The sequence below is a fragment of the Microcaecilia unicolor genome, chromosome 6 (assembly GCF_901765095.1).
Source record: "Microcaecilia unicolor chromosome 6, aMicUni1.1, whole genome shotgun sequence".
Classification (NCBI taxonomy): domain Eukaryota; kingdom Metazoa; phylum Chordata; class Amphibia; order Gymnophiona; family Siphonopidae; genus Microcaecilia; species Microcaecilia unicolor.
In genome coordinates, this window is record NC_044036.1 from 335674661 (window position 1) to 335818839 (window position 144179).

Genomic DNA, 144179 nt, shown 5'->3' on the forward strand with positions numbered 1-144179 from the left:
TACCCGTTAGATGCTCTCCTGGGGGCTTGGGCAGAGTTTTTATTTCCAAGCATACATTTTGATTTTGTACAGTATGCATGTCAATTTATCCAAGAAACCTACCATGTTTAGCAGGTGTAAATGTGTGGATGTAGTTTTTTTTTTGCAGGGTAATTTTTCAAGCAAACTTACACATTCATTTATTTGTTTTACTTAAAAAGCTTATAAGCTGCCAAATCGTCATCGGTCGAGGCGGGATACAATCAAGCATTTAACAATAAATGAACACTTAATAATAAATGCACAAACTCAAAAGAAACAGATGGAAAATAACAAAAGGCTGATGAAAATAAACACTTCTGTGTTACATGATCCACAGGGGAGGTGCATAGCAAGAACAGGCTTGTGCACGAGGTAGAGTAAGCCCACCATGGACCAAGGAAGCCAAAGTGTATATAGACTGAAAACACATGCACAACGGCCAGCTCATTATGTGCTCCTGAACGTAACCAATCGTGGCACGAATACTGTCATGATTCAAACAAGAATATAAGCACTTTATATTATATATATTGACCAACAGGCAACCAGATCCAGGATGATATGGTCAAAGTGAGCCACCCCTAAAATAAGCCATGTAGCCGCATGCAAAACCAGCTGCAAAGAGCAAAGAGTCGAAACAGTCCAGAGTGTGTCTGTATTAGTTATCATTATTTTTGTATTTCCATTTGTTATTAACTATTTTTGTTAAGTTGGATTTTATTATGTATGTATTTTATGTTCCCCGCTTAGATTACTGAGTTATAGCGGGCATAGCAGATGTCTCTATATCGTGTTCAGTAGTAAAGAAAATGCATATCTGTTTTTATTTCTCTAGTTTTGCAGTACACGACAAATTTAACTTCTTGGGGGTTCCCAGTTCAATTTTTGCGATCCCTTGTTCTGAATTTGGAGAGGGTCTGTTCCTATGATAGCAATGGCAGGTAGTGAGATTGGAGAGGAGGCAGGGATCGGGAGAGCCCCAGCATGTCTAACACCAGCTCTGACCCTTGCTGTAGCTAGTGGGGAGGGGGGGGGGGTCTCCAAGCATCACCACCTGAGGACCTTCTCCAAGGACAGCCAGAACTCTTTCTTTACAACATCTGTAAAATCCGCCCCTTTCTTTCCGAGCACTCTACCAAAACCCTCATCCACACCCTTGTCACCTCTCGTTTAGACTACTGCAATCTGCTTCTTGCTGGCCTCCCACTTAGTCACCTCTCCCCTCTCCAATCGGTTCAAAACTCTGCTGCCCGTCTCGTCTTCCGCCAGGGTCGCTTTACTCATACTACCCCTCTCCTCAAGACCCTTCACTGGCTCCCTATCCGTTTTCGCATCCTGTTCAAACTTCTTCTACTAACCTATAAATGTATTCACTCTGCTGCTCCCCAGTATCTCTCCACACTCGTCCTTCCCTACACCCCTTCCCGTGCACTCCGCTCTATGGATAAATTCTTCTTATCTGTTCCCTTCTCCACTACTGCCAACTCTAGACTTCGCGCCTTCTGTCTCGCTGCACCCTACGCCTGGAATAAACTTCCTGAGCCCCTACGTCTTGCCCCATCCTTGGCCACCTTTAAATCTATACTGAAAGCCCACCTCTTTAACATTGCTTTTGACTCGTAACCACTTGTAACCACTCGCCTCCACCTACCCTCCTCTCTTCCTTCCCGTTCACATTAATTGATTTGATTTGCTTACTTTATTTATTTTTTGTCTATTAGATTGTAAGCTCTTTGAGCAGGGACTGTCTTTCTTCTATGTTTGTGCAGCGCTGCGTACGCCTTGTAGCGCTATAGAAATGCTAAATAGTAGTAGTAGTAGTAGTAACTCCCTTCTACCAAACTCTACAGTGTGCAGCACCATCCTTGAGTCACCCATAACTATGCATTGCGTAGGGTGCTGGCATCGGTGATTCAGGGATGTTGCTGCTGCCTGCCAAACTTGGTAAAATTGAGTTCTGGCCACCTTCAGAGGATATTTCATTATGATTATGATTATCTTCCCAAAATCCACATATGTGAGTTCACTTTGAAACGTGATACAGCTTTAAGGGGCCTTTTACTAAGCTGCACTAAGAAATGGGCTTAGCGCATCCTTAGATGGGAGTTTCCCATATGCTAAGCCCATTTCTAGCATGGCTCTTTTCCATTTGTTTAATATATGGCTGTGTGCTAATATTAACATTAGCACGCAGCCATTAACAAAAATTACTGTGGGAGCACTTACTGTCATGACTCTTGGAGCTTGGTAATTAGAAGCCCCAATATCATGGAGCATAACCCTGGCGTAGCAATCACCTGAAGTCTCTATTATTTTATAAAGTCTCTTTTATTGAATAAATCACAGATAATTTACTCACAGATAGATGTTCAGGATACAGAGACTTCTTAATCTGGAGGCTGTGGGAGGTGGAGATCTGAAGAGAGGTAGTTGTATTGCAGGGGGAGGGGAAGGTAGTTGAACAGGTAGAAATAGTCCAAAGCTGGGTGACTGCGATGTGCAATATCTCATTTGGAAGAAGATATTCGCAGGGTAAAAAATCCAGGTTCGTTACAGGGATTTTCAGCAGGACAGAGCTGTCTGGAGCGAGATGGTGTTGGCTCCATGTCCCTGGCTATAATGGAGGAAGAAGCCCCACGTGGCTGAAAGGACAAAGAAGTGGTGGGGCTTCACACAGGGAGGAGCAGATAGAGACCAATGGGGACAGAGCCTGCTATCGGATAGCAAGGGGTAGTCCTAGAGATAGGAAGGAAAGGTCATACCTGGCTGACCTCTGAGGACAAATAGTAAGACTGAACAGGAAGACAAAAGAGCCAAGCTTGGCAGAGAGAGAGGGAGAGAGAGAAGGTCTGAGCATCCTCACAACCAGTGATAGCAGTTCTTACACAGCCAAACAAGTGTGGTTGCACTGCCTGTGAACTACATTACCCACAGTGCATTGCTCATGTATTTTTCCAGTGGGGAAACTGCAGCAATGATAGTCCTTGGGACTGAGAATAACAGTAAAGGCATTACACACATTTTAGGATCACGTTATAAACTAGTGCGAGGCTGTCGGAGGACAGAACACTTACAGCCTCCTGTTTAGGAGGCACTGACGACTCCTGTGTTACGGATGCGCTAATCTGCGTGCTAGCAATGTCACCACGCTGGCTGATGAGCGCATCCATGCTGAATTTCTGTCCCAACACGCCTCCTTCAAAAAGATTTTAAAATATAAATAACGTGCTTAGCAAGTCTAATGCAGAATATTTAGCACATCCCACATTAAATCACTTTTGCTGCACTAGGGCGTACATTAGCACCTAATGCAGCTTAGTAAAAAGGCCCGTAAATGTATAACAGTCCGTAAATCTATGTAAAAATGGAAAATAGCTCAAACCTATATTAACATAATACTAGGACTAGGGGGCACGCGATGAAGCTACAAAGTAGTAAATTTAAAACAAATCAGAGAAAATATTTCTTCACTCAACGTGTAATTAAACTATGGAATTCATTGCCAGAGAATGTGGTAAAAGCAATTAGATTAGCAAGGTTTAAAAAAGGTTTGGACAACTTCCTAAAAAAAAAGTCCATAAACCATTATTAAGATGGGACAATGCACTGCTTATATAAGCAGCATAAAATGTTTTGGGATCTTGCCAGGTACTTGTGACCTGGATTGGCCACTGTTGGAAATGGGATACTGGGCTTGATGGACCTTTGGTCTGTCCCAGTATGACAATGCTTATAAGTACATAAGTACATAAGTAATGCCATACTAGGAAAAGACCAAGGGTCCATCGAGCCCAGCATCTTGTCCACGACAGCGGCCAATCCAGGCCAAGGGCACCTGGCAAACTTCCCAAAAGTACAAACATTCTATACATGTTATTCCTGGGATTTTGGATTTTTCCAAGTCCGTTTAGTAGCGGTTTATGGACTTGTCCTTTAGGAAACCGTCCAACCCCTTTTAAAACTCTGCTAAGCTAACCGCCTTCACCACTTTTTCCGGCAATGAATTCCAGAGTTTAATTACACGTTGGGTGAAGAAAATTTTTCTCCGATTTGTTTTAAATTTACTACACTGTAGTTTCATTGCATGCCCCCTAGTCCTAGTATTTTTGGAAAGCGTGAACAGACGCTTCACATCCACCTGTTCCACTCCACTCATTATTTTATATACCTCTATCATGTCTCCCCTCAGCCGTCTCTTCTCCAAGCTGTATAGCCCTAGCCTCCTTAGTCTTTCTTCATAGGGAAGTCGTCCCATCCCCGCTATCATTTTAGTTGCCCTTCGCTGCACCTTTTCCAATTCTACTATATCTTTCTTAACGTTCATCTAATACAGGCATTAATGTTAGTGGCCATTATAAATGTATTTATTTATTTGTTTGTTTGTTTGTTTGTTGCATTTGTATCCCACAATTTCCCACCTCTTTGCAGGCTCAATGTGGCTTACAATAAATGAGGTCTAATTGTATCTCCCTCATCTTTGTTACGACATTATCCCAAGTTTTCCCCTCTCTTTAAAAGTCTTTGCAGTTTTGAAAACAACCCCGCCCCCTTTTTTTTTAAATAATGCCACTTGCAATTTACACCTTTATTCAGGCAACATTATCCTTAGTCCATCCAGGTGATAGAAGCACAACCTTTGAAAGATTTCACAGATGCATTCAGGCCAATAAAAATGTTTCTTCTGCAACCTGTTTGCTAAACTGGATTTCCAGCTGCATTGCTTTACTCATAATTCCTTTTGTAAGCAACAAATAAAGAAAACAAAGTTAGAATAATTGCATCCTCCTTCCAATTGTACAGGCCAGTGTCAGCATTTCATCTTTCCAGGGCTTTTTTTGAGGGGGTAATTGGGGGTACTGAGTACCAGCACCTTTTTCATTGTCTGCTAAAATTGACTCATGGTCCCCAAGTTATAGCAAAAGAGCTCAGGCTCTACACACCAATTCTGCCTTGTCATAGATTCTGTGTCTGGTTGCAGGGGTCCTGGCTATTGTGGGGTGGGTCCCTCAGTGATCACCCCACCCCTGAAGGGTGGTCTGGCATTTGAGTACCAGCACCTTTTCCATTGTCTGCTAAAATTGACCCATGGATCTCTTAATGAAAGAGCTCAGGCTCTACACACCGATTCTGCCTTGTCATAGATTCTGTGACTGGTTGCAGGAGGCCTGGCTATTGTGGGGTCGGTCCCTCAGTGATCACCCCACCCCTGAAGGGTGGTCTGGCATTTGAGTACCGGCACCTTTTTTGCTAGAAAACAGGCACTGCATCTTTCTCCCCTCTTTACAGCAGTGAAGTCTCAGGGAAGATTTGGCAGGTCTGTGCCTCTAAGCTTGGAGCGGTGCCTTACAGTTCAGTGAAACCCTACAGACACCAGAAACAGAAATTCCCTGGCGCTGAGCTCAATTGAAACTTGCAATTATCTCTCCGGAAGACTTCAAAGACAGTTTCTATTAGTTCATTGCATTTCCTTAACTTCTAATGCATTGCTATCAGTTTCGGGGCGTGTTTTTTTTTTTTTCTTCTTTAGTTTATCCACTGTAAATCTGCTACTGTAGGAGATGAGCTTCCTTGGGAGGCATGAAAACAGAACACTTTTCAGAAAAGCTGGAGCAGCTTTCCAGGAGGGCTGGTAGACCCTTCCTAACTACCAGTGGCGTAGCCACGGGTGGGCCGGGGCCCACCCAACAGTAGCACATGTTTAGTGGTAGCTGGTAGGGATCCCAAGCTGTGCCAGCTGAAGACTTCTCCCTGATGGTAACGAAAACGCTACTCTCCAAGATACCGGCCCCTGCGCATGCTCAGTTTTCAGCGCATGCCTGCTGCAGACTACCAAGTTGGAGAGAAGCATTTTCCCACCAGCTGAGATATTTTTTTGGCGTTGGGGGGGGGGGGGGGGGAAGAACATTTGGTGCCCACCCACTTCTTGCCTAGGCCCACCCATAATCTGCTGTCTGGCTACGCCCTTGCTAACTACACCAGCCAACAAAAAAATCCCGGTATCCTATTTAGTTCTTGTCATATATAACTGTCGACATATTTAAAGCTTGCAACTGGAATTGCATCACTGGTAGGAATGAGCAAACAGTTCAAATACAAACTCAGCCTGGTTCAAGTTCCACTAAGCTTTCAAATTGCCTCCAGACCCACAGAGAAATATGTCTGGGTTTTTATTTTTTTTAGCCTGAACATCTTTGGGGAATATCTTAAGTTGCTCTATGGTCTCGACCAGATCCAAGATACATTTTAACATCAATCTGAATTTTAGTTTTAAAGTGAGGCATTACTCAAGAAGAATAATGTTTATCGGTGACTGATGTAACTCCTTAAGCTGCTAAATTTCAAATGCGCTGCCTGTAAAGGACATTCAAATTTGCACATCCGAATCAGGGCACTATCCTGAGACGTGTGAAAGTAAATTGGGCAACGAGCCAATTAAAATCACTAATTGATTGTTAGTGTCCAATCTGGATTTGCATGCATCTTGCTATTTCCTATTCTATATAACACTGCATGCCCAAATCTATGGGCGTAGTTTGACAGTTTCATTTGGGGGGGGCAAAGGGTGGGGTGTGTCTCTCTCCCGCTGCCCCCCCCCCCGATGCTCCACCCTCAGGCACCACTCCCCCCCCTCCCCCACTGGAGTCTTCCAGTGGCGCCAGGTGTCACCCTCTCTCGTCTTCCAATCCCCCGAGCTGCCAGCAGCCTCAGCGAAAGCAGCACACACTCTGCTTTAGACCTGCCCCGGAGGCCATTCTCTCTCCTACAGCTTCCCGCCTCCATGAGAACAGGAAGTTGAAGGAGAAAGAAAGGCTTCCAGGGGCAGGTCTAAAGCAGCGTGTGCTGTTTTCACGCAGAGGCTGCCGGCAGCTCAGGGATTGGAGGATGGGGTGGTAGCTCGTTTGGGGGGGCACTGCCCCCCTTTGCCCCCCCAAACTATGTCCAAATCCCAGGGTGCACAACCCAAAAGGGGGCCTGGTCACGGGAGGGGCATGGACAGAACTGGAAAGAGGTGATGCACATGATGGGGGAGGGAGCTAGAGGGTTAAATTTTGGAGGAGAGGGAGAGAAAGATGCCGCATGGGGTGTAGAGGAAGAGAGAGTAATTACTGGACATGGGGGATAGGGTTGAGAGAGGGAGAACTATTGGAGATGGGGATGGGGGTGGAGAGACACATGGGGAGAGAGAAGAAGAAATTTTGGATAGGGATGGGGGTGGGGTGGAGAGATGCATTGGGAGAGAGAGGGAGAAATTTTGGATGTGGCGAAATGAGGGAGGGAGATATGCTGTATGGGGAGGGGGAGGAAGAAAGAGAGAGATGTTGGACTCAGGGCACAAGGAAGAGAGGGAGAGAGAGAGAGAAAGAGATGTGGACAATGGGAGAGAGGGAAGATGAAAGAGAAATTGGACATGAGGATGGAGGAGAGAGAGGGAGAGATATGCACAGGAGTGGGAAGGGAGAAAGAGGGAGATGTTGGATCCAGAGACAGAAGGGAGGGAAGAGAGAGGAAGAAATGCTGGACCACAGAGGAGGGGGCAGGACGAAAGAAACAGTAGTGACGTCTAGAAACGGCACAACTTTCCTTCACCACAAAGGTCTTTCTCAAGACCATTTACTGTTACCATTTACGACCTAAGGATTTACCTTTTCATATAAAGATAACAAGACTCCAGAAGAAGGAACCATGTGTTCCGAAACACGGTACCTTGTTGAGTCATCCTCCGTTAAAGGTTATTGATTTACGTCTAGTGTCTCTGGACTGTTTTGAAGTTCAATCTTACAGCATGACCATATCTTTTTTCAGTTTTTTTTTACCTGCTGCGGTAAAAAAGGTCTCAGTGCGTGGCAAAAAAAACTGCCCAAGCCACTAGCACAGGACCCTTTTTACCGTAGCTTAGTAAAAGTGCCCCTATTTCCCTTTATCTAATAGCTCACCTAAATGCAGGAATTACCCCCATAGTGCCAGTCAAAATTACTCCAACCAGTTTGGCACTATCTGTATAGTTCCTGGCAGTGGCGTTCCTAGGGGGGCTGGCACCCGGGGCGGATCGCCGATGCGCCCCGCCCCCCCCCCCGGGTGCAGCGCCCCCCCGATGCAGCGCGGACACCCTCCCCCGGCGAAAGGACACCCCGCGAAGGAAACCTCCCCCCCCCGCCGGGTGCACGCTGCCGGGGGAGGGGGTGCCACGCGCGCCTGTCCTCCGTTGTTTCATGCTTCTTCTCTGCCCCAGAACAGGAAGTAACCCAGTGGCGTTCCTAGGGGGGGCGGTGGGGGTGGTCCACCTCGGTGCACGCCACCGGGGGGGGTGCCGCGCGCGCCTGCCCTCCGTTGTTTGATGCTTCTTCTCTGCCCCGGAACAGGTTATTTCCTGTTCCAGGGCAGAGAAGAAGCATCAAACAACAGAGGAAAGGCGCGCGCGGCACCCCCCCCCCCCCCCCGCCGCATGCACCCGGGGCGGACCACACCCACCGCCCCCCCCCCCCCCTAGGAACGCCACTGGTTCCTGGACAGATTTTGAGCAGATTGATGGGGATAAAACTTAGCTATATTTATTCAGCCGCATGTGTATCTATGTGGTGTACTTTAGGCCTACTGACCTCATGTGCCTTTACTTAAATGGTCGCACTTATTTTTGCTAAAATCGACAACAGGCTTTCATAAATTTGTCCTGAGAGACTCCAAGTTATTTGGGTTTTCAGGATATCTACAATTAATATGTATAAGATCAATTTGCATGGACTACGGATACCCTGCCCCATTTCTTTGTAAAACATTTAAAAACTCATTTGAAGGTCCTCTACATATTTACCCTATATTTGACAAATTAGTTTAGAGACCTCTCTTAAGAAATTTGCACTCCTTATTGGAAGAGCTGTTCAAATTCTTTTGCTGGCCTTGATGGGTTTAAGAGTCATGAGTCACATCTTTGTCTGAAAACGGCAGACTCCTTCCGTTCAACCTACATATCCAGGTCAACCTGCTTAAGTCAGGAAATCTTCCTTCCAGATGCAGAAGTTTTCATAACGAATTCTTTAAGAGTTAAACTGGACACCACCTTCTGTGACTCCACCCCTCCCTCTTCCCCTCCCATTCAGAACAGATTATGTTGGCATTGGTTATTTTTTTTTCTCAACCCTACAAAACAAAATGTTTTTTTTGGAAAGCACCTGAGGCCTAATTCACATCTTTGTCAACAGAAGAAATTTGTCTTTAAGAAAGAAGGTCGGCGAGAAAGAAAAATATTGTGGTACAACAGATGAGGTCCAGACCTGGGGAATAAACATGTTGCATCGAGTTCTAGGCTTGTCCACTGGAAAAACGAGGAGAGATTTCTGCATTTGCTTTTGACTGAAGGTCGCCCAGCTGTCATTTTTTGTCTCTATACCTGTCTATGCTTTTGTAAATATCCAACCTTATGACCTCCAGTCAGATAATGATCCCCGTGATCGAGAAAAGGAATTTGGTCGCTGCTTTAGCAGTGTTAGTGAAAGTAATGGTAGGAATTGGAGTCCTTCTCCTTTCCAGGAAATTTCAGAAGACTAAATAGAATTCAGGTTTCCAGCGTATCTGCTCGGACCCAGAGGATAGAGACAGACACCTTGAAACCCTGACTGCATCCTTCAAACAGAAAGGCTACAACCCCAAAATAATCTCCAAGAATATTGCCTCCTCCCTCAAAACACCCAGGGAAAATCTGCTACAGTACAAAGAAAAAAAAAGCCACAGACAGAATTCCCCTTGTAGTGACATACAACCCAGAGCTGGAGAAACTGAGGAAAATCATAAGAGACCTACAGCCACTACTTCAGGAAGATGAATTACCATCCCCACCAGTGCTGGCCTTCCGACAGCCACCAAATTTAAAACACAAGCTGATCAGAAGTAAACTTCCAACACAGACGGAAAAAGAAAAGGGCACGTTTCCGTGTAACACAGCCAGCTGCAAACTATGCCAAAACATTTCACAAGACCCCACAGTCATTCACAAAGGAAAAATATTCAGCATAAAGGACCATTTTACATGCTCATCTTCCAATGTGGTATATATCATTCAGTGTAAAAAATGTAACGAAGGATGCTATATTGGAGAAACAGGCCAGATGCTTAAGACAAGATTCAATCTGCACAGACATCACATGAAAATAGCCGGTGCCAGTCAGGCCCCCACCCCTGTGGGCCAACACTTCACAAGACCAGAACACTGCACCAGTGATTTCACAGTAAGAATACTGAAAGGTAATTTTAAAACAATACAGGAACGTAAGACCTTTGAAATAAGAATGATTGAATATTTTGACACCCAACAAACAGGACTTAATAAGGATCTGGGTTTTCTAACTCATTATAAAACATAAAGCTGTATTTCTCTGTTTATTTCTCTGTTTATTACCCTCCTCTCACCTACCAACACCCATTCTGTTAGAATATCAATGAAATGCTTTGATGTCCCCATGCATACCCCCACCCTCCCACTCTGTCAGACTGTCAAAGTAATGCTTTGATGTTTCTCTCATATATACTATCTGCTACCACATTTGCTTATTTCCGATCTGACGAAGAAGGGCGACCTTCGAAAGCTAATCAAGAAATGTATTAAGTTATGTCCAATAAAAAAGGTATCATCTTATTTCTTTTCCATGTTTTATTTTGTTTGATTTCTATAGATTCTACATGGAATGTTGCTATTCCACTAGCAACATTCCATGTAGAAGTCGGCCCTTGTAGATCACCAATGTGGCCGCACAGGCTTCTGCTTCTGTGAGTCTGACGTCCTGCACATACGTGCAGGACGTCAGACTCACAGAAACAGAAGCCTGCGCAGCCTTCTACATGGAATGTTGCTAGTGGAATAGCAACATTCCATGTAGAATCTCCAATAGTAGCAACATTCCATGTAGAATCTCCAATGGTATCTATTTTACTGTCATAGTAATGCTTGAATGTTTTCACTTATATACACTGTCAGCTAGCACATTTGCTTATTTCCGATCTGAGGAAGAAGGGCAACCTTCGAAAGCTAATCAAGAAATGTATTAAGTTATGTCCAATAAAAAAGGTACCATCTTATTTTCTTTTCCATGTTTTATTTTGTTTGATTTCTATTGATAACCTGTACAGATAGGAAAATTTGGGGCCCTTTTACTAAGGCGCGCCGAAAAGTGGCCTGCGCAGGTTTAGGTGCGTGTTTTGGACACATGCAGCTCCATTATTTATGTATTTATTTTGCTGCATTTATATTCCACATTTCCCACCTATTTGCAGGCTCAATGTGGCTTACAATATAATACAACAACAATCACATTGATGGAATAAGAAAATCAGAATATAAATAACAGATAAGGTGCATAAGAATTTCATGGCAACCATATTAACGGAGTAAGAATTTCAGCATTATTGCAGTTAAGGTGCATAAGAAAATTATGTATAATAAGAAGTGAATAAATAGATATAACATAACATAATGATATCAGGACAAGATATAATGTTCAGTAATTAGGGTGTAAATTAGAATAAATAAATTAGAAAAGTTCCATTATAAATTGTATCTGGTGAAGTTTAGATGTCAGTTTCTTACGGGGGATCTTTTTTGTACGTCTTTTTGAACAAGTAAGTCTTCAGTACCTTCCGGAAGGTCATCAGGTCATGTGTTGTTCTCAAGGTGGTCGGCAATTCATTCCATAATTGTGTGCAGATGTATGAGAAGCGTGCCTGGAAAAAAGGCCTTTATTTTTTGTGGTCGAAAATGGACGTGTGGCAAAATTAAATCCAGTGCGCATCCATTTTCGACCTAAGACCTTACCACCACCCATTGACTTAGCGGTAAGGTCTCACACGCTAACCAGGCGGTAAGCATCAGCGCACATAAATTGCCGATTACAGCCGGGCAAGCGCCATGCGGTAGAAAATAGAAAATAAGTCAGGAACCTGGGAATACAGTTAGATTCAACACTTACACTGATTCCCCAAATCCAAGCAACCTTCAAGAGCTGCTTCTACTATTTGCGACAGCTACGCTGCCTCTCTCCTTACATCGAGAAGGTAAATCTTATCCCAGTTGTGCATGCCATGGTAACATCAAGACTGGATTACTGCAATGCAGTATACAATGGTCTGACTACAAAGAGCCTGCACCAGCTCCAGTTGATTCAGAATGCAGCAGCAAGTCTCATAGAAGGTTGCAAGCGACGTGACCACATCACACCATTTTTGCAAAAACTTCATTGGCTACCAGTACAATACAGGGCTAAATTTAAAACTCTATGTCTGATCTTCAAGGCCCTGAAAGGAAATGGCCCCGAGTATCTGAAGAATAGGATGATCCTCCACACACCTCCAAGGACACTAAGGTCCTCCCAAGGACTTTCACTAACTACACCCTCTCCAAAAGACATTACATGATGTGATACCCACAAGCGAGCCTTCTCCGGAGTAGCCCCCACACTCTGGAATGCATTGCCTGAAAGGCTCCGCTTAACACAAGACTACCTCTTCTTCAGGAAGCGGGTGAAAGCTTAGCTCTTCAACCAAGCCTTTAATGGAAGAAGTAACTAACTTGTTAGTCTCACTCACACACACAAGGATTGACTCGGGCTGCACATACTGCAGCGGGACATGTTTATCCACTCCTACCCTTGCTGAGATAATATTTAACCATTTCTCTGACCTCATGTGCAACTTTCTTTAAATCAATCACCTTACTTTCTAACTCTGCCTACTTTCTTACCCTTCTATATGTTACATCTTTGCTTTACCCTTCACTATCACCTATAATGTTCTATTACGTATTGTGTTGACATTGTAAATAGTATACCATGCCATACTTTGTATTGTTTTTGAATATTTTTACTGCTGTAATTGTCTATTGTTCATGTTTAATCTATTCTTACTGTACACCGCCTTGAGTGAATTCCTTCAAAAAGGCGGTAAATAAATCCTAATAAATAAATAAATATATAGATATGTCAGTAAACGTCTTAAAATTCATGTCTGCATAGAATGATATGCCCCCTTGTATTTCCTCCTTGGATAAACATACTCTACTGTGCTTACTGTCCTCACCATGCCATGCCGCAGTATTCATCTGGACAGAAATACTTCTGTTTCAGGAACCTTGCAAGACTTCAAGAGGCAACTAAGGAAAGTTGAGGTTTGAAAGTGGATACTAAATGCTGTTTTAGTGCAGAGCTGTAAGTTCCTTCTTTAAACAAATTAAAGCTTATTAAACACCCTTGCGTCTCCACAAAATGTTAAAATTAAAGCATGTTTATTTTCTCAAAACTACTCAATTAGGTCAGAATTGGCATATACCAATGCCAGGATACAATATTGGAGGAACGATAGAGATTTTTATTTTCCACTGGGCACAACTTTTTCAGTACTAGCTATCTTCCCCTATCTACTTGATTCTTGAAACTATACAAAACCTTTATTACTGCTGAGGTGTGCAGTAAAGTAACAGTTAAATCTGTTTTGCGAATGTAACCTCGGAGTCTAGCATCTATTTAAGTGTTGTAGATCTTTTGCCAGAGTTGAGGGTCAACTTTGCCATAATTATTGAAGTTTATCATAACATAGTAAATGACAGCAGAAAAAGACCTGCATGGTCCATCCAGTCTGCCCAACAAGATAACTCATATTTGCTGCTTTTTGTGTATACCCTACTTTGATTTGTACCTGTCCTCTTCAGGGCACAGACCGTATAAGTCTGCCCAGCACTATCCCCGCCTTCCAACCACCAGCCCCGCCTCCCACCACCGGCTCTGGCACAGACCGTATAAGTCTGCCCAGCACCATCCCCGCCTCCCGCCACCGGCTCTGCCACCCAATCTCGGCTAAGCTCCTCAGGATCCATTCCTTCTGAACAGGATTCCTTTATGTTTATCCCACGCGTGTTTGAATTCCGTTACCGTTTTCATTTCCACCACCTCCCGCGGGAGGGCATTCCAAGCATCCACTACTCTCTCTCCGTGAAAAAATACTTCCTGACATTTTTCTTGAGTCTGCCCCTCCTTCAATCTCATTTCATGTCCTCTTCTTTCATAATACTCCTATGGATATCTACATGGTCAGCGTGTGGTATTTTTTAGAGCACTCTAAAAATGCTAATGTGCTTTTATAGAGATAGTGGTGGACAAGAGTGAAGCAGCACAGCACACCTTGGAGAGAACGTTAAGAGATAAGTTCACGTTTTGAGTTATTTTGATTCAGCGCAATATTATATTATAGGCTACAGCGCACAAAAAATAAGAGTGACCCGATGAAAGAAGTGCTAGACCACTTGGCATTGAAAACATATTCCCAAAAATATGTACAAAAAAAAAAATAATTTTTATTTATTTTTAACTTGCAGTGCTCCGTAATGCTGTAGTGCCCTTTAAACCAAATGTTTTCTGGAATAGGTATACAGCCGCCTTACATCACCGCACTTGCCCTTCCTGCCTTCCTTGTCTCTCAAACACGGGACTTAAACTTCAGTGCTAACTGATGATAACTGTTATAAGCACTGGTGTATTACTTATCTTGGTTGTTCTGACAAGTGCGCGGTCTGTAATGCCTCCAGAACACCCATGTTCAATGCATGGTGATTAAAATCACATACTCTGTAAAGACGGAGACTGAGACGTAATACACCAGTGCTTATAACAGTTACCATCAGTTAGCACTGAAGTCTAAGTCCCGTGTTTGAGAGTCAAGGAAGGCAGGAAGGGCAAGTGCGGTGATGTAAGGCGGCTGTATACCTATTCCAGAAAACATTTGGTTTAAAGGGCACTACAGCATTACGGAGCACCGCAAGTTAAAAATAAATAAAAATTGTTTTTTTGTACATATTTTGGGGAATTAATAGTCTGGTGTACTTGATAGAGAACAATTACCAACACCAGTTATCATTTGTTTGAACCCATACGATTCTACTGATTGAAAACATATTGCCTTAAACAGTGTTTTTTTTTTTTTTTGCTGAGGGCACAGTCTGTAATATAAGTAAGAAAAAAGAAAAGAAAAAAAAACTAGACATATTTAAATGCTGGTAGCCTTATTTAAATTTCGGCATATTCAGTCTTGGTTTTAGTAGTTAACGTGCTTTTGGAAACTGGGCCCTGTAAGTTTAAAAAATGCCATTAAAATGAATGGATGAAACAAACAAACAAAAAAAGGAATAATTTTGCAAAAAAACAAAACAAAACAAAATTCATTTGCCTGTACACATCCCCTCCCCACAAACGTAATCAACACAGTCACCTCATGTCTTGATTCCACAAGGCAGAGTGATGCAATTTCTATTGCGCTCAACTCACAGCATGAATTGCCCTGGGTCAGCCCCAGCAATAATGTTTTTTAAACAATATTAGGTTATTCTTGGCAGTCAATGACCACATTTCTACCAATCAGCATTCAAGACAAACTTTTAATAAGAGGAAAGGCTAGAATAACAGTTACTGCAGACCAAAACGCTCTCTTATGCGCAGAGGTGAGGCCTCACTTAGACTGTAAAAAACAGCAGTCGGTTCCTATTATCATTTACCCTCTGGGTTTAACCAAGACCTTCTGATGATAGTGGTCAGAACTCAGTGAGGGCACAGACCGTCTATATTTATTTATTTATCTATTTATTTGTTGCATTTGTATCCCCACATTTTCCCACCTATTTGCAGGCTCAATGTGGCTTACATTGTACCGTAATGGCGATCGCCAATTCCGGATCAAGAAATACAGAGTGGTATTGCAGTAAAGTTCGTACATGACAAAGTAAATTAAGCAGTCGAGTGTTAAAGATTCTTTTCCGGAATAAGAAATCAAGTGGTATGGCGTTAAAGTTCAGTATTTGACGGAGTAGGTGAAGTAGTCAAGTATTGAAAGTTCATTTTTGTCTATTTCTAGTATTGGTTTCGTTGTCTGGTATTTAGGATGGATCAATTGTGATATGCCTTTTTGAACAGATTGGTTTTTAGTAATTTTCGGAAGTTTGTTAGGTCATTCATTGATTTTATGGTGTTTGGTAGTGCGTTCCACAGTTGCGTGCTTATGTAGGAGAAGCTGGATGCATATGTTGATTTATAGTTTAGTCCTTTGCAGCTTGGGTAGTGGAGATTCAGGAATGTTCGGGCTGACCTTCTTGTGTTCCTGGTTGGTAAGTCTATAAGGTCTGTCATGTAGATTGGAGCTTTGCCGTGAATAATTTTGTGTACCAGGGTGCAGATTTTGACCGCAATAAGTTCTTTAAGTGGGAGCCAGTGTAATTTTTCTCTTAGGGGTTTGACGCTTTCTTATTTTGTTTTTCCAAAAATGAGTCTGGCTGCTGTGTTTTGTGCAGTTTGGAGTTTCTTAATGATTTGTTCTTTGCATCCAGCATGGATTGCATTACAGTAATCTAGGTGTCTTAGTACCATTGATTGTACCAGGCTGCGGAATGTTTCCCTTGGGAAGAAAGGTTTTACTCTTTTGAGTTTCCACATTGAATGGAACATTTTCTTTGTTTTGTTATAGACTAAATACAAAGACTAGAGCAGAATTCTAGTGGTTAGATCAGCAGGTTGAGAGCCAGGGAAAATTGACAGTGAATCCCCCAACTGGGGACCCTTTTACTAAACTGTTAGATTGTAAGCGCCTTTGAGCAGGGACCGTCTTTCTTTGTTAATTTGTACAGCGCTGCGTAACCCTAGTAGAGCTCTAGAAATGTTAAGTAGTAGTAGTAGTAGTAGTTGCTTGATGTTGGACTTTACTGTGTGGTAGCTGCAAAAAAACATGGCACCTATCGGGGATGTTCCCTGCATGTTCCATTACGGGCCGTGAATTAATGGTCACATTAATGTGCAAAATCTGCTCCCGGTTAACGCAGAAGCACTTATCCCCCGGATTCTGTATAGGTCACCAAAACTTTGACATGCAAATTTCTGTGCGCTGGGCATATTCACAAACTGGCGTAAACAATCGGACTTAATTGGTACCAATTTGGATTTGCGCATGCATCTGTCTTAGGTGCTATTCTGTAACATCTGCCCCCATGTTTTCTAGCATGGGTAAGCACCGGCGCTAAAAAAATAGAAACTTTTTTGTAGTGACGGAAATAGCGCGCACTGGGGGTGAGAACTAGCGCTGGGCTCCTGCGGTAGCCCGGCAGTAGTTCTGGATTGGCACACGGCAAGCCTGTTGTCCTGTCAATCCCTTAGTAAAAAGGTCCCTAAGTGTGCCAACATTCTGAATGCATGCTAATGAGTGAGCACGCCTACTAGACCATACAAGTTAGTATTGCCTAGTAAAAAAGAACATGCAATGCATCGCATACAGAGCTAGGACTGAACTTTTCAGTCCCTGTATCCAACTTTCAGTGTCTCCACCCTTACCGATTTTCGATAGACTTTGTCTTGTTTGTCTGTCTTAATTAGATTGTAAGCTCTGTGGAGCAAGGACTGTCTCTTATGTGTTCAGTATACAGCGCTGTGTACGTCTAGTAGCACTATAGAAATGATAAGTAATAGTAGTAGTAGTAGTATTTGGGATTCTGGAATCTTGCTACTCTTTGGGATTCTACACAGAATCTTGCTACTCTTTGAGATTCCGGAATCTTGTCTACCAACACTTGCTTATTTCCGATCTGACAAAGAAGGACAACCTTCGAAAGCAAATCAAGAAATGTATTGTTATGTCCAATAAAAAAGGTATAATCTTATTTTCTTTTCCATGTTTTATTTTGTTTTATTTCTATTGATTAGGTATTATTAGAAAAGGAATGGAAAACAAAAATGAGGATGTTATAATGCCTTTGTATTGCTCCATGGTGCGACCACACCTTGAATATTGTGTTCAATTCTGGTCGCCGCATCTCAAAAAAGATATACTGGAATTAGAAAAGGTGCAGAGAAGGGGCGACAAAAATGATAAAGGGGATGGGACAACTTCCCTATGAGGAAAGGCTAAAGCGGCTGGGGCTCTTCAGCTTGGAGAAAAGGCGGCTGAGGGGAGATATGATAGAGGTGTATACAATAATGAGTGGAGTTCAACGGGTAGATGTGATGCGTCTGTTTACGCTTTCCAAAAATACTAGCACTAGGGGGCATGTGATGAAGCTACAATGTAGTAAATTTAAAATGAATCGGAGAAAAAGTTTCTTCTCTCAACGTGTAATTAAACTCTGGAATTCGTTGCCAGAGAATGTGGTAAAGGCGGTTAGCTTAGCGGAGTTTTAAAAAAGTTTGGACGGCTTCGTAAAGGAAAAGTCCATAGACCGTTATTAAATGGACTTGGGGAAAATCCACTATTTCTGGGATAAGCAGTATAAAATGTTTTGTACATTTTTGGGATCTTGTCAGGTACTTGTGACCTGGATTGGCCACTGATGGAAACAGGATGCTGGGCTTGATGGACCTTTGGTCTGTCCCAGTATGGCAATACTCTTATTTGTCCTGTTTGTCTGTCCTGATTAGATTGTAAGTTCTGTTGAACAGGGACTGTCTCTTCATGTCCAGTGTACGGCACTGCATACACCTAGTAGCGCTATAGAAATGATAAGTAGTAGTAGTAGCAGATGACATCACTATATACTCTCTCACTGACAAATCCTCAGAAATGTGTAAAAAATTATCCATCTGGCAAGCAAGGGCTGCTGCTCAACACAGTTTCTGAGATGCAGCAAGCTGGCGCTCAGGTTTAGAGAAAATGTTTTATGGTATATATGCATCAAGCTATTCTTGTTTCAGCTCCACTGGAACCTGTTTAGACTATGTCACTATTGCCTGGCCTTTGCATAGAAGCTGCCTTGTTAGGGGGCCCATTTTTCCAGATAGTGAATTTATTTGTTTTCTAATCTGGTATCATAGATTTAGTTTAGTTTCCATCTTAAACAAAACAGGCTGGAGTTTATTTATGTAGCATTGGAGAAAGTAGGTAGAGAAGAAAATTCCCTTGTAGGAAATAATGGTACAAGACAAGACACATTTGCTCTAAGTGATTTTGCTAATTGGATTTAAAGTATTACCGGAGCAAAACCCATGGGTGCTCTAGGGTTTTTATCACCTACAGTAAGTTCTTAAAGCTGACCATCAATTTCCTGAAACTTTGGATGCAACATCATTTAAAGAATATCTTCCACCATCTGCTAGTGTCCACTTACAGAATACAGAAAACCACGTTCAACCATTTCCTTCCCAATAGCTCAGTGACAGCAGAAATCTCTCGATGAAATGACAGTCTTTACAGAGAAGTTCTGAGATGATTCACAAATCTCATACAGGAACCGCAAACTCACCAGCGTACACTGTAAACATTTCCTGGTGGTTTAATTTCCTGCTGACTAGGGGTTTCTCAATATTTGGCTACATACTGAATCAGCAGATGCAGCAGTGACCATTTCAAATATGTGGCTAAGTGTGGAAAATCCCCAGATCAGCAGCTCTGAGTTAGGAGTAGCCCATGGCACTTCTGTGACTCAGACCAAGGCTTCCATGGGTTTCCTTTTGGCAGCCATGGCAGATCAGAAGATTCCCATGCACCCTTCTGTAACCCGAGCCTCTAACCCGGGTTAGCTCCAGACACAGGTCACCAGTCAGACAACGCTCTCTTGTACTGTGTCAACTCCACAGTCAGCATTCAGTCAACTAGGGTTGCATTGGTTCGGAACTCACAGTGCGCTCGGTAGATTGTTACTTAGGTCCGGACCCCTATCAGCTTTACAAATCAGGAACCACGAGACACTCTGGAGGATGTAGAACAATCGAGGGGCTCTTTTACTAAGGCTCGTAGGCGCCTAGATGTGCCAAATGCATGCCAAATTGGAGTTACTGCCACGTGGTCCTTGAGGTAATTTCAATTTTGGTGTGCGTCTGCTACACGCATCTGAAAAATATTTTTTATTTTCTGGCGCATGTAACAGACGCACGCCAAGTGGCATTTGATGCGTGTAGGTCATTACCGCCCAGATTCTTTACCACAAGGTCAATGCCTGACGGTAAGGTCTCAGACCCAAAATAAACGCACAGCAATTTTGATTTTGTCACACGTCCATTTTCAGCAAAGTCCATTTTTGGCAAAAAAAAGAGGCCTTTTTTATAGGCGTGCTAAAAAAAAAATGGATTGATGCGTGCCCAAAACCCATGCCTACACTACCGCAAGCCATTTTTCAGCGCCTTTGTAAAAGGAGCCCTAAAACATTTACTAACTCGTTAACCGATGACTCTGTTGCATTGATCTTAATACAGTCCATATTATAATTCCACTTATGCTTTCAAGATGATCATAAGCAATAGTTTTGTAAAATGAGTTTATCTTGTTGGGCAGACTGGATGGACTGAACAGGTCTTTATCTGCCGTCATTTACTATGTTACTATCCTGCTTATTTTAGAAGGAGATCGCCGGCCATCTTCTGACACAAATCAGATGGCCGGCCATCTCCTGAACCTGGCCAAATTGGTATAATCGAAAGCCGATTTTGGCCGGCTCCAACTGCTTTCCGTCACAGAGCAGGCCAAAGTTCAAGCAGGCATGTCGGGAGGGTAGCGAAGGGTGGAACGGGGGCGGGACGGGGGCGTGGTTATGAGATGGCCGATAATGGAAAAATGAAGGCCGACTCTGACGAGCACTTCGCTGGCTTCACTTGGTCCATTTATTTATTTATTTATTTATTTATTTTTTTTTATTATTATTTTATTTATTCATTTTATATTACATATATGTCCAATACATAAATGGGAAAGAAAAGAGAAAATATCAATTAAAACAAACATTAAGGAAAAATATCATATTTGTTAGTCCACAATTGGGGGATCCAAGATCAGGAAAACAATCTCAAAGAAAATAAGAAAAACACGGAATGGTTAATCGGTAATTGCAGCCGGTACAGTGGTAACTTAAAGGAAGTTGCTGCAGAGGGTTCTTCATCTGTTCTTTTAACTCCACAAACTCTTGTAATTTTCTGGGTTCAACAAATAAGTAATCAGGAAATAAAACACTTACAAGGGAATCGCTCTAGGAAGGTCCCACCTAGGGCAATGATACTTGGCTTAAAAGCCAGGAGTTCACACCTCCTAGTCTGCGATTCCCTTGATATGTTAGGAAATATATTTATCATTGAACCCAAAAAATCTATCAGCCATATGTCGGAAATACAATTTCAAAACATTGTTCCTATCTAAATCAAAGGCAAAAGTCACTAATAATATAACTCTATATACAGGGTATTTTAGGAAAATGCATCTTTCTCAAGTTATTTTTCCTTAATTGGTTCTCCAGAAGTTCCAATTTTTTACAAGAAACATAATTGTCCTTCATTACCAGATTAACTGATATTCGTAGAGAAAGCATTTCCGAAATCAAAGTCTTTATTTTTTTATCTTGGACTTCCACTTTGTTAGATAACTATTGATATAATCACATATTTATTCCTAAAAAATATTTGACATCTGAAGAAGAGAGTTATTCACACTGTGCAGCACTTCCTATAGTGCGTCCATTGTGACATTGTTTGGCTTCACCAGGTCCAATTTCTCCACAGAAACTGCTCCAGATATCTTTGGGGGGAAGAGTTCACTTTCCAATCCCCCAGTTGGTTTATTATCCGGAGTCAATGCTGCGCCAGAACCTCCTCGGATCGTGTGAAAATCCTAACCCACTTCGGGCGTTTCCACTGTCGACCTCCATAGCGAAGCGTTACTGTTTCCGGGTCTTGGAGAGGTCATGCCAAGAGGGGGACTCAAAGCCACTCCCTCTCCACTGAGATTCGGCAATAAAGCCTTGCTGTTCCCCGAAGCAGGAACTGATATCCCCGATGTTATGACCCTGAATCTCTCCAAAGTAGACTGAGAAATGGTGGGAACCCCAGCCGTGTTCGAGGAGGGCAACACCACGGCTTTGCCTTTCTTCTTCCCCATTCTCCGGGGAGCGCGCCTACTTCTTCAGGTATTCTGGTGTAAAACGGGAACTCAACTAACGTACATCCTCCCTCGACACCATCTTGGATCCTCCAGTTTGGGACACTCTTTGTCTGGTTTCTCCTCAGAGGCCTGTCTGATATGTGTAACCCTTCAGCATAGCACTCTGAGTCATTGAAACACGGAAGCCCCTCCACCACTTACAAGGTGGTGGCACTTCGGAGGGGGTCCATTTATTTTTAGGACCAAGCCTCAAAAGTGCCCCAACTGACCAGATGACCACCGGAGGGAATCGGTGATCACCTTCCCTTACTCCCCCAGTGGTCACCAACCCCCTCCCACCCCAAAAAAGCAAACAAACATTTTTGTGCCAGCCTCTATGCCAGCCTCAAATGTCATACCCAGCTGCATCACAGCACTATGCAGGTCCCTTGAGCAGTTTTTAGTGGATACTGCAGTGCACTTCAGGCAGGCGGACCCAGGCCCATCCCCCCCTACCTGTTACACTTGTGGTGGTAAATGTGAGCCCTCCAAAACCCACCCAAAACCCACTGTACCCACATGTACCCCCCGTTACCCTTTAAGGGCTATGGTAGTGTTCTACAGTTGTGGGTAGTGGGTTTGGGGGGGTTTGGGGGGGCTCAGCACACAAGGTAAGGGAGCTATGCACCTGGGAGCAATCTGTGAAGTCCACTGCATTGCCCCCTAGGGTGCCCGGTTGGTGTCCTGGCATGTGAGGGGGACCTTTGCACTGCAAATGCTGGCTCCTCCCACGACCAAATGGCTTGGATTGGCCGGGTTTGAAATGGCCGCCATTAGTTTACATTATCGGCAAAAACCAATGGCGGCGATCTCTAACGCCGGTGATCTCTAAGGCTGGCCCAAATGTTGAGATTTGGCCGGCCCCGACCGTATTATCGAAACGAAACATGGCCAGCCATCTTGTTTTGATAATACGGTCGGGTATGCTGCTTTAAAGGGCCGGCCTTAGAGATGGCCGAAGGTCCATCAAGTCCAGCATCCTGTTACCAACAGTGGACAATCCAGGTCACAAGCACCTGGCAAGATCCCAAAAACCTACAATACATTTTATGCACGGCCATTTTGTTCAACTGTATGCAGGAGCATGTTTGATCTGTAGCTGGAACCTCTTCCCTGAGGAAGAAAATGAAACTTGGCCATGTTGGCGAAGGTTCTCCTGTGGATAAAGTGTTGCCGTTGAGAAAGATAAGTGCAGATATGTACTTTTAAGAAAAGCGTGAAAAGCATGAAAAATACTTAAAGAGAAAGAAATAATAGGAATTCTAATATAAATGATAGGTGAATAAGGGTTGATCTATGAGGACCTGCGCCTCGACCATTGTCCAGGAAGGATAAAAGAACACTGCAAACTATGTTCATATGGTGAGAGCAGCATTAGTATCTGAAGATTCCCCCCCAAAAATAAAAAGAGAAATGGATTGCTACAGAGTGATATACTGATGCAATCAAACATATAAATTGCGAGTGACCGTACTCACCCGCAAATGCGCAGTAGAGACTTTCCCTCTCTGTCCCGCCCCCGCGTCAATACATGATGATGGGGGGCTGGACAGAGAGGGAAACTGCGCGAAGGGGAGGGAGGGAGGGAACCGCCCAGGTCGCTACCACTCCCCCCCAACCGGAGTCACCACCGCCGCCCCCCTCCACCCGGCCCGGGCCCTCTCTTCGCAATTCAACTTACAGCGCCGAAACCGCAACAGGCAGATCAGCTGAGCTGCCGTCGGCCTCTTTCCCTGCCTCTGTCCCGCCCTCGCCGACGTTACGTCACATGAGGGCGGGACACAGGCAGAGAAGGAAGGCCGACGGCAGCTCAGCAGATCTGCCTGCTGCGGTTTTGGCGCTGTAAGTTGAATCGCGAAGAGAGGGCCCGGGCCGGTGACTCCGGGGGGGGGGGGGGTGGAACGGTAGCGGCGACCTCGGGGGGGGGGAGGGGCGGCGGCGACCTGGCGAGGAGGGTAGCTGGAAATCTTGCCCGTTTTAATGGGCATAACGGCTAGTCAAACATATAAACGGCAAGTGACCGACTCACCTGCAAATGCGCAGTAGAGTCGGAACGCTGAGAGTGTAGAAGTCCAAGCCCCGCCTCCACCAGCAGTACAGCACAATAGGGAGGAAGGCTTGGACATGGGCGTGGAAATCGGAGGAGGAGGGTGCAGGGAGGGAAGGAGGGGGCGGAACTGAGGGAAACAAACGCTGGGGGGAGGGCAGGGGAGAGAGCAGGGTTGGTGGACGGGGGGGAGGCCATAGGAAAAAAAAAAACTAGCCCGTTGTTACGGGCTTAATGGCTAGTAATTATATAAAACGTAACTAAGATGATGTAAAGACTATGGTGGTTTGGGACAAGGATTGTAATATATTGCTTTAAAAGTCCCCACACATTAATTTGTGGTCTACTCAATTGGATATTTCTAGGATAAGCAGCATAAAATGTATTGTAGGTTTTTGGGGTCTTGCCAGGTGCTTGTGACCTGGATTGTCCACTGTTGGTAACAGGATGCTAGGCTTGATGGACCTTCGGTCTGTCCCAGTACAGCAATGCTTATGTACTTAATTGCCCCAGAACAGCAAATATAGAAAACTGAGAAAAATGTAGCTCAAAGGATAATTTCGTACCTCTGTATAAGAGATCGATTCTTCTTGGACTGTCCCAAACTATAGCTGTGCCATGTGTGACTCTCCCACTGGTGCACGCACCCCCCCCCCCCCCCCCACACACACACACCACTCGCACCCTGCTCGCTTCGCCACCGATAATGAAAGAAGACAGCAGGCTGAGGGAAATTTTGCACCTCTCCATGTTGCATCGCTCACTCAGCCCTTGATACTGCGCTGCATTCTGGACCCTGCCTTCCACAGGCACTGTTCTGCTTCCATGATGGCTTCGGTACACTGCACTTTAGAAGACTTTCTTTTCGATTAGGCAGAACCATTCGGTTTACCTCCTCCGCCTTCTGCTCCATAGAGAGCGGGCTGCATGGTGCTCTGAGAAGCCTCCAGCGTGTCTTGTGTGTATTTCAATATAATACTCGGTGCGACCTGCTGCCGCGGTCTTTGCATGGGCTTGGTTGCTGAGTGCACATGTCAGCGGGGTGCTTTGGGAATGAATCATTGCACGCACGAGTTGTTGGTTCTGCCTGGTTTACCACCCATTATAAATTTTTCAATATGGGGTTCGGAGAGATTTATGTGGTTTTGTTTCTGTTTTATTCCTACAAATATAAAATCTTTCAGCAGAAGCAGCCGGCCTGATTTCACACTCAATCAAGAGAAGAAAATTGGGTTTCCCTGTCCTCCCATTTATTATTCCGGCGATTGTTTCTATGTTTTTATTTTATTTTTAAACGTATGAAAGGAAAACAGCCTCTTCTACCTTGCAGTTTATGGTTGCACAACATTTTCCAGCGTGAAGGGCGATTCTATCAAGTACATTTAAATAAGACACCAATTTGAACACCAAAGGGACCTTTTACAAGGGGGCGGTAAGCCCAACGCAGGCTTATGGCACACTAATCTGAAGCTATCATCAGCCCAACAGTGTGCAGATTGGTGCCTGTCAGGATCTCAGGTTCAAAACATACAGTCACTAGAACTGTTGAGGAGCGGCCGCAGCAGGCAGAAACCCCCAGCCGGGACTGGGCAAACAAGCAAGGCTGGAGCTGGAATCTTGGAATGGACTTGGCCAGAATGACAGGACTGGAACTGCGGCTGTAGGCAGACAATGCTGGAACCACAGGACTGGGATAACAGGAGGCAAACAGGACTGGAGCAGCTCCGGGTTTCACCCGCTCTGACCGCTGTTCCCCAGAGGTTGAGCCCCTAGGTGCGGGCGGCCTGCAGGACTTACAGGATGGAGCTGGACTGGATCAGGACTCAAAGACAGACTAGGCAGACAGGGCGCACGTAAAGGCTTGGCAGAAGCAGGGTTCAGGATATACATACAAGCTTGGCAGAAGCAGGGGTTAGGATACACATACAAGTTTGGCAGGAGCAGGGTTCAGGATATACACACAAGTTTGGCAGAATCAGGGATTCAGGATATACACACAAGCTTGGCAGGAGCAGGGTTCAGGATATACACACAAGCTGGGCAGGAGCAGGGGTTCAGGATATACACACAAGCTGGGCAGGAGCAGGGGTTCAGGATATACACACAAGCTTGGCAGGAGCAGGGTTCAGGATATACACACAAGCTGGGCAGGAGCAGGGGTTCAGGATATACACACAAGCTGGGCAGGAGCAGGGGTTCAGGATATACACACAAGCTGGGCAGGAGCAGGGTTCAAAATATACATACAAGCTTGGCAGAAGCAGGGGTTAGGATATACATATAAGCTTGGCAGAAGCAGGGGTCCCAAACAGAGGGAAGAAAGCTGAAAGCAGACAGGGTAGAACAAGAGCAGACCACCTGCACAGCAGAGAGCTAATTAGGGACAATGCTAGCTACTGCAGACACTCAGAATGACAGACCAGAGCTCCACACACAAGCAACAGAACAGAACCAAGACTGAAGGCTGACAAACCGCCACAAACAGGGACACATAGGCACAGACACAAGAACCAAGGCTGAAGGCAGCCACAAACAGGAACACAGACAGTGAACAAGGCAAAACAGAAGAACTGGAAGCCCACAGACAAGAGCAAGACAAAGCAGAAGGGCAAGAACCCACAGAACAAGGCTAGGTAAACCGTGCAACAGCACACCGACTAACCTGACGACCCTTGGCAATGCAAAGGCCCTGAATGCAAGTACACCACTTCCTTATAAAGACTCTCACTGATGATGTCACCTACTGCAGGACAGGAGCAGGGAACACACGGACACCAAAGAGAGGCTTGGAACACACAGGAAGTGAGCACACAGGAAAGACAGACAGGAGCCATCTTGGAAGCTGGACAGATAGGAGCCATCTTGGAAGCTGAACAGACAGGAGCCATCTTGGAAACTGAACATCGGGAAATAAAGTGAGTAAAAGAGGAGTCACGACCACAGTCGTGACAGTGCCTTACTTCAGGGCTGCTGAGAAGGGGGCGGGGGGGGGGGGGAAATTCCCCAGGCCCAGGCCTCCAAGGGGGGCCCGGCACCAGGGTCTCTCTCTCTCTCTCTCTCTCTCCTGCTCCTGACGGGACCCGGGTGATCGCGTCCCGACAGGAGCAGGAGAAAAAAAACTCCAGCACCAGGCCCCCCTTGAAGGCTGGGGAGGACCCGGAGGAGCAGACACAGCAAGACATCTGGTTTGGCTGGTGGGGGTCCCACCCAGGCCCTACCAGCAGAAGAGATCTTCCTCCAGCGCTCCTCTTCACTCTGCTGCATTGCCTGCCAAGCGGCTGCTTTTCCCATCAGGCCGCAATGCTTTTTTTGAAACTGAGCACGCTCGATGTGAGCGAAAAAGCAGCCGCAGGGGCAGGCAATGCGGCAGAGGAAAGAGCAGCACTGGAGGAAGACCTCTTCTGCTGGTGAGGCCTCAGTATCCCCTCCAGCCAAGGTATTTGTAGTTACGGTGGGCGCGGGGGGGGGGGGGGGGGCGGCATTGACAGCGGTGGCAATCCTGGGGGGGCGGTGGCCCTGACCCAGGCCTGGCTCAGTCTCTCAGCGGCCCTGCCTTAGACGTACCTGATAGAATCACCTTTCACAGCTGGAGGTGGTTTGAGATTTTAAAGTTTACACAGAATCTGTAAACTGGAAAATGGACAACCCGATATACTGAAGTATGTAGAACTACAGTCAAGGTTGATGGCAATAGTTTCTACAACCCTATCTTTCCAGAATTAGAATCCGTAATATTAAACATAATTTTGTGATGAGGTCTCCACCACGTTCCTGTTTGAAAATGATAATTTGCTCATCCAGTTTCCATGCTGAGTGTTGCCGGCTAAATTGGCCCTGGATATTTTATTCTGGGTCTTGCAAGACACAAGATCACCTCACCCTACCAATTCCAATTGCAACTCATAACCTCCCCCCCCCCCCCCCCCCCCCCCCGATGGCATACCTCCTTCCAAGAGCCTTCCACCAACACGGAACACCCTCAATACCAGACCTCCCTCCTAGCAGCTTCCACAAATACTGCAGGCCCCTCTCCCAATGCCATACCTCCCCTCCAATCAACTTCACAGTAATGGATGTTATCTCCATGCGGGGGCAAAAATAGTCAACTCAAAAAATGATCCCAATGCTCTTCAGAAATGTTCTTCTTGGCTCTTTATTACAAGTCAACTCTTAAAATTCTCAGACCGACGGACATGGGCCATGTTTCGCAACTGCATCAGGAATGGTTGTCAAGTCAAAAACTTTTCTCACTTTGTTTCACATTATTCTCAAATAATGGTTGGTCTGTGAATTTTAAGAGTTGATTTGTAATAAAGAGCCAAGAAGAAAATAGCTTGCCACCAGGCACCTTCCACCAATATTGAACCACCCCAATACCAGACCCCTTGTCCCAGAACATTTCTTCCACCAATACTGCATCTCCCACCAATAGCAGACCACTCTCCTGGCCTTCATCACCCACCTATGTCTGTAGTTCACTCCCCCCCCCCCCGCCTACCTCCAACCCCCTGGTGGTCCAATGGGTTTGGTCAGGCAGGAGTGAACCTTACTTGCTCCTGCTCCTAGTGACTTCAAGTGAAAAAAGGCTGCTGTGAGCTCTAGCAGTAGTCTCATGGTACTACCACTAGAGGCCAGTCATCCATATAGGAGCTTTGTCCATAAGAATAACGTTAGAGTTTATGGCAGCCATTTTCTACTTGGAGCCACTAGGGGCAGGAGCAAGTGGGGTTCACTCCTCCCCTGGATGACCGGGGAGCTAGAGATAGGCCCTGGGGTGTCCTACAGATAGATGGGTAGGTGGGTGGGTGGGATTTATGTATGGGTGGGTCTGGTGTGGAAGGGGTGTGCAATATTGATGGAAGGTGCCGGGAGGGGTCATGGCATGAAGGGATGAAGTGCAGCATTGGTGGAAGGTGCCAGTAGGAGCATAGGACCTTGTTGGGGGTGTAGGGGAAAGGGGAGTTAAACCATAGCTTTGGCCACTACCCGGAAGCTATGTGGGTGTCAGCCCTTAGTCAGCTGGCACCTACATAGCTAAGTGACCAAAGTTAGGATTCTATCACTTATGCATCCTATTTCATTGCCTAGCTATGTGGGTACCAGCACTGAATACAGATGATTCTCACATTGCTTCCAGCTCTTCTCTGACTCCACCTCCGGAATGTCTTTTTCCTGCCCACTTTTCTAATGGCTGATCAGAGCTGAAATTCAGTGGCACTGCCAGGTTAGATGCCACTGGATATTGTCAACCTCGTAAAGGCGGTTAGCTTAGCGGAGTTTAAAAAAGGTTTGGACCAGGGGCGTATCTGCGTGGGGCCACGGGGGCCTGGGCCCCCACAGATTTCACCCTGGACCCCCCTACCGCCATCAACCCTCCCCCGCCATTGTCGTGGACTACCTTTGCTGGCGGGGGACCCCAACCCCCGCCAGCCGAGCCAAGGTCTTTTAAGTTCTTCTTCGATCGTTCTCCTTACCATTCAAAGCTGCTGAATCCAGTTTCGGAGTCTGATGTCGCTGCACGTTGTACGTGCAGGACGTCAGACTCACAGACTCTGTTAGTCTGACGTCCTGCACGGGGGGGGGGGGGGAGGGTTGGCAATGGCGGCGGCAGTGGCGGCGGGGGGGGGGCTATAATGTGCCCCCTCACTCTGGCTCTACCCCCCCCCTACCGCCGAACTTCCAATACGCCTCTGATTTGGACGGCTTCCTAAAGGAAAAGTCCATAGACCGTTATTAAATGAACTTGGGGAAAATCCACTATTTCTGGGATAAGCAGTATAAAATGTGTTGTACATTTTTGGGATCTTGTCAGGTACTTGTGACCTGGATTGGCCACTGTTGGAAACAGGATGCTGGGCTCGATGGACCTTTGGTCTTTCCCAGTATGGCAATACTTATGTACTTATGTACTCCTATTGCTTAAATCATTCTGAATATCAACCAGGGTTATTTCTAAATCAAATTTAATAAAGGTGTTTTTTCCATGGATCTGATTTTTAAAAGGTAATCTCTATCAATTTGTGCATGTAAAATGCTAGTTTCATACAATTCTTCGAACTATCTGCCTAAACCAACCACATGAGAGTAATTTAATTATTTTAATAACGATCAAAATAAAATCATTCCAAAGTATCATGTAGATTTATAGAGATACCAAACCAACAGGAAGTTATCTGCCTTTCCAAAGAGGAAATCACACGTTGAACAGGAAGTCTCTTGTCAAAGTGCACAACTACAGGAAGAGAACAGTTCTGGAGAACAAGTCAACAGGAAGTCATCTTTCCTAAAGGCCAAACTGATAGGAAGTCAATCTTCTATATAAAGCAAGCTGACAGGGAGTCTGATTGCTTCTATATAAAGTTGGTAGGAAATTATTAAACAATGAACATGAGAAATAGCCAGGGTAACACTTTTATGCAGGTCATTCTGCCCTTGCTCTGTTAGTGATAGCCATGACTAAATTGTTATAACAAATTTTGGACTAATAGACAAATTGAGGGGTCCTTTTACAAAGGCGTGCTGAAAAATGGTTTGCGGTAGTGTAGGCCTGGGTTTTGGGCGGGCCTGTGAAAAAGGCTTTTTTTTTTTAAATTTTTGCCAAAAATGGACGTATGGCAAAATGAAAATTGCCGTGCATCCATTTTGGGTCTGAGACCTTACCGCCAGCCATTGACCTAGCGGCAAAGACTCACGCGGTAACCGGGCGGTAATGACTTGGTGCGTGTCTGTTACGCACGCCCGAAAATAACAAATATTTTTTCAGATGCGCATATCGGATGCACGTCAAAAATGAAATTACTGCAACAGCCACACGGTACTCAGGCGGTAACTCCATTTCGGCGCGCATTGGGCTTGCGTAGACGTTTATGCGGCTTAGTAAAAGGACCCCCCTGAGATTTTAGATGTCCATATGAGTGTTACATTCAAAAAAATATATAATTTAACCCATCAAAGTACCCCGAGGTCTGCGTGAGTGGTGCTGCCACACAGGGAGATGGGGCTACAAAACTCATTTCCTGTCCATTGTATGCCCTGCAGTTAGGGTTACCATATTTTGTCCCCCCCACGTGCCCCGCCCCCACCACACACCACACCCCGCCCCCTTTCACACCCCGCCACGCCCCTGTCACACCCTCACTCCGCCCCTGCCACATTTTCCCCTCCCCCCTGTCACATACCCCATCGCCCCCCCTCCCCATCACCCCCCTCCCCTTACCTTACTACTGCCTTGGTGGTCTAGTGACCTCTTCCGCCTTCGGGACAGGAAAGAGCCTCTTCTTTCCTGCCTGGAGTGTTGCCCTGCATGCATCCTTCTTGTTCCTGATCCTCGGTCACTTCAACTCTCGGCGGCCATTTTGAAACAGCACTGAGGATCAGGAACAGGAATGATGCATGCAGGGCAGCGCTCCGGGCAGGAAAGAGGGGGCTCTTCCCTGCCCCGAAGGCGGAAGAGGTCACTAGACCACCAGGGCATTAGTAAGTAAGGTGAGGGGAGGCTAGCAATCTGCCCATTTGTCCGGATTTCTGGACAAGTGGGCAGGCCGTCCCAGATTTCTGGACAAATGGGCAGGCTGGCAAAACCTGCCCGGTTGCCCTAACATGCCCTCAAAAAGAGGACATGTCCGAGTAAATCCGGACATATGGTAACCCTACCTGCAGTACCAGAGCAAGAGAACTAGGGGGCGTGTCACATATGGTGCAATTTCTCCTCCAGATGCTCATTCATAGATATGTGGTAGAGATGGTACACTCCCACACTGTATAACAATATTCTGACCCACAAGAAAACAAATACATCAAACATCCTGAAAGATTTGGGCCGGCAGTTCTAGAAACCAGTGTTGATACTTATCCACCACTTAAACAGAGAACAATTGGCAATTGGCTTGTAAATCCACTAAGTGCCATTCTATAAAAGCACGATAATTGGTTTGGCATGTAAGTGCCAGGGGGGCAGAGCATGGGTGGGGGGCCCGAATCCTGTAAATTACTCTCTCTCTCTCTCTCTTGCTATACTAATGCACCAACGGTTACACCATGTCCATGTCTGACGTAACTGATGGCGTATTACATTTTTGGGATGCCAGCGGTAGTAATTCTGTAACAGAACCTTGGTGCCAAGGTCCCATTGTAGAACTGGTGCTCACTGTGCACCAATATAGAATCAGCCCCTAGATCGGTGGTTCCCAAACCTGGTCCTGGAGGCACCCCAGCCAGTCAGGTTTCCAGGATACCCGCAATAAATATTCATGAGAGAGATTTGCATGCACTGCAAGCAAATAAATAAATCTCATGAATGTCAGACCTGCCAAGTTTCCTGTTTTTGCGAGTCATCTCCCACACTCCCGCCGGGAAGCCAAGATCTCCTGCTGAGCAGCTCCGTTTCCAGGGACATCAGGAAATGCCTTCATTAAACGTCATCTCCTGCTGCCGCTGGTCTCGCGGAAGAAAGAAATGATGATTTACAAGCTGTCTCCTGCTGTGTGCTATGTGCCACACGGTGAGGTATACAGGTTATATAAAATCCATAACAAGTGATACAAAAATTACTAAAAACCGAAAATTACTAAAAACCAACCTGTTCAAAAAGACATACCACAATGATCCATCCTAAATACCAGACAACGAAACTCTTCCAGAACTAGACAAAATCGAACTCTCTATACCTGACTGCTTCAGTAACTCTATCACTAACGAACGTTAACACACTATCACCTTATTTCTTACGACGAAATGAACTGATTATCTAATGCAGGGGCTTTTTTGAGGGGGTACTTGGGGGTACTGAGTACCGGCACCTTTTCCATTGTCTGCTAAAATTGACCCATGGACCCCAAGTTTTAATGACAGAGCTCAGGCTCTACACACCAATTCTGTCTTGTCATAGATTCTGTGACTGGTTGCAGGGGACCTGGCTATTTTGGGGTGGGTCTCTCAGTGATCACCCCACTCCTGAAGGGTGGCCTAGCATTTGAGTACCGGCACCTTTTTTGCTAGAAAAAACACACTGATCTAATGTAATATACATAATTTACTCTACCATCTATGTACTTGCAATACCACTTCATTTCTCAGTCCAGAAATGAACTCTATATGCCTGACTACTTAAATTACTCTGTTACTTATGAACTTTAATGCAATACTACTCTGTATTTCTCATTCCGATAATGGCGATCGCTATTGCGGCATCATGTAAGCCACATTGAGCCTGCAAATAGGTGGGAAAATGTGGGATACAAATGCAACAAATAAATAAACAAAAACAATATTGACTTTAATCAGTGCGTTTTTTCTAGTGAAAAAGGTGCCGGTTCTCAAATGCTAGGCCACCCTTCAGGGATGGGGTGATCACTGAGGGACCCACTCCACAATAGCCAGGATCCCTACTACTACTACTACTTAACATTTCTAGAGCGCTACTAGGGTTACGCAGCGCTGTACAATTTAACAAAGAGGGACGGTCCCTGCTCAAAGAGCTTACAATCTAATAGACAAGTGAACGGTCGGTCCGATAGGGGCAGTCAAATTGGGGCAGTCTGGATTCACTGAACGGTAAGGGTTAGGTGCCGAACGCAGCATTGAAGAGGTGGGCTTTAAGCAAAGACTTGAAGACGGGCAGGGAGGGGGCTTGGCGTAAGGGCTCAGGAAGGTTGTTCCAAGCATAGGGTGAGGCGAGGCAGAATGAGTGGAGCCTGGAGTTGGCGGTGGTGGAGAAGGGTACTGAGAGGAGGGATTTATCCTGTGAACGGAGGTTACGGGCGGGAACGTAAGGGGAGATGAGGGTAGAAAGATAGTGAGGGGCAGCAGACTGAGTGCATTTGTAGATAAGAAGGAGAAGCTTGAATTGAATGCGGTATCTGATCGGAAGCCAGTGAAATGACCTGAGGAGAGGGGTGATATGAGTATATCAGTTCTGGCGGAATATGAGACGTGCAGCAGAGTTCTGAACAGATTGAAGGGGGGATAGATGGCTAAGTGGGAGGCCGGTGAGGAGTAAGTTGCAGTAGTCCAGGCGAGAGGTAATGAGAGCGTGGACGAGAGTTCGGGTGGTGTGTTCAGAGAGGAAAGGGCGAATTTTGCTGATGTTAAAGAGGAAGAAGCGACAGGTCTTGGCTATCTGCTGGATATGCGCAGAGAAGGAGAGAGAGGAGTCAAAGATGACTCCGAGGTTGCGGGCAGATGAGACGGGGAGGATGAGGGTGTTATCAACTGAGATAGAAAGTGGAGGAAGAGGAGAAGTGAGTTTTGGTGGAAAGACGATAAGCTCGGTCTTGGACATGTTCAGTTTCAGGTGGCGGTTGGACATCCAGGCAGCAATGTCGGATAAGCAGGCCGATCCCTGCAACCAGTCACAGAATCTATGACAAGGCAGAATTGGTGTGTAGAGCCTGAGCTCTTTCATTATAACTTGGGGACCATGAGTCAAGTTTAGGAGACAATGAAAAAGGTGCCAGTACTCAGTACCCCCAAGTACCCCCTCAAAAAAAGCCCTGACTTTAATATAACCTGTATATGTCACCATATGTCACATTGCTTTCTTTTCTGTATGTATCAAAATGATACACACGTTTTTGATTAAAACTGCAGTTTCTTCTCCTTCACACTGAATGATCCACTCTGTGTGTAGCTGGAACACTGTCATTTGACCCCAGTTATTTTATTTATTTGTTACATTTGTATCCCACATTTTCCCACCTATTTGCAAGCTGAATGTGGCTTACATAATACCGTTACGGCGTTTGCCAGTTCCAGTATGAACAAATACAAGGTGATATTGTGGTAGAATAGGTTCATGTAGGGTAAGTATAGTGGGGGAACTTAGGGAAGGAAGAGATAGAAATGTCCATTTCGGTCTTTGGTTTCATTGTCTCGCAGGTGTCCAGGTTTCTATGTTGGGTCGGTGGGGTACGCCTTTCTGAACAGGTTGGTTTTTAGTAGTTTACGGAAATTTAGGTGGTCAATCGTAGTTTTTACTGCTTTTGGTAGTGTGTTCCATAGTTGTGCGCTTATATAAGAAAAGCTGGATGCGTAAGTCTATTTATATTTGAGTCCTTTGGTGCTTGGGTAATGGAGATTTAAGTATGATCGTGCTGATCTTGTAGTGTTTCTGGTTGGCAGGTCTATGAGGTCTGTCATGTATCCTGGGGCTTCGCCGTAAATTGTTTTATGGACTATTGTACAGATTTTGAAAGCAATGCGTTCTTTAATTGGGAGCCAGTGCAGTTTTCACGGAGGGGTTTGGCGCTTTCAAAACGCGCTTTTCCAAATATAAGCCTGGTTGCTGTGCTTTGGGCGGTCTGAAGTTTCTGTATGATTTGTTCTTTGCAGCCCACATAAATTCCATTGCAATAGTCTGCGTGGTTTAGTACCATTGATTGTATCAAGTTGCAAAACATATCCCTCGGGAAGAATGGCTTCACGCGCTTGACTTTCCACATTGAGGAAAGCATTTTCTTTATTGTAGATTTCGCTTGGTTCTCTAGTGAGAGGTTCCGGTCGATTGTTACTCTGAGAATTTTCAGGCTATCTGAGATTGGGAGGGTGGAACCTGGGGTGTTAACGTTTGTGGGTTTGTATGAATTGTATTGGGATGAGATGATCAGACAGTGTGTTTTTTCCGTGTTGAGTTTTCATTGGAATGCGTTTGCCCATGAGTTCATGATGTTTAGGCTGAGCTTGATTTCATTGGTGATTTCTGCCAGATCGTGTTTATAGGGGATGCATATTATAATGTCATCGGCTTAGATGCAGCAAAGCCCAATTTTGATTGGAGCAAAACGCTGGCCACCGTTGGTCCAGGGTAGTTCACAGTGAAATCGATCCAGTGCAGTAATGCGACTGAACTGTTACCTTACAGAATCACAAAAGATGACCTGAGAGCGGAGACAACTGCAAACAGACACGACTGTGTATAAGCTAAGTACAAGTAGAATCTTGGCTTTTGAGCCGTTTTACTGCATTTGGAAGCAGAAACTTTTGAGGAACTGATTTGTCTCGAATGCACCAAGTACAGCAGTTTGAGTATTTGTTTTTGAAGGTCTTTAGGAAGAAGGCTTTAGAGCCTATGATGAGGACAGGTCTATTTTGACCATTCATTTAGGTCATTTTGATCGCCAGTAGCCCGCTAGACCTTTGTGTTCAGGAGCTCCTTGGGGCTTTTCCTTCTTTTAAAATAAGACCATCTAACTCAAAAAACACATCCCCACTGAACCAAATAGACAGATGAATCGAAAAAGGCGCAATTCAACCGCAACCAAACTGGACCCAATAACCTATCTTAACCCGCCAATCCTACATCCTTACTCGCAACGACTGGCCAACAAATAAGTAAACGTTAGGACTTAACAACCTTCAGTAGACCCTACTCCTTTATTCGTAAACTATTGTTTCTATCAGTAGGTAGCTTTCATGCTTATGCTGATCAATAACTCTTACAATGCAGTAAGGGGTCCTTTTACTAAGGTGCGCTGAAAAATGGCCTGTGCTGGTGTAGAAGCGTGTGTTGGATGCGTGCAGGTCCATTTTTCAGCGCACCTGCAAAAACAGGCCTTTTTGCCAAAAATGGACGTGCAGCAAAATAAAAATCAACGCACGTCCATTTTGGGCCTGAGACCTTACCGCCACCCACTGACTTGGCGGAAAGGTCATGGGCAGTAATCGTCAGCGTGCGCACAATGCCAATTACCAGTTGGCTAGTGCTGCACGCCGGAAAATATTTTCCGGCGCACGTAAAAAATGAAATTACCGCCTGGGCCATGAGGTAGCCGCGCAGTAGTTCCAAACTGGCACGCGTAGGCGCCTACATGACTTAGTAAAAAGGCCCCTATATGTTAACCATCGCTCTGACCTCATGTGCAACTTTCTTTAAATTAGATCCCTTATTCTCTAACTCTTCTTACTCTCTTAGCGGTAAGGGCTCACACATTAACTGGACGGTAATCGTCAGCGCGTGTACACTGCAGATTACCGCACAGTTAGCGCCAAACGGTAAAAAATAAAAAATATTTTCTGCTGCGCTTATCGGACGTGCATAAAAAATAGAATTACCACCCGGGGCACATGGTTAGGCACCTATCAGGCTTATTTTCGAAAGAGAAGGGCGCCCATCTTTCGACACAAATCGCAAGATGGGCTTCCTTCTCACAGGGTTGCCTAAATCAGCATAATTGAAAGCTGATTTTGGGTATCCTCAACTGCTTTCCGTCGTGGGGATGACCAAAGTTCAAGGGGGCGTGTCAGAAGCATAGTGAAGGCGGGACTGGGGCCTGCCTAACACATGGGTGTCCTCGACCAATAATGGAAAAAAGAAGGGCGTCCCTGACGAACACTTGGACGACTTTACCTGATCCTTTTTTTCTTACGACCAAGCCACAAAAATGTGCCCTAAATGACCATATGGCCACCGGAGGGAATTGGGGATCACCTTCCCTTACTCCCCCAGTGGTCACTAAACCCCTCCCACCCTCAAAAAAAAATTTAAAAAATATTTTTCCCAGCATCTATGCCAGCCTCAAATATCATACCCAGCTCCATGACAGCAGTATGCAGCTCCCTGGAGCAGTTTTAATAGGTGCAGTGCACTTCAGGCAGGCAGACCCAGGCCCATCCCCTCCCCCTATGTGTTACACTTGTGGTGGTAAATGTGAGCCCTTCAAAATCCACCAGAAACCCACGGTACCCACATCTAGGTGCCCCCCTTCACCCATTAGGTCTATGGTAGTGGGGTACAGTTGCGGGGAGTGGGTTTTGGGAGGCTCAGCACTCGAGGTAAGGGAGCTATGCACCTGGAAGCAATTTATGAAGTCCACTGCAGTGCCCCCTATGGTGCCCGGTTGGTGTCCTGGCATGTCAGGGGGACCAGTGCACTACGAATGCTGGCTCCTCCCACGACCAAATGGCTTGGATTTGGTCGTTTCTGAGATGGGCGTCCTCGGTTTCCTTTATGGCCGAAAATCGGGACGACCATGTCTAAGGACAACCGTCTCTAAGGTCGACCTAAATTTCACGATTTGGGCGTCCCTGACCGTATTATCGAAATGAAAGATGGACTCCCATCTTGTTTTGATAATACGAGTTTCCCCGCCCCTTCGCCAGGACGTCGTGCAAGGATGTCCTCAGGAAACCTTGGGCTACCCTTTCGATTATGCCCCTCTATGCGCCTTGGTAAAAGGGCCCTTAAGTTATCTGAGTCCGTGGCATATTGAACTCGGAAAAAAAAAAAATTATATTTAATTCTAATCTGATATACATCCTTTTGTCTTAGCCAAGAAAAAAGGGCAATTTCCAGACAGCCAGGAAAACCAAATAAACAGACATGTAAATGAGTGCTGAATTGGAAGGTGCTTTGTGGATTTTGGCGAGGAGGCTAGTAAAATGCTCTACTTTTTGCTTTTATTTTTCCTCTCAGTGCTGAAGAGAGAATTTTTTTCTAAACACCCATTTGTTTCTCCACCAAACTGTGATGGCAAACAACCTTTTCATTTAGTTAAGCAGAATTTCTGGGTTGGCAGGAAGAATGGTGATCAGCAGGTCCTCTGTTTTTAATGCTCTCTGCCTGTGTCTTCGGTGCAGCATACTTAATTTCTGCTGCCCGTCTCGTCTTCCGCCAGGGTCGCTTTACTCTTACTACCCCTCTCCTCAAGACCCTTCACTGGCTCCCTATCCGTTTTCGCATCCTGTTCAAACTTCTTCTACTAACCTATAAATGTACTCACTCTGCTGCTCCCCAGTATCTCTCCACACTCGTCCTTCCCTACACCCCTTCCCATTCACTCCACTCCATGCATAAATCCTTCTTATCTGTTCCCTTCTCCACTACTGCCAAATCCAGACTTCGTGCCTTCTGTCTCGCTGCACCCTACGCCTGGAATAAACTTCCTAAGCCCCTACGTCTTGCCCCATCCTTGGCCACCTTTAAATCTAGACTGAAAGCCCACCTCTTTAACATTGCTTTTGACTGGTAACCACTTGTAACCACTCGCCTCCACCTACCCTCCTCTCTTCCTTCCCGTTCACATTAATTGATTTGATTACTTTATTTATTTTTTGTCTATTAGATTGTAAGCTCTTTGAGCAGGGACTGTCTTTCTTCTATGTTTGTGCAGCGCTGCGTACGCCTTGTAGCGCTATAGAAATGCTAAATAGTAGTAGTAGTAGGACTTGTGACCTGCATTGGCCACTGTTGGAAACAGGATGCTGGGCTTGATGGACCTTCGGTCTGTCCCAGTATGGCAATACTTATGTACTTGGGATTCTGAATGGAATCTAGTCTTTGGGATTCTATATAGAATGTTGCTACACTTTGAAATTCTGCATGGAATCTTGTTATTCTTTAGAATTCTAGAATCTTGCTATTCTTTGGCGTTCTACATGGAATGTTGCTACTATTTGGGTTTCTGCCAGGTACTTGCCCCTACGTCTTGCCCCTTCGTTGGCCACCTTTAAATCTAGACTGAAAGCCCACCTCTTTAACATTGCTTTTGACTCGTAACCACTTGTAACCACTCGCCTCCACCTACCCTCCTCTCCTCCTTCCTGTACACATTAATTGATTTGATTTGCTTACTTTATTTTTTGTCTATTAGATTGTAAGCTCTTTGAGCAGGGACTGTCTTTCTTCTATGTTTGTGCAGCGCTGCGTATGCCTTGTAGCGCTATAGAAATGCTAAATAGTAGTAGTAGTAGTCTCTTGTAACCAGAGCTAATATTGTGATGTCATAATGCCTCAGGCCACCAATAAGGGCCAACCTCATCAGTGATGTCACAATGGCTTGATTGTCCTATACTTGGCTCACTTTTATTACATAGCTCTTTGAGCAGGGACTGTCTTTCTTCTATGTTTGTGCAGCGCTGCGTACGCCTTGTAGTGCTATAGAAATGCTAAATAGTAGTAGTAGTAGTAATGTTTTATTTTGAGATCAGGCAATTATAAATGTTGCAGACAGCACATGCATACATTATTTTATAAGTCCTGTTTAAACATTATTAAAATTAATTTTGTCATTTCAAGTTTGCTCAGCAAAAGCATTGAATGCATTTCTCCTTTTTTTCTTGCTCATAGGTTTCAGCTGTTTTATTCCAAAGCTTTTCTGGTGCTTCTCACATTTTACCTCTGTAGGTCATCTGGGTGAATATTATATTATAACTAGTAAAAAAGGCCCGTTTCTGGCTCAAATGAAACGGGAGCTAGCAAGGTTTTCTGCGGAGTGTGTACATTTGAGAGAGTGTGTGTGAGAGTGACTGTGTGAGAGAGAGTGAATGTGCAAGTGTGTGTGTGTGTGTGTGTGTGTGTGTGACAGAGTGAGAGTGGGTGCGAGTGTGTCTGTGAGAGAGTGTGTGTATGTGAGAATGAGTGTGTGCGAGTGCGTATGTGAGACAGTGAGTGTCCTCCCCTCTCCCCCCTCTCAGGTCTCAGGACCCCCTCCCCTGTGGTCTGAGGACCCCCCTCTCTGTGGTCTGAGGACCCCCCTTCCCCCCCTCTCTGGTCTTAGGGACCCCCCTTCCCCCCTCTCTGGTCTTAGGGTCCCCCCTCCCCCCTCCCCTCTCCATAGTTTACCTTCCAAAGACCCCTCTCTGTGGTCTGAGGACCCCCCTTCCCCCCCTCTCTGGTCTTAGGGACCCCCTTCCCCCTCTCTGGTCTTAGGGTCCCCCCTCCCCCCTCCCCTCTCCATAGTTTACCTTCCAAAGACTCGATCCCGGTTGCCTGTGCCAATGAATCTTCCTATTTTGCCGTAGCCTATAAGTGGAGCTAACTACATTGGTTTTACTGCCTAATAAATTTACTGAGAAGTGTATGCCTTTACATCAAAGTCTTCTCTTAAAAATACAATATAACCTTCGTCTGTGGGACTGTCGGTGCTCCTCGGGCCGCTCCCACTGTGCCTCCGCTTGTGGCTTAGTGCTGTGGTGTTGGCGTCTCTGTCCAGGCTCGCGTGGCGTGGTTTGGGTCCCGGCTGCCTCTCCTTATGCTTTGCGGGGCAGTGCCGATCGGTCACGGGGCGCTCTGAATCGCGTTCACGCGTCATGGGTTTGACGTCACGTTTCGTCGAGCGATGTGATTTGCTGAATGTCAGTGCTCCGCTCTCGACATCATCACGTTGTGACGCGAGGGCGGGGCAGACACTCATGGAGAAAAAGCGATCTACACAACTACAAATTTAGAACGTTGGGAGACTTGAGGCTTTATTAGAACGTTGGAGGTGCATTTTATATAGAGAGATATTATCGTACCTCGGTATAGTTCCATGATGCGACCTCACCTTGAGAATTGTGTACTGGTTGACGTATCTCAAAAAAGGTATAGCAGAATTACAAAAGGTTCAAAGAAGAGCGACCAAAACGATAAAGGAGATGGAACTCCTCTCATATGAAGAAAGTCTAAAGAGGTTAGGGCTCTTCAGCTTGGAAAAGAGACGGCTGAGGTGGGATATGACTGAAGTCTACAAAATCCTGAATGGTGTAGAATGGGTAAAAGTGAATCAATTTTTCTCTCTTCCAAAAAGTACAAAGATTAAGGGACATTCAATGAAATTACATGGAAATACTAATAAAACAAATAAGAGGAAATATTTTTTCACTCAAATAAGAGTTAAGGTCTGGAACTTGTTGGCAGAGGATGTGGTAACCAGGGAGGTTTAATAACAGGAGATGGAATGAGCCTATCTGACCCATTATCCGGGCTGAAGCCAGTGGGCAGAGCTTGTCGCCATATTGGGTTGTTCAAAAAACGATAGCAAACTTGTGAGATTTATTATTGTTTTATTAAACCTCTGTTAGGAGGAGATCAGGGAGGATGTATGTGGAGTTGGGGGAGGGGGTTGGGGAGTTTTGGAGGAGTCTGTGAAGGTGGGGGGGGGGGGGGGGTTAATGTTTTGCTCCAGAGCAGCAAAAAGTACACGAAGGACACTGCGGGATCCTCTGGATTCTCCTGGATCCTCTTAGTAAATCTTTAAAAGTTCACTTTTTTGTTCCACAACCAGTGAGATGTGGACTTTTTACATATATTCTCTCTTTTTTAAAATACTTTTTAAATACCTTTACATGGACTATTCTCCTGGACTATCCTGCTATCCTGTAACATTCTTATCCTTCTTAAAAGTCGATTGTGGTGAGCCCTCGTTGTTATTTGCAATACTGTATTGTAGATTTCAGAGCTGCCCTTTATGACTATTTTATTTTTCATCTGAAAAAGACAGCAACAGTGGCAACCCATGGCCCGGGTGTATCTGTCTATCCCAGGATTAGACTCCAACTGCCCGATGCAGAGTGATTTAACTGGGCAGGAAAGACTCCTGCCCAGTTAAATTGCTTGTGATGTGGGCTGAATATTGACCGTAAAGTTTCCCTCTTCCTCTTTGTCCACTACTCTGCTCATTGTCTCGTACACAGAATCCCCTTCCCCCTGGAAGCCTTTCACCGCTCCACATTCTCTCTGACAGCTTTTTTTATTTATTTGAAAGTTCCTTTGTGTACATCCCTTTGCTACACAAATACAACAGATAAAACAATGCACAAGGTGACATTGTGGATGCAACAGCTGATAGTTTGTTTTGGACCTACCAATATGGCGGCTGCTGGGGGACCAGGCTTTAGATTTTTTTTATGTCAAATGCCATCTCCTGTCATTAAACCTCCTTGGTAGTAACAGTGGTCAGCGTATCTGGGTTTAAAAAAGATTTGAACAAGTTCCTAGAGGTAATGTCTATAGTCTGTTATTGAGATGGACATGGGGGAAGCCGTTGCTTGCCCTGGGATTGGTAGCATGGAATCTTGCTACTCTTTTGGATTCTAGAACCTTGCTACTCTTTGGGATTCTAGAATCTTGCTACTTTTTGAGATTCCGGAATCTTGCTACCCTTTGGCATTCTGGAATCTTGCTACTAATTAGGTTTCTGCCGGGTACTTGTGACCTGGCTTGGCCACTGTTTGGAAAACAGCATATTGGGCTAGAGAGACCATTGGTCTGACCCATTATGGCTTTTCTTATGTTCTAATAGATAGAAACAGAGAAGGACCAAGTCCAGCATATGAGTGGTAAAAAAAAAAAAAAAACAACAACAACCCAGGAGCCATAGATGCAGTCAGAAAGTGCCAACTGTGACTGGAGTGGCAATTGTTCACTGTTTTAATCTGTAAATCTACACCCACGTTGTGGATTTGGGTGTTTCACTATCTTGCAATGAAGGATTTAAAGCCATGTTGGGTCTTTAATGATATGTATTAATATTTTAAATTGTATATTTCATTGGTGTTAATAAAGACTATTTTGTTTTATTTTATAAAGTTGTCTTTCCACTGGAGTGCAGGAGTGGCCTAGTGGTCTAGTGGTTAGGGTGGTAGACTTTGGTCCTGGGGAACTGAGGAACTGAGTTTGATTCCCACTTCAGGCACAGGCAGCTCCTTGTGACTCTGGGCAAGTCACTTAACCCTCCATTGCCCCATGTAAGCCGCATTGAGCCTGCCATGAGTGGGAAAGCGTGGGGTACAAATGTAACAAAAATAAAATGGATACTATTGGAGATTCTACATGGAATGTTGCTATTCCACTAGCAACATTCCATGTAGAAGGCTGTGCAGGCTTCTGTTTCTGTGAATCTGACGTCCTGCACGTAAATGAGTCTGACGTCCTGCACTTACGTGCAGGATGTCAGACTCACAGAAGCAGAAGCCTGCACGGCCACATTGGTGATCTGCAAGGGCCGACTTCTACATGGAATGTTGCTAGTGGAATAGCTGAAACCACTCAAAATCTCCAAAATCACAAAATCCTTGGAATAATCAAGCACGCAAATCACAAAACCAAAGATAAGGCCTGAGTGTATGCAAACAAATCACAAGCCAACTGTTTGGTTAAAGTTATAATAGGGAGCCCTCGGAAAATACTACTTTACGGCTATTTCATATTATTTGCCTAGTAGCATAGTCTCTCTTCATCGGGTCATCCCTTAATAAACTATTAGTGAAGGCTGTGATATTTGCAAACACTACCAACAGTGCTCAAAAAATGTATATGTGCTCAAAATACAAAAAATGAAAAAACTATAACTTAACTTGCATGCCACTGCATGTCTCACGTTGTTGGAGTCCACTTAGGCTTCCCCTAAATTGCGCCCGACGCCGCGGGTTTCAATATTTTCATCAGGGACTCGGGTTAACATAGTCCGCCTTAGATTCACAACAAACTGTGCACGCAGATTCTCACAGTGCACTGAATTGTCCTTCAACGGCGCTATTTGATGACTGCAAACTGCCGACGCAATGCGTCGACGTCACTAAGGGAACAAAAATCTGACGTTAAAAAATGTCCCCTAAAGTGTGTTACAAAGATACTAAATCAATATCTGTATGTATACGCATTTTTCCATATGCATAATTACAAGCATATATTTATAATGATAATTGAAACATTGCGTTGATCCATCCACCAAAGAAGAATATATATATATATATATGTAAACATAAATACATGCATCCCCATCTCTCTCTCTTAAAATTTTTTTTTTTATATATATATATATATATATATAAGAGTTATTGATGAATAGTACTTAACATTAAATCATTGAATTCCATTCCACAGTTTCGTTCAGCCCATAAGGACTGACTGTGTGTAACCTGTGTATCCACCATTGTTCCCTCCTTGTTAATGCTGTAATCCGATCTCGACCTCCGCTTGACTCAGGAACTTGTTCTATAATGAACCATCTAAGGTCCGTGAAAGAATGATGGTATTGTATGCAATGGGGTACAAGAGGAGCCGATACTGTTTTTGTTTTCAACTTACTCTTGTGTTCTATGAGTCTTACTCGCATTGATCTTATAGTGCGCCCCACATACTGTAAAGAACACGGACAATATATTATATATACCACAAAAGATGAAAGACAAGTGGTTTGTTGTTCCATAGTATACGTGTGTTGGGTATTAACATGTGTCCACTGAGTCATCTTACTAGTTTGGGCACAAAATTGACACTGGCCGCATGGTTGGTGACATCCTGTTGTTAATGTTGGAAGCTCCGAAGAAAATTGTGTGTGAACCAATTGATCTTTAATGTTTCTACCCCTTGTATAGGCTATGCAAGGGTGTTCTTTAAACACTGGATGAAATGTAAGTACTTGCCAATGCTTAAAGATAAGATGAGCGACCGTAGGGGCCAAAGTAGAAAAACCCAATACACACACTGTCTTCTCTATTTGTTCTTTTTCTTTGTCCAATAATAATAATGAACGTTGGGCATACCAAGCTCTCTTGTATGCTTGTTGTATGCACTTCTGTGTATACCCTCTTGCTTGAAGTTTTAATGTAAGCATACGAGCTTGGTCCTTAAATGCCTCATCCGTAGAACAAATTCTGCGGAGGCGTAAAAACTGACCTATCGGAAGAGACCATTTCAATTTTTGTGGATGGTGGCTCTGCCATGACAGGAGAGTATTACGATCGGTGGGTTTGTGGTACACAGTAGTATGTAATTTACCCGACATCTTATAAATGCATGAATCCAAGAATGAAATTTTTGTGGTACTACTGTTAAGCGTGAATTTTAGATTGATATCTAAATTGTTAAGCCATTGTAAAAATTGCTCTAGTCTGTCTTGAGTCCCAGTCCACAAGAAAAATATATCATCGATGAAACGGAGCCAATTGGTAATATTTTCCTTGTACCATGATGACTGGTACACGTTGTCTTCCTCAAATTGGCTGACGTACAAGTTGGCCACACTGGGAGCAGCTGCAGTACCCATTGCTACTCCCTTCTTTTGCAAATAAAATGTATGGTCAAATTCAAAATAGTTGTTCTTGAGTACTAATACAGCAAAAGACATTAATAAATCAGTAGAAATTCGTTCATCTGTCCCACGGTTGTTAAAGGTCTTGCGCACTATTCCCAAAGCAGCCTCCTGTGGGATGTTTGAATATAACGCCTCAATGTCCAGTGTCACCAAAAGGACTGTTGAAGATACCTGTTCTATAGTGTCCACTTGCCTCAAAAAGTGGGCCGTATCTTGAATATACGATTTTGCTAGTTTGACATAAGGTTGAAGAAAATAGTCCAACATCTTTGATAATGGTTCTAAGATAGTGCCCGTAAGGGACACTATCGGACGTCCCGGAGGTTGAGTCAAACTTTTGTGCACTTTAGGTACCGTGTAAAACACTGGAGTCCGTGGTTCAGGTGGTTGTAAAAATCTCGATTCGGCCTTAGTTAACATGGCCTGTTGAACTGCTTCTTCTACTAATTCAGAAATGGCAATTTGTAAGGACTCTTTAGGGTCCTTTGTTAGTATTTGATAAACCTCTGGATCTTGTAATTGACGACTTACTTCTTGAACATACGATTGCTTATTTTGGATGACGATGGAACCGCCCTTATCCGCCGGACGTATGATAATAGCCGAATCCTTTGATAATTCCTGTAAAGCTGTCTGTTCTTCCCGGGATGTATTAAAAAAGCGCTTATTTCTAAGAGTCCTCTCCGTTTGATTTAATTCTAGATGTTCCAAATCCCTCAAAACCAAAGCTTTAAACATTGCTATATGGGGATCCATTGGACCAGGAGGAACCCATCGTGATTTTGGTCGAAAAATAGAAATGTCCCTTCTTGCACTCGTGCCCCGGGAAAAAAACAATTTAACTTGTAAATTTCGAAAAATTCTAGCCAAATCAATACGCGTATTAAACGGATTGTATGTCACAGTAGGTACAAACGATAAGCCTCGTTCTAAAACCCGAGATTGGACCGCTGTCAATTGCTTATCAGATATATTAATTACATTAGATTGCGTGATTGGCCGGACCTCGTTACCGGACCTGTGCCCCCTAAAAAAGATTGCGTAGGGGGCAAAGGCGGCCCACTTGCACTACCTGAAGATATACTCGGTCTAGACGGGGCAAACGATACTTGAGGCAATGTAGTAGTAAGCGGCAGAGGGAGGGGTGGGGGTACTGATGTTGATACAGGGGGAAACATGCCCAAGGTGTGAGACCGCAAATTGCCCGGGCCTATATGTGAAAGCTCTTGTTGATCATTATTTATGCCCGGGGCAGGTACCCACATGGGTGGCTGGTAATTTAATTGCTGGTAGTATTGTTGCATTTGTTGCTGATTATCCCAATTACCTCTTCTCCGATTCCCCCTCCTTCGCGATCGTCCCCCTCTACCCCTCCGTCGAGTTTGAACACTAAAGCCACCATCTGAATATTCATCGGAGCTACTTAAAGCCTCCGGTATATGTCTATTAACATTGACATTCTGTTGTTGAGCCTGATTCCCCTGATTAAGCCAATTATAAATGGGACCTAACGCATAGTCATGTTGATCCCGTTGAAATTTCTTTAATTTATTTTGTCTTAGTGAAAAATAATACTGATCTAAAGATGTTAATTCGGCGCTCAACTGTTCTTCTGGTCGAGACATATTATCTGTACCATTGGTAGATACCGTTTGTAATTGTGTAAGGACTTCATCCAATTCAACTTGTAATACTTTTATATCTTTTTGAGCACATATACATTTTTTGAGCACTGTTGGTAGTGTTTGCAAATATCACAGCCTTCACTAATAGTTTATTAAGGGATGACCCGATGAAGAGAGACTATGCTACTAGGCAAATAATATGAAATAGCCGTAAAGTAGTATTTTCCGAGGGCTCCCTATTATAACTTTAACCAAACAGTTGGCTTGTGATTTGTTTGCATACACTCAGGCCTTATCTTTGGTTTTGTGATTTGCTAGTGGAATAGCAACATTCCATGTAGAATCTGCAATAGCAGCAACAGTGGAGGAGTGGCCTAGTGGTTAGGGTGGTGGACTTTGGTCCTGAGGAACTGAGTTCAATTCCCACTTCAGGCACAGGCAGCTCCTTGTGACTCTGGGCAAGTCATTTAACCCTCCTCCATTGCCCCATGTAAACCGCATTGAGCCTGCCATGAGTGGGAAAGCGTGGGGTACAAATGTAACAAAAAAAAAAAAAGTCCAGTAAGGTTTTGCAGTTACTGCACCCTAACTCCATTGGTTAAAATGCAGTGAGTGCAAAGCGTGTGTAATAAATGCAGGGTGTGTGTCCGGCATTGCATTTACTGTACAAGTCAAACACTTACCCCACAACACCTGAAGACGCAAGTTTACCCAGTCTACCTGCTGGTGGATGTAATGAAGTTGCCCCAGCACTGCCTCAACTGTCAAGGTGAGATTGTGGCACAGATTGTTCATTCCATGATCCCCCCCTCCCCACCTAGCACAAGTAACCCCTTCCTTACCTTTCCCCTCATCAGGTACCCCTTTTCTATTCCCACCCTACAATCCCACCTCCCGCCCCTCCCCCCCCCCCCCCCCCCCCCAGGACTCCTGGTGGTTTAAAATGTGACCCTCCATGAACTGGGAAATACCTACTGTTCCTGAATCAGATATGAATTTAGTGTACACCCTTCTTAGAAGTTTAAGGCAAGTTACATTTGGATACGGTAGATGCACCTTGAGCTACTACTGAGAAGGTCTGAGTTAAGTCCATAACCTGATCCCCTTCCCCTTCCCTTTTGACCTTGGATAAGTCACTTCACCCTCTGTTGCTTGATCTAGAAACTTGGGGCTGGATTTGCTTAAAGGCTCTACTGCAACAGTGTACTAATGCCATGAATGAGTCTTTTTGGTAGCACAGTAGATGACGGCAGATAAACACCTGTATGGTCCATCCAGTCCGCCCAATAAAGTAAACTCATAGCTTAAGATATGATGCACTACTACATATGCAAACTTGATCTTGAAAATAGGGCTCATTGCATAAAATGGAAACCGCAGCAATGCATTTAGTAGATCCAATATCGTGTTTCTCAGTCGTTGCATAAATGCTCCCTACCCACTCTCATTTTCAGGATATGCATAATGGATATGCATGAGATAGATTTGCACACTGTAGGTCCCCCCCCCCCCCCCCCCCCCCCCCTTAGACTATCATTGGATTGATTTAATGATTCACTTATATAGTCTAGTATTTTGACATGTTTTGCTTATTCTGCCCTCCCCAGAGGAAGTGTTTTTTTTTTGTTTCCTGAAAACTAGTGCAATAAAAGTGTGTCGCTGTCAGATGTGTGAAGAGATCCCCAACTGAACAACATAACATAGTAACATTGTAGATGACAGCAGATAAAGACCTGCATGGCCCATCCAGTTTTCCCAATAAGATAAACTCATAGTAGTTCCTATATTGTATTGCCTTCTTAACTGGGGGGTGGGGGGGGGGATGGAGGATGGAGCAGGGAAAACTTCCTCTGAACCCCCCCCCCCCCCATGTATTCTAGGACTGTAGTGATATGTTGTTATATCAGGAGTTATTTTCCTGTCGATTAGTATTCTACAATTCATGGGATGAGCAGCTCGTGTGACCTAAAACGGAAGATTATGAAGGAATGTAATGTCTAGGGGCGCCGAGCATGGGACGACAGAAGAGCCAGGATGCAATGAACAGAAGCAAGAGGTGATGAGAACCCCTGCCCCCAGGAGCTTACCACCTAAAAAAAAATCATTATACTCCCAGAGCCTCAGTGGTTGGGTCAGTGCTCTCTGGGCTGCTTTCCTCCAGGGCTTTGCTCTCAGCAGCAGGCAGGCTCTCTGGCCAATTGCAATTCCGGCCTTTATTCTCTGGGACAATTCAGCTGAGTCTGAGAAAGGGGAGGATGTTGTGGGAATCTGTCTGCCTACAGCAGGACAGCCCCGTCTCAGGGCCTGTGACATTAGCATGACAATAAGGTCCCCGGGATGCACTTGGACTGATGTAATGTGCTGAGTGAGTGAGGGGAGATGAAAGGCCTTGTTACAGGAGCCTGAAGCTGTGCAGCTGATGAAGGGGGGGGGGGGGGGGGAGGTGGCTCTGGATGCAGAAGGTCTTGTCATGCCAATAAAGATATCCAGATCTGAACTAATTGGTGTTATCTGCTTCTGCCCATTTGATGTATGAAACTGCCATGTGATTGGTTAATGAGGCGCAATGATCAGGTTAAAAAAAAAAATTCTTTAACATAAAATAAAGTCCAGAAAATTAAACATGATTATAATTACATTGAAACTGATCAGTTATACCTCACTGCTTTAATCAATCCTGTGACCTCTCTGGTAGCATTTCAGAGCAGGCTGCTGGCCTGCCTCCTGAAAATACACCCTGCTGTGCGTTTAACATTCTGTATTCATTTACCAAACTCCCCAGAAATTTTCCACGGGACAACTACCCTTCCCTATGGATTTCAGCTAACTGGCAGCACCATGAGCCAAACTAATGATGCATTTCCAGCAAAATAAAGGCAGTGGAATGGGTTATAAAGGGAAATGAGTAAGGTGGGAAAACAGAAATTCTGCACTGCTTTTCCACAAATGGAAGGGAGCACAAGAAACAGGAGAAAAGTGGCCAGAGGGAGAGAAAAACAGCAGGGATGGGACGATAACCGCCCTCAAAATGTGCCATCTTGAGCCATGAAGAAAGCCACTTTGTAAACACACTCTACAGGTTGGAACACAGGATAGGCATTTTCAGGGAAGGTGTTTGGATGGAGCATATGATTGGATTTACAAATTACACGCATATTTAATAAAACACACGCATACTTTAAATGCTCTCATTTCGGCTTGCTGCCATGTCCAAGTCTTCAATGTAGGCACAATTTCTGCAGGATTTGTTTTAGTATTTTATAAAAACACACATTGGTACTTATTATCTTTATAAAATAGCTAAAAATGGGCTTTTCTGTCTAGTTAACCAAAGCACCCAGTTATAAATTTACCCTAAACAAATGCTTGAGGGGTTCCATTTTTAGAAGATTTCCTGCCATTCTGCTAGACAGGGGAACGTATTTTGAAAGCAAGTGCTGACGTGCTTTCCACATATTGGAAATAGACTAGTGGTGAAGGTGAATAATGCTTCAAGGTCTGAGTTGCTCTTGTCTGCCCCCTTCAGGTTTGCTTGTATAAAGCAGGCTGCTACCTGCAGAAGTCCCAGGCACAGAACAGTCCTCACAGTCCTACAGGCTATTTATTACTGCCAACAAGTTTTAGTTAGGTACTGGAAGGTGGTTAATTTTGACCTGTGTTATCTGTTACATGTTTTGGAAAGGAAGGGGGAGCAAGGTTGACCAGCCCATGTAGTTATAAAAAAAAAAAAAAAGCAGGTATATGTACCACACATGATCTGTAACAAATTTTCAAAAAGCACCAGTGTGTCCTGCACCAGTAATGGTGAACAGCAGAGTGGGGTTAAAATGGGGCATTTACTTTTAGAAATTCCTCGTAAATGTCCTTTTTAAACCAGTTAACAGCATACATACTCAGGGCCACCGAGAAACAGAACCAGGCCTGGGACAGGACAGCTGCAGCTGCTGTTCCCACCCACAGTCTATCACTTTCCTGCTACTGCGTGTCGGGACCCGGGTCCCGACACACAGGATCAGGAGAGAGACCGACCCAGAGAATAGAACCTTGCCTGCTTCCGGAAGCCTTGCCGGCACCGGGCCCCTCTTGGAGGCTGGGCCTGTGGAATCTTCCCCCCTGCCCCCCTCTCGGCAGCCCTGCACATGCTATGAAAGGACAGTGTACTTTTACCTAGAAAGAAGAGACCTAGGTCTCTAGTGCCTTGTGTAGTTATAGTGCTTTGAAAACTGGCCTCTCCTTGCATAACTTGGGTAAATATGGGATGAAGAAATCCTTCCTTCTCTTCTTCATCCTCTTCCCAATCTCATCATTCAACATTGTCCCTCAGGACATCGCAGTAAGTAAGACCTTAACATGACTCAGGTCAGTGCACTGAAAAATCCTTTGTTAACCATGTAAGCACATTCCTGCCTGGTTCCATAATTCCCCATCCTTGTGAACTTCACTTGATGGCATCTTGTGGTGTTTGACAGGACAGAGGGTGTAATTAAGTTACTTTGACTAGACTTCCTCATGCCACAATGTTTTATTATACCACTGTGAATATACATTCGTCTATGGCTTACTTGAGGGGTAAGGGCCTCTCAAATCCTATTGCCATTGCCTGCTGCTCAGAATTTATTTTCTACAAATTATGGAAAAATGCCCTTGATACGGATCAGTGTCTTATCCCTAAATTTGTTGTGCTACAGTCCCTTAAGCTTACCCTCAATTGTATATAATGATCTCATTTTCCAGTCAGTGTTTCTAGCTCAAGCCTGTCTTGATGACCCCACAACATGAGACAACTTTGCACATAGGAGTCAGCTCTATGGGTGCTTGAGCACCCCCAATATTGAACAAACTTCTTGACTATGTCCAGGGAAAGATCATTCTTGTTGGGTTTAGTACCCCCAATTATTTTAAAAAGTTGGCTCCTATGCCTGGGTAGAGGTGTTGGGGGCAGGTTTTCAACATGATTTGAACTTAGGAACATCCTTCAGGGCTGAGGAATCAATACACCAAACCTTTGACTCCGACTCCTTATACATATAGAGGGGCATAATCGAACAGGGACAACCATCTCTAAGGGCATCCATCTCTAAGGACGTGCCAGCGAAGGGGCGGGGAAACCCGTATTATCGAAACAAGATGGACATCCATCTTTTGTTTCGATAATACGGTCGGGGACGCCCAAATCTCAACATTTAGGTCAATCTTAGAGATGGTCGTCCTTAGAGATGTTCGTCCCCGGTTTTCAGCGATAATGGAAACTGAGGACGCCCATCTCAGAAACGACCAAATCCATGCCATTTAGTCGTGGGAGGAGCCAGCATTCGTAGTGCACTGGTCCTCCTCACATGCCAGGACAGTGGGTTTCTGGTGGGTTTTGGAGGGCTCACATTTACCACCACAAGTGTAACAGATGGGGGGGGGTGGGCCTGGGTCCGCCTGCCTGAAGTGCACTGCACCCACTAAAAACTGCTCCAGGGACCTGCATACTGCTGTGATGGAGCTGGGTATGACATTTGGGACTGGCATAGAGGCTGGAAAAAATGTTTTTATTTTTTTTTTAGGGTGGGAGGGGGATGGTGACCACTGGGGGAGTAAAGGGAGGTCATCCCCAATTCTCTCCAGTGGTCATCTGGTCAGTTTGGGCACCTTTTCGAGGCTTGGTCGTGAAAAAAAAAGGGACCAAGTAAAGTCAAACAAATGCTCGTGAGGGCCGGCCTTCTTTTTTCCATTATCGGCCGAGGACGGCCATCTCTTAACCACGCCCCCGTCCCGCCTTCGTTACACTGCCGACACGGCCCCTTGAACTTTGGTCGTCCCCGTGACGGAAAGAAGTTGAGGATGCCCAAAATCGGCTTTCGATTACGCCGATTTGGGCGACCTCGGAAGAAGGACGCCCATATCCCGATTTGTGTCGGAAGATGGACGTCCTTCCCTTTCGAAAACAAGCTAGATAGTAATTCAAAGAGAAATTTGATCAATTACTGAAAAATAGGATATTGCTTTATGTACAAAATTAGGACTAATAGACTACAAAATATATTTATTTGAAGTTTGAACAATAAAAAACATAGAAGTAAAAAGTGATAAATTTATCATATATTTATAATGTTATAAGTTTTTATTTTAAAACTGGAATCAGTCAGTACATTTTTACCGACTTCAACTCTGATGCCACCCAAAACTGCTTCCAACTCCGACTCCGTCTCCTTGATTCTGACTCCGACTCCACCCAAAATTGCTTCCAACTCTGACTCCACAGCCCTGACATCCTTTATGAAATATGCAGACCTGCCAAGTCATTTCCCACCAAGAAATCGGCATCTCCTGCTGACTGGCCTCCCGTCCAGTGATAGCAGGAAGCGCCTTCATGAAGCACCATCTTCTGCTACCACCGATCCCACGTCCCACAGCAGCAGGAAATGATGTTTTATGAAGGTGTTTCCTGCCACTGCTGGATGGGGAGACCGCTCCTGTAGCCACTGTCTGCAAATCCGCTGTGCTGGGGGCTGAAAAATGGCCAGAATTGTGGGTGGAGCTGGGTGGAGGAATGGGTGGTGTAGGTGGAGCTGGGGCGGGTTGGAGGCAGACCCTAAATCTCCCGTTGAGTGTATCGGCCCCCTTGGAAGCTCTAAATATACACACAAAACAAATGGGAAATTTGTGCCAAAGGCTGGGTGTAAATGTGAGTGTGTATTTTCTGTAGGAGAGTTTCCTAATTTCCCTTTGAAAATTGCTGTAAATTTTGCCCATATCTGCTGAACCCTCCTGCTCACAGTTTGGCACTGACGGCCTGTATCTACAAATCTCCCAAGTCACAGTATGAAAGGCACATTAAGCTGTTTACAAGTTGGCACACGCACAGCCCTCAGGATCAGTCCATTGCCAGGTTCCCTAGTTCAGGCCTCAACTAGGCCCAGGCCAACTAAGGCCCCCATTCCAGACCTCAGGGCTCCTTCAGCCTAGGGAACAGAGAGCCCCTGAGTCATTCGGCTGCTGCTGTTCCTGCTGGAGGATGGATATTAATCAGATCAATGTGCTGTTTCTCTTCGCCTACTGCTGTGCTTTCGCTGAGCAGAGCCTGGCGCCTTTCCCATCCTTTGCATTTACTCTTTTACAGGGATATTTTCAAAAGTATGGGTTGTAGTTAAGACCAGCAATTTGAACAATACCCAGAAAATCATTGTTACTTGAAAGGGAATTAGCATGATTATTTGTCAAAGTTTCAAAGGAGCACTAATGACCCAACATTGGCACCATCAGAAAACCCAACTGTGGGTCTGTAGTGTTTTCACGTGTGTAGTGTATAAGTTATTGTTTTCTTTAACAACACTATCAAGACCATTTTAGCAAAAGCACCTTCTAAATCATCTATAATAATAATAATAATAAAAAAAACTACTACTACTACTTAACATTTCTAAATGTTAGACTCATCTTTGGAAAGCCAAAATATGAAAGTGCAAAATCATTACGAGAGAAACTGCACTGGCTCCCACTCAAGGAACGCGTCACTTTTAAAGTAAGCACATTAGTCCACAAAATCATTCACGGCGAAGCCCCAGCCTACATGTCTGAGTTGATAGACTTACCACCCAGAAACGCCAAAAGATCATCCCGAACCTTCCTTAACCTCCACTTCCCCAATTGCAAGGGCTTGAAATACAAAGCGCTACACGCGTCAACCTTTTCTCACATGAGCACGCAGTATTGGAACACACTGCCACGCAACTTAAGAACAATCAACGAGCAAGCTTCCTTCCGCAGATTACTGAAGACCCATCTTTTCGAAAAGATTTACGGAATGAACCAAAACACATAAAGTCCATACTTACTGTTCACTAATGCATCATACATTCACCTCTGAACTCTCATTCCCGTATTATCACATCATTTATACCTTTACTCACAGAACAATATATACCATATGTCTTCATGCCTTTTTATCGCCCTCTAAGCTCCCATTGTTTCCTTCCAAAGTTTCAATGTTTGTGCTCCATTCTTACAATTGTTTCGCATAACTCTGCACAATGTAATCCATAACCAATCTGTAACAAATTGTATTTCCAACATTTAACTCATATTGTAAGCCACACTGAACCCGCAAAAAGGTGGGAAAATGTAGGATACAAATGCAATAAATAAATAAAAATAAAGCGCTACCAGGGTCACTCAGCACTGTACAATTTAACAAGGAAGGACAGTCCCTGCTCAAAGGAGCTTACAATCTAAAGGACAAAGTATGCAGTCAATCAAATTGGGGCAGTCTAGGTTTCCTGAATAGAGGTAAATGGTTATGTGCCGAAAGCTACATTGAAGAGGTGGGCTTTGAGCAAGGATTTGAAGATGGGCAGGGAGGGGGCTTGGCGTATGGGCTCAGGAAGTTTATTCCAAGCATAGGGTGAGGTGAGGCAGAAAGGGCCAGAGCCTGGAGTTGGCGGTGGTGGAGAAGGGTACTGATAGGAGGGATTTGTCCTGTGAGCGGAGGTTACGGGTAGGAGCGTAAGGGGAGATGAGGGTAGAGAGGTAATGAGGGGCTGCAGATTGAGTGTATTTGTAGGTTAGTAGGAGAAGTTTGAACTGTATGCGGTATCTGATCGGGAGCCAGTGAAGTGACTTGAGGAGAGGGGTGATGTGAGTATATCGGTCTATAAAGGACATGTACCCTTCATATTAGAGCGCTTAGGGAGCCAAAAGAATTGATGCCAAAAAAGCATTATCCTATAAGCCGCGCTTAAAGTTAAGTGCTATTCTATAAACTGCACCTATGCCCGGGAATCATGCCTAACGTTAGGAGCGGCCATTTCCACCAACTGAAATGAGGCACATTTCCCTGTTATTCTATAACAACGTGCATTAATGCCCCTCCCATTTCATTCCCCTTTTTTCAAATCACACGTTACATTTAGGCACAGATCCCACAACTAAATTTACACACGTAAAGTTCAAGCTCAAGAAGGCTGCAAATGACGTGACCACATCACACCATTTTTGCAAAAACTTCATTGGCTCCCAGTACAATACAGGGCTAAATTTAAAGCTCTCTGTCTGATCTTCAAAACCCTTAAAGGAAATGGCCCCGATTACTTGAAGAACAGGATGATCCTCTACACACCTCCAAGGACACTAAGGTCCTTCCAAGGAGTAACTGTAATCACACCCTCTCCAAAGGACATCATACAATGTGATACCTGCAAGCAAGCCTTCTCCACACTATTTATTTATTTAGATTTTGCTCCCACATTTTTCAGTAGTAACTCAAGGTGAGTTACAGTCAGGTACACTGGATATTTCTCTGTCCCAGGAGGGCTCCACAATCTAAGTTTGTACCTGAGGCAATGGAGGGTTAAGTGACTTGCCCAAGATCACAAGGAGCAGCAGTGGGATTTGAACTGGCCACCTCTGGATTGCAAGACCGGTGCTCTAACCACTAGGCCACTCCTCCACTAGCAACATTCCATCTAGAATCTCAAATAGTAGCAACATTCCAGAATCTCAAAAAGTGGCAACATTCCATGTAGAATCTTCAATAGTAGCAACATTCCATATATTTATTTATTTAGATTTTGCTCTGACCTTTTTCAGTAGTAGCTCAAAGTGAGTTCCATTCAGGTACTCTGGATATTTCTCTGTCCCAGGAGGGCTCACAATCTAAGTTTGTACCTGAGGCAATGGAGGGTTAAGTGACTTGCCCAAGATCACAAGGAGCAGCAGTGGGATTTGAACCAACCACCTCTGGATTGCAAGACCGGTGCTCTAATCACTAGGCCACTCCTCCACTAGCAACATTCTATCTAGAATCTCAAATAGTAGCAACATTCCAGAATCTCAAAAAGTGGCAACATTCCATGTGGAATCTTCAATAGTAGCAATATTCCATATATTTATGTAGATTTTGCTCACACCTTTTTCAGTAGTAGCTCAAGGTGAGTTACATTCAGGTACTCTGGATATTTCTCTGTCCCAGGAAGGCTCCACAATCTAAGTTTGTACCTGAGGCAATGGAGGGTTAAGTGACTTGCCCAAGATCACAAGGAGCAGCAGTGGGATTTGAACTGGCCATCTCTGGATTGCAAGACTGGTGCTCTAACCACTAGGCCACTCCTCCACTAGCAACATTCTATCTAGAATCTCAAATAGTAGCAACATTCCAGAATCTCAAAAAGTGGCAACACTCCATGTGGAATCTTCAATAGTAGCAATATTCCATATATTTATGTAGATTTTGCTCACACCTTTTTCAGTAGTAGCTCAAGGTGAGTTACATTCAGGTACTCTGGATATTTCTCTGTCCCAGGAGGGCTCACAATCTAAGTTTGTATCTCAGGCACTGGAGGGTTAAGCGACTTGACCAAGATCACAAGGAGCAGCAGTGGGATTTGAACTGGCCATCTCTGGATTGCAAGACTGGTGCTCTAACCACTAGGCCACACCTCCACACTCTGGACTGCACTCCCTGAAAGGCTTCACATAACACAAGACTATCTCTACTTCAGGCAGCAGGTGAAGGCTTGGCTCTTCAACCAGGTATTTAATGGAAGAAGTAACTAAGGGGCCCTTTTACTAAGCCGTGGCAAGAAGTGGCCTGTGGCAGTGCAAGTGTGTCTTTTGTGTGCACGCCAGGCCAGTTTTTACCGTGTTCTGGAAAAAGGGCCTTTTTTTTAAGGGGCTGGACAATGGACGTGTGTCAAAATAAAAACCCAGTGTGTGTCCATTTTTGGCATGAGAGCACCCATTGACTTAGCGATAAGGTCTCACATGCTACCCAGGGGGTACGCACACTGCCATCTACCATTGGGTAAGCGCCACTCGGTAGACGCCAAGACACCCGTTATATTTCTATGGGCATCTTCGCATTTACCACCAGCGGATTTCTACCATGAGCTAAAAACATTACTGTGGCTTAGTAAAAGACCCCCTGAACAAATAGTGCCAATGTGACCCGAAGAAATTTTCAATGGCTCTGTTCATTTACCGCCTGAAATTCAGGGTATTTAATCATCCAGGTGCTGTTCCTGGCTGGTTAAATAGCCTTAAGTCAGTTAAGAGCTAATGATCATAAGCAGATAAGCACAGCCACACTGGGAAAAGACCAAAGGTCCATCAAGCCCAGCATCCTGTCTCCGACAGTGGCCAATCCAGGCTTCAAGAACCCGGCACCCCCCCCCCCCCCCCCCCCCCACACACACACACACAAAATAATAATAATAATAATAATGTTCAATGGACTTTTCCTTCAGGAATCTGTCCAAACCCCCTTTAAATTCCGTAAGGCCAGCTGCTGTCACTACATTCTCCGGCAACGAGTTCCAGAGTCTAACTACACGCTGAGTAAAGAAAAACTTTCTCCTATTTGCTTTAAATCTACCATATTCTAGCTTCATCTTGTGTCCCCTGGTTTTGTTGTTGTTTGAAAGTGTAAACAAACGCTTCACATCTGTCCGCTCTACTCCGCTCATTATCTCGTAGACTTCTATCATATCACCCCTCAGCCGCCTTTTCTCCAAGCTGAAGAGCCCTAACCTTCTTAGCCTTTCCTCATAGGGAAGTCGTTCCATCCCTTTTATCATTTTTGTCGCCCTTCTCTGCACCTTCTCCAATTCCTTTATATCTTTTTTGAGATTGCCGGATATCTTGGCTCAATATTAGCATTTTAGCGGCTAGCCCAGTCACCGACTACGTTGCACAACATACAGTGGTGGAAATAAGTATTTGATCCCTTGCTGATTTTGTAAGTTTGCCCACTGACAAAGACATGAGCAGCCCATAATTGAAGGGTAGGTTATTGGTAACAGTGAGAGATAGCACATCACAAATTAAATCCGGAAAATCACATTGTGGAAAGTATATGAATTTATTTGCATTCTGCAGAGGGAAATAAGTATTTAATCCCTCTGGCAAACAAGACCTAATACTTGGTGGCAAAACCCTTGTTGGCAAGCACAGCGGTCAGACGTCTTCTGTAGTTGATGATGAGGTTTGCACACATGTCAGGAGGAATTTTGGTCCACTCCTCTTTGCAGATCATCTCTAAATCATTAAGAGTTCTGGGCTGTCGCTTGGCAACTCGCAGCTTCAGCTCCCTCCATAAGTTTTCAATGGGATTAAGGTCTGGTGACTGGCTAGGCCACTCCATGACCCTAATGTGCTTCTTCCTGAGCCACTCCTTTGTTGCCTTGGCTGTATGTTTTGGGTCATTGTCGTGCTGGAAGACCCAGCCACGACCCATTTTTAAGGCCCTGGCGGAGGGAAGGAGGTTGTCACTCAGAATTGTACGGTACATGGCCGCATCCATTCTCCCATTGATGCGGTGAAGTAGTCCTGTGCCCTTAGCAGAGAAACACCCCCAAAACATAACATTTCCACCTCCATGCTTGACAGTGGGGACGGTGTTCTTTGGGTCATAGGCAGCATTTCTCTTCCTCCAAACACGGCGAGTTGAGTTCATGCCAAAGAGCTCAATTTTTGTCTCATCTGACCACAGCACCTTCTCCCAATCACTCTCGGCATCATCCAGGTGTTCACTGGCAAACTTCAGACGGGCCGTCACATGTGCCTTCCGGAGCAGGGGGACCTTGCGGGCACTGCAGGATTGCAATCCGTTATGTCGTAATGTGTTACCAATGGTTTTCGTGGTGACAGTGGTCCCAGCTGCCTTGAGATCATTGACAAGTTCCCCCCTTGTAGTTGTAGGCTGATTTCTAACCTTCCTCATGATCAAGGATACCCCACGAGGTGAGATTTTGCGTGGAGCCCCAGATCTTTGTCGATTGACAGTCATTTTGTACTTCTTCCATTTTCTTACTATGGCACCAACAGTTGTCTCCTTCTCGCCCAGCGTCTTACTGATGGTTTTGTAGCCCATTCCAGCCTTGTGCAGGTGTATGATCTTGTCCCTGACATCCTTAGACAGCTCCTTGCTCTTGGCCATTTTGTAGAGGTTAGAGTCTGACTGATTCACTGAGTCTGTGGACAGGTGTCTTTCATACAGGTGACCATTGCCGACAGCTGTCTGTCATGCAGGTAACGAGTTGATTTGGAGCATCTACCTGGTCTGTAGGGGCCAGATCTCTTACTGGTTGGTGGGGGATCAAATACTTATTTCCCTCTGCAGAATGCAAATAAATTCATATACTTTCCACAATGTGATTTTCCGGATTTAATTTGTGATGTGCTATCTCTCACTGTTACCAATAACCTACCCTTCAATTATGGGCTGCTCATGTCTTTGTCAGTGGGCAAACTTACAAAATCAGCAAGGGATCAAATACTTATTTCCACCACTGTAAGCCATTAGTGCTAATATTCATTGGCTGACTAGCTAAGTCCAGCAGCCAGATAGACCCACTTAAATATCAGGTCTATCTTTGGCCTGCTATAACTTGGCCAGTCAGCTGCTGAATATTGGCTTAACTGGCTATGTGCATAGTGAGGAACCCCCCCCCCCCCCCCCCCTAGAAATTCAATACCGGTCATCGGATACAGCCCAGCATTGAATTTCCAGGTTCAGCACCGACTGTGAAAGGCAACCCAGCTAACTCCCATGGTATGAATGTCGGCCCCATAACGCCTCTAAAAATTCATGGAGAGGGAACTTGACAGCTCCCAGTAAACATTATCTAGGCCAGGGGCGTAGCCAGACCTCGACAGGAGGGGGGGCAGATCCCAAGGTGGGGGGTACATTTTGACCCGCCCTCCCGCCGCCACTTCCGCCCCCATGTGGCCGCTATTGCCTCCCCGCCACCACCCTCCTACTACTGCCTCCGCCCCCTGCCGTCTCTACCCCCCAACTGCCACTACGAAGGTACCTTGGCTGGTGGGGGTCCTCAACCCCTTCTAGCTAAAGCATTTGTCCCGTGCTGGTCTCACATTGTAGCGGCGACCTCGGGGGGCAGGGCGGCGAGGGCAGCAGGGGCAGGGCCCTGGGGGCGGCCTTGCTCCAGGCCCGGCCCAGTCTCTCAGTGGCCCTGGGTCTGAGTACTCAGATATTCAGTGCGGGGAGCCATGTTTGCCCTGGAATTGAATATCTGGGATTAGTTCTGTCCACAGCTGTGAGCGACTTACAAGTCACTTTCCTCTGCGGGCTGAACATTATCCCCTAAGTTTGTACCTCAGGCAATAGCCCCCAGCACACATGGCCATGCGGTACAATAACTCTTACTCATGGTCATGCGATGGGGAGCCCTTACCGTCACCCATTGAGATGGTGTGGTAACCCAGCAGTAACTGGGCAGCGATGGTCGATTACCACCAGGTTACTGTCATGCAAGCCATTTCTGTGGGTTTTCTTTTTCCCCAGAAATGGCACACGCTGGGGCAGGACTACCACATTGGGTTTACCGTCGCTCTGTAAAAGGCCCCCTAACTGACTTGGCCAAAGTCACAAGGAACATCATTGGGACCTGAACCCTGGCCTCTTTGCCCTAGTCCTTAGCTCACTGCCGTAACCAGTAGGTTACCCTTCACTCACAATGTAGGCTTCTGGCCTAAGCACCAACTCTAGAAGCTCAGATGGTCCCCCTGAGCCCCAGCCCTCCCAAGGAAGAGAAGAAAAGAAACACCGAGGTCCAGATGCACAAAACCTAACGAGCCAGCAACATGGTTTTTATACCAGTTCTAGCCGGTTTAGCGAGCGAGGGAGTAAAACGAGACAAGCACGAAGGGGTTCTCTGAGCTAGCTTCCTGCCACAGTAGCAACTAACAAAAGCTGTATGCAAAGCTATTATAATGAGCTAATTACTATACAAATGTGCATGCAAAGCGATGCACAGCCATTTTCCCACCCGATGCAAGAAGCAGCTCCTACCTTTACCGCCAAAATTTTAATGGGTGGTCAGGAGCTGTGAGTACTGCCTAGAATGCCAGCTGTTCAGTGGAGTGAAGGGGTGGAGGGAATAATTTCAGTCCCTCAGATCATCCAGACCCACTTTCTGTTGATTGTCTGAAGGTAAAAGGTTTCCATTAAGAAACAGCATTTGTGTCATCAGTGGAGTGACAGCGGCTTAGCAAAAACAGCTGCAATGATGAATCAAACTTTCAGTCATTACCTGATCAGAGTTCCCACGCAATTGGGTCATTAGTATTAATCTACAAAGAGACGGTGCGAGCAGGAAACAAAAAAAAGGCTTTTTTTCATACATGCAGCTTGTCTGCATGTATGAAAGCCATCTGTGGCATGTGCAGAGCAGCCACGCTTAGCGATTGACTGCTCTGCGTGCTCAGCTGGCCAACTGGCTTCCCCCCATTGCATGCAAATGAGCGCTGTTCGCAAAAGCAGCGAGCAGCTCATTTGCATGCAATTCTCTTTGGGAATGCATCTTTATTTCCAAATAGGTAATTTTTACTGATTTGAAAATACAGATGGATTCTTGACAGGAATCTTAGTGCATCTGGGCCGGAGTCCCCTCCCTACAGATGTTATATTCCACTCCGAGACACCTCCCTACTACTACTACTACTACTTAACATTTCTAGAGCGCTACTAGGGTTACGCAGCGCTGTACAATTTAACAAAGAGAGACCGTCCCTGCTCTAAGAGCTTACAATCTAATAGATAAGAGTGAGACAAATATAGGACAATCAAGCCATTGTGACATCACTGATGAGGTTGGCTCTTAGGCATTGGTGGAATGAGGCATTATGACATCACAATCTCAGCTCTGGTTAAATCACTGCTATATGTAATACTAATACTACTACTACTACTACTACTACTTAACATTTCTAGAGCGCTACTAGGGTTACGCAGCGCTGTACAATTTAACAAAGAGAGACAGTCCCTGCTCAAAGAGCTTACAATCTAATAGACAAGTGAACGGTCGGTCCGATAGGGGCAGTCAAATTGGGGCAGTCTGGATTCACTGAACGGTAAGGGTTAGGTGCCGAACGCAGCATTGAAGAGGTGGGCTTTAAGCAAAGACTTGAAGACGGGCAGGGAGGGGGCTTGGCGTAAGGGTTCAGGAAGGTTGTTCCAAGCATAGGGTGACAATGTCATTTGAATAGTTTTCTCCCTCTGCTAAAATCACTGCTAAGAAAGACTGTTAAGCCTCCGGAGCAGACAGTGCACAAGAGGAATTAATGACCCCTATCACATTAAAGATCTTTAACATTTCAGACATTTGCATTCCCTAAGACCTTAACTTGTTTTCTTTGTAACTGGTTTCATCTAACTAGTCAACAGGAGTGAGGACCTAAAATGTTAAACTATGTTCTTTCTTAGATCAAACCTTTTTTTTCCTCCTTTCCGTGACATTTTGATTGATGAGTCCTCAAGAGAACATGACATCACATGGGGGAAAAAAAAATTCTCCCCTATCAACCTTCTCCATCTCTCCCTCCTCCTCCCTGATCCCCACACTCCCCCTACAACTTGGCACAGTTAAATGCAAAGCTGGGCTCATTTCCCAAGAAATAAAATAATGCTTCTGTCGGGTTTGTTAAAGATCAGAGCTGGAGGTGACTTAATGCGGCAACCACAGTACATTAGATTGTCCTGGCAGGGTCCCAGAACAAATAAACACATGTATGTGTTTGCGTGCAATGCGTATGGCTGACGACGCCCATGCAGACGCCCTGGCTGGGGTTAGAGAGTGGTGCACTTTGACTGTCTGGTAGACGAACATGGGCAAGGATAAGTTCATCTTAATTTGCAAGGACACCTTTTGCAAGAACTTTATCTGGGAGTTAATAGAGGCAGAAGGGGTCTTAGCATTCACTCGATTCTGATTTTACAAGCCTAATATCTACAAACCCTCACAGGGCTGAAACACTTGCCCCAGTGGCATTCAGTACTGTTGTGCCTTTCCTCTATCTGCTGCCTTCTCCAGCTTACGGATTGGCAGATCCAGAAGACAGCTGGATCTCCACAGATGGTGGAAGGGTACAATTTATTCAGAATATGGCCGCCCCGGTTGATTGTGGGGGGGTCTAAGTTTGAGCATGATGGGTTGGTATTGAAACGGCTGTACCGGCCGCCAGTAGCATTCCGGACTAGCTATAAAGTTTTAATGTTCCTTCATCAGTTAATTTTTGCAAAAGCCTCTTAGTATTTTATTAATGGTTGAGATCTGGGATGGGGATGCAGCCGACATGCATGTATTATGCATGACTCTGAGTAAGGTGGTGTGGTAGTCGAGTTAGTCCACTGTTAAAGGTAATGAATAGAAATAAAGCAAAACATAGAAAAGAAAATAAGATGATACCTTTTTTATTGGACTATCTTAACACATTTTTTAATTAGCTTTCGAAGGTAAATCCTTCTTCTTCCGACCATTATGCTGAAACTAAAGCAATGGCCTTCTCTGTGGTAGGTCCTGCTTATACACCGGGGTAGCTGAGTTTAACTAGTTGTTGAAGGAGTAGCCTGGTGGTTAGTGCAGTGGACTTTGATCCTGGGGGACTGAGTTCCATTCCCACTCCAGCTCCTTGTGACTCTGGGCAAGTCACTTAACCCTCCATTTGCCCTGGTACAAAATAAGTACCTGAATATATGTAAACCGCTTTGAATGTAGTTGCAAAAACCTCAGAATGCCAGTATATCAAGTCCCTTTCCCCCTTTCCCTTATGACATCACAATATCAGAAGTGAGCCAGGTATTGGGCAATCAAGCCATTGTGACATCACTGATGAGGTTGGCTCTTATTGATGGAAGGAGTGGAGGAGTAGCCTAGTGGTTAGTGCAGTGGACTTTGATCCTTGGGAACTGAGTTCGATTCCCACTACAGCTCCTTGTGACGCTGGGCAAGTCACTTAACCCTCCATTGCCCCAGGTACAAAATAAGTACCTGAATATATGTAAACTGCTTTGAATATAGTTGCAAAAACTTCAGAAAGGCGGTAGATCAAGTCCCATTTCCCTTTCCCTTATGACATCACAATATCAGAAGTGAGCCAAGTATCGGGCAATCAAGCCATTGTGACATCACTGATGAGGTTGGCTCTTATTGGTGGAATGAGTGGAGGAGTAGCCTAGTGGTTAGTGCAGTGGACTTTAAGCCATTGTGACATCACTGATGAGGTTGGCTCTTATTGGTGGAATGAGTGGAGGAGTAGCCTAGTGGTTAGTGCAGTGGACTTTGATCCTGGGGGACTGAGTTTGATTCCCACTGCAGCTCCTTGTGACTCTGGGCAAGTCACTTAAGCCTCCATTGCTCCTGGTACAAAATAAGTACCTGAATATATGTAAACCACTTTGAATGTAGTTGCAAAAACCTCAGAAAGGTGGTATATCAAGTCCCATTTCCCTTCCTCTGTGCAGGCATTTTTTTAGCTGTGCAGTTGTACAATATTTATTTATTTATTGGGCTTTATTTACCGCGTTTTTGACGGAATTCACTCAAGGTGCTGTACAGTAAGAATAGATGAAACATGAGCAATAGGCAATTACAGAAGTAAAAAATATTCAAATAACAATACAAAGTATGTGTGTACTACTTACGGTTGGTTGGAGACAGCAGATGTTGTATTTGTTTATTGATTAGGATTTCTTTACCACCTTTTTGAAAGAATTCACTCGAGGCAGCGTACAGTAAGAATAAATCAAACATAAGCAATAGATGATTACAGTAGTAAAAATATATAGGCAGGACTCTTTTCTTTGTGAACTTTTATATTGATAACTAGTAAAAAAGGCCCATTTCTGACACAAATGAAACGGGCGCTAGCAAGGTTTTCCTCGGAGTGTGTATGTTTCAGAGAGTGTGTGTGAGAGTGACTCTGTGTGAGTGAGTGAGAGAGTGAATGTGTGAGAAGAAGGCGGGACACTGAGGGAACCAATGAGTGCAAGGGAAGGGAGACGTCGGCAGCGCTTTCACTGACGCTGCTGCGACCAGGTAAAAGATATAAAGGCCTCGGCGACGCGGGGCGCTTACCGCATCGGCATGGCCCTGCGTGAAGGGGCGGACCGAACCGTATTTTGGGAAAAAATAGACGTCCATGTTTTATTCGACAATTTGTGAGCTGGGCGTTTTTGTTTTTCAGTGATAATGGAAAATGAAAGCGCCCAGCTCAAAAACGAATAAATCCAAGGCATTTGTTCATGGGAGGGGCCAGGATTCGTAGTGCACTGGTCCCCCTCACATGCCAGGACACCAACCGGGCACCCTAGGGGGCATTTTTACAAAAACAAAAAAAAAGGTAAAAGAGATCCCAGGTGCATAGCACCCTTCCGTTGGGTGTTGAGCCCCCCAAATCCCCCTCAAAACCCACCACCCACAAGTCTACACCATTACTATAGCCCTAAGAGGTGAAGGGGGGCACCTACATGTGGGTACAGTGGGTTTGGGGGGTGGTGTGGAGGGCTCCCATTTACCAGCACAAGTGTAACAGGTGGGGGGGGGGATGGGCCTGGGTCTACCTGCCTGACGTCCACTGCACCCCCTAATAACTGCTCCAGTGACCTGCATACTGCTGCCAGGGAGGTGGGTATGACATTTGAGGGTGAACATAAAAAGTTGTGAAACGGCATATTTTTGTGGTGGGAGGGGGTTTGTAACCACTGGGGGAGTCAGGGGAGGTCATCCCCGACTCCCTCCAGTGGTCATCTGGTCATTTAGGGCACTTTTTGGGGCCCTATTCGTGGAAAAACAGGGTCCAGGAAAAGTGCCCTAAATTCTCGCTAAAAACGCATATTTTTTTCCATTATCGGCGAAAGGCGCCTATCTCTGATCAGCCGATAACCACGCCCCAGTTCCGCCTTCACCACGCCTTTGACACGCCCCATCAACTTTGTCCGCATCCGCGATGGAGTGCAGTTGAAAACGTCCAAGTTCGGCTTTCGATTATACCGCTTTATTCGTTTTTGTGAGATAAACGTCTATCTCCCGATTTGGGTCGCAATATAGGCGTTTTTCTTTTTCAATTATAAGCTGGATGAGATTCTAATAGCATAAAAGGAAGAGATGCAAGGCTTTAAAAAAAAAAAATTTATTTATAAGCATTTAAATTTTTACAAGCGATAAAACATCTTGCCGGAAATACAGAGAAAGTAATATATAGGAATTATTTCAGTCCGGTAATTCTATTCTCTTCCTTAGACCACTAAATAGGGAGAGTGAAACAAGGCAAGGAGATCAATTAAACAGTAAACGGAAAAAAAACCCCGTGGTATTAACCTGATTATCCCCAGATATTACTCGTCTAATTCATTATTCCACATTGACCATCTGGTTGGCTTCTTCAAGGCCAATACGGTGTACAGTCAAATCATTTCATTGAAAACATACTTATTGTCCAATATTAGTTAGAAATAATACATCTGATTACATTCGTTCTCTTTTAAAAACCAGAAGTTATTTAACAATACATATACTTAAGTCTCTAATTCAAATCCCACTGATTAAAGTAATCCCAGTTTCACAGGCTTCACTCCTTTTAAAGTAATAATTTGAGGAAATATTTCTGAGGAAAAAAGACATGCAAGGCTTGAGGACAATGTTATTTCTGGATCAGCAGGCACAATATAAATCGATATTATAGTTCTGGTGTTAGTTTTGCAGGACCTCTCCTAGACTATTTTTTCCTAAGTCGTTTTTGGAAGGGTTCAGTGTTTAGATGGAAAGCTTGTTTTTCAGGGGTGTTTTTATAAATAATGTTTTCATGGTTTTCGGCTCAAAAGTCGAAATTTGTTCTGTTTTGCATTTGTTTACAAGCAGGTCTCAATGTCACAAGATAGGGCGTAACTGCAATTAGAAATGTGCTTCTATATAAATACGGCTGTTTCAAAGGCCACAAAAAAATTAATTTTGTCTTTTTTTTTTTTCAAAAGTATGATCCTGAAGATAGGAAAAAATAGGATAAGTTGAAAAGACAGCAAGACTGGTACCTTTAATCACTTTGAAGGTAATTTGTATAAGTACATAAGTACATAAGTAGTGCCATACTGGGAAAGACCAAAGGTCCATCTAGCCCAGCATCCTGTCACCGACAGTGGCCAATCCAGGTCAAGGGCACCTGGCACGCTCCCCAAACGTATATGGAGGTGGTGAGAATACGTATTCTGGTCAGTTACATTTACATGGGCAAGAACTCTAAACTAGAACATTTTAGCTAAATCCAATGAAGCAGCAGCCTCCGCAGCATTGCAGTGTGAACAGAAATGTTCTGTGGCCAACGCACAGGTCATAGAGGGTGTCTCCCTGCTTCTGTTGTGGATATACCAGGATAGACTGGCCACACAGAGGGTTTAGTAAGTGCCGAGCCTGCACCAGGGGTGTAGCCAGACACCCAATTTTGGGTGGGCCTGGGCCCAAGATGGGTGGGCAGAAGAATTCTACCCTGTCCCACAAGTGATTTGATCTCTCTCTCTCTCGCCTGCATGCCATATGGACTCTCTAACAACCCCCCCCCCCCCCCCCCACACACATACCTTTTAAATAGCCAACTTTCACTGGCAGCGAGCAGCAACTAATACACACTGCTCGTGTTGGCCCCACAGCCTTCCCTCTGATGCAACTTCCTGTTTCCGCATAGGCGGAAATACATCAGAGGGAAGGCTGTGGGGCCGGTGCAAACAGTATGCATCAGTTGCTGCTCACTGTAGGTGAAGATCTGCTATTTACAAGGTATGCAGGAGGGACAGTTGTTGGGAGTTTTCGGCTGGTGGGGCTTAGGGATCCCTGCCAGCCACATTACAGGTGTGCTGCTACTGGGTGGGCCCGGGCCCAAAGTGGGTGGGCCCGGGCCCACCTGGGCCCATCCTTGGCTACGCCACTGGCCTGCACGCTTTTTACCGCTGCTGCCGGCTGCCGTAACCCCGACGAGGTAAGTCAGGATGACTTTTAAAATTCGGAGGGAGGGGGCCTGGAACTGGAAGGGAGGGAGGGAGGGACGATGACCCTGGAACTGGGAAGAAGGGAGGGGGACCCTGGAACTGGGAGGGAGGGAGAGGGGGACCCTGGAATTGGGGGAAACGGGCTTTTTTTACTAGTATACTTCTAAATTATAGGCATGAATAATTACTCCTGCTCGCATTTTACAAAGAAGCACCAGGGCCGATCCATTGACAGCTTCTTAGGGAGCAGCAAAAATCAGCTGCAGTCAAAGCAAAACAATAGATCCGGACAGGCAAAAACTCAGGGATCCTTTTACTAAGCGGCAGTAACCCCAATGCGGGCTTGCTGCTTGCTATACAGGAAGTATTGCTGGGCTACCGCAGCAGCCCGGCGGTACTTCCCATCCCTAGCACGATTTATTTATTTTTCTGGTGCCGGAGTGTACCCGGCGGTAATCTGCCGGGTTAACGCGGAGCCCTTACCTTCACCTCAATGGGTGGCGGCAAGGGCTCCCCCCCCCCCCCCCCCCCAGAAATGGCCGTGAGGCAAGTGCTTTACTTGCCGTATGGCCATTTCCTGCAGGAAGGCGTAACTTCCCCTTTTACCAGCTGTGGTAAAAGGGGGCCTCAGCGCACGTGTAAAACCCACGCTGATACGAGCGCTGGCCCCCTTTTGCTGCAGCTTGGAAAAAGGGGCCCTCAAAGAGGTATCAGTGTATGATTTTATGTGTGAGAAGGACGGGCAATTTTCAAACAGCCCATTTTGACTGGGTAAATGTTTTTTTTGCAGATTCCCCTCACACACACATGCAAAAAACCAAGTTTCATATTTAAAAGCAGGGGGGAAAGGGGGGAGGCAGAATATTGGCCGGAAAGCTAATTGACAGGGATGTAAGGTTGAAGATTTGCCTACAGATCCTAATACCCTTGTACTGGCCGTGAGTAGCACCTAAGTAGCTTCTACTTACCCTCTTAAAACAAAATTACTTTCCACAAATGCAAACATTATGAAATATACACATATTATACTTTCAAACAAAATGCCCCACTGTCCACTGTCCTGAGAAGCTGTCTGGGACGCTTTCCAAGTTAAGTTTGCCTGTTGATAAATGTTTTGATAAGAAACATTGTTTGTTTGTTTTTTTATTTTATTTATTGAATTTTTTATAGTTACATCAAGCATACGTCTTGAATTCAGATAAAGATGATTATAGTTAATACTTATTCAATAGGAAAAAATATATATATAATACAGAATCAAAAGAAATTTTAAACTATTTGCTCATCTTTAGTCCACAATTCCAGGGCTACATACAATATTTTAGGAAATTAAGTATATTAAATCAGAATCAAACGTCTAATTCTAGAATAAGGCGGCTGATAAGAGCATCCAGATGCCTTGATACTAATTACGGAGTTGAAGTTGTTACAGTCCTTGGTGGTGGTAACAGTGAATCCCTCGGTTTGGCTTCTAAAAAGTTATTTAGTTGCTTAGCCTCAAAAAAATACATATTTAATAGAATTTAATTTTATTACGCGCTTGCAAGAGAAATTCAGCCAAAATAATGTGCCGACTTGCAATGCCTTCAGCCTCAATTTGAGTCTGAGAAATTCTTGTCTTTTTTTTTTTGTGTGCAGTTCTACAGACGTCACGATACATTCTTATTTTACAGCTCAGGAATTCTTGTCCTCTATTTAAGAAACATTGTTATGTTAAAACCATAAGGAAGGTTGTTTTGTTTTGTTTTTTTGCCAATGTTGAACAGTAGATCAGGATTTTGTAGTGAAATATACAGACGTAAAGAACAAACACACATCAGCACCTTTTTCAGAGTTGGCTGAAATGTGTTACATAGTAACATAGTAGATGACGGCAGAAAAAGACCTGCACGGTCCATCCAGTCTGCCCAACAAGATAACTCATATTTGCTGCTTTTTGTGTATACCCTACTTTGATTTGTACCTGTGCTCTTCAGGGCACAGACCGTATAAGTCTGCCCAGCACTATGCCCGCCTCCCAACCACCAGCCCCTCCTCCCAACCACCGGCTCTGGCACAGACCGTATAAGTCTGTCCAGCACTATCCCCGCCTTCCAACCACCAGTCCCGCTTCCCACCACCGGCTCTGGCACAGACCGTATAAGTCTGCCCAGCACTATCCCCGCCTCCCAACCACCAGCCCCGCCTCCCAATCTTGACTAAGCTCCTGAGGATCCATTCCTTCGGCATAGGATTCCTTTACGCTTATCCCACGCATGTTTGAATTCCGTTACTGTTTTAATTTCCACCACCTCCCGCAGGAGGGCATTCCAAGCATCCACTACTCTCTCGAGGACTTGTTGCACCGCTGGGGCTAGTTTTTTATGCAGACACAGAGATGTCTATATTGCCTTTGTAAATTAAGCACCTTTTTGGACTTTTCACATGGGTGTCTTTTTTTTCTAAAATTACCCCCTAAGCCTGTACATTACCTTTGGTGGTATCCTACTACTACTACTACTTATCATTTCTAAAGCGCTACTAGACGTACGCAGCGCTGTACACTTGAACATGAAGAGACAGTCCCTGCTCGACAGAGCTTACAATCTAATTAGGCCAGACAAACAGGACAAATAAGGCATAAGGACAAATGGTAGCAAGATTCCAGAATCTGAAAGAGTAGCAAGATTCTGTGCGGAATCCTAAAGAGTAGCAACATTCCAGAACCCAAAGAATAGCAAGATTCTGGAATCCTAAAGACTACTACTACTACTACTTATAATTTCTAAAGCGCTACTAGACGTACGCAGCGCTGTACACTTGAACATGAAGAGACAGTCCCTGCTCGACAGAGCTTACAATCTAATTAGGACAAACAGGACAAACAAGAGATAAGGGAATATTAAAGTGAGGATGATGAAATAAGGGTTCTGAACAAGTGAATAAGGGTTAGGAGTTGAAAGCAGCATCAAAAAGGTGGGCTTTTAGCTTACAATCCTATGCATTGATGGATGTTTAACACAATTTACCTAGCCAGAAACAGCTCCTGGCGGGTTAACCTGCTTGTTTGAGGTTATCCACTGATATTCACTGCAAGTTGAATATCACCACAGATGACTAAACGTAAAGACAGCAATGTTGTGGGCGGAGTCAGCGCTTATGCAGCACTTACCCCCAGATTCTATGTATGGCGCCTAAAAATTCACGCGGAAACCGGAGCGTAGTCTGTAACAATGCGCATAACTTCATGGGTGAACTAGCTAATCAGTGCTGTTAATTGGATGTCAACAAGCAATTGTCAGCACTAATTGGCATGATTTGAGATTTACGCACACATCTCATTAAGGGGCTGATGATCAGAAGCCAGCGCGGGCACTAGAGGCCAATACCGCCGTACTAGCACCCGCATTTGCTTCCGCCCGATGATCAGAGCCAGCTAGCGTGTGTAATAACGTGCTTCCTGGCTCTGAACACTAATTGTATGCAAATGCATGCAAAGAAGGGTCTGCCGCATTCCTCCCTGATGACCAGAGGGGCAGCACGCCAAACAAGGGCGCTGCTACCGCTGCAAACCATACACCAGCTCCGGGCGATAACTCCAAGTTGGCGCACGTTGGGCACGTGTAGGCAATGACGTTCCTATGTCGGCTGACACCTGGGGCAGATCGCTGATGCACCCCCCCCCCCGGATGCAGCATGACAACCCCCCTCTGGCGCAATGACACCCCCCAGCGCAGCAAACCCCCCCCCCCCCGGGTGCATTCTTAGCTGCTGGGAGCAGCCGCGTGACTCTCGGCTCCGCTGGATCCCTGCTCCCTCTGCCCCGGAACAGGAAGTAACCTGTTCCGGGGCAGAGGGAGCAGGGAAACAGCGGAGCCAACAGGCGCATGGCTGCTCTCTGCACCCCTCCAGTGGCGTGCATTCGGGGTGGACCGCCCCCACTGCCCCGCCCTTGCTACACCGCTTTGTGTAGGCACCTTCGCGGCTTAGTAAAAGGGCCCCTAAAACATTTGAATTTCTGATGCACCTCTTGAAGTTTTAAGGTAGATTTTTTTTTTTCATTTCTGAAAAGTTGCAGCCCCCACCTATCCTCTGAATTGCAATTTCCAGCATCTTTAGCTATTGTCATCTGTCCATGGAAGATGTGTGCGCAATTCTGTTCTCCAATTCTGTTTTACTCTCTCTTCTGTGCCACCAGAACCGACTCTAATGTGATTTGGTGCCAGATGTATGAAAAAGGGTAATGATATATGTCACTGTCCACAGCTACCCAGAGGTACAAGGGGTGGAACAAGGAGACTGGTCTTACTGATGCCCCCTTCCCTTTGATGTCCCTTCTGCTCCCTGGGACCTTGGCTCCTCAGTGGACGGCTGCCCAGCAGGTATGTCCAAGCCCTTTATAGAGTTTTAACCTACCCCCTTGCCTGAAGCAGAGAGTTAAAGAGCCCTTTCATTGCAGATGAATGCCACTCTGGGTTATATGTCACGCTACTTTCAGTCTCCATGCTTTAATGAGTCTCAATTAAAATCGAATCAGGAAAGCATGGCAAGCTTCAGAATGGAGGCTTGGATCCTTTACTACGGACATGGCCAAAGGCGATAAGTTCCCCAGCAGTTAAATTAGTCACCTAATTGCAACTTTTCTATCCATTCACAAGTGATATCTTCAAAATGAAGACCCCCAGGAATTCTGTTTCTGACCTCAGTAATTGCATTATTAAGGAAGGCTATGATTCCTTTAGAGCTGGTTCTGCGATAGGATATGTTAAAAAGAAGTTTAGTTCTTATACTTGAAGGACTACAGTTAAAGTGCAAAGAATTTTGCAGAGAGGGGCTCTTCCTACCTGTAATCAAATCACACACATAGCCCATAATATGCAAAATGCCAGTATTTTAGGCATTTGTGCTTTTTCACCCATGCAGGCCTGGCTGCCGAAATTCTTTGCATACGTTTCTCAGTCCTTGTGGTGAACATACAGGCAGTAAATGGTACTCAAAAATGGTGCTGATAAATCTGTGCAGACCATTGCCGCCCGGTTACCGCATGACACCTTACCGCTAGGTCAACGGCTTGCGGTCAGGTCTCAGGCCCAAAATGGACGCGTAGCAATTTTCAATTTGCCGCATGTCCATTTTTGGCAAAAATTTTTAAAAAAGGCATTTCTTGTAGGTGCGCTAATAAATAATTCTGCGCATGCCCAAAACACGCGTCTACATTACCGCAGGCCATTTTTTCAGTGCACCTTAGTAAAAAGGGCGCCTTACTATCTTATTACTCTGAGGAGTAGCCAAGTGGTTAATGCAACAGGCTTTGATCCTGGGGAACTGGGTTGGATTTTCATTGCAGCTCCTTGTGACTCTGGGCAAGTCACTTAACCCTCTATTGCCTCTGATACTACTACTACTTATCATTTCTATAGCGCTACTAGATGTACGCAGCAAACCGCTTTGAATGTAGTTGCAAAAACCTCAGGAAGATGGTATATCAAGTCCCATTTCCCTTTCCCTATTTGAGATTCTACATGGAATGTTGCTAGTGGAGGAGTATCCTAGTGGTTAGTACAGTGGACTTTGATCCTGGGGAACTGAGTTCAATTCCCACTGCAGCTCCTTATGACTCTGGGCAAGTCACTTAACCCTCCATTGCCCCTGGTAGAAAATAAGTTCCTGAATATATGTAAACCACTTTGAATGTAGTTGCAAAAACCTCAGAAAGGTGGTATATCAAGTCCCATTTCCCTTTCCTTATTTAAGATTCTATATGGTGAAGGCGGTTAGCTTGGCAGAGTTTAAAAAGGGGTTAGACGGTTTCCTAAAGGACAAGTCCATAAACTGCTACTAAATGGACTTGGGAAAACTCCACAATTCCAGAAATAACATGTATAGAATGTTTGTACGTTTGTGAAGCTTGCCAGGTGCCCTTGGCCTGGATTGTAATGCCACACTGGGAAAGACCGAGGGTCCATCGAGCCCAGCATCCTGTCCACAACAGCGGCCAATCCAGGCCAAGGGCAACTGGCAAGCTTCCCAAACATACAAACATTCTATACATGTTATTCCCAGAATTGTGGATTTTTCCCAAGTCCATGTAGTAGCGGTTTATCCTGTCCTGGACAGGATGCTGGGCTCGATGGACCCTTGGTCTTTTCCCAGTGTGGCATTACTTATGTACTTATGTACTATTTGAGATTCTGGAATGTTGCTACTATTTGAGATTCTGTTGCTACTATTTGAGATTCTACATGGAATGTTAATGTTGCTATTCCACTAGCAACATTCCATGTAGAAGTTGGACCTTGCAGATCAGCAACACGGCCGTGCAGGCTTCTGTTTCTGTGAGTCTGATGTCCTGCACGTATGTGCAGGACGTCAGACTCACAAAAACAGAAGCTTGCACGGCTGGCGCATTGCTGATCAGCAAGAGCAGGCTTCTACATGGAATGTTGCTAGTGGAGGAGTAGCCTGCCTAGTGGACTTTGATTCTGGAGAACTGGGTTCAATTCCCACTGCAGCTCTGGGCAAGTCACTTAACCCTCCATTGCCCCTGGTACAAAATAAGTACCTGAATCTATGTAAACCGCTTTGAATGTAGTTGCAAAAAAACCTCAGAAAGGCAGTATATCAAGTCCCATTTCCCTTTCCCTATATTCAAAGTGATTTAAATAGAGCAGGAGAAGCTTTTGCTCGCTTACACCACCTGTGGTCACCTAACCAAGTAGTGCCAAAAGTGGGCAGGTCAGAGATGGTATGGGGGGGGGGGGGCGACATTGGAGAGGTTGTAGGTTATGACTGTGGCAGCGCCTTTTTTGGTGATGTCAGTTGTATAAGAGAAGAGATGAAGTCCCATGTCACAGCTTGCCTTACGCTCCTACGCCAAAGTAGAAATGTATATACACTTTTGCAAACTAATTTAATTTAATGTTTTCTGCAAGCTGCTTTCATGGGTTATCAGATCTTCATTTAAAACATTTGTCTGATTGTTTATTGCATGACCAGAAATCTTGGTAGGATTGTACAGTTAACAAGAGTTTCAATTATTCTTGCCTCCTGTACTATTTTCAAAACTATTCCCTTGGGTAAACTTTTTTTTTGCCCCAGAGCTGGATTTTAATTGCAGGTGCCCATAGATAACCAATAGGTGGGTGGGGGGGGGGGGGGGAAGAGTCTTCCTTTCTGCCCCCCCCCCAATCTTCTCTGTCCAGATTCTGCCCTGACCCAAGGTCTTCCTCACACCTTCTGCTTCCCCCAGCATCCCCTGCCCTTAGGAAAGGGAAACTGGGTTACGCTGAAACTTTGGCTTCACCCTGTGGTCATCCGAAAAGCAGAACATTGGATGATCACAATAATTGACCCTTTCTCCGTGCTTGGAACTCTTTCCCTTGCAAACAAAAAGAGCATAATATCCTACTGGAGACTGATCCCTGCTAATCTGCTCAACTGAATCAGCCACCTCCCCCACTCAGAAAACATCCCTTGTGCTCCTGCAATGTAAGAAATTCAACCACACTCAAGAAGTGTCCAACAGGTGATTACAGGCTTCACAGTCTGTCAAGTGATGGTCACAGATGTTGACCTCAACCGCTGGGAGACAGACTGCAGGGAGATTAAGGTGCTTCACTCTTCGTGAAGCCTCTGACACATTTTCACTCTGGCTATAATATCATTAGGAATATGACTAGAGGCGATTGTGTGATGTGCTCACCGTTGGGCTGATGCTCAAAACATAACGCCGACGCTAGAGACGATTATCGCCAAACTAACGCTGGCATTAGTGACTGTATAATGCTCAGAAGGCTCTAGCACAGGAGACAATGTGTGCACCAAAGATTAGCACAAATAGCATGCAAATGTAGTCAAGCGGATGTTAATGAGGTAATTTCCTATTCCCTTCCAATGCTCAGAGAAAAGCACAAAAAAGAAAGCCGCCCTTACAGCTGAAAACCTAATGCCAGCTCAGATGACAGGATTTCTCGCAATTCTTTCTTTAAAAGCTGCCACTTTTTATTTAATTTGAAAGCAGAAGGAAGCAATGGCGCACTGAGGGCGGGGTGGTGGGGGCGGTCCACCCCAGGTGCACGCTGCAGGAGGGGTGCAGGGAGCAGCCGCGCGGCTGTCGGCTCCGCCAGTTCCCTGCTCCCTCTGCTGTTACTTCCTGTTCCGGGGCAGAGAGAGCAGGGAACCCGCAGAGCCGACAGCCATGCGGCTGCTCCCAACACCCCAGCAGGCAAGAAGAATGCACCCGGGGGGGGGGGGGAGGCTTGGAGGTGATGTGCTGGGGGGGAGGGGACGCTGCACCCAGGGGGAGGGTGTCGTGCTGCACCCAGGGAGGACGGATGACGCTGCAACCGGGAGAGAGGGGTGCGTAGCGGCAATCCACCCCGGGTGGCCTCCGACCAGAGAATGCCATTAAAAGGAAGCCCATGCAATCCTCTAAGTGGTGGTAGTGAGAGACGAACATACATGAGTCAGAGCATACCCAAAAATGAAAGCTCACATTGGCACCTGTTTTCTGTGCTTAAATACAAGCTTTTCAGGTGAAAAACAATTTAAAAGCTTATAGTTAAAGGTGCAAAACAACAGTGCCCTTGTATGCTTTGCTTCCGGGTTTGTGTGGTGCATGCGTACAAGACCTGCGCCTATCGCAAAACTCTTTGTGCGCATGCACCAGGCATGCTCCTCCCCTTGCTTTCAGTCAAACACCGCAAATCATTTTTACGGCTGAGCATTTTACTACACTGATCCTGCGGTATTGATTGGGTGCTGATCCAGATAGCGCTAGTTCTGAGCGTCGGGGAATAAGACCAGGCTAAATAGTCATCATGGCTACAGCCACTGGTGAAAATAAGAGAATAGAAATGAGCAATCAGATTAAATCAATTGAGAAGGAGAGAAGATTCCTTATTAATTACTATTTACTAAGCTGTGCTAAGGGCTCACTAGCAGTTTTAATGGACGCTAAACATTATTGAGCGCTAAATGCTAAAGACACTCACATGTTCCTATGGGTGTCTCTAGCATTTAGCACATGCTAAAAACGCTAGCGTACCTTAATAAACAGGGCACTAGGGTGGCTACTGAGCCTACTTGGGCTGCGCTACACCGCAGATCAGTGGCATTCCGTGGTTCCACCCGGGGTGGATCGCTGCTGCGTGCACCCCCCCCCCCTGGCTGCAGGGCAACATGGCACACACACCCCCACAGTGACCCCCCTCCCCGACCTAGGCGACATGGCACCCCCCCAGTCCCAGTCCCCACCTGTCTTACGAGCTCCGTCCACCCGGCGCCTCTGTGCTGTAGAAGAAGAAAATCGCCTCGTTGGCCCTTCCCTTACTCTCTCTGTCCCACCCTCGAGGAAATAGGACGTTACATCAGAAGGCGGGACAGAGAGAGTAAGGGAAGGGCCGACGAGGCGATTTTCTTCTTTTACAGCAGCACAGACGCGAGGCGTCGCACCACATAGCTGCCGGGTGGATGGAGCTGGACTCGCCAGCAGAGCCCCCCCCCCCACCCGTTGACAGCCGGGGCGGACTGCCCCCACCGCCCCCCCTTGGTACGCCACTGACGCAGATGACCTGCTGCTCCCATATATGATCTATCCTTGAATCCCAAGCTAGACTGTGCGCTAAAGGCGAAGTCAGAAAGTAATACTCAGCGTTCTCTGAGATCATCTCAAAAACAATTGCTTGAAGTTCCATCTTTTCGGCAGGTTCACTTAGAAGAATGGTGAATAATACAGAAAATACTATAATGCCTCTATATTGCGCTATGGTGGGACCACATCTTGAGTATTGCATTCAGTTCTGGTTGTCGTATCTCAAAAAAGATATAGCAGAATTACAAAAGGTTCAAAGAAGAGTGACCAAATGATAAAGGGGCTAGAACTCCTCTTGTTTGAGGAAATGCTAAAGAGGTTACAGCTCTTCAGCTTGGAAAAGAGATGGCTGAGGGGAGATTTGATTACGGTCTACAAAATCCTGAGTGGTGTAGAACGAGGAGAAGTAAATCAATGTTTTACTCATTCCAAAAATTCAAAGACTAGGGGACACTCAAGGAAATTACATGGAAATATTTTTTCACTCAACAAATGGTTAAGCTCTGGAACTCTTTGCCAGAGGATGTGGTAATAGCCGTTAGCATATTTGGGTTTTAAAAAGGTTTGGACAAATTCCTGAAGGAAAAGTCCATAGTCTGTTATTGAGTCAGATGTGGGGAAGCAACTGCTTGCCTTGGGATTTGTAGCATGGAATGTTGCCACGATTTGGGCATGTGCCAGGTACTTATGACCTGGCTTGGTCACTGCTGGAAATAGGATACTGGGCTAGATGGACTATTGGTCTGGCCTAGTATGGCTCAAGAACTTTGAAAATAATGTGTTGTTCCACTAGAAGCCAGTGATGTGATTTGAGGAGGGGAGAAATATGGTTGGCACGACAGACATTACAGAAAAGACTCATAGCAGTGTTTTATAGGGTTTGAAGTTTCTTAAGTTGAGAGCAATTGCAACCTAGATCAACTACATTGCAGTAGTCTAGCCTGCATATAGATAATTAGCTGTTGGACTTTTTCTTTCAATCTTAAATTGAACACAGATAAAAGAAAAGTTGTCTGGTCTAATATATATTTAGATAATATTCCTGCATATATTCCTTGTTCTGAGGGTACTGAGCATGTGGGAAAGAGGAACTCGAATTATAGCTACGTCATGCAAGGTTCCATGTTAGGAGTCACAGACAAAGAAAGGGATCTAGATGTCGTCGTTGATGATACGTTGAAACCTTCTGCTCAGTGTGCTGCTGAGGCTAAGAAAGTAAATAGAATGTTAGGTATCATTAGAAAAGGAATGGAAAACAAAAATGAAGATGTTATAATGCTTTTGTATTGCTTCATGGTGCGACCGCACTTCGAATATTGTTTTCAATTCTAGTTGCCGCATCTCAAAAAAGATATAGTGGAATTAGAAAAAGTGCAGAGAAGGACAACAAAAATGATAAAGGGGATGGGACGCCCTCCCTATGAGGAAAGGCTAAAGGAGGCTAGGGCTCTTCAGCTTGGAGAAAAGGCGGCTGAGGGGAGATGTGATAGAAGTCTATAAAATAATGAGTGGAGCTGAACGGGTAGATGTGAAGCGTCTGTTTAAGCGTTCCAAAAATACTAGGATGAGTGGGCATGCGATGAAGCTACAGTGTAGTAAATTTAAAACGAATCTGAGAAAATGTTTCTTCACTCAACGTGTAATTAAACTCTGGAATTCGTTGCCAGAGAATGTGGTAAAGGCGGTTAGCTTAGCGGAGTTTAAAAAAAGGTTTGGATGGCTTCCTAAAGGAAAAGTCCATAGACCGTTATTAAATGGACTTGGGGAAAATCCACTATTTCTGGGATAAGCAGTATAAAATGTTTTGTACTTTTTTTGGAACCTTGCCAGGTATTTGTGACCTGGATTGGCCACTGTTGGAAACAGGATGCTGGGGTTGATGGACCTTTGGTCTGTCCCAGTATGGCAATACTTATGTGCTTATGAACTGACAATAAACAAACCCTCAAGGGTCGGGGTTATTTTACATTTCACCTTATCTATGAATGCTCAGATCAAACATTAATCTCAGAAAAAAAATTTTTAAGTTGAAACAACTTCAATTAGTTCATTCTTATTTTATTTCTAATCATTTCAAAATATTGGTGGAAGTGTTAGTTTTGTCACAGATTCTGTCATTCTTTGCATATTGGTATCACTCAAAGGCAAATCCAGAGATTACAGTTGACCTAGAACACAGCAGCCAGACTTGTTTTTCGTAGATTTTGTGTCTCCATTGTTGATTGACTTGCACTGACTTCTGGTGAAAGCACGGAAACTTTTTAAGAAGTATTGCTTTGTTTTTAACATTTTAGAGGGTTATTGTCCGACTGATTTGACATTATTGATATCCCTTTTGGATGTTCCTGGGTGCCAGCGAACTTGTACATCTCTTCTGTTGCAATTTTCATCCTTCAGAGGTGTTGAAAAGTTTTTATGAGAAATCATTCACATTTCAAATAGCAAAATGTCGGAATATTCTTCCAGTTGAATTAAGATCATGCTCATCACACACGCTTTTTCGTAAACAGTTGTTATGTATTATAGTTCATCTCAATGTTGGACAGAAATAACATTATTGTACTTTTTGGTTTAATGTATCTTTTTCTTGTTGGTAACCCCTTCTGAACCTAATTTTAGGGATAGAGCGGGCTATAAATATCCATCATCATCGTTATCATCAAAGTGTATTAAAGATGTTATTCTTAGAAATGTGTCCTAAGAAGAATTCATTTCCATGCTTGGTGTCAGGCCTAGCCACTTATTAAAAGTGACTTCTTAAATTAGCACAGTAGCTTACTTTCCTCCTTTTATGTAGGATACAAGGCAAACATGGATAATTGCCCAGAAAGATACTGTTGAAAAGCAGATTGCATGTCTGGGTTGCTAGGTAGCTTTCTACCTGAAAGGACAAGCTTTGAAACTGAAACTCAGGAAAAGCTGATGCTCAACGGTAATTGTCTCCCTGATCACAGGAGAGATACAGTCAGAAGACCAGGGCAATGCAATTGTTAGAACAAACAACACGGATAAAGTTACACTCCTAGTTTTAGATATGGAAATAAGGTCATTAATAAATGGTGCTTCACCCTTCCCACACCCCAGCCCCTCTCACTTCAGTCTTTTCCTCTTCCCCTTTTAATTGGTAGACACTTGATCCCCAATGGCCTTTAATTTTCTGCCCTCCTGAAGCCACTGGATGCTTAAATGATACATGTGGGAAAATGGTGGCCATGTTTGATGCACCAGTTCAATGGATATCTATCATCCTCCCCTCCCACTCTTGCTATTGTGTACTTTTTTACTTTCTTTCAGTTACAGAAAAACAAGACTGCCGATAGCTCATATTATCAACTACAAAAACAAGACCCAGATATATAATGGAAACAGGAACCCTAGTCTTCAGAGAGTAATCGCACCTCATAGTCTGATGACAAAGCTGTTGTACTCAAGAGCTGCAAGAAGATCGCTAAAGAACATAATGTTTGTACAAAAGATCTCTCATCATCTCACTTTGCAAAAATGCAATACTAGTACAGGTGGATTTTCGAAACACCAAAACATCTATCTTTTTTTTTGTTTGTTTGTTTTAATGGCCACATGCAAGATGTTTCTGTGCTCTGTGCGTTTATCTTTTTGGTCCATTCGCAAAAAAAAAAACATCCATGTGAAAAACGTACCAAATCAAGCCATTGGGATGTAGGAGGGTCCAACAGTAGACTGGCCACACAGACGTCCTAGCAGAGCAGTGGGGAACCCTAGGTGGCACTGCAGTAGACTTCAAAAGCTCCCAGGTACACATCTCACCGTTGCTCCCTTACATTGAATAATGAGCACTCTAACCCCACCAAATACCTGCTGTACCCAACTACAATAGCCCTTATGGCTGCAGGTGTCACCTACATGTGGGTACAGTAGGTTTTTGGTGGGCTCAAACATTCCACTGCAAGTGTATCAGTTGGAGAGGTCTATAAGATAATGAGTGGAATGGAACGGGTCGATGTGGAGCGTCTGTTTACGCTTTCCAAAAATACTAGGACAAGGGGGCATGCGATGAAGTTGCAGTGTGGTAAATTTAAAACGAATCAGAGGAAAGTTTTCTTCACTCAACGCGTAGTTAAACTCTGGAATTTGGGATTCTGAATGGAATCTTGCTGCTGTTTGGGGGTTCTACATGGAATATTTGGGTTTCTGCCAGGTACTTGTGACCTGGCTTGGCAACTGTTTGGAAAACAGGATACTGGACTAAATGGACCATTGGTCTGACCCAGTATGGCTACTCTTACGTTCTTATGATCCAGAGACACGTTTTATACAAGCTTTGGAGATGACACAGGGGACCTAAAAGCTGATGTTTAACTGCTTTGGATAATTTTATTGTGGCTCCAAAGAATGGTAATTACAGTCTTTAACAACTCCAATCACTTCAGGTAAAACCATGACACCCTTGGCAAACTTTTGTGGATCCCCCAGACTTGGCTACCCACCCAACTCCAAGTTCCTCTGGGCTTGCAGCGCCCTGTCCCGGACTCCCCCCACCCCCCACCCCCCACCCCCCACATCTGGGTTACCTTACTTCTCTGGGATTAAAATTTAAATAAATAAATAATAATAAAAATAAAATAAAAACCCTGGGATTTGTAATAAGGAGTGTTGCCACGATTTGGGTTTCTGCCAGGTACTTGTGACCTGGCTTGGCCACTGTTTGGAAAACAGGATACTGGGCTAGATGGACCATTGGTCTGACCCAGTGTGGCTACTCTTGTGTTCTTATGAGACCCCATTCACTTAACTCTGTGTGTTTGTGTATGGGGTGGGGGATCTGTTTATATTGTTCAAATTTCCTTCTTCCTGGGAAGAATTATTTAATGGAGGAGTAGTAATTACTCACGCTATCTGATTCTTGTGCCTGGGATACTGGTAGCCCTGCGACAGAACTCTAGGGGTGCGACAGTTCTGTGACCTTTTGATGATAAGGGAGCATGTCGGCTAAGGGAACATATGATGAACAACAATATACAGGCTTTTCTGTTCTAGTCTGATGCTGATGGAGCTCAGCATTTCACAGTGGTAGGAGCATAAGACCCTGATGTGTTGACTTTAGCTGGAATTACTCTCCTTTAATTAAAGGGAATTATTGCTAATTGCAGGGGGACAGGTTTCTATAGGATGGAATTACCCTACAGAAAAGAGGAAGGGAGGGGGTGGTGGGAAGCAAATCTTGAAGTATAATAGCTCTGAGCTTTCTCTCCTCTCACTTCCCTTGACAGCCCATGACTGATATGTGTAGAATACCAAGTAAAAACCACCAGCCCTGGCCTAGGGGGCTTCCTATAATCAAAGGCCCTGCCACCCATGGCTAATGAGACAATAGATTAATGTCAACTGATTGATTTAGACCAGCGGCTCTCAATTCAGTCCTCATGACACCTCCAGTCAGTTAAGTTGTCAGACTACCCTCATTGAATATACATGAGATAGATTTGTATACAATGGAAGCAGTGTATGCAAATCTATCTCAAGCATATTCATTGTGGATATCCTGAAAACCAGAACCAAGGATTGCATTAAGAGCCCCTGATTTAGACCAGTCCTACTACCCTACCACCAACAAGGCATGGAATGCCCCAACAGTCAATGCTTAAACACTGTGAATGGCACACACTGTTTCCTAATACAGGGGAAACTTTGGGCTCTGTTTACTAAGCCGTGTTATAGGCGCGTTGGCGTTTTTAACGCTCATTAACCATATACGCGTGTTAACTGTGTATGTACCTACAATATCCCTACAGATGCCTACATGGTTAGCGCGCTAATTGTAGGCATGTTAAAAATGCTAAAGCACCTTAGTAAACAGGGTCCTTGATGAAGAAGGGAAAGGGAATAGTTTTATTAATTCCCAGTACAAAAAAAAAGAAAAAATATGAATATACTTCAGGCCAGGGGTGTAGCTCCTCCCACGACCAAATGGCTTGGACTTGTTCGTTTTTTAGATAGCCGTCCTCGGTTTCCATTATCGGCGAAAACCGATGTCGGCCATCTCTAAGGTGGACCTAAATGTTGAGAATTGGCCATGCCTGACCGTATTATCGAAACGAAAGATGGACACCCATCTTTTTTCGATAATACGTGATGCCCCGCCTCTTCTCTGGGGTGCCCTTAAAGATGGGCGCCCAGTTCGATTATGCCCCTCAATATTGCACAGCATCCCAAATTGGCTTTAGAAATGTCAACCCAATACAGTGCCGTATAAACAAAACCACTGGTCATAGACACTGGATTCTCCTGAATGTAATGAAATAATGCCGTAGGATAACATGGTGTGTGTTGTAACCAGTGGAAGAAAAGGTCCTCCATTCAGAATCCAAAAGAATTAACAAAAATAAACATAAATTAGAATCTAAGTCGGCCAAATGGTGTCTGATGGGGTCACCTCATGTGGAGCTTTGGCAGGAATCCGAGATCCAAAATGGAGATGTCAAACATTTCTAGGACTGGGTAGGGGGCTTGAACAGGTCAGAGGCATAGAATGAATGATTCATTGGGGTGCGCAATCAGTCGTTAATCTGATGCTATGACATTTCAGTCCCAGACTCTGTAGGATGAGGAACAGTTTTGATTTAGAAGCTTGGTGTGTTCAGGATTCTACAGGAACCTCGGGCTGCAAAAGATTCTCAGTTTTGCTGAGTTATCAGGAACATAGTAAATGGTTTAAAGGAAAAAGAAATGCTTGTAACTAAGCCATAATAGCTTTAATATTTGGCTAGAAAATTAGATGACAGTGTTTCAAAGTACTTTTCCTTTTTCTCCTTTTTAATTTTTTGTTTTTCCTGTAGATTTATAGGCATGGGATACTCAAGAGTTGTCTTAATGGTTTAAACAGAGGCAGGGTTCTAAAATGTTTACTAAAAGTAAAACGGTTGCAATTTTTAAAACCTTTTAAAGGCAAAAGAGGGCAAAGGGTAAGGTTGTGGAGCTTTTGAGAATGGGCAGGGTGATGTCAGCATGTAAAAATAAAACTTGTTAATCACCTACTACTAATACTACTACAAATCATTTCTACAGTGCTACCAGACGTACTCAGCGCTTCACAATTGAAGGAGGAGGAGTGGCCTAGTGGTTAGGGTGGTGGACTTTGGTCCTGGGGAACTGGGTTGAATTCCCACTTCAGGCACAGGCAGCTCCTTGTGACTCTGGGCAAGTCACTTAACCCTCCATTGCCCCATGTAAGCCGCATTGAGCCTGCCATGAGTGGGAAAGTGCAGGGTACAAATGTAACAAAAATAAAATAGATACTATTGGAGATTCTACATGGAATGTTGCTACTATTGAGATTCTGTTGCTCCTACTGGAGATTCTACATGGAATGTTGCTATTCCACTAGCAACATTCCATGTAGAAGGCTGCGCAGGCTTCTGTTTCTGTGAGTCTGACGTCCTGCACGTACGTGCAGGACGTCAGACTCACAGAAGCAGAAGCCTGCGCGGCCACATTGGTGATCTGCAAGGGCCGACTTCTACGTGGAATGTTGCTAGTGGAATAGCAACATTCCATGTAGAATCTCAAATAGTAGCAACAGTGGAGGAGTGGCCTAGTGGTTAGGGTGGTGGACTCTGGTCCTGGGGAACTGAGGAACTGAGTTCGATTCCCACTTCAGGCAGCTCCTTGTGACTCTGGGCAAGTCACTTAACCCTCCATTGCCCCATGTAACCCGCATTGAGCCTGCCATGAGTGGGAAAGTGCAGGGTACAAATGTAACAAAAATAAAATAGATACTATTGGAGATTCTACATGGAATGTTGCTATTCCACTAGCAACATTCCATGTAGAAGGCTGCGCAGGCTTCTGTTTCTGTGAGTCTGATGTCCTGCACGTACGTGGTACATGCAGGACGTCAGACTCGCAGAAGCCTGCGCGCGCGGCCACATTGGTGATCTGCAAGGGCCGACTTCTACTTCTACATGGAATGTTGCGAATAGGAACATTCCATGTAGAATCTCAAATAGTAGCAACAGTGGAGGAGTGGCCTAGTGGTTAGGGTGGTGGACTGTGGTCCTGAGGAACTGAGTTCGATTCCCACTTCAGGCACTTAACCCTCCATTGCCCCAGCATGTAAGCTGCATTGAGCCTGCCATGAGTGGGAAAGCGCAAATGTAACAAATAAAAAAACATAAAGAAAAGACAGTCCCTGCTCAAAAGAGCTTACAATCTAAATCAGGACAGACAGACAGGAGGACAAATAAGGGATAAGGGTAGGACAGACAGAAGGACACATAGGGAAAAGGGGACTATTGAAGAGAGGAAGACAAGATAAAGGTTTTCGAGCAGGTGGCAAAAGCAGCATCAAACAGGTAGGTCTTTAGCCCGGATTTGAAGGCAGCCAGGGATGGAGCTAGACGTAATGGCTCGGGAAGCCTATTCCAGGCATAGGGTGCAGCGAGATAAAAGGAACCGAGTCTGGAGTTAGCGATGGAGGAGAAGGGTGCAATTAGGAGAGATTTGCCTAGTGAACGGAGTTCCTGGGACAGAATGTAGGGAGAAATGAGGGTGGAGAGGTAGTGAGGGGCTGCAGAGTGAATGCACTTATAGGTTAATAAGAGGAGCTTGAACTGTATACGGAAATGGATAGGGAGCCAGTGAAGTGACTTCAGAAGAGGGCTGATATGGGCATACCGGCTTTGGCGAAATATTAATCGTGCAGCAGAATTTTGAACAGATTGAAGAGGAGGGAGATGGCTGAGTGGAAGACCTGTGAGAAGCAAGTTGCAGAAGTCGAAGCGAGAGGTGATGAGAGTGTGGATGAGGGTTCTGGTAGCGTGCTCAGAAAGGAGAGGGCGAATTTTGGCGATATTAAAGAGGAAGAAACGACAGGTTTTAGCAATCTGTTGAATATGTGCCGAGAAGAAGAGTGAGGAGTCGAAGATGACCCCAAGGTTAAGAGCGGATGAGGCAGGAAGAATGAGCGTGTTGTCTACAGAAATAGAGAGTGGGGGAAGGGGAGAGGTTGGTTTAGGTGGGAAGATACCTGTGTGTAGCTTACCTGTGGGGACCTTTTACTAAGGCACGTAAGCGCCTATGCGCATCCAACGCAGCAACTTGGAACTACCACCCGGCTACCGCATGGCCCAGGCGGTAACTTCATTGTTTACACGCGCCCCAGAAAATTTCTGGCATGCGGCGCTAACCGGGCGGTAATCGGCATTGTACATGTGCTGACGATTACCGCCCGGTTAATGTGTGAGACCTTCTCGCTAAGTCAATGGGTGGCGGTAGGTTCTCAGGCCCCAAAATGGACGAGTGCCAATTTTCATTTTGCCGCATGTCCATTTTCTGCCAAGAAAATAAAAGGCCTTTTTTTTGCAGGCGCGCTGAAAAACGGACCTGCACACGTCCAAGATGCGTGTCTACAACAGCACAGGCCATTTTTTGGCGCACCTTAGGTAAAGGACCCCCTTTATCTCCCATTGACCCAGGTACCCACTTCGATTGTTGACTTAAATGAAATGATTTTCGGAAGGGTTGGTCAAAGCTACAGGTGGAAGTTTGTATTCCATAGAAGGGTTTGGCCCGATATGAGAGGCTCTCATCTGGTTTCCATGTAGTCCAGAACTTCTCAGGCTAGTCCTGGAAACTCGATAGTGAACAAGCACATACTGAGTTTCCAACCCATGCAAATTTATCTCATGCATATTCATTGTAATTCCCCTGAAAACCAGACTGGCTGTAGTGTTACCAGGACAATGTCTGGGAAGCCCTGATGTATTGAAGCTTTACAATATCTCTGTGTTACGTACTGAAAATCATTGGGGAATTAGTCTCATTCTATCAATATTCAAAATATATGATAAAGAGCCAGGATGAAATGCAAACGGTGCAGCTGAAATGGAAGGAAGAAGCAGGCGCAATCAGCATGTTAAACGAGCGATAATTACCATGCAGAGCCACAATGAACTTGTAACGTGTCTGTGGTTGAATTGGCTGCTGTGGAATGAGCCTTTATTATCTCAGAATCTGAACATTTCCCTGGCATAGTTTCAGGGGGGGGGGAAGTCAGACAGTGGGCGATAGCACTGCTTTCCCCTTAAGGGAGAAGGTGGTAAAGACGAATGGCTGAAACATGAAAGAGACCCGGCATATCAAGGGGGGGGGGGGGGGGGGGGAATCACAGTATGGGGCTAAAAACTGTCCTTTCTAAAAGATACAATGACATCCCTTGCTTCAGTTTCATTTGCTTATTAATGAAACCTGAGAAGGTGGATAACAACTGTGGTGTAGCTGGAACTGACTGGTGGGGGGTGGGGGGGGGGGGAGCCCATTGTTAACATAGGTGAACCATAGAAGGAAGTTCTATGCAGGGTGCTAACATTTAGGTGTCATTATTAGCTTGTGTAACGATGCTATTCTATAAGGACACTGACGTACGTAAGTATTCTTTATACAACACTAGTAAAAAAGGCCCGTTTCCGAAACCAATGAAACGGGCACTAGCATGTGGCTTTTTGTGTGTGTGTGTGTATGTGTCACAGAGTTATTTTGTGTGTGTGTGTGTGTGAGTGAGTGAGTGTTTCTCCCCCCCCCCCCCCCCCACGGACTATTTTTGCACATACCCACAGCAGGAATATTTTTCTCTCGTTCCAGCGGTGGTTCTGTGCTCTCCGTGCTGCACAGATAATGAGCCATTCTGCTGGGGAATGCTCCTCCCTTATTGTCACGTAGTTTCCTCTGATTGGTCCGTCTTACGTTGCCTAGTGTTGCCTGGGAACGGTGTTGTGATGGTCCTTTGTGTTTCAGAATGTTGAGGGTGTTTTTCCTGATTGGTCCGTCATGCGAGGGCGGGGCAGAGAGACATGGTCAGTGTTGTGGCTTCACCACCATGAATCCATGAACCCTTCAGGGAGTGACTGAGTGACTTCAGAACGTTGTCTTCAGAACGTTGAGGGTGAGTTGTATTATAGTAGATTTGCATAAGTGCAGCATCTTTGTGTATACATGTGCTAAAATTCCATCTGAAGTTATTTATTTATTTATTTGTTACATTTGTATCCCACATTTTCCCACTTAATTGCAGGCTCAATGTGGTTTACATAGTACCGGAGAGGTGTTTGCAGACTCCAGTGTGAACAAATACAAAGCTATGTTATGGTAAGATAAAGTTCATTTGGCACAGCCACATTAGGGAGTCACTCAACAGTAGAGTTGTGTTATGTCCATCACATAATTTGGTTTTGTTGTGTTGCCGGGATCTGTCATTTAAGTTGGATCGGTAGGGTATGCCTTTTTAAACAGGTTAGTTTTGAGTGATTTCCGGACGTTTAGGTGGCTGTACGTCGTTTTCGAGGCTTTAGGTAAAGCATTCCACAGTTGTGTGCATATGTAGGAAAAACTGGACGCGTAAGTTGGTTTGTATTTAAGTCCTTCGTAGCTTGGGTAGTGCAGGTTTAGATATGTTTGTGTTGAATCGGATGTGTTTCGGGCCGGTAAGTCGATCAAGTCTGTCATGTATCCCGGGGCTTCGCCGTAGGTGATTTTGTAGACCAGGGTGCAGATTTTGAAAGCGATGCGTTCTTTGATTGGGAGCCAGTGTAGTTTTTCGCGGAGCGGTTTTGCACTTTCAAATCACGTTTTTCTAAATATAAGTCTAGCTGCCGTGTTTTGAGCGGTCTGAAGTTTCTTTAAGGTTTGTTCTTTGCATCCCGCATAGATTCCGTTGCAGTAGTCTACATGGCTTAGTATCATTGATTGTACCAGGTTGCGAAATGTTTCCCTCGGGAAGAATTGTTTCACGCGTTTGAGTTTCCACATTGAGTGGAACATTTTCTTTGTTGTGGATGCCACTTGGCTCTCTAGCGTTAAGTTACGGTCCATTGTAATTCCGAGGATTTTCAGGCTGTCTGAGATAGGAAGGGTGACGTCTGGGGTGTTGATACTTGTGTGGATGTCCGCTTTGTGTTGGGATGAGAGGATGAGACAGTGTTGAGTTTTAGTTGAGATGCCTTTGCCCATGAGTCCATGTTGTTGAAGCTGAGTTTGATTTCGTTGGTGATTTCTGTCAGTTTGAGTTTGTAAGGAATGCATATTATGACATTATTTAGCATAAATATGAATATTCTAATGTGTGCCTATTAACGGATTTAATTAGTATTGTGCTGATGTTGTATCATAGTTAAGTAATATGAATGTTCTAATTGCTGCCTATTAATGTAACAGTCATAGTCTGCTGACATTTATCACATTTCTGTTCAGGGCCGTGCCTAGGGTCTCTGGCGCCCCCCTGCAGCCTATCAGTTGGTGGTGGTGGTGGTGGTGGCGGTGGTGACGGCGGCAGCAGCGGCGGTGCCCCCCCCCCCCCCCCCCCGTGATAATGATCGCTCACCACTTGCCACACTGACAGGAATTGTCAGCAATATTCTTAGAAACAAATTGCTATACATTGCAAAATAAGATAGCAGATGTAAATTCTCAAAGAGACATATTCCAAACACTAAAATGAAAATAAAATGATTTTTTTTTCTACCTTTGTTGTCTGGTGACTTTCTTTTTCTGATCATGCTGGCCCAGTATCTGATTCTGCTGCTATCTATACTCTTAACTCCGTTTCCAGGGCTTCCTTTCCATTTATTTCTTTCCTTTCCTCCTTTCTTCTTCATTTCTGGTCCTCAGCTTCTGCCTATTTTCTTCATCCGTGTGCAGTTTTTCTCCTTTCTTCCTTTTCCCTCATTTCATCTCCTTCATCTCTATTCCCTCCCCTCTATGTCCAGCAATTTCTCCTCTCTCCCTGAGCCCTGCCCTCCCAATCCATGCCCATCCATGCTCCTCTGTCCCCTGCCCCCTCCATTCATCCCTTTCCAGCAATTCCCCTCTCTCCCTGCCCTCCCAATTCATGCCCATCCATGCTCCTCTGTCCCCTGCCCCCTCCACTCATCCCTTTCCAGCAATTCCCCTCTCTCCCTGAGCCCTGCCCTCCCAATCCATGCCCATCCATGCTCCTTTGTCCCCTGCCCCCTCCATTAATCCCTATCCAGCAATTCCCCTCTCTCCCTTCCATGACCCCCCCTCGCATCCATGCTCCTCTCTCTCCTCTCGCTCCCATGTCCCAGCCTGGCCCGCCCTCTTCTCCCCCCCCTTCGCATCCATGCCCCCCCTTCGCATCCATGCTCTCATTTCTCCCCTGCCCTCCCGCTCCCATTGTTCAACTGCCCACCCTCTTCTCTCCCCCCACCATCCCTTTTCTTTTTTTTTCTTTTAAATTTACCTCCGTGGCGGTTCCGGCAGCGCAGCGTCAGGGAAGGAGGCGGCGCTCCCGACGTCTAGCCTTCCCTTCGCTGTGTTCCGCCTTCTTCTGACGTCATCCTTGACGTCAGAAGAAGGCGGAACACAGCGAAGGGAAGGCTAGACGTCGGGAGCGCCGCCTCCTTCCCTGACGCTGCGCTGCCGGAACCGCCACCACGGAGGTAAATTTAAAAAGAAAAAAAAAAAAAGAAAAGGGATGTTGCGGGAGGGCGAGCGAGGTGAGCATGGTGCGGCGGCGCCCCCCAGAGGGAAGCGCCCCCCTGCCATGCTTACCTCACTTACCGTGTTAGCACGGCCCTGTTTCTGTTATATGATTGCTCCCACTCTCACTCTTTCCCAGTTGCTCATGTCCACCTTCAAAGACCTTCCCCTCCTCTGTATCTCCTTCTCCACAGCCCCCTCTCCCTTTTTACTAAGTCACAGCTTTCCCCCACCTTTCCTCACACTTCCTAACCCACCCTTGCTCTTAACCTAACACCTGCTAGCATCAGGTCCTTGCCAGTGGTAGAGTAAGTTTTCTGGAGAATTAGAAGGGCCTGCGTTTCTCCAGGCCCCTCATCCCATGATTATACCCATGGATATCAATGTCAAAAATATAAATAAACATAAACGATAGAAGAAAATATGAACAAACACACACAGTACTAAAACTGCTGAACATTCAAATACTGGCTAAAGTGTCGTGCCTTTAAATGTTTTGAAAAATGTAAAAAGAAAAGACAAAAAAACCCCAAAAGATTCATACCTCTCATCTGAACTGACGCAAAAAGACAACAAACCTTTGTTTTGTTTCTGAGTTTTAAACAGAGCGACCTAACCAACTTTCGGAAATTACTGAAAACCTGCCTCTTTAACAAGGCATACCGCAATGATCCTTCATATGAACGTTAACGCATTACCTCTTTACCTGTTATCCTGAATGTGTTCTCTTTATACCTGTTTGCTCAATTTTATTTTGTCGTTCATGTTCTCTATGTAACACCACTCGTATCTCTCATTCTGGAATGGCGATTGCCATGACGGAACAATGTAAGCCGCATTGAGCCTGCAAATAGGTGGGGAAATGTGGGATACAAATGCAACAAATAAATAAATATTGAATCAACCCATTTAGTATGCACTAAAATGAAGAAATGACATGAGAAAGGTTGGCCCATGCAGACCCCTACTGACAGCTGTTGCAGTGCAGACAGCCCTGGGATTTTCTGCTCTGTCTCTCCAGTGGAATCTGCAGACCAAGCTGTACTGGGGGCATTTGCATCTAAGTGAATTTTGCATGAGGAAAGCCTACTGCAGCGTTGATGGGCTCTGGAACTCGTTGCTGGAGGATATGGTAAAAGCAGTTAATGTAGCTGGGTTTAAAAAAAGATTTGGACAAATTCCTGGAAGAAAAGTCCATAAACCATGATTAAGGTAGACGTGGAGAAAGCCACTTCTTATCCCTAAGGGTAAGTAGCATGGAATCTTGCTGTTTTGGGGGGACTCTGCCAGGTACTTATGATCCAGATTGGCCACTGTTGGAAGCAAGATACTGGCCTAGATGGACCATTGGTTTGCCCCAGTATGGCTGCTCATATGTTCTAAAGCTGATGATGAGCTGAAAATGAAAGTTAGCTTTTACATAAATACGTAAGTATTGCCACACTGGGACAGACCAAAGGTCCATCAAGCCCAGCATCCTGTTTCCAACAGTGGCCAGTCCAGGTCACAAATACCTGGCAAGATCCCGAAAAAGTTCAATACACTTTATGCTGCTTATCCCAGAAATAAGCAGTGGATTTTCCCCAAGTCAATTTAACAATGGTCTATGGACTTTTCCTTTAGGAAGCCTCTCTTGCAGGCAAAAAATAGAAAATAGCTTTCTTTTAGGACAGTTTGAACTTCTACTATCCTTTTTAATACTCTTGGCCGTTAAGTTGCTACATCCTCCCAGTCCCTTGATATGACAGTGACAGTAAATACCGGGCTCTGTGAGAGCTTCACTTATGATGGCTTTTCCTATTAGCGTAGCAAGCAGGTCCCAGGAGTAGCCTAGTGGTCAGTGCAGTGGACTGTAGAAAAGGGGACACAGGCTCATGTCCCACTCTAACTGGTTCACGTAGTGGAATGTGTGAGTCCCTCAAAATACACTATGGGCTAGATTCTATATATATGGCGCCTGAAAATTCTGCATGGAAAAAAATGTACCTAGGCGTATTCTCTTAAGTACGGAGAGAGTGGTGGATGCTTGGAATGCCCTCCCGCGGGAGGTGGTGGAGATGAAAACAGTAACGGAATTCAAACATGCGTGAGATAAACATAAAGGAATCCTGTTCAGAAGGAATGGATCCTCAGGAGCTTAACCGAGATTGGTTAGCAGAGCCAGCGGTGGGAGGCGGGGCTGGAGGTTGGGAGGCAGGAATAGCGCTGGGCAGATTTATACGGTCTGTGCCAGAGCCGGTGGTTGGGAGGCGGGGCTGGTGGTTGGGAGGCGGGGCTAGTGCTGGGCAGACTTATATGGTCTGTGACCTGAAGAGCACAGGTACAAATCAAAGTAGGGTATACACAAAAGTAGCACACATGAGTTGTCTTGTTGGGCAGACTGGATGGACCGTGCAGGTCTTTTTCTGCCGTCATCTACTATGTTACTATCCAGCTTATAATCGAAAGTAATCGCCGGCTATTTCCCGACACAAATTGGGATATGGCCGGCAATTTCTCAAAAGCGGCGAAAAGCGTATAATCGAAAGCTACATTTGTAATAGCTTCGCCGCTTTCCCTTCGCCTCGCCGGCGAAAGTTCAAAGGGGCGTGCTGGCGGCGAAGTGAAGGCGGGACATGGGCAGGCTTGGGTGTGGCTACCAGATGGCCGGCTTTTGCGGATAATGGAAAAATAAAATCCGGTGATAAGCAGTATTTCGCCGGGTTTACCTGGTCCTTTTATTTTCACGATCAAGCCTCAAAAAGGTGCCCCAACTGACCAGATGACCACCGGAGGGAATGGGGGATGACCTCCCCTTACTCCCCCAGTGGTCGCCAACCCCCTCCACACTAAAATTATTAAAATACAAACCTTTTTTGCCAGCTTGTATGCCAGCCTCAAATGTCATACCCAGCACCCTGACAGCAGTATGCAGGTCCCTGGAACAGTTGTTGTTGGTTGCAGTGGACTGCAGAAAGGCAGAGCCAGGCCCATTCTCCCCCCCCCCCCCCCCCCCCACTACCTGTTCCACTTGTGGTGGGTAATGTTGAGCCCTCCCAAACCCCCCCAAAACCCACTGTACCCACATGTAGGTGCCCCCCTTCAGCCCTTAGGGCTAGGGTAATGGTGCACACTTGTGGGCAGTGGGTTTTGGGGGGGGATTTGGGGGACTCAGCACACAAGGGAAGGGTGCTATGCACCTGGAAGCTAATTTGGTTGTTTATAAAAGATGTTTGAAGTGCCCCCTAGTGTGCCCGGTTGGTGTCCTGGCATGTGAGGGGGACCATTGCACTACAAATGCTGGCTCCTCCCACGGCCAAATGCCTTGGATTTTGCCGGGTTTGAGATCGCCGGCAGTTTTTTCCATTATCGCGGAAAAACAAAACTGGTGATCTCAAACCCGGCGAAATCCAAGGCATTTTGCCGGCCCACACCGTATTATCGAAAAAAAAAGATGGCCGGCCATCTTTTTTGAAAATACGATTCCGGCCAGCTGTTGCGCCGCCGCCAAAATAGATCGCCAGCAACGTTCGATTATTTCCCTCTATGTTACCTACATTTTATAGGGTAGAAGATTAGTAAGAGAGCCCAAATTCTGTGAGTGTGCGTGTCTGATTTTGTATTGTATTTCCCTTTTGGGCTAAGGACCAGTACAGTAAATTCGCCCCTCTGAATAGCTCACAGTTCTCCAAGAGGTAGACACCGAGCAGTTTCGTGTTCCTAGCAAAACAAGTCATTAAAAGGAAAACCTCATTTCTCGCTTATTGTATTTCTTAAGCTTTTGCTTGTGTTCCAGCCCCTGATTCTAACGTTCTCTCTTTTCCATGTGTTTCTCGTTTATGTGGTGTCTGTTCAAGGGCTTTGTGAAAACCTTTCCTCCGCCACTTAATGTGCTGAAGCTTTTATAAACACTGCCGTCTCATTGTTTCTCTGTGTTTCGCTCCGACCCAAGTTTGTGCAAGGAGAGGAGTTCCATTTCGCGTAGGACGAAAATGTTCGCTAGGAGGAAAACAAAGGCGGTTTTCAATGGGCAAACCAAGCAAAATAATAATAACTCTTGAAAGAACTATTAAAGAGGGTTTTTACAGTCTCCCAACGGAGCTTAATGCAATGAAACTCTGTTATGTATCCAGCTACTGTTCAACCTTTCCACAAGGGTATTCATCAGAGGAGCCAGGCAATTTCTGGATTAAAGCTTGAACAAGTTTTCCCTTCATGTGCCCCCTAGTGTCTGCAGATCATTAGTGACGCTTGGCTTTACTCAATGCACAGTGGGGTCCTTTTACTAAGCTGCGGCAAAAGGGGGCCTGCGCTGGCATCAGCGCGTGTTTTGACGTGCGCTTAGGCCCCCTTTTACCGCAGCGGGTAAAAGGCTGGGTTTTTTTTTAAATGGTCATGGCCATGCAGCCATTTAGGGGAAGAACGTACTGCCACCCACTGAGATGGTGGTAAGGGATCTCTCACTAACCTGTCAGTAACCGGACAGTACACAGCACTGCCCGATTGCCGCCGAGTAAACACCAGCACTACAAAAATAAAAATATTTTTGTAGCACCGGAAATGGCGTATGCTAAGGGTGGGAGCTGCCACTGGGCTGCTGTGGTAGCCAGGGGCGTAGCCAGACCTCGGTGGGAGGGGGGCCAGAGCCCGAGGTGGGGGGCACTGTTTAGCCGCCTCCCCCCGCCGCCGACCCCCCTCCCCTCCACATTAGACCCCCCACCACCGCAACCGCAAACCCCCCCCCCCACCGCCGCCCGCCCCCTGCCCCACCACCGCATCAGGTACCTTGTTTGCTGGCGGGGGTCCCCAATCCCCGTCAGCCGGAGAGTCTTCTTCAGCCCCGGTCGACTCCGGCGCCTTCGTTGTGTGATCATCTGCTTCTGACGCCATATGTCCTGCAAATATTGATGCATTTGACTTCCAGCAACCCATTCCATAAGGTAAAAGTCTTGAAAATGACGTGGAGGGACATAATCGAACGGGGCCGCCCATCTATAAGGGCGGCCATCTGTAATGACGGCCCCGTAAAGCAGTGTACCCTACTGTATTATCGAAACAAGATGGGCGGCTATCTTTCGTTTTGATAATACGGTCAGAGACGGCCAAATCTCAACATTTGGGCCGCCTTAGAGATTGCCACCCTTAGAGATAGCCGCCATCGTTTTTCGTCGATAATGGAAACTAATGGCGGCTGTCTCAAACCCGGCCAAATCCAAGCCATTTGGTCGTGGGAGGAGCCAGCATTTGTACTGCACTGGCCCCCCTCACATGCCAGGACACCAACTGGGCACCCTAGGGGGCACTGCAGTGGACTTCACAAATTGCTCCCAGGTGCATAGCTCCCTTACCTTGTGTACTGAGCCCCCCAAAACCTACTACCCACAACTGTACAACACTACCATAGCCCTTAAAGGGTAACGGGGGGCACCTAGATGTTGGTACACTGGGTTTTGGATGGGTTTTGGAGGGCTCCCATTTACCACCACAAGTGTAACAGGTGGTAGGGGGGTGGGCCTGGGTCTGCCTGCCTGAAGTGCACTGCAGTACCCACTAAAAAGTGCTCCAGGGACCTGCATAGTGCTGTGATGGAGCTGGGTATGACATTTGAGGCTGGCATAGAGGCTGGCAAAAAAATGTTTTTATATATTTTTTTTGGGGGGGTGGGAGGGGGTTGGTGACTACTGGGGAAGTAAGGGGAGGTGATCCCCGATTCCCTCCGGTGGTCATCTGGTCAGTTCAGGCACCTTTCAAGGCTTGGTCGTGAACAAAAAGGGACCAAGTAAAGTCTGCCAAATGCTCGTCAGGGACGCCCTTCTTTTTTCCATTATCGGCCGAGGACGGCTATCTCTTAACCACGCCCCCATCCTGCCTTTGATACACTGCCGACACGCCCCCTTGAAGTTTGGCCGTCCCTGCGACGGAAAGCAGTTGAGGCCGACCAAAATCGGCTTTCGATTATGCCGATTTGTCCGCCAATAGGAGAAGGGCGCCCATCCCCCATTTGTGTAGGAAGATGGCCGCCATTCTCCTTTGAAAATAAGCAGGCTAATAAAGTTTCTCTCTTCTTATACTGGTTTGGAGTGTTGCAGAGATAATCTGCAATAACCTCTTTTTTTCTCCAGAGTTGTGATGTAGGCACATATATAAACTGATATCCAGCCAACAATGATCAGTGTTTTGCTGACCGTTGCTGGTGCTACACCTGGAAATTCAATGCCGGGCCGTTGATTTTTGGGTTTGCAAACCCAGCTAACAAATACCCAATTATGCATGATATTCAGCACTTAACTGGCCACGGGATACTCCACAAAAATAGAACTGGGTTTTGTGCAGTCCTACTTGTGCAGTTAACCTGGCCGGTAAATTTTCTCATGTGGTCATTTGCTTTCACTAGTGAAGGACACAGAGGAAAAGTTTATCAGACTTTCACCATTCAAGATTTTTGAAATGTAACACGTAGGAAAAGAGAGCATTGTAGAAAATTGGCCATGAATTTGTTATGAATGGCTGAGTTGGGCTTGGAAAAAAAAACATGTTCATTCCTAGCCAAGGTTTAAGTGAACATACATTTTGGCCAGCTCAGTTAAAGCTCACGGAAAACCCGAAACTGTATTTCAGTATTTCCTCCAACATGTTCTCCTAAGTAACTGAGTTCTGAAGCTTGGTAGCAGGGATGGAGCATGTCCGGAAAACCTTTTGATATGTCAAATGCAGGTTTATTTGGAAATGCCAAGGTTCTGTCACCACTGCTCTTTACAATTCTTTGATACATTTTTTCTCATATATTAGCACTGTTTTAAAGCACCTTTTGCAACAAGCTTCATACTCTTTCTCAATTTGTTCATGAACTCATTTTGCATTTTGTTTTGATTTTGGATGAGCTCTGTTTTATTTGCTTTTTGTATCTTATTTTTGTTTTGGATGCTCAGTTTTGATTTGAATTCATGTTTTATTTTAAGTTACATGTTATGCTTTGATGTACTGTGAGACAGGTGAGTAATCACATTTTTGAACCAAAGAACAAATAAATATCTATTCTTTCGTCGTGATCTTAGGTTAATAATTTTCTTCTTTCTCCCTCAATCTATCCAACTCTGGACAATTTCATGTCTACTTCTTTCTAGTTTTGAGAAGGTGTTTCTATAATGTTCAGGTACTGTCAGATTCACTTTGAGGGGTATTTTTGAAAGAAACAACTAAGTCAGAATTTGGACGTTTTACAAAGACGTCCAAATTCCGAAGCGAGGAGGTCATTTTCGAAAAAGATGGATGTTCATCTTTTGTGTTCGAAAATACCATGGACGTCCTTGGATTTGAACGTCTTTGATTTTCGGCCATTTTCGGAAAACAAAACGTCCAAGTCTAAAACTTCCAAATTCAAGCCATTTGGATGTGGGAGGAGCCAGCATTTTTAGTAGACTGGTCCCCCTGACATGCCAGGATAGCAATCGGTCACCCTAGGGGGCACTGCAGTAGACTTCATAAAATACTCCCAGGTACACATCTCCCTTACCTTGTGTGCTGACCCCCCTCCAAACTCCCCCAAAACCCATTACCCCCAACTGCACACCACTACCATAGCCCTTACAGGTGAAGGGGGCACCTATATGTGGGTACAATAGGTTTCTGGTGGGTTTTGGAGGGCTCACAGTTTCCTGCACAAGTGTAACAGGTAGTGGGGGAATGGGCCTGTGTCCACTTGCCTAAAGTCCACTAAACTACTCCAGGGACCTACATGCTGCTGTCATGGACCTGAATATAGCATCTGAGGCTGGCCTAGAGGCTGGCAAGTAATGTTCTTCAACACACCTTTTGGGAGTGGGAGGGGGTTAGTGCAGGGCTGCTGGGAGGGAGGCAGGGGGGACAAAATTCCCCGGGGCCTCCAAGGGGGACCCGATGCCGCAGTCCCACCCGCCCTCTGTCGTCGACTGTCTGCCACTGGGCCGGGCCCCCTGTGTTGAAATCACAGCGCCTCTCACCTCCGTGTGAAAGCAATGCAGGCAGCAGCAGATCGCCTCCCTTCGGGCCTCTTTCTCTCCCTGTGTCCGCCCTCGTCTGATGTAACTTCCGCGAGGGCGGGACACAGGGAGGGAAGGAGGCCTGAAGGGAGGCAATCTGCTGCTGCCTGCAGCGCTTTCACACGGAGGTGAGAGGCACTTAGATTTCAGTGCAGGGGGCCCGGCCCGGTGGCGGACGGAGAAGGGGTGGGTGGAAGGGGGAGCGGCAGCGGCGACGACCTCGGGGGGGGGGCGGCCTTGCCCCGGGCCCGGCCCAGTCTCTCGGTGGCCCTGGGTTATTGACCACTGGAGGAGTAAGGGGAGGTCATCCCTTATTCGCTCCACTGGTCATCTGGTCATTTGGGGCACCTTTTTGTGCCTTATTTGTAAGAAAAAAACAGGTCTAGCTCAAAACATCCAAGTTTTAGTGCTGGACATTTTTGCTTTGTTCTATTGTAGCTCAAAGATGTCCAAGTCTTGGGAACGCCCAAATCCCACCTTGAACACACCTCCGATACGCCCCCTTGAGGTTTGGAAGTCCTTCCAATGGACTTCTGAGAAAGACGTCCAAATGCGGTTTCGATTATACCGATTTGGACGTTTCTGTGAGATGGATGTCCAAGTGCCGGTATATGTCACTGTTTGTACGTCCATCTCTTTCGAAAATGAGCCTGTTGGTGAATGACATATTCTGAGCAGCTGAATAATAATAGTTATTTGTGATATTAAACATCACAACCTGATCAATAAAGCTTGATGTAGAAATGTAGTAAGTTTTGAAGTGTCCCTTAAACAGGAGGAAAAACTCCAACCTTTACAGACTTTATCTAATAAATGGAACCTCAAACCTCCAACAAGGGACCATACCAAAGTACTCATAACACCTTGTATATACAGGAGTGAATTACTATCATAGGTTCCTACTAAGAAAGGAGAAGAGAAAAAAAGCCCAAACGCAAAAACTCATCTTAAATGAGAAAACCGATTGGGTTAAAAAACTGTCCTCCCCTCTTGTAAAAATTTAAAGACTCTGTAAAAGGAACACCAAAACCAAATCTACCTACGCTAACCCCAACCCAGAACCAGACTACCTATTAGGAGACCCCTTGAGAGAAGAGAGCCCCAAGAAAACTAGCTCGAGCACTAAAGCAGTAGGGAAAAACCCAAACCTGCCCGCTCTTAAGGAAACTTAGAAGCCCCCCTTTAGCCAAGCATCCAAAATGAAAAAAGTTTTTATACTTAGCTTTGTCCCAACACGGAAACTTCAAAAAGAACCTGCATAGTTGTTTTATTAAGAATGCTGGCCACTAACGATCTGCAATCCCCCAAGGGCTCCGGAGCCTTGCAAAAAATATTTAATTCAACGAAAAAACGCCGACCCTCCAACAAGAGCGCCTTGTTTCGCCACCCTCGTGGCTGCTTCAGGAAGGGCGCTTTAAATCCATCAGCTACTAAAAAACGAAGCTGGAAACCGAGTCTCTGTCATATAAGTGCCACAGATGGTATAGGAGGGTACAAGAGGGGAGGACAGTTTTTTAACCCAATCGGTTTTCTCATTTAAGATGAGTTTTTGCGTTTGGGCTTTTTTTCTCTTCTCCTTTCTTAGTAGGAACCTATGATAGTAATTCACTCCTGTATATACAAGGTGTTATGAGTACTTTGGTATGGTCCCTTGTTGGAGGTTTGAGGTTCCATTTGTTAGATAAAGTCTGTAAAGGTTGGAGTTTTTCCTCCTGTTTAAGGGACATTTCAAAACTTACTACATTTCTACATCAAGCTTCATTGATTAGGTTGTAATAATTTATTTAGAGCTTGAGTTCTTCAGTAATTGTTAGATTATTGCTATATTAAACATCACACCATTTTTCTCATTGAGTTCAATGCCTGAATATTTTTTTCAGCACAGAAAAGTTGTGTTCCCTCTAGATTCATAGTTAATAGCTGTATTTTAAAACAGCTTCTCTTCCACCGTCGTCAGTTCCAGCATGTCTCCACATATCACTTTATTCCCCCCCTAGGTATTTCAGGTGTATTGCTGGTTACAAACAAAGCTGATTGCTTTTGTCAGTTTGACACTTTTTTCTTTTATGCGCAGTGATCACTTTTGTTTCAATTGTGATATTTCCTTAAACAATAAAGACAAAATAATTGCAAAACTACCTTCTCTTTATGCAGCCTGCCATGAATAGTACCAATTTAGGGCAAATTTCATAATCAAAATCCCTTAACCGTGGGCTGAAAGGAAGAATGTGCTCAAAAGCATTAACAAAGACGAACTTGGTAGAGGGACCTGGTCGTGCCAGATTCTATAAAGTTGTTTGCAAATTGGTTGCAGACTTTATAGAATAGAGTCAGTCACATTGCTTAACTTAGGGCCAGTGGCGTTCCTGGGAGGCTGACACCCGGGGTGAATCGCCGATGCGCCCCGCCCCCGGGTGCAGCGCCCCCCCGGAACAGCGCGACGCCCCCCCTCCGGCGAAAGACCCCCCCAGGTGCACACCGCTGGGGGGGGGGGGGTGCCGCGTGCCTGCCGGCTCTTCGTCTTCATGCTCCCTCTGCCCCGGAACAGGAAGTAACTTGTTCCGGGGCAAAGGCAGCATGAAAACAAAGCGCTGACAGGCGCGTGGCACCCCCCCCAGCGGCGTGCACCCGGGGTGGACCGCCCCACCGCCCCCCCTTGGTATGCCACCACTTAGGGCTCCATTTATTTATTTATTTTTTGCATTTGTATCCCACATTTCCCCACCTCTTTGCAGGCTCATGGCTTACATAGTACCGTAATTGGCGTTAACCGATTCCGGTGTGAACAAATACAAGGTGTGAGGAATATCAAAGTGATATTATGGTAGAGTGAGATACATGTATGGTAAAGACAATTGGGGAGAACTTAGAGAGGGAAAGGAAGAGTTAGGATATGTCCGTTACCAGTGGCGTAGGAAGGGGGGGCGGGAGGGACGGTCCACCCCAGGTGCACATGCTCGGGGGGGTGCCGGCCCCGCTGGTTCCCTGCTCTCTCTACCCTGGAACAGGTTACTTCCTGTTCCGGGGCAGAGAGAGCAGGGAACCAGAGGGGCCGACGCAGCTCCGAGTGACGTGCACTCGGGTCGGATCGGCCCTCCCGCAGGTAAGAATGCGGTCTGGGGGGGTTGCACTCCTGGGGGGGTGCGCCGCAGAGGGGGGGTCGTGCTGTGCTGCACCCGGGGGGGGGGGGGTACGCAGCGGCGACCCGCCCCGGGTGCCATTAGCCCTCGCTACGGCACTGTCCGTTACGATCTTTAATGAAATTCCACCATTATTTATCTAGAGAAAGGTGATTTAGGGGTCTTTTTACTAAGGTGCGCTGAAAAATGACTTGCGGTAGTGTAGGCGCGGGTTTTGGGTGCGGGCCAATCCATTTTTCAGCGAGCCTGTAAAATAGGCCTTTTCAATAGGTTGTAGTCAAGGCATATGAAGAACCCGCACGATAAAACACCTGATTAAGTTAAGTAAAATCTGCTGTAATTCTTGCTATATCAAGTGAAGTAACTGAATCGATAAAAGCATTACAGAGGTTTTCTGGCCGACGATGAAGAAGTCCAGCCCCTTGAGTTTTGCTTTTTTGCCAGGGGCTTCTCGAGGCCTTTCCTCTGTTTAAACTCATACTTTAGTATGCTTTATTTCTGAGATCTCCCTACTGTCTAAAAAGGCCTTTTTAACATTCTTGCTGAAAATGGATGTACGGCAAAATCAAAATCACACGCGTCCATTTTGGGTCTGCGACCTTACCACCAGCAGTGCTAGCAGTTCTGGCACTGGAAATGCAATGAAGCCATTAGGAATTGAGGGGCCCTTTTACTAAGCCGCGTAAGCGTCTATGCGCGCCAAACGTGCACCAACATGGAGTTACCACCCGTCTAAAGCATGGCTGTTGCGGTAATTTCATTTTTGGTTTGAATCCGAAGAATTTTTTTTTGGGGACACGCGTATCAGATGCGCGCCAAGTGGCATTTGACGCGCATAGACCATTACTGCCCGGTTACCGCATGAGATTTTACCACTAGGTCAATGGCTGGCGGTAAGGTCTTCAACCCTAAATGGACAGGGGGCAATTTTCATTTTCAGCAAAAATTTTTAAAAGGCATTTTTTTTAAAGGTGCGCTGAAAAATGATTCTGAATGAGCCCAAAACACATGCCTATGATACCACAGGCTATTTCTCAGCACGCCTTAGTAAAAGGACCCCTGAATGGCCTTTGTCGCATTTGCTGCAGCAGAGTTCCTAGCGCAGCTTTAGAAAAGGAGTCGTTAAATTAGGTGCTGGTTGGCCTTAAGTACCAATAATATCCTTAAAATTCAGTGCCAAAAAACCACACGCTTAGCGTGATTCTATAAACTACGCAGTGGCGTTCCGGGGGGGGGGGGGGGGTGAGTGTGGCTGGGGGGGGTGCCACGCGCCTGTTGGCGCCGCTGGTTCCCTGCTCTCTCTGCCCCGGAACAGGCTACTTCCTGTTCCGGGGCAGAGAGAGCAGGGAACCAGCGGGGCGGACGCAGCTCCGAGTGACATGCACCCAGGGCAGATCGGCCCTCTCGCAGGTAAGAATGCGGTCCGGAGGGGGGGTTGCGCTCCAGGGGGGGGTGCGCCGCAGAGGGGGAGGGGTCGCGCTGTGCTGCACCCGGGGGGGTGGGGTGCGCAGCGGCGACCCGCCCCGGGTGCCATTAGCCCTCACTACGGCACTGTCCGTTAAGATCTTTAATGAAATTCCACCATTATTTATCTAGAGAAAGGTAATTTAGGGGTCTTTTTACTAAGGTGCGCTGAAAAATGGCTTGTGGTAGTGTAGGCGCGGGTTTTGGGTGCAGGCCAATCCATTTTCAGCGAGCCTGTAAAATAGGCCTTTTCAATAGGTCGTGGTCAAGGCGTATGAAGAACCCGCACGATAAAACACCTGATTAAGTTAAGTAAAATCTGCTGTAATTCTTGCTATATCAAGTGAAGTAACTGAATCGATAAAAGCATTACAGAGGTTTTCTGGCCGACGATGAAGAAGTCCAGCCCCTTGAGTTTTGCTTTTTTGCCAGGGGCTTCTTGAGGCCTTTCCTCTGTTTAAACTCATACTTTAGTATGCTTTATTTCTGAGATCTCCCTACTGTCTAAAAAGGCCTTTTTAACATTCTTGCTGAAAATGGATGTACGGCAAAATCAAAATCACACGCGTCCATTTTGGGTCTGCGACCTTACCACCAGCAGTGCTAGCAGTTCTGGCACTGGAAATGCAATGAAGCCATTAGGAATTGAGGGGCCCTTTTACTAAGCCGCGTAAGCGTCTATGCGCGCCAAACGTGCACCAACATGGAGTTACCACCCGTCTAAAGCATGGCTGTTGCGGTAATTTCATTTTTGGTTTGAATCCGAAGAATTTTTTTTTTTGGGACACGCGTATCAGATGCGCGCGTGGCATTTGACGCGCATAGACCATTACTGCCCGGTTACCGCATGAGATTTTACCGCTAGGTCAACGGCTGGCGGTAAGGTCTTCAATGGACAGGGGGCAATTTTCATTTTGCTGCACGTCCATTTTCAGCAAAAATTTTTAAAAGGCATTTTTTTTTAAAGGTGCGCTGAAAAATGATTCTGAATGAGCCCAAAACACATGCCTATGATACCACAGGCTATTTCTCAGCGCGCCTTAGTAAAAGGACCCCTGAATGGCCTTTGTCGAATTTGCTGCAGCAGAGTTCCTAGCGCAGCTTTAGAAAAGGAGTCGTTAAATTAGGTGCTGGTTGGCCTTAAGTACCAATAATATCCTTAAAATTCAGTGCCAAAAAACCACACGCTTAGCGTGATTCTATAAACTACGCAGTGGCGTTCCTGGGGGGGGCGGTGAGTGTGGCTGGGGGGATGCTACGCGCCTGTTGGCGCCGCTCGTTCCGTGCTCCCTCTGCCCCGGAACAGGTTACTTCCTGTTCCGGGGCAGAGGGAGCATGGAACGAGCGAAGCAGACAGGCACGCGGCACCCCCCCCCCCCCCCCAGCAGGTAAAGATGCACCCTGGGGGGTGTCGCTTCGCTGGGGGGGCACTGCACCCGGGGGGGGGGGGGGGGCGCATCGGCGATCCGCCCCGGGTGTCAGCCGCCCTAGGAATGCCACTGAAACTATGCTCCCTACATTCCTTGCATGAATTTTGACTTTCTATGCCTGCTTTCTCATAGGCTACATATGGTTCTACCTCTCAACACTTATAAGCCAAGTGTACTCTGAGAGGGAGTTTTGCTTTTAGAAAACACAGGACCTCACCGCAATGTGAGATACTTTTAGTATTTCTTTCCTAATTACATTAGCTGTTAAAAAAAACTGTCTATGCCTCACCTTTGATACTCAGTAGAGAGTCGTCTATAGAAAACAGACATCTAAGTTGCCTAGGACCCCTTTTACCAAATTGCGGAAAAAGGGGGCCTGTGCTGGCATCAGCAAGTGTTGTTGTTCACATGCGCCGAGGCCCCCTTTTACCACAGCGGGTAAAAGGGAAGTCTCTCTTTCCTGCAGGAACTGGCCCGACGCGGCAAGTAAAGCACTTGCCCTGTGGCCATTTTGGGGGGGGAGCCTTTACTGTCACTCATTGAGGTGGTGGTAAGGGTTCCCGTGCTAACCCAGCGGTAACCGGACAGTACACCGCACTGCCCAATTACCACCAGCTACACTATTTTTGTAGCGCCGGATATGACAGTGTGCTAGGGGTGGGAAGTACAGCTGGGCTGCTGCGGTAGCCTGGCTGTACTTGCTGTTTAGCGAACCGCCACTTAGTAAAAGGGGCCCCTAATTGGCTAGTCAGCAAAAGAACAATGGCCATCACTGCCAGCCCTGTATTTATTTCGTATCTCTCTTCATCTGGAGGACAATTTTCAAAGCCGTTTCCGCAAGTCAAAGTGTTTTACCAACATAAAGAGGCATCTATGAAATGGCCGTCCTATAAGCGGGTAGAAGTATCGACAGAGATTCCCTGCATGTCTGCTTTATTCAATTTTCAAAAATAGATGCATACATTTTTTTTTTTTCGCAGAAACACTATCTACGCAATTTAGAAGGTGCAATGTGAGTAGGTATTATTTTCTAGGGCAATCTTCAAAGCAAAGGTGAAGGCGTACTTTCCAGGGGCGTAGCCAGACAACAGATTTTGGGTGGGCCTAAGCAAGAAGTGGGTGGGCACCAAGTATTCTCCTCCCCCACTACGACCAGAAAAATATCTCAGCTGGCGGGAAAACGCTTCTTTCCACCTTGGCAGTCTGCAGCAGGCATGCGCTGAAAACTGAGCATGTGCAGGCACCGGTATCGTGGAGAGCAGCGTTTTCATTACCATCAGGGGGGAGTCTTCTGCTGGCAGAGCTTGGGATCCCTACCAGCTACCGCTAAACATGTGCTACTGTTGGGTGGGCCTGAACCCTGTGGGTGGGCCCCGCCCACCCAGGCCCACCTGTGGCTACGCCACTGGCTACTTTCACTTGGAAAATTAGTGCATAAAAAGTAGCTATGGACTTTGTACCTTTCCAGTTCAGTCTTATAATTACCCCCTGGAAATACAGAAGAGACTTTCTGCCAGGTACTTGTGGCCTGGATGGACCATTGGTCTGACCCAATATGGCTATTCTCATGCTCTTAAATAAAATTGTTCATCTGTAGTCATTTGCACAATACAGTGGCGAAAGGGAAAGGCAAAGACATCTCCTGGGACAAAACCAGTAAAGGCCCGGCAGGGGAACAATGTTTGCTCTGAGGATAGAGAGGGAAAGAAATTCTTGGACCTTGAGAGTGACTAGACTAGAGGTGTGTACAGGGATGGGGACAACAGGAAACCCACCGTAGGTGTTGGTAACAAAATAGTCACTAATATCATGAGGATGGAAGGGGACAGATCCAAAGTGAATGGGAATTGGAGGGGATGGATCTGAAGGGAATGGGGATGGGAGTAACATAGTAGATGATGGCAGAAAAAGACCTGCACGGTCCATCCAGTCTGCCGTACAAGATAACTCATATGTGCTACTTTTTGTGTATACCCTACTTTGATTTGTACCTGTGCCCTTCAGGGCACAGACCGTATAAGTCTGCCCAGCACTATCCCCGCCTCCCAACCACCAGCCCCGCCTCCCGCCACCGGCTGTGGCACAGACAGTATAAGTCTGCCCAGCACTAACCCTGCCTCCCACCACCGGCTCTGGCACAGACCATATAAGTCTGCCCAGCACTATCCCTGCCTCCCAACCACCAGTGTGATGGGAAGCAGATTATGTCCCCATGCACACCTCATTTCAGAAACTTGAAACACCAACACCTCAGCTAAAAATAAAATAAAAACAAAGTAATGCCTATTGTTTTGTGTTAAACTTCAACAAGTTATGGGATGAATTTACAAGATCTTTGAAATGTGGGTTGGGTACAGAGAAGGGAAAGAAAACTGGGGATATTGAGGGAACGGTAGCAGTATGATGGGGATGGGGTGGGAAACGGAAAAGAATTGACTGGGGATGGGGATCAAATTATGTCCCTGCAAGCAACTCTAGCATAGACCTTGACATGGAGAAAGAGAGAAGAATGATATAGGAGATTAAAAAATGAAAAACAGCACAGAGAGAAAATCTTTGCTAAAATGAAATGTACAAGTGTATTGTAAACAAATCCGTTCAACAAAGGGAATGTAATGTCTTCATTTTCCCATGATAGGAAATAAAGGGACGGGAAAGGGACATATTTCGCAGCCTGGTACAATCAATGGTGCTAAGTCACCTTGACTACTGCAATGCACTCTATGCTGGTTGTAAAGAACTAATGATCAAGAAATCTTCAAACAGCCCAAAACACTGCAGCCAGACTCATATTTGGTAAAACAAAATACGAAAGTGCCAAACCCTTAAGAGAAAAACTTCACTGGCTCCCACTCAAATAACGTATTACTTTCAAGGTTTGCACCCTAGTTCATAAAATCGTTTACGGAAATGCCCTGATCTACACGTCAAACCTCATAGACCTGCCACCCAGGAACGCACATTCCTGAATATTCACTTCCCCAGTTTAAAGGTCTAAAATACAAATTAACACATGCATCCAGCTTTTCCTACATAGGCACGCAGCTTTGGAATGCATTACCACTTGACGTGAAAAAAATGCATGACCTAATCACCTTTCGGAAATCACTGAAGATTTACCTCTTCAACAGAGCAGACCACAATGATCCATCATATGAACTTTAACGCATTATCGCTTTATCTGTTATTCCTTATGTGTTCTCTTAATTACCTGATTGTTTAATTACACCGCGTCACCCTTGTTCTTTATGTAATTTACAATTGTATCTTCTACTCTGGAATGGCGATAGCCATGACAGAACAATGTAAGCCACATTGAGCCTGCAAATGGGTGGGAAAATGTGGGATACAAATGCAACAAATAAAAATATACTGCCTTTCTGAGGTTTTTGCAACTACATTCAAAGTGGTTTACATAGATTCAGGTACTTATTTTGTACCTGGGGCAATGGAGGGTAAAGTGACTTGCCCAGAGTCACAAGGAATTGAACTCAGTTCCCCAGGATCAAAGTCCACTGCACTAACCACTACGCTTCTCCTTCACTCATTCCACCAATAAGAGCCAACCTCATCAGTGATGTCACAATGGCTTGATTGCCCGATACTTGGCTCAGTTCTGATATTGTGATGTCATAAGGGAAAGGGGGAAAGGGAAAGGGGACTTGATATACTGCCTTTCTGAGGTTTTTGCAACTACATTCAAAGTGGTTTACATAGATTCAGGTACTTATTTTGTATCTGGGGCAATGGAGGGTTAAGTGACTTGCCCAGAGTCACAAGGAGCTGCAATGGAAATTGAACTTAGTTCCCCAGGGTCAAACCACTAGGCTACTCCTCCACTCATTCCACCAATAAGAGCCAACCTCATCAGTGATGTCACAATGGCTTGATTGCCCGATACTTGGCTCACTTCTGATATTGTGATGTCATGAGGGAAAGGGAACTGGGACTTGATATACCGCCTTTCTGAGGTTTTTGCATCTACATTCAAAGCGGTTTACATAGATTCAGGTACTTATTTTGTAACAGGGGCAATGGAGGGTTAAGTGACTTGCCCAGAGTCACAAGGAGCTGCAGTGGGAATTGAACTCAGTTCCCCAGGATCAAAGTCCACTGTACTAACCACTAGGCTACTCCTCCACTCTGTGAGAAAATAAATATTAATTCAAGTGTTTTTCATATCAGAACATCTTGTGTGAATAGCTTTGATAAGTCACAGAGAACCCCCAAATCCCCACATTCTGAAAACTAACTTTAAGGTTACAACATTAGTCAAACTCTTCAAAGTATCTATGTCTCTATTTGTTAGCTCTTGGATTTCCAAAAAAAAAACCTTCTGTTTCAGTCAGCTTTGCTCTTGGCATTTTCATGATTATCACTATTGCCAACTTATATATTATTTCTTATCCTCACACTCAGGTGAATGACTATAACATCACTGCCCACTAAGAATTCCGATAAATTACCTACGTTGTTCACAAGGGACGTTCGGTGAAGACAAACACCTTATTTTCACTGTAGGCGAAGGGAGATAAATTGACTCCACCAGGATTAAAGCAGGAAAAAGTAGGGATGTGCGAATAGCCCTCTGATCCAACACCAGAGACGTACAGTAGTGTCGAAGATAATTTATCAATGAATATCAGAAATAGGCAAGCGGACTTGACACGGATTTGTGTTTCTGCGCACGGCGCCTGTCTCAGGAGTTGGGTATCTATATTTAAACATACAAAATATATAAATAAAAAGATATATATACAAATGTATAAAAACATATTCTATTATGTAGAAAGCTGAGTCTGGTGGCTCGAAAGTGTATACTGCAATATCGGACCTCTCCGGAGGCGCCCGCCTACTGGCATTGGCGTAATCAGGTGCACCTTTTAGCTTCTTGGGAGGCTAGAGATTCGAAATCCTCGCCTAAGCGTAGGAAGACATTCCTCGGGATATGGATGCCATATATTCAAATTCTTAGCCCAAGGGGACGAAGTTTGCTTATCAATGCATGTTAAGGATGATATGGATGGGAAAAAGTACATGTTTATGGATGAGGAGTAGGGAGAGGGAGGGGCCAGGCTTGTACTCTTAGTCTAGTCCCTGGATACATTTCCAAGTTTTGTAGAATGTGAGCAACCCAGGCATACTGAGTTATTGGGTTTAGAAGTAGGGGGGGGGGGAGGTGGATTGGGTTGGATGGTAGGGGGAGTGAAGGGACATATGCACGTTATATGGTTTCAGCATGTTATCTTATTGCTTGTATGTTGGGTAAATAGAGCATGTTGAGTTGTTTACCATTGATGTTGTCAATAAATATATTTTAAAAAAAACATATTCAATAGACTATATATAGATATACTGTATATAATAGAATACAAATATATATAGATATGGATTGATATACTGTATACAATATAATATGAATATATATATAGATAGATATATATTCTATATACAATAGATTATGAATATATAGAGATATATATGCAGACTATGGACCTTTCCTCCAGGAACTTGCCCAAACCCTTTTTTTTTAAACCCAGGTTTACTAACCCCTTAATCCCTCAGTGGTTGATGCCCTTCACCCCACCAAAAAAAGTGAAACTGGCAAGAGATACAGGGGTTTGTGGCAACATCAGAAAAAAATGCATGTTTACGTTTGTAAAGTGACTCACATAAATGTTTATGTTTTGTTGCATAAATGTTTATGTGCCTATGTTGACCCATTGATATTGTCGATGTTTATATTCTAAAGTGGATGCTCCTATCACACGTACCCAGCATGTTAATGTCCATTTCTTCATATATTTTAAAAAGAGGCTCTATATTGACAGATCCCTATTCTAAAATGCTAGCGGAACCTGAGATGTCCCAACGTAGACATCTCAATTCCAAATTGTATGTTCTTTCTAAAATGTTGCACCGTATCTCTACTCTATGTTTATCTGTGAATCAGAACGCAATGGGCTGAACATTTATAAAATGCTCTATGCTATTCATCACGTGCTGTATTTTCTTAATCTTTTCTTTCAAATTGACCTCTCTTTTCCTTTCTTTCTCTTTATATCTCTCTGCCTTCATCTGTCCTTCTGTCTCTGTGGCCCGTATTATCCCAGTATTTCACTGTATAACAGGCACAGGGCATTGGATTCTCCCTAGAGCTAGTTCCCATGGACTGCACCAGGAATAAAACCTGCCAAACTACCATCACTCAGGTGTGACTGCTCACAGACAGGCAGACCCAGATTAGGAATTAACCTGGCATGAGATGTGCAGTTTCGTAGAAACCAAAAGAGCGTGTTGCAAAAAAAAAAAAAAAAAAAAAAAAAACTGGAAGGATTCCTCACAATCTGTTTATCAACTCAACTAGGATTCTTGCAGTCCAACAAGTCTCTATTTGTAAGGATGGTAATGTTGAACCTCTATGATTGTCTCTGGGTTTGGAAGTACATAAGTACATAAGTAATGCCACACTGGGAAAAGACCAAGGGTCCATCGAGCCCAGCATCCTGTCCACAACAGCGGCCAATCCAGGCCAAGGGCACCTGGCAAGCTTCCCAAACGTACAAACATTATACATGGAATTCCTCGAATTCCTGGAATGGTGGATTTTTCCCAAGTCCATTTAGTAGTGGTTTATGGACTTGTCCTTTAGGAAACCGTCCAACCCCATTTTAAACTCTGCCAAGCTAACCGCCTTCACCACGTTCTCCGGCAACGAATTCCAGAGTTTAATCATGCGTTGGGTGAAGAAAACATTTCTCAGATTTGTTTTAAATTTACTACACTGTAGTTTCATCGCATGACCCCTAGTCCTAGTATTTTTGGAAAGCGTGAACAGGCGCTTCACATCCACCTGTTCCACTCCACTCATTATTTTATAGACCTCTATCATGTCTCCCCTCAGCCGTCTCTTCTCCAAGCTGAAAAGCCCTAGCCTCCTTAGTCTTTCTCCATAGGGAAGTCGTCTCATCCCCGCTATTTTACTACTCTTTGATGAGTCTATCTAATAAAAATCAGGATGATAGAAAGATGGGGACACATATAAGTATTGTATTCCTGTGCAGTAAGTCATATTACTGGAAGGTTGAAGATTTTTATTACTTCCAAGTTCTGGTTTTCTTAAGCCCCTGGAGCAAGGAACAGCATTCACTGAAGGCTGCCACGCTAGAAGCCAGCAATATGGCAGGTGCCAACTTCAAGGTCCATCGACTCGCAGTGGCGTAGCCACAGGTACGATTGGGTGGGCCAGGGCCCACCCATTTATGGCTCAGGCCCACCCAACAGTAGCACATGTTTAGTGGTAACTGATGGGAATCCTAAGCTCTGCCAGCTGAAGATTTTCTCCTGATGGTAATGAAAACGCTACTCTCCACGACACCGGCACCTGCGCATGCTCAGTTTTCAGTGCAATACTGCTGCCAAGGTGGAAAGAAGCATTTTCCCACCAGCTGAGATTTTTCTTTTTTGGAGGGGGGGAGAACACTTGGTGCCCACCCAATACTTGCCTAGGCCCTCCAAAATCTGTTGTCTGGCTACGCCCCTGCCATCGAGCCAGGTCCCTGAAGGAACTTAGAAGAATGGTCTGCAAATCCATGCGACCCTTCACGCTGGGGGCAAACCCACCATCCAAATAATATCTGATGCCCCGGGGTAAGCAGCCTGTGGCATGCATCCACCTCAGCCACCTGTTCCTCCATCTGTGCATCAGTTTTGCCAGGTGTCACCAAAGTCAGCATTTTTTAAAAAAATGCACCATGTTGGAGTATAATCTCCGAAGGGTTAAGTTGGGAATGTAGGTGCCCCACTGCTCTTTAAGCTCAACAACGAAGAATTAAGACATGAAAAAAAAACTGCATATGTGGCCTTGGTACTGGCTGTGACTGGATTCAAGGCCACAGCCTATGATTATTCATTTCATTTATTACCACTTACATATTGCTCTTATCCAGAGTGTGGTCAAAAATAAACATGCATAGTTGGATTTATCTGGTCACAGCCTAAAGGCTGATTTTCTTAAAACAAAAGAAAAAGTGTAAATGTATTATTTTTCTTTTACAACTTAGGAGCTTCCCTGGCATATTTAATAAAGAGCTTGCTGATTATTTAAAAATTCTGTGGAGGGCTGTGATGGGAGTAGAGAAGTGACAGCAGAGTGGAGGAGTGGCCTAGTGGTTAGAGCACTGGCCTTGGAATCCAGAGGTGGCTCATTCAAATCCCACTGCTGTTCCTTGTGATCCTGGGCAAGTCACTTAACCCTCCATTGCCTCAAGTACAAACTTAGATTGTGAGCCCTCCTTGAGCTACTACTGAAAAAGGTGTGAGCAAAATCTAAATAAATAAAGATTCTAGAATTCTAAAGAGTAACAAGATTCCATGCAGAATTTCAAAGTGTAGCAATATTCCATGTAGAACCCCAAAGAGTAACAGGATTCTTTGGGGTGGAGGAGTGGCCTAGTGGTTAGAGCACCAGTCTTGCAATCCAGAGGTGGCCAGTTCAAATCCCACTGCTGATCCTTGTGATCTTGGGCAAGTCACTTAACCCTCCATTGCCTCAGGTACAAACTTAGATTGTGAGCCCTCCTGGGACAGAGACATATCCAGAGTACCTGAATGTAACTCACCTTCAGCTACCACCGAAAAGGTGTGAGCAAAAACCTAATTAAAAATGATAATTAATATTGCCTTAGTGTCTGACTTTGTTTTAATCCCGCAGCTCCTGGCATATACACCAGTCTTAAGTTTTCTGTATGTTGCCTAGAACCTAATATTAGGGATTAGGTAAGTACTGATCTATTTACCGAACTGTCTGTACTCTGCCAGCGTACATTAGTGCTTGATTTGGTCAAGTATGCGCCTTCTCCAGTCTGGCACTATGCTGATGAGGAGCCCTGGAAGAAGGGACATAGATAAAGGCATATTTTTAACACCTGCTGCATCCTTATTTGTACTTCTCAGGCCAGGCAGGAAGCAACCCAGACTGTGGCCTGATTTCTTTTAATGATATGTGAAGAATTTTACCCAGGTGTGAGAACTTCCTGGCATCAGTGACAAGAAACGTTGTGAGGGAATGACTGTGGAATGCTGGATTTTCCCTTTCTCTGCTAACTCAGGTATCCAGCGTTTGTAAACGTAAATTACAGCATAATTTATTTACTCAAGGAATGATCCTAGAAGCAGAAAGCATTCCAAAAGTCCATTCTATTAAGTGCTCGTAAGTGAGACTTTAAGAGAAACCGGTGCCTAGCAGTGTGCTGCATTTCAAAAGCAAACATGGCAAGGAGAAATAATGACCCTCTCTCAAATAAATTGGGTTGCTGCTAATTCATGGCTTGTTTTATGTTAAGCATCTGTCCTGCAGCTTCTCTGCTGCATTGGGAGGGGCCAGTTTGGGCAGACTCACCCTCACCAGATCCACTTGATTCTTGATGATTATGATGTCACAAACGACATTCCACAGACTGCTTGAACCAATCAGCTCACATTCCCTGCAAGGCATTGTGTGATGCTTGTAGAACCCTGTTGGCTCCTGGGAGTATGAGGGAATTTGCAGGGCAGCAGATTCAGGAATTTTAAAAACATGATCAATATTCGAAAGCTCTTTGCCAGATAACAGCGTCTGTCTGGGATATTCAGCAGCGCTATCCTGGGATTCTATATAGGATGACTTAAAGTTGTGCAAGCATATCCAGTCGTATTCTGGATTTGAACGCACACTTCAATTGGTTAACAAGCCAATCAGCGCTTATAATTGCTACTTAACAATCAATTATTGACACTAATTGGCATTACTTAGAATTTATGTGCAGAACTGTCTACGCATATTCTATAATTTAGTTGAAAGTGGGCATGGAATGGGTGGGCTGTGGGTGTTTCTCAAATCTGTGCACCTCATTAGGGAATATATTCGTATGCCCCTAATGGAGGAGTGGCCTGATGGTTAGTTAGCAGGTTGCAGACCTGGGGGACTGGGTTCCATTCCTGATGGTCAGCAGTGGGTTGAGATCCTGGGGAACCAGGTTCAATTCCCTCTGCAGCTCCATGTGACCCTGGAATACCACACTGCTTTGAGATGTATGAGGAGTGGCCTAGTGGTTAGGGTGGTGGACTTTGGTCCTGAGGAACTGAGTTCAATTCCTGGTACAGGCAGCTCCTTGTGACTCTGGGCAAGTCACTTAACCCTCCATTGCCTGTCACATAGAGCCTGCCATGAGTGGGAAAGCATGGGGTACAAATGTAACAAAAAAAAACAAGACTGGACAAAAACTCTTCCTCCTGGAACTGAGTAATTTGGCAGCTCTGGAATTATTAGGCAGACTAGCGTGAATCAGTTGGTCTTTTTCTGCCCCTATTCACTGTGTTACTTTGTTACTTAGGGAACCAGAAATAACAAAGTTTAAATCCTTTCCCCTCTCTAAGCCATATGAGGAACTTTGCAGTATGTTTTCTCTCCAACCCTTTGGCTAATGGAAAGAGAAAAACCGGGTACAGCACAGCACTGAAATGCACAGGAACGCAGGGACATTGCAAGATGTGGCAGTGCATCATTTTCCATTCAACAGGATCATTGATCAACTCTCAATTTGTAAAGAAATAGATAAAAATGAAATCTGCTCCCACAGCCACAAGTGACTCGAATATCGAGCCTTTGTAGCTTGTAAACTTGCTCTCTCAATAAATCCCTTTTTATCTACAAAACAAAAAGGCAGCTGAAAATATTGGGCGTCTCTGGTGAAGCTAACAAAAGTATCTGTGGCTTTCTCCTAATACATGGAAAACCCTTCTTACCATAAGTTAAATATGTGGTAGTAAGCAGACCCTGAGTCTGTTTGATCGCATGGCTTCTGTAATCGTCTTGATCTGTAATGGACCAATTGCATATCAGTGTAGTAACCTCAGAAAAGCTTAGCATTAAAAACCTCACAGTAATTTGAAACCCTGTAAGTTTCAGCTGGTTCTCTGCCAGCCAGTGCAGAGTTTTCCAGTTGATTCCAAAGTCTCCCTCATTCAGACTGAAACAGGGCACAGTTTATCAACCTAATGTTGTTGGTTTTTTTTTTCTTTGAAAAGCTCTGCTGTTTTTGCAAAAGACTTTTGGAAAGGAAAAACCTGAGCGACCCGAGTTTACATTTCAACGCGTTACTTTCCTCCAACCAGCCAACATTCGGGATAAATTGATTCATTTTCTGGACTTTCTGTCCCTTTCTGAGAACAAATAATACGTCTGTAAGATATCATCAGTAAAACTCCCAAAATGACACAAAGTTATTCAAAGTCGTTAAATCGCGGGACAATTGTGAAAAATTACAAGCGGACCTTACGAGACTGGGCGTCTAAATGGCAGATGACGTTTAATGTGAGCAAGTGCAAAGTGATGCATGTGGGAAAGAGGAACCCGAATTATAGCTATGTCATGCAAGGTTCCACGTTAGGAGTCACGGACCAAGAAAGGGATCTAGGTGTCGTCGTTGATGATACGTTGAAACCTTCTGCTCAGTGTGCTGCGGCTAAGAAAGCAAATAGAATGTTAGGTATTATTAAGAAAGGAATGAAAAACAAAAATGAGGATGTTATAATGCCTTTGTATCGCTCCATGGTGCGACCGCACCTCGAATATTGTGTTCAATTCTGTTCGCTGCATCTCAAAAAGATATAGTGGAATTAGAAAAGGTGCAGAGAAGGGCGACAAAAATGATAAAGGGGATGGGACGACTTCCCTATGAGGAAAGGCTAAAGCGGCTAGGGCTCTTCAGCTTGGAGAAAAGGCGGCTGAGGGGAGATATGATAGAGGTCTATAAGATAATGAGTGGAGTTGAACGGGTAGATGTGAAGCGTCTGTTCATGCTTTCCAAAAATACTAGGACTAGGGGGCATGCGATGAAGCTACAATGTAGTAAATTTAAAACGAATCAGAGAAAATGTTTCTTCACTCAACGTATAATTAAACTCTGGAATTCGTTGCCAGAGAATGTGGTAAAGGCGGTTAGCTTAGCGGAGTTTAAAAAAGGTTTGGACGGCTTCCTAAAGGAAAAGTCCATAGACCGTTATTAAATGGACTTGGGGAAAATCCACTATTTCTGGGATAAGCAGTATAAAATGTTTTGTACATTTTTGGGATCTTGCCGGGTATCTGTGACCTGGATTGGCTACTGTTGGAAACAGGATGCTGGGCTGGATGGACCTTTGGTCTTTCCCAGTATGGCAATACATATGTACTCATTACCTCTCCACTCTCATCTCTCCCTACATTCCTCCCCGTGAACTCCGCTCACTAGACAAATCTCTCGTGTCATCCCCCTTCTCCTTCACTGCTAACTCCAGGCTTCGTTCCTTTTCTCTCACGGCATCTTATGCCTGGAATAGACTTTCTGGACCTATACGTCTAGCTCCAACTCTACCTGTTTTCAAATCTATGCTGAAAACCCACCTTTTCACTGCTGCTTTTTAGCTCCCAGTAATTTCCTCACCCGTAACTGTCTTGTCTGTCTGTATTATTTAGATTGTAAGCTCTTTTAAGCAGGGACTGTCTCTTTGAATCAGGTGTTCAGCGCTGCGTGCGTCTAGTCACGCTATACAAATGCTAATAATAATAATAATACTTATGTACTTATGTAGGCTTCAGGACTAGATTCTGTAAATGGCACCCAAATTTGGGCATCGAAGAAATGAGTGTGAAGCGCTAGTCTATAACGATGATCTGAATTGGGTGCTCATTATAGAATGAATGAACAAATATCCTGTGACAGAAGACTGAACTGTATGAATCGGAGGTAATTTTTGATAGGTCATATAAAGGTAGGTGCCAGGATGCTGCGCACTAACCATAAATTCTATAATGCCAGCTGTGGGCACAACTGCCCTGTCCACATTGAGCACTTATGCTAGCTCAATGGGACTTGATATACCGCATTTCTGAGGTTTTTGCAACTACATTCAAAGCGGTTTACATATATTCAGGTACTTATTTTGTACCAGGGGCAATGGAGGGTTAAGTGACTTGCCCAGAGTCAGAAGGAGCTGCAATGGAAATTGAACTTAGTTCCCCAGGGTCAAACCACTAGGCTACTCCTCCACTCATTCCACCAATAAGAGCCAACCTCATCAGTGATGTCACAATGGCTTGATTGCCCGATACTTGGCTCACTTCTGATATTGTGATGTCATGAGGGAAAGGGAACTGGGACTTGATATACCGCCTTTCTGAGGTTTTTGCAACTACATTCAAAGCGGTTTACATATATTCAGGTACTTATTTTGTACCAGGGGCAATGGAGGGTTAAGTGACTTGCCCAGAGTCACAAGGAGCTGCAGTGGGAATTGAACTCAGTTCCCCAGGACCAAAGTCCACTGCACTAACCACTAGGCTACTCCTCCACTCATTCCACCAATAAGAGCCAACCTCATCAGTGATGTCACAATGGCTTGATTGCCTGATACTTGGCTCACTTCTGATATTGTGATGTCATAAGGGAAAGGGGGAAAGGGAACTGGGACTTGATATACTGCCTTTCTGAGGTTTTTGCAATTACATTCAAAGCGGTTTACATATATTCAGGTACTTATTTTGTACCAGGGGCAATGGTTGACGTAAATGTTTGTACCTAACTGTAGGAATTCCTGAATCTCCACTACCCCAGCTGCAAAGGACTTAAATATAAATCAACTTATGCATCCAGCTTCTCCTACATAAGCACGCAACTGTGTCGTGCACTACCAAACGCCATAAAAACAATGCACGACCTAACAAACTTCCGAAAATCACTAAAAACCAACCTGTTCAATAAGGCATACCACAATGATCTATCCTAAATACCAGACAACGAAACTCATACCAGAACTGGACAAAACCAAACTCTCTACACTCGACTGCTTCATTCACTTTGTCACTAATGAACTTTAATGCAATACCACTTTGTACGTTCCTCATTCAGGAAATGGCGATCGCCACTACGGCATACTGTAAGCCACATTGAGCCTGCAAATAGGTGGGAAAATGTGGGATACGAATGCAACAAATAATAACAACATGCCCCCTTGCTATTTGGACGCACTGCAGTGTAGGACGTCCAAATTCTGCCATTCCAAAATTGCAATGTGGACATTTTGGGCTGATGGACGCTTTTTTAGGCATTTTGAGATGCTTTGAAAATCAACTTACTGTAGAATAGCACCTAAGTGTACCCAGATGCTTAACTGCCATTTTACCCCTGCTTTTGGTGCCAACCGGGTTAGGGTCTGGTCGATTGGCACCGGATATGATACGGTATGATATGATATGGTAGATTTTATGTTGTGTGGCTGTCTCTGTTTTCATCTCTAGGTTCTTTTGTTCTTTCTATTTTGATTTTCTTTGTGTGTGTGTGTGTGTGTGTGTGTGTGTGTGTGTGTGTGCTCTTTCCTTACTTTTTAAAAATATTATTACACTGCAAACCACTCAAAAGGTCATTCCTAAGGGCTGTATATCAAATTTTTTAAAATCATGTTTCTTTTTTAAAACCTTGTCACTGGTTTGCTTTGAAATTTTAAATCTGACTGCTGAGGTCTTTCTTGTGTTGCTGATTCTTCATATCTTACATGTGTACAGTAGCCCAAAAGCAGGAAGAGAGAAAAAAAAAACCTTAGATTGTAGGGACTGAATTTATGGGATTCTCTCCCACTTCAAAGACACCCCGTAGAAGTACTGCAGTTGTTAAAATTGATCTCTTTCTGTGTGGGAAGCTCCCGGAGCGAGACATCTAACTGCAGAAAACAGGAATATCAATCTAGTTCTTCTGCACAGTACGGCCTTCTTATGACATGACCCCACAGCTCTAACACACATTGTAGCTGCTCTGTCAGTTAATTTCTCCCTAGCTGCCTGATAAATCAGGAGACCACTGCTGCACATCTCACCAGGTCTGCATGGAGAAGAGAAAAAAAAGCCCTGTCAGGCAATGCGCCGCCGGTGGAGATAAAGCATGAACTATGTAATTGGATTAGGTTAGTGGCCATTACACCGGGCAGCTTATTTATTACCGCAGACCTGCATGATAGCAGGGGAGTAGAAAGCAGAATGAAAAGAGCTTCTACCAGTGACCTCTTCTTAAGGTTAGGCTCCCCTCTTGCCTTGGAAATGTGTAGGATGTCCCCTAACAACCAAAACTATTTGCTGGTATTTGTGCAAAGCTTAGGCTGAGCCTAAAGCCGCTGGGTTGAATTGACAGTTAAGTATAAATTCACTTTATAAATACACACGCCAACACATACACGCATGAAAACTGTCTTTCCAAAAGCCAGCAGTACCTCAGTTAGACTCACAGACTGTATTTTTATAGCATCATTATCAAGCGTCAGGGCTGGTCAGGCAGGGGCGACAGGGGCAGTCGCACAGGGCCTGCCAGTCCTAGGGGCCCCCTATCTCTGGCACTTCTGTTCTTCTGTCTCGGAACACCTCCCTGCTCTATACCTTAATGTGCATCCACATTTCAGTAGAGAGCATCAGGCAGCGATTTTCATATCTTGTCAGCTGCCAAGCCCAGAGCCTCCTGGCTGCTCCACTAGGCTACTCCTCCACTCAGCTAAAGCAGGAGGCATTAAGAAACTGCATCAAAATGGCAAAACAAATTAAATTATGGGCCAGGGGTCTTACAAAAGTATCCCCAATGCACAGACTAGAGTTTATCAGGGAACAAAGCAGAATTATTTGCTTTTATTGAAATAAATAATTTTGGAATAATTTCTGTGGTGTCTTTTTCTAAATTATTTGCCAAGAACAGGACTTAAATCTCTTCCTGTATTTAAAATTACCTGGGGAAGGTTTAAGAGCACCTAACCTAAAGGCAACCATTGATATACAGCTTAAGAGAGGTTAATAATTATGCATTCGCTCTATTGTTAGGGAATGTGGCCAGAGGCAAAGCACAGATTTGCTTTAACCCCTTAAACTATCTGGCAGGGAGCTCTGGTTTTAAATGAGTTTCTCTTACTTTATGACTGTGGTAGAGCTCTTGAAAGGAGATCCACATAGTTAACTTAGACCTGCATTTTAAATTTGTTCTGATGTGATAGAAATGACATAGAGGAATCCTGTGCAGAAGGAATGGATCCTCAGAAGCTTAGCCAAAATTGGGTGGCGGAGCAGGTGGGGGGAGGAGGGGTTGGTGGTTGGGAGGCGAGGATAGGGGAGGGCAGACTTATACGGTCTGTACCAGAGCCGCTGATGGGAGGCGGGACTGGTGGTTGGGAGGCGGGAAATACTGCTGGGCAGACTTATATGGTCTGTGCCCTGAAAAGGACAGGTACAAATTCAAGGTAAGGTATACACATATGAGTTTGTCTTGGGCAGACTGGATGGACCATGCAGGTCTTTTTCTGCCGTCATCTACTATGTTACTATGAAATGAAAATGGCCAGTTTAGAATGCAGTTTTCAAATGTTCTCCATTATCGCAAAGTTCAAAGTACTTATTTTTAGGGCATGCAGCTCATACATTTACGGGGTAGATATCCAACTTGTGGCAGTGAATGTTGCGTTATTCTCAGATATCCAATACCGCCGGACCATGTCCAGGCACCAGCATTGAGTTTTTGGGTTTATGCGTCCAGCTATCTATTATGTGGTTACATATGGTATTATTATTTATTACATTTGTATCCCGCACTTTCCCACTAAAGCAGGTTCAATGCAGTTTACATAGAGGGGCATAATTGAACGAAAACGCCTATCTCCATGGGCGTTTATCTCCGAGAACGGGTCCGTGAAGGGGCGGACCGAACCGTATTTTCGCAAAAAATAGACGTCCATGTTTTATTCGACAATTTGTGAGCTGGGCGTTTTGTTTTTCAGTGATAATGGAAAATGAAAGCGCCCAGCTCAAAAACGAATAAATCCAAGGCATTTGTTCATGGGAGGGGCCAGGAGTCGTAGTGCACTGGTCCCCCTCACATGCCAGGACACCAACCGGGCACCCTAGGGGGCACTTTTACAAAAACAAAAAAAAAAGTAAAAGAGCTCCCAGGTGCATAGCACCCTTCCCTTGTGTGTTGAGCCCCCCAAATCCCCCTCAAAACCCACTGCCCACAAGTCTACACCATTACTATAGCCCTAAGGGGTGAAGGGGGGCACCTACATGTGGGTACAGTGGGTTTGGGGGGGTTGGACGACTAATAAGCATTAAGCAGCACAATTGTAAAAGGTAGGGGGGATGGGCCTGGGTCCACCTGCCTGAAGTCCACTGCACCCTCTAACAACTGCTCCAGTGACCTGCATACTGCTGTCAGGGAGCTGGGTATGACATTTGAGGGTGAAAATAAAAAGTTGTGAAACTTCATTTTTTGTGGTGGGAGGGGGTTAGTGACCACTGGGGGAGTCAGGGGAGGTCATCCCCGATTCCCTCCGATGGTCATCTGGTCATTTAGAGCACTTTTTTGGGACCTGTTCGTGTGAAAAAAGGGTCCAACAAAAGTGGCCTAAATGTTCGCTAAAAACACATATTTTTTTCCCATTATCGGTGAAATGCGCCCATCTCTGTTCGGCAGATAACCACGCCCCAGTTCCGCCTTCGCCACACATCTGACACGCCCCCATCAACTTTGTCCGCATCGGAGTGCAGTTGAAAACATCCAAAATCGGCTTTCGATTATACCGCTTTATTCGTTTTTGTGAGATAAACATCCATCTCCCGATTTAGGTCGGAACTTGGGCGTTTTTCTCGTTGGATTATAAGCAGGATAGTAATTGGTTTTTTTTTGTCTTGTTACATTTGTACCCCGCGCTTTCCCACTCATGGCAGGCTCAATGCGGCTTACATGGGGCAATGGAGGGTTAAGTGACTTGCCCAGAGTCACAAGGAGCTGCCTGTGCCTGAAGTGGGAATCAAACTCAGTTCCTCAGGACCAAAGTCCACCACCCTAACCACTAGGCCACTCCTCCACTGTTGCTATTATTTGAGATTCTACATGGAATGTTGCTATTCCACTAGCAATATTCCATGTAGAAGTTGGCCCTTGCAGATCACCAATGTGGCCGCACAGGCTTCTGCTTCGGACGTCAGACTCACAGAAACAGAAGCTTGCGCAGCCTTCTACATGGAATGTTGCTAGTGGAATAGCAACATTCCATGTAGAATCTCCAATAGTAGCAACATTCCATGTAGAATCTCCAATAGTATCTATTTTATTTTTGTTACATTTGTACCCTGCGCTTTCCCACTCATGGCAGGCTCAATGCGGCTTACATGGGGCAATGGAGGGTTAAGTAACTTGCCCAGAGTCACAAGGAGCTGCCTGTGCCTGAAGTGGGAATCGAACTCAGTTCCCCAGGACCAAAGTCCACCACCCTAACCACTTGGCCACTCCTCCACTGTTGCTACTATTTGAGATTCTACATGAAATGTTGCTATTCCACTAGCAACATTCCATGTAGAAGTCGGCCCTTGCAGATCACCAATGTGGCCGCGCAGGCTTCTGCTTCTGTGAGTCTGACGTCCTGCACGTACGTGCAGGACGTCAGACTCACAGAAACAGAAGCCTGCGCAGCCTTCTACATGGAATGTTGCTAGTGGAATAGCAACATTCCATGTAGAATCTCCAATAGTAGCAACATTCCATGTAGAATCTCCAATAGTATCTATTTTATTTTTGTTACATTTGTACCCTGCGCTTTCCCACTCATGGCAGGCTCAATGCGGCTTACATGGGGCAATGGAGGGTTAAGTAACTTGCCCAGAGTCACAAGGAGCTGCCTGTGCCTGAAGTGGGAATCAGTTCCTCAGGACCAAAGTCCACCACCCTAACCACTAGGCCACTCAATTGGGATTGCATAATATTGATAGAGAAAATATAAGTGAAGTGTAGTAGAATAATAAGACAGATTGGTAGATAGGGAGAGGTAAGGGTGAAGGGAGTAGGAGAGATATAAGCATGGGGTAGGTGGGCATAGGAGGAGGGGTAATGTAGGCGGGAGGGGGATGGGGCACGGGATAGACATAGGAAATTTAGGTGGTAGATGTAGTCTGTATCGTTGTCGTTGACTCCTGGATATGTGTTGGGTAAATGGGTTCATGGGATTAGTTTGGGTAGGCTTGCTTGAACAGATGGGTTTTTAGAGATTTACGAAAGGGCAGATATTCACTCATTGATCAGATAGGTCTGGGGAGAGCATTCCAGAATTGGCTGCCTAAGAAGGAGAAGTTGGATCCCTAAAAGGTTTTGTACTTGAGTCCTTTGCAATTGGGATAATGCAGGTGGAGGTAAGTTGGCGAAGTTTCAGACATGTTTCTGGTTGGAAGGGCAATCAGATTGAGCACATAGTCCGGAGGTTGTCCGTGGATGATCTTGTGGATTATTGTGTGGACCTTGAAGTTGATTCGTTCTCTGACCCAATCAGTTATGAAAACCCACCCTCTATAACTACCCTAGTCACTCCCTTCCTTCTTCTACTCTCCCCTACTTAAACTATGCACAATTCTACTGTATCTGATATCCTGGTATGACAATGTTAACATAATCATGTAAGCCACATTGAGCCTGCAAATAGGTGGGAAAATGTGGGATACAAATGCAATAAATAATAATAATAATAATTCAGCATTTAACCGCCTAAGCTACACTGCATAAAGATATGACTGATTTTTATGCGGTTCGATTTAGCCACGTAACTTAGGCGGTTAAATGCAGAATATCGTCACTTAACTGCATAAGTGCCGACTCTGCTCCTGGACCACCCACAAAATAGCCAACTCCCAATTTAGAGATCTGTGTTGATATTTAGCAGCATTACCTGGCTTCCTATCCATTTCCACATGCAGTTCAAACTCCTCTTATTGACCTATAAGTGCATTCACTCTGCAGCTCCTCAGTACCTCTCCACTCTCATCTCTCCCTACATTCCTCCCCGGGAACTCCATTCACTGGGTAAATCTCTCTTATTTGCTCCCTTCTCCTCCACTTCTAACTCCAGACTCCGTTCCTTTTATCTTGCTGCACCATATGCCTGGAATAGACTTCCTGAGCCCGTACGTCGAGCTCCATCTCTGGCCGTCTTCAAATATAAGCTAAAAGCCCACCTTTTTGATGGTGCTTTTAACTCCTAACCCTTATTCACTTGTTCAGAACCCTTATTTTATCATCCTCACTTTAATATTCCCTTATCTCTTGTTTGTCCTGTTTGTCTGTCCTAATTAGATTGTAAGCTCTGTTGAGCAGGGACTGTCTACAGCTCTGCGTACGTCTAGTAGCGCTTTAGAAATGATAAGTAGTAGTTCAGTGCCACTGAATATGACTGGTTAGCCCTGCAAGAGTGATTTAATCAGCCAGGAGCCATTTCTAGCCTGGTTAATTGCTTTGAATACCAACCCCTTATTTTTCTTTAGTTTCCTGGGTCATTTGCAAGATTTTTCACTTTGTTCAGGTTATTTTTTTCATTCTAGGCCAGGTATCTGCTGGGGGATGGGCAGTCCAGGGGGACCCACCTTCTGCCAGGGAGAGAAGATATTGTCCCAGGGCTGCCCCACAACCACCCATAGGCCTCCCCAGGCATACCTTAAGAAGCCCTGGTGGTATAGTGGTCTCTTTGGGGCAGAAGCCATAGGCGCCCGGTATAAGAGGCTTGGGGAGGCTAAGCCTCCCCAGCTGCAAGTCGACCCGATAAGCCTCCGCTGCCTCCCCAAGGTATCCAGAGCACGATGCACCACAGCATCAGCACAACACAAGAAAAGCGCAGCAACTCGGCAAACCCATAGAAAGTAGAGCCATGGTCAAATAATACCTGGATATTCAATGCCAATATGTGGGTATTTGATGGCTCGGAACTGAATATCTGGGTATATCGGGCAGTGTGGGAGCTAAACGGATAATGCAATACATACTCAAATAGTGCCACTCAAAATCAACTGTTTACTTACCTTTTTTTTCTGTGTTGTCAGACAATTATGGATATAGGCCCTGCCCCTGGCCCCTTTAGCCTCCCCAAACAGCTGGGCCACCGACCGCCTATGGCAGAAGCCAAAACCTAAAGCCAAATCGAGTCAGCCTCTAGGCTGCATCCTGTTCTAAAATACATGTGAGATGAATGCCCATTTGTAATGTACTGAGTTGGTGGTCCATATTCTTGAGTTGAACATCACTTCTAAAATGCCACTTCACATTTCCAGTGTTTGAAAGATAGGAAGCTAAAGGGAGAGAGGGAGATGGTGGTCTTATAAACTAGATGATGCTTGCAGTCAATACATAGATACATCACAAGAATGTCTTCTATTTTGCTTTCTAACTACACACACACACAGCTTAGTATACAGATTGTACAAGTGCAGTGGCGTTCCTAGCGTCGATGACACCCGGGGCGGCTCGCCGATGCGCTCCCCCCCCCCCCGGCGAAATGATACCCCCCCGGGTGCAGCGCGCTCCCCCCCCCCCCGGCGAAATGATACCCCCCCGGGTGCACGCCGCTAGGGGGGGTGCCGCGGCGCACGCCTGTCGGCTGCGAGTTGGAATCGCTACGCTAAATTCTCTCGTTCGCTGCAGCTCCCTCCCTTTGCCCCGGAACAGGAAGTAACCTGTTCCAGGGCAAAGGGAGGGAGCTGCAGCGAACAAGAGAATTTAGCGTAGCGATTCCAACTCGCAGCTGACAGGCGCGCGCCGCGGCACCCCCCAGCGGCGTGCACCCAGGGCGGACCGCCCCCACCGCCCCCCTTGGTACGCCACTGTACAAGTGCCTTCAGGGCTGAACTGACCATTTCGGCAACCGGGCAGTGCCTGAGGCCCCAGAGGTTCTGCCCGGTTGCCCACCGCCACACATTACAGCCCCCACGGGGCCCTGGTGATCTAGTGGCCGTTGCCACTATTCTCCCTGGTTGCATCGCTGTGTTAACAAAATGGTTGCCAAGGCTAGAAGTCTTAGCAGCCATTTTGTAATCACGGCACTGCACTGGGCACAGTAGAGGCAGCGGGTAGGTAGGAAAGAAGAGATTTATTTCCTGCCCCCGAAGAAGCCACAGCCACTAGATCAGCAGAGCCCTTCAAAGTAGGGGGGGGGGACAGTGGCAACACAGTGGGAGGGAAGGCAGCATGGTGGGGGTGGGGGGTACTGGTGGCGGCAGAAGCAGCATGGCAGGGGGGCCCAGAGTACTCTCAGTCCCGTCCCGTCCCCCCCCAAGTGCCTTTCTTTTCTTTCTTTTCCAGATATGTTGCAAGCCTTATATTCTGTGTTAATATTTCCCAAACACTATGTCCAGATAAGAAAAGGTCAGAGTTTATCTTTTCAAATGGACAACAATAGATAAAAAAAAAATTAGTCACATCAAGGTGTCATGATATAACTTTCCCATGGATAAGCCAGACGGATGAAGCAACATCAAACATAAATCCAGCGGATTTCCACCTGGCTCAGGGTCAGTGCTCACTGCGGTTTCCCCCGTGATCAACAAAAGACAATTTCAGGGGAAATTCTACAGTGATCTATTGAAACTCAATGAGAAAGTCCACAGCAAATTTCCTACAGATCCTCACTGGATTTCTGTGGATCCAGTACAGATTTTGCTGTCAGTGGCATTCTCTTAGAGGTTAGCCAAACCAATTCAACCCACCTTCTGAATTTTTCGAGATTCAGCACTTCCGGGGCAATTCTTCACCTTCAATAAGGTCCTTGGAGGGCCCCTGGTAGAAATGTACCTATTTTCCTTTATAGAATACCAGCCTAGACAAGTAGACTTTTTAATCAATTTTTGAGTTGTTGTTATTTTTATGTTTATGTAAGTTTTGTACAGTTTTGTACAGGGTCCTTTTACTAAGGGGTGCCTAAAAGTAGCCTGCGCTGGTGTAGGCACATGTTTCGGATGCCCGCTGGTCCATTTCCTGAGCATGCCTAGAAAAAAGGGATTTTATTAATGTGCCGAAAAATGGACGTGCGGCAAAATGTAAACCAGCACGGCATTAACATTAACATATAGTCACATAGTATCTGACGGCAGAAAAAGACCTGCACGGTCCATCCAGTCTACCAAACAAGATAAACTCATATGTGCTACTTTTTGTGTATACATTATCTTGATTTGTACCTGTCCTTTTCAGGGCACAGACCATATAAGTCTGCCCAGCACTATCCCCGCCTCCCAACCACCAGCCCCGCCTCCCACCACCAGTTCTGGCACAGACCGTATAAGTCTGCCCAGCACTATCCCCACCTCCCAACCACCAGTCCCACCTCCCACCACCGGCTCTGGCACAGACCATATAAGTCTGCCCAGCATCATCCCCGCCTCCCGCCACCGGCTCTGCCACCCAATCTCGGCTAAGCTCCTGAGGATCCATTCCTTCTGAGCAGGATTCCTCTATGTTTATCCCACGCATGTTTGAATTCTGTTACTGTTTTCATCTCCACCACCTCCCGCGGGAGGGCATTTCAAGCATCCACTACTCTCTCTGTGAAAAAATATTTCCTGACATTTTTCTTGAGTCTGCCCCCCTTCAATCTCATTTCATGTCCTCTCGTTCTACCACCGGAAAAGGTTCGTTTGCAGATTAATACCTTTCAAATATTTGAACGTCTGTATCATATCACCCCTGTTTCTCCTTTCCTCCAGGGTATACATGTTCAGGTCCGCAAGTCTCTCCTCATACGTCTTGTAACGCAAATCCCATACCATTCTCGTAGCTTTTCTTTGCACCGCTTCAATTCTTTTTACATTCTTAGCAAGATACGGCCTCCAAAACTGAACACAATACTCTAGGTGGGGCCTCACCAACGATTTATACAGGGGCATCAACACCCCCTTTCTTCTGCTGGTCACACCTCTCTCTATACAGCCTAACAACCTTCTAGCTACTGCCACCGCCTTGTCACATGGCCGTTAGTAGAAAAAAACAGATTGGCCATTTTTCAGCTGCAGTAAAAATGGCCTTAGCATGCGAGAAAAACCTGTGTAATGGCATGTGCTAATCCCACCTTTTACTGCTGTTTAGTAAAAGCACTCCTTAGGCCAAATTTTGGCATAGTAACATAGTAGATGACGGCAGAAAAAGACCTGCACGGTCCATCCAGTCTGCCCAACAAGATAACTCATATTTGCTGCTTTTTGTGTATACCCTACTTTGATTTGTACCTGTGCTCTTCAGGGCACAGACCTTATAAGTCTGCCCAGCACTATCCTCACCTCCCAACCATCAGCCCTGCCTCCCAACCACCGGCTCTGGTACAGACCGTACAAGTCTGTCCAGCACTATCCCTGCCTCCCAACCACCAGTCTCGCTGCCCACCACCGGCTCTGGCACAGACCGTACAAGTCTGTCCAGCACTATCCCTGCCTCCCAACCACCAGCCCCGCCTCCCGATCCTGACTAAACTCCTGAGGATCCATTCCTTCGGCACAGGATTCCTTTATGCTTATCCCACGCATGTTTGAATTCTGTTACCGTTTTCATTTCCACCACCTCCCGCGGGAGGGCATTCCAAGCATCCACTACTCTCTCCGTGAAAAAATATGTGTGCACATACATATGTAAATACCATTATTCTGAACACTTCCATATGCGACGTGCACATAACTTACAACTGCCCTGTTTGTGTCGGGGGGGGGGGGGAGGGAAACTCTTTGACAGAAAGCTTGCATATCCGTTCTGGTTATGCATTGGTCTTTCTCCCCAAATGCAAGGATCCCTAAAGACATCTGTTCTCCTCAGCTCTCTCAGGTATTATATGTCCATTATCCATCATTTTTTGGCTAGTGTGCCTATCTTTTGTGTCGTGCTGGTAGGGTGCCATGAGTATAAAAACTGAAAATAAAGAAATAAATTAACCACTCCAGCACCTTCTTCCATCTATTGCCTGGGCTGTGTTTTCCAAATTGGTAAGATACATTCACAGTTAGGAAGGGAGTTCAAACAGCACCTCAGGGGTTAAATTTAAGGAGAGGGGAGGATTTCTTACCCAGGAGAGCAGGACAGGCAGAGTGGACTTCACTGACTGGTTACAGTCAATGACAGATGTGCCTGGCTTCACATGGAACATCTGTACCCTGTTTCTATGCCAAGGGCTCTTTTTGAGGGGGCGTGGAGCATTGGAGCCAACTCTGTGCGTGCTGTGGGTGCTTGAGCACCCCCAATATTGAGAAAATTCCTTGTATGTGTCCAGGGAGGGGTCATTTCCATTGGGCTTAGCACCCCCAATAATTTTGAAAGGTTGGCTCCTATGACAACTCTGTGGGTGCTGTGGGTGCTTGAGCACCCCCAATATTGAGAAAATTCCTTGTATGTGTCCAGGGCGGGGTCATTTCCATTGGGCTTAGCACCCCCAATAATTTTGAAAGGTTGGCTCCTATGACAACTCTGTGGGTGCTGTGGGTGCTTGAGCACCCCCAATATTGAGAAAATTCCTTGTATGTGTCCAGGGAGGGGTCATTTCCATTGGGCTTAGCACCCCCAATAATTTTGAAAGGTTGGCTCCTGTGACAACTCTGTGGGTGCTGTGGGTGCTTGAGCACCCCCAATATTGAGAAAATTCCTTGTATGTGTCCAGGGAGGGGTCATTTCCATTGGGCTTAGCACCCCCAATAATTTTGAAAGGTTGGCTCCTATGACAACTCTGTGGGTGCTGTGGGTGCTTGAGCACCCCCAATATTGAGAAAATTCCTTGTATGTGTCCAGGGAGGGGTCATTTCCATTGGGCTTAGCACCCCCAATAATTTTGAAAGGTTGGCTCCTATGACAACTCTGTGGGTGCTTGAGCACCCCCAATATTGAGAAAATTCCTTGTATGTGTCCAGGGAGGGGTCATTTCCATTGGGCTTAGCACCCCCAATAATTTTGAAAGGTTGGCTCCTATGACAACTCTGTGGGTGCTTGAGCACCCCCAATATTGAGAAAATTCCTTGTATGTGTCCAGGGAGGGGTCATTTCCATTGGGCTTAGCACCCCCAATAATTTTGAAAGGTTGGCTCCTATGACAACTCTGTGGGTGCTGTGGGTGCTTGAGCACCCCCAATATTGAGAAAATTCCTTGTATGTGTCCAGGGAGGGGTCATTTCCATTGGGCTTAGCACCCCCAATAATTTTGAAAGGTTGGCTCCTATGACAACTCTGTGGGTGCTGTGGGTGCTTGAGCACCCCCAATATTGAGAAAATTCCTTGTATGTGTCCAGGGAGGGGTCATTTCCATTGGGCTTAGCACCCCCAATAATTTTGAAAGGTTGGCTCCTATGACAACTCTGTGGGTGCTGTGGGTGCTTGAGCACCCCCAATATTGAGAAAATTCCTTGTATGTGTCCAGGGAGGGGTCATTTCCATTGGGCTTAGCACCCCCAATAATTTTGAAAGGTTGGCTCCTGTGACAACTCTGTGGGTGCTGTGGGTGCTTGAGCACCCCCAATATTGAGAAAATTCCTTGTATGTGTCCAGGGAGGGGTCATTTCCATTGGGCTTAGCACCCCCAATAATTTTGAAAGGTTGGCTCCTATGACAACTCTGTGGGTGCTGTGGGTGCTTGAGCACCCCCAATATTGAGAAAATTCCTTGTATGTGTCCAGGGAGGGGTCATTTCCATTGGGCTTAGCACCCCCAATAATTTTGAAAGGTTGGCTCCTATGACAACTCTGTGGGTGCTGTGGGTGCTTGAGCACCCCCAATATTGAGAAAATTCCTTGTATGTGTCCAGGGAGGGGTCATTTCCATTGGGCTTAGCACCCCCAATAATTTTGAAAGGTTGGCTCCTATGACAACTCTGTGGGTGCTTGAGCACCCCCAATATTGAGAAAATTCCTTGTATGTGTCCAGGGAGGGGTCATTTCCATTGGGCTTAGCACCCCCAATAATTTTGAAAGGTTGGCTCCTATGACAACTCTGTGGGTGCTTGAGCACCCCCAATATTGAGAAAATTCCTTGTATGTGTCCAGGGAGGGGTCATTTCCATTGGGCTTAGCACCCCCAATAATTTTGAAAGGTTGGCTCCTATGACAACTCTGTGGGTGCTGTGGGTGCTTGAGCACCCCCAATATTGAGAAAATTCCTTGTATGTGTCCAGGGAGGGGTCATTTCCATTGGGCTTAGCACCCCCAATAATTTTGAAAAGTTGGCTCCTATGGCGTGGAGGGGGGGCTTTTAACTGCTTGATGCAAATGAAAACCTTCAATAGGAAATGCTACATCATACTGTTAATGAAAAAACCATGAAAACACCCTGCCGGGGATTTATCCGAGTTTTAAAGCCCTACAACACTGATGTTTCCTTATTGCCAACACTGGAAAAATACTTGCAGCTCTGAAGTCATTTTTGCATTGCAGAAATGCTTAAGAAAAAGCTTTGATAAATTCAACTCTCAAGTGTCCGTCAACTGAGCAGTTGTAGGCGCCAGCACGCGCATTCCGCAGCTTTGAATGGTTTCCCCGTGGGATGCAGTCAGGTGTCCTGCAGGATTACCGAGGGAGCCCTTCCTGCCTTCAAAACAGGTGTTGGTAAGTGCTCCCGGTGAAGTCGGCAAAGAACGCTGTTCCTGAGCCCGGGCTGCTGTACGCTTTGCGCTGTTCAGCGATTTTATGCACTGACAGCAATATGTAAAGTATTGTTTCTTTTCTGTTATATACTGTAAGACACTGAGCAGGTTTGGGCGTGACTGGAGCAATAACACAGCCGGACAGGAGGCATGAGTTCAACATAAAAGGGATTTATTTACAGAACAAACAGATTGATTGATTTATTTGTTACATTTGTATCCCACATTTTCCCACCTATTTGCAGGCTCAATGTGGCTTGCATAGCGCTGTGGGGCGAAAGCCTCCTCCGGTGAAGAAACAAATATACAGTGATGTTACTTTAAATGAAATAGATATGTACAGACACATTAGGGAAACATAGTTTTGGTCCTGTTACCTCACAGGGCCAGGTCATAGCAAGGATAATCCTCTATGATTCCAGTTGACATAACTACGGGGGGGGGGGGGGGGGCACGGGGGCCTGGGTTTCCCAAAATTGGCTCTAGGGCCCCTGGTTTGGCTGACGGGGATCCACAACCCCCACCAGCTGAAGCGTTTGTCCAACGCTGGTCTCCGCTGCATTGCCTGCCCTGCTCTTCCCCTCACGCCGCGCGCGTGCTCGTTTTACTGAAACTGAGCATGCGTGACACATTGCAATGGCCCCCTCCCCTCAATTAAATCTCAGAGCCCTAAACCCCCAAGATTTTTTATAATCAGATTCGACAATCATCATTATCCCACCACCCTCCCAGAACAATCCTCTATAAACGTATAGAGTTCATACTTTAAATATTTGAAAATTACCCACCCTCCCTCAGGTAAAATTGTCCGCTGATGGTTGTTTGAGTTTGTCTGGCCGTCAGGACCTGTTGCTCTTCTTTGATGCAGCTGTTCTCTGCCTCTCCTCAGCGAGGCGAATGCCTAATGGTTAAGCCAGCCCTGGTGGTTCTACTTTGCTTGTGAAAAGGCCACACTAGAGCTATAAATTCATGCCTGAAAATGTTAGTCAAAATGTATTACATTAATCTAACAAAATCTCTTGCCTTCAAAGGGGAAAGGGATTTGGATTTAAGTCTCACCTTTCTCAGTATTGAAGGTGAGGTATATTCCGGTAGGGTAGGTATTTCCCTGTCTCCAGATTGGGCCTACAATCTGTTTGTGAAGTAGGGGTGGGCGAGGAAATCTCATCAACTGAAGGTGAGTTGAAGCAACTTTATTCAGCACCAGATATGTATATGACCCGACACGGGGGCCGTGTTTCGACAGCGTCCGTTGACTTTTCGCTGCTTCACAATGGTTTTATCATTGCTAGGTATATCAATCTACATTCTGCACTCATATTTTGTGTTTTTCAATCGCAAGTGTTTGATCCCTGAGACAGACGGTTGTTCTGTCGAAACACGGCCCAAACCAATGGTCCATGTAGCCCAGTATCCTGTTTCAACAGTGGCCAATCAAGGTCACAAGTACCTGGCAGAAGCCCAAATAGTAACAAGATTCCAGAATCCAAAAGAGTAGCAACATTCCATGTGGAACCCTAAAGAATAGCAAGATTCTGGAATCCTAAAGAGTGACAAGATTCCATGCAGAATCTGAAAGAGTAGCAACATTCCATGTGGAACCCCAAAGACTAGCAAGATTCTGGAATCCTAAAGAGTGACAGGATTCCATGCAGAATCTCAAAGAGTAGCAACATTCCATGTGGAACCCCAAAGACTAGCAAAATTCTGGAATCCTAAAGAGTGACAAGATTCCATGCAGAATCTCATAGTAGCAACATTCCATACTACCAATCCCAGGGGAAGCAGTGGCTTCCCCATATCTGTCTCAATAGCAGACTATGGACTTTTCCTCCAGGAACCTGTCCAAACCTTTTTTAAACCCAGATGTGCTAACTACTGTTACCACACCCTCCAGCAAAGAGTTCCAGAGCTTAACTATTTGTTGAGTGAAAACATATTTCCTCCTCTTTGTTTTAAAAGTGTTTCCATATATCTTCATTGAGTGTCCCCTAGTCTTTGAACTTAGCGTGCTGGTGATGTCAGTGTGCTAGCTGAATAACGCTTCCATGAGTATTCTCCACCACTGACACACCCCCTTCAAAAAAAATGTTTAAATGAATACCACGCGCTTAGCATGCGCACATGCAAAACGAACACTGAATGTATTAGGGCATCCTGCTTTAGGCCATTTTTCTTGAGTTAAGCCTGCGTTTAAAAATTGCCCGTCATAATCTAAAAAAAAGTACTTTGTCAATGCAATGCAGCTTATATACAACAGTGAAACAGCAAAAACAAAGTGTTTATTGTTTTTGCAAAAAAAAAAAAAATAAAGTCTTTCATCTGAAAGCAATTCTGCTGGCAGTATGGCTTATGTTACTAGCAGCGGCCACAGAGATATGAGGTCAGTCTGCATTTTTTCAACTCCTATCTGTGCATTTCACATCTGGCCAGGAATCTCACTGGGACCCTTGGTGGTAACCATCCAGCATCCACTGGTCCAGCTGGAGCATCAAGAATAAGGACTGGGTAATATTTGGCTTGAGACTATGCACAAGAGGGTTAAGCGACTTGTTGAATATCACAAAGTGGGCGGAGGAGCTGAGGTTAGAAGGAACACAACTGTTTCTAGATCTGTCTGTTCTAAACAAGCCAAAAAGCTACCCCCCCCCCCCCCAGTTCAAGTTTATTTTTTTAAGTTTACAGAACTAATTCATGGTACTGTACCAGCATTTATTTATTTATTTACGACATTTGTATCCCACATTTTCCCACCTATTTGCAGGCTCAATGTGGCTTACATAGTTCCGTAATGGTGATTACCAGTTCTGGAAAAAAAAGAAATACACAGTTAAGGTGGGGGAGACAGAATGGAGTAAGTATTCAGGAAGGAAAGCTCATCTTATAATAAAAATCGGGATAACTTAGTTTGAAACAATCATGAATATTAAGCTTCAAAATTAGTATGAGCGATAGGAAATAAAGAATTAGATATTGTGAAAGTCCAGTGCACATCTTGTTAATTGACAATTAGGGTGCGTTATTATGGTAAGCTTTCTTGAATAAATTGGTCTTCAATAGTTTACGGAAATTAATCCTAATGACACAAAGATTAAGCATGGTAGCCAAAAAAGGACACATTAATAAGGGTTCTTTTTACTAAGGCACGCCGAAAAATGGCCCACGCTGGTGTAGGCACGTGTATTGGACGCACGCAGGTCCATTTCTCAGCACGCTTGCAAATAAGGCCTTTTTTGGGCTGAAAATGGATGTGTGGCAAAATAAAAGTCAGCATGCGTCCATTCTGAGCCTGAGACCTTATCGCCACCCATTGATCTAGCAGTAAGGTCTCACACATTAACCAGGTGGTAATCATCAGCATGCGTACACTGGCGATTACCGCCCGGTTAGTGCCACGCGTTAGAAATGAGAAATTATTTTCTGCCGTACGTTTTGGATGCGCATAAAAATTAGAATTACCGCCCAGGGAACTCAGTAGCTAGGTGTTAGTTCTAAAATGACGCGTGTTGTACGCACATAGGCATCTACGTGCCTTAGTCAGGGGTGTAGCTAGGTGGGGGCCACAGGGGCATGGGCCCCCGCAGATTTAGCCCTGGCCCCTCTGCTTTCACCCCCCCTTCCGCCAACCCTCCCCTGTCACATTTGACCCACCTTCCCGCCGCCACCAACCCCTCCCCTGCTGAGATCAGGTACCTTTGCTGGTGGGGGACCCCAACGCCCGCCAGCCGAAGTCCTCTTCAGCGCTGCTCTCCAGCGCATTGCTGATCTGGATTCTGTTTCTGTGAGTCCTGATGCCCTGCACGTAGGAACATGCAGGACATCGGGACTCACAGAAACAGAATCCAGATCAGCGAACGCGTCGGAGACCGGCGCTGAAGGGGACTTTGGCTGGCGGGGGTTGGGGACCCCTGCCAGCAAAGGTACCTGGCATTGGCGGGGGAGGGTTGGCAGTGGCGGCGGGAGGGGGTTCAAAAGAGACGGGGGAGAGGCGGTGGCGCCGGGGGGGCAGACTTATACGGTCTGTGCCAGAGCCTGTGGTGGGAGGCGGGGCTGGTGGTTGGGAGGCGGGGATAGTGCTGGGCAGACTTATACAGTCTGTGCCAGAACCGGTGGTGGGAGGCGGGGCTGGTGGTTGGGAGGCGGGGATAGTCCTGGGCAGACTTATACGGTCTGTGCCAGAGCCGGTGGTGGGAGGCGGGGCTGGTGGTTGGGAGGCGGGGATAATGCTGGGCAGACTTATACGGTCTGTGCCAGAGCCGGTGGTGGGAGGCGGGGCTGGTGGTTGGGAGGCGGGGATAGTGCTGGGCAGACTTATACGGTCTGTGCCCTGAAGAGGACAGATACAAATCAAGGTAAGGTATACACATATGAGTTTATCTTGTTGAGCAGACTGGATGGACCATGCAGGTCTTTTTCTGCCGTCATCTACTATGTTACTATGAGATGGGTGTCCTTCTCTCAGGATCGCCCAAATCAGCATAATCGAAAGCCAATTTTGGGCATCCTCAACTGCAGTCTGCCGCGGGGACGACCAAACATCACTGGGGCGTGTTGGAGGCGTAGCCAAGGCGGGACTGGGGTGTGCTTAAGAGATGGGCGTCCTTGGCCGATAATGGAAAAAAGAAGGGCGTCCCTGACGAGCATTTGGTCGACTTTACTTGGTCCATTTTTTTTCACTACCAAGCCTCCAAAAGGTGCCCAAACTGACCAGATGACCACCGGAGGGAATCAGGGAGGACCTCCCCTTACTCCTCCAGTGGTCACCAACCCCCTCCCACCCTAAAAAAATTTTGTTTTAATTTTTTCCAGCCTCTATGCCAGCCTCAAATGTCATACCCATCTCCATGACAGCAGTAATAAGGTCCCTGGAGCAGTTTTAGTGGGTGCAGTGCACTTCAGGCAGGCGGACCTAGGCCCATCCCCCCTACCTGTTACACTTGTGGTGGTAAATGGGAGCCCTTCAAAATCCACACAAAACCCACTCTACCCACATGTAGGTGCCTCCCTTCACCCCTTAGGGCTATGGTAGTGGTGTACAGTTGTGGGGAGTAGGTTTTGGGGGGGCTCAGCACCGGAGGTAAGGGAGCTACGCACTTGGGGGCAATTTGTGAAGTCCACTGCAGTGCCCCCTAGGGTGCCCGGTTGGTGTCCTGGCATGTGAGGGGGACCAGTGCACTATGAATGCTGGCTCCTTCCACGACCAAATGCTGTGGATTTGGTCGTTTTTGAGATGGGCGTCCTCGGTTTCCATTATCGCCAAAAACCGGGGATGACCATCTCTAAGGTCAACTATCTCTAAGGTCGACCTAAATGTTGAGATTTGGGTGTCCATGACCGTATTATCAAAATGAAAGATGGACGCCCATCTTGTTTTGATAATAGCGGTTTCCCCGCCCCTTCGCCGGGACGTCCTTAGAGATGGGCACTCTTAGAGATGGTTGTCCCCGTTCAATTATGCCCCTCCATGTTAAATAAATACATTTGTGTGGCAGTCTGTTGATAAAGCCACTGGCAACAATTCATAATAAATGATACTTGCACATGGTTAATGTTATTCTTTAAAGAATCCATTTTTATCCGGTTTTATCCTTTAAATTTTAACCCAGAGGCCTCTCACAGTGAAAGGTGAGCACCTGGTAAGGATATGTATATGCTAGCAGGCATGTGGCCCATTTGAATTCCTATAAAAAAAAAACACATGGAAAATTAATTGTACACACACATAAACCCATGAATCTATACACATACAATCAATCTGTACGCATAAAAAGGCTTTAATGGCCAGAAATGATGATGGTGATTAGAACAAATGTGTGAAACACACCAAAACACACCCAAATTTAAAAAAAAAAAAGCCTGAGGAAAATCTGAAAACAAATCAAAACATTTTTGGCCAAGCACATCCCTGGCAATAGGCATCATGTTTCCTTGGCAATAGGAATCCCAGACTTTCAATGACATTGTGGGCACAGGCCAGGCGAGCCAGGAAATCAGGGCACAAGATACACAGGGAGGGCAGGGCGCCTTTAAAATTCTAACCAACCACACCCAGCAGTAAACTGTAACCTGCTCAAACCGGAGTTCTCCATGGGCTACTTTTTACAGAACTATTTTTAAAAAAGTAACATTTCTAAGGAGAGAAGCTGGCAGTGGCACCATGAAAATGCCCCAGGTTAGCAGCAGCTCCGGCTTGCGGTATTTCTTCTTTTCATTTTTGCAAATTGGAAACAGCTTATTCCAGCCGACAGTAGGTTTTCTGTATTAAAACAAATAAATAAATAAACAACACATTTTTAATGAATTCATTTCTGAGGAGACGGCTGGGCTCACGATATTCCTGAATGGCAAGCCAACAACGTAATTTTAAAATTAGATCTGAAACGCTGGATGTTTTCCAAAGTAGCTTCTTATATATTAGATACTATAACAGCCCACATTGGTGAAAATTACACACCTACTTTCACTTTCAACGTGATCCCAGGAAAGGAACCTACATGGCCTCACACCTGCTCATTTTTGAGTAAACTTATGTGCAAAAAGTTTGGAATTGAAAAGTGTGCGTGTGGTTTCAAATCCCACCCCAAGCCTTGCTCCAGGTACCTTCTACCCCCTCCCCCCACAGCGAGTAAAAGTGTTTGTGAAATAGCACGTTGAACATACCTTTGCCCACATGTAAAAACTCATTTCTCTTTTACCTGTGGAAATAGCTTTGAAAATTGAGTGCCATTTTCAAAAGTAATTTACCCAGGTAAATTGGCCTGGCTAAAAATGATCTGTCTCGAGTGCAGCCAAAACTACATGAACATATATTTACCTACATTTAAAAGAGGCTTTTTTTCTGAGGGTATTTAGGTTGACAGTGTAAAACAATACATTCTTGGGATATTTTCAGAAGCATACATCCTATTTTCTGTCTCTCAACTGCCCACACCAGACCGGGCACAATTTCATTTATAGCTTTCAATGAATGCATGAGAGCGTAATCTGCATGGTGCAGCAGTTTCAACTCTAGGCACCTTATATTTTCGAAAGAGAAGGACGTCCATCTTTCTACATTAATCGGAAGATGGACGTCCTTCTCACAGACACGTCCAAATCGGTATAATTGAAACCCGATTTTGGACGTCTCCAACTGCAGTCCGTCGCAAGGACGTCCAAATTTCAAGGGGGTGTGTCGAAGGCATGGTGAAGGCAGGACTTGGGTGTGCCTAACACTTGGACGTCTTTGACCCATAATCGAAAAAAACAAGGGCATCCCTGGCGAACACTTGGATGTTTTCACTCGGACGTGTTTTTTTTTAAGAATAAGGCACAAAAAGGTGTCCAAAATGAACAGATGACCATTGGAGAGAATCGGGGATGACCTCCCGTTACTCCCCCAGTGGTCACTAACCTCCTCCCACCCTCAAAAAACATGTTTAAAAATATGTCGTGCCAGCCTCAGATGTAATACTCAGGTCCATGAAGGTCTCAGGAGCAGTTTTAGTGGGTACTGCGTGCACTTCAGACAGGTGGACCCAGGCCCATACCCCCCCCCCCCTGTTACATTTGTGGAGGAAACAGCGAGCTCTCCAAAACCCACCACACCCATATACAGGTGCCCCCCTTCACCCATAAGGGAAGGGAAATGGGACTTGATATACTGCCTTTCTGAGGTTTTTGCAACTACATTCAAGGCAGTTTACATGTATTCAGGTACTTATTTTGTACCAGGTGCAATGAAGGGTTAAGTGACTTGTCCAGAGTCACAAGGAGCTGCAGTGGGAATCAAACTCAGTTCCCCAGGATCAAAGTCCACTGCACTAACTACTAGGCTACTCCTCCACTAGCAACATTCCATGTAGAATATCCAATAGTAGCAACATTCCATGTAGAATCTACAAATAGTTTCAACATTCCATGTAGAATCTCAAATAGTAGCAACAGTGGAGGAGTGGGCTAGTGGTTAGGGTGGTGGACTGGGGAACTGAGGAACTGAGTTCGATTCCCACTTCAGGCACAGGCAGCTCCTTGTGACTCTGGCCAAGTCACTTAACCCTCCATTGCCCCATGTAAGCCGCATTGAGCCTGCCATGAGTGGGAAAGCGCAGGGTACAAATGTAACAAAAATAATAAAAAAAAAAAGAGCAGCCATGATGAACTTCTTGCCAATTTTATTGCTAGTCGAGATGAAGAATTGCAGCCAGGAAAGAGGTTCCTGCTACCACGAACATCCTAAGGTTGATGGTTTCAAAGGTTTTTGAGGTGTACATTGGCACTGGAATTCAAAACACTCCCCATCACTGATAGGAACAAAGGTTTGAAATTTAGACCATTCATGGCTGTAGTAGCCTTGCAAGTATGAATGGGATTCTTTGCTGTGTTCTCCCATCCTCCTCTGAATTTCCTGCCTTCCTGTTATTCCTTCTCCTTTCTCCTCTCCCCCTTTTCTTCCTTCCATTCTCTTTCCACTCATCCTCCTCTCTATACACCTTTGATTTTAATCCCCGGCCAATTTTCCAGCCTTCTGTCACTGCTGGTTCCTCGGCTGACAGTCACACGTTATGGGATGGAATGGAAAGGAACACTGTTAGTTTATTTTCACATTATCAGACACAGTACTAAAGGCCGCGTTTGTAATGTTGGGCTGACTGACAAGAACAACACGGAAAAAAGAATCGGTGTGCACCCACCCACCTAGAAACCTAAGCAGGTCGCACTCCTGTGTGTCATATTTTTAAAAATATCTCCACTCACTTTTTAGATTTTTTTTTTTTCCCCTCCTCTTTTTATTATTTCTAACTTTGCCAGGTGGAAAAATCTTTGAGGGATGGATGAGTGTGCTTTGGAAAGCCCAACTTTCTGCACTGCGTCTAGAGAGCTGCGTATATTACCGAAGCTTCTCAGGCACAGCTTTGTACTGATGGGGTGTGGGGAGGGAAGGGTGGTGTCAGACATGAAAATGAAATATCACTACACCTTTGCCCAGAGAGTGCCAGGAAAGTGAAGATAGGCAGCGGAACTGTTGGCAACATGAGAATTTGGCAAAAGGAAGATACTCATTTTTCCAGGTGGTGTCTGCTACACACAGGAAACAGATGTTGCGGGAGACAGCAGGAAGTAACCTTTTCATCAGGTGCGTCCAACACTCTTTTTTGTTTTCACCCAATAAGAATTCTAAAGTCTTTCTTGTAATTCTTGCATGCCATGCCTGGCAAGGACTGGGAGAAAAAGTTGCTTTAACTGTATCCATTTTAACATCTCTCAAAGGTTATCAATAGAAATCAAACAAAATAAAACATGGAAAAGAAAATAAGATGATACCTTTTTTATTGGACATAACTCAATACATTTCTTGATTAGCTTTCGAAGGTTGCCCTTCTTCCTCAGATCGGAAATAAGCAAATGTGGTAGCAGATAGTATATATAACCTTTAAGAGTGGACTAACACGGCTACCACACCTTTCAACTTAAGATCTCTCAAGAATTTTAACCAGCCATTTTTCAAATTTGAAAATAAAGGGAAACTGTAATGATAATGTGCTAAGCAGTGAGCAGGGGCATAGCCAGACCTCGCCATGAGAGGGGGCCAGAGCCCGAGGTGGGGGGGCACATTCTGGTCTGCTGCCTCGCCGTCGCCCACCCTTGCTGCCTCGCTGCCGCCCTGCCGCTCCCCACCCACTACCGCAGTGTGTGCTCAGTTTCACTAAAAGGAGCATGCCGGTTGTGAGGGGAAGACAAAGCAGGGCAGGCAACGCGGCGGCGACAACGCTTCAGGTAGCAGGGGTTGAGGACCCCCGCCAGCAAAACCAGGGGCCCAGAGGAAATTTAGGGGGGCACAGACCCTGTGGCCCCACGTATCTATGCCACTGGCAGTCAGCATGTCAATTAGCCCTAATTCTATAAAGTTATGTACCCAAATGTATGCTTAGTGTATAACATAGATTAAAGGTCAGTTGCATGCATAAATTAATTTAATAATGAAGACCTAATTGGTGTTAACGAGAGTAATAGACCATAAATAGCCTTAATTGGTGCTCCTTTGTTATTCCATTTGTATCCCTTGCCATCAGAGGCAAGGTTTCAATTCAAGGAATCAGCTTTGACCTATCAAGCACTGTATGGATGGACTCCTCCACCACCTGGCAATTTAACAAGCTTTGCACCAGGGAGCATGTATACCTCCCTGTCAAAAGGTGTGAGAGGTATTTTGTCCTGCTTCCTTTAAGGAATTGTAAATTCATGTATGCAGTGGGATAGGGGAAAGATATCACATACACGCCCCACTGGTCTGTAGGGATGTCCATTTGGCCAATCTACTAATAATGCTGGCCTCCCATACATCCCAATGGTTGGGTATTTTTTTTTCCCAAAAATGGTCACAAAAGAAAAACTCACTGAGCACAAAATGCCTAGGAAATGGTCATTGTTGAAACAAAATAATAGATGTTTTTTTTCTGGTTTGAAAATCGCTATGTTTGCCACGTGGTTTTTGGACATTTTCAGCAAAGCTTTCAAAATCGGATTTAGA